Below are 144,179 nucleotides of genomic sequence, written 5' to 3'. Positions count from 1 at the left end.
CGTGCGCTTTTGCAGCCCCGAATGAAGCATACCGTTGTTCTCTGACTGATTAGGAAAGAAATCGCGGCAATTTTCACTTGCCTACATGCGCACGCACGCGTACTAACGCGATAAAGAAATGCGAAGTGCGCGGCATTTACGCGCTCGGCTGTCTGCATTTATTAATTGCGAAGCATTTCTTAGCGAATTTCTGTGACTATCTATCTATCTATCTATCTATCTATCTATCTATCTATCTATCTATCTATCTATCTATCTATCTATCTATCTATCTATCTATCTATCTATCTATCCGCCCCCGACTTTGTGCTGTCCTGGCCGCTTCGTTAATGGGAAATACACCAAATATGGAATGACATAACATGACTGTATGACAAATTTAAATTGAGGTGATAACATGAAAATAATGACATGTATGCCATGTACGGCATGATTTACATGCCACGCTCATGGCGCGCTCGCGACCGCTTCGATAGCTTGACACACAACAAAATTAGTATGGCGTGACAAAAGTGCATGACGAACATAAGTGACTGGTTATAACGTGCAAATCATGACATACATGCCCTGTAAAACATGATTTACATGACATGGTTTCGGGACGCTCGCGGTCGTTTAATGAAATGCATATATACCAAAATTTTTATGACGAGCTATTTCTGTATGACTAACGTTAGTGATAGGTGGTAACATGAAAATCATGACTTCCATGTCATGTACGGCATGACTTACTTGCCACGCTCATGCTGCGATGGCGGGTGGTTTGCTAGCTTGAAATGCACCCAAATTGGTATAGCGTGAGGTGACTGTATGACGAACACGAATGACAAGTGGTAACGTGAAAATCATGACGGTATTTATGTTGGTCATACAGTCGCGTCACGCAATACCGATTTTGATGCATATCAAACAAGCGAACCGGCCGCGAGAGCATCATGGGCGGGGCATGTAAATCATGCCATACATGACATGCGTGTCATTATTTTCATGTTACCACCTGTTATTAACGTTCGCATTACAGTCACGTCACGCAATGCCGATTTTGGTGCACATCAAGCAAGCGAACCGGCCGCGAGAGCATCATGAGCATGGCATGTAGATCCTGCCTTACATGACGTGCCTACCATTATTTTCATGTTACCACACGGTATTTATGTTGGTCATACAGTCAGGTCACGCAATACCGATTTTGGTGCATATCAAACAAGCGAACCGGCCGCGGGTGCATCATGAGCATGGAATGTAAACCATGCCTTACATGACATGCGTACCAATATTTTCATGTTACCGCACGGTCGTTATGTTCGTCATACATTCACGTCACGCAATAACGATTTCGGGGCATATCAAGCAAGCGAAGCGGCCACGACAGCATCAGCCATTATTTTCATGCTACCATCTGTTATTTGTGTTCGCCATACAGTCACGTCAGGCAGTACCAATCTGTAGCAGTCAGTTTTCATGGCGATCATTATATGTGAGCCCAAAGGCGTCAATTTTACGCCAAACATAATAAAATGTTATTGTGCATGAACCTCCTGCGACAACCACGCGAAACAAGCTGCACTAGTGCAGGGTAGGCGCCAATATTCCCCGAAACATTCGCGAATTCTCAATGAAGCGCTTACCTCACAATGCGGGTATCAGTCGTGGGAACAAATTTTTCCCGCCTAATTGTGTGCAGCCACACAGCCCGTCGTTTGGCATCCTTTTTCCCGCTGAGAATGGCAAAGAGGGCCTTACCTGGGCATTCTTCGATGCCTCGATAGGCTTTCGATGAAGTCTCAAAACGATACGGGATGTCGTAATGTTCCTGTACGCTTTCCTGAGCCTATAAAAACAATCGCCCTCCAAAGCGCCGTGCGTCTGCGGCTGGGAGACACTAGCGAGGCGAGCGAGCTGGACCAATTATGTGGCGAAGCCGCCGAAAGGGCGCGGCGGCGAAGAGAAAAGGAACGCGGTACTTTTCCCGTTACAGTGACTTTAATTAGTGCTAGAGTGCCTCGATGCGCGCGCCCCCCCTCAGAGTGGTGTCAGCTTTTGAAAGGGCCGATGCCGCTTCCTCGGCTTTGGCGGCAGAGTGGCCGCCATTTTGAATCCCCCGCCTGGTCACTTGTGCGTTGCGCACGTGCTGCTGTTAGGCCGGTGCTCGTTTCCCCCCCCCCCCCCCCCCCCAGTTTTATGCGCTCGCCACCATCACCATGGCCGGGTGTTGCGTGCCGCAGTGCACCAATCATTCAGGAACGCTGGAAGCTGTATCGTTTTCCAAGGGACCCGAAAAGACGGTCACTTTGGACAGTAAAAATCAAATGCGACAAATGGCATTCGACGAACATCATCCATGTGCAGCGTAAGCTTCCAGCTAGTATTTCGAATTGACATGCAAGGAAAACTTGTGCCGGCGCCAACCTTGCGTAAGAAATGGACACACTGATATCAGCTGTATGCTTAAAAGATTTTAATTCACGTGTGTATGAATCCTCCTATTTACTTCGTAAACGTTCCTTACTGCACTTGGTTGGCCCTGTATCTGCCTTTGATTTTTGCTTTCGCTGTTTTTTGTGATGTGAAACTTATCATGAAATACATTATGCGTGTTTTTCTGTAGATGATATCATTCTTTTTTTCTAATACTAATTATTTGTGAGATTTAGATCCCAGAACCACGATATGAATATGAGAGACGCCGTGGTGGAGGGCTCCGGAAATTTAGACCATCTGTTCTTTAACGTGCACCTAAATCTAAGTGTACGGGCCTCTCGCGTTTTGCCTCAATGAAAATAGGGCCGCTGCGGCCGGGATTCGATCCCGTGACCTTCGGGTCAGCAATCTAGCACCATAACCACTACAAAACCTCGGCGGGTTCTTGTTTTCTATATTCCTTTCCGTGGTTTAAGTACGCCTTCTGTGCTTTATGATGCCCATGTATATATGTGTGCAGTTAAATCTTTCTTATTCTTCACTGTTTCTGCGCAAATCTTTCTTATTCTTCACTGTTTCTGCGTTTCCAGGTTACCTTTTTGTCCCGTCTTAAATCATTACACAGTTCTTGTTTTTTAAGCATTCACGATCACTGTGAAGCGACTAGTGGCAGTCCTCAGTAAATTCTAAATTCTGCCATGGAGCACTTTATTTGTGTAATTGCTTCTGTCAGCACAGCATCAATGCGCACAAATAAATGACCTGTACACTGGATATTAATAGGGGGTTAATAATAGCACGAACACACAAATTCAGTATTTAAATTATTTGAGCAAGCATTATTTATTTATTTATTTATTTATTTATTTATTTATTTATAATATATGCCGTGAAGGCTCGTACAGAAGTGCGCATACAAACAGCACTAGCTAAGCGTCATTACAAAGAAGACGCATGAAAACAAGAAGACGACGGGGCAGCATTGTGTACAGTCGACCCGCTGTGTCACTAAAAAAATACAAGAAACAAAGTCATGTTGTACAATAAGTACCTGATGGAAAACCAGTTGATACAATAAAAACTCACAGGGTCATTTATGTATTAACTTAAGACGACTCGAAGGCGAAAGCCATCTTCTTCTTCTCAGTCAATGTATTGATCCTGTCCCGCCATCCACCGAAAGCTTTGCGCACCTAGCGTGGTCTTGCATTGCCTCCAGGATCGGAGGCACCTGGTTTTGCACTGCCTCCGTGACCTGCCCACTTTTGTTTGATCAAGCTACGACGTCATGTAACGACAGCATCATGTGACGTCACACCAAAATTTGTGACGTTATGATGGCGTCATATGGTGACGTCATCATGTGACGATGATTTTTTTGCATCATTAGTCTCCGACGCCGCGGAACGCCAACGCCGATGGTCCAATTTCGCGTTTTATGAGGCATTTAAGGCTTTCGCCTTTTAAAAAAAACGAAAAAACCTCCGCGTCGGTGGTATAGTGGTTACGGTAATGGCTGCTGACCCGAAAATCGCGGGTTCGATCTCGACCGCAGCGGCCGCATTTCGGTGGAGGTGTAATGCTAGAGGCCCGTGTACTGTGCGATGGCAGTGCAGGTTAAAGAATACCAGATGGTCAAAATTCATGGAGCCCTCCACTACGCCGTGCCTCATAATCATATCGTGGTTTTGGCACGTAAAACCCCAGATATTATTAATAATAAAAGAAACAAACAAAGGACGCAGTGGATCTGCCGCGAAGAACGCAAGACAGTATTGGAAACACTCAATAACAGATGCATGCGATTGGGCATGCAAAAAAAGAAAAGCTGCAGGTACAAAAAAAATCACAGCATATCCACGGAGTGAATGATGACGAGTGGGCGAAGCTGCGGAGGTTCATCGGTAAACCGTTAATCTTCCGTGAATTCTGCCCAGTACATCATCACCGACGTGAGATCGGGCGCGTTTATACTAAAGGTTCGATTAGAGTTATGACGACTTGCAGCTCACTTTAATTTTACATGTACGCTGTGAATTTTCATTGTTTAATCACGCACAGGAGAAATCGCACACACGCACTACCTTGGAGGTAAAAATCCAGTGCCTATATATACGGGGTGGTCAGTGAACGGTTGTGCAGCGCGAGCGGTCGGTTTTTTCAATCAAGACGCTGCCGCGACGCTGCCTCGCGACGCTGCCTGTGTCGGCGCCGCTGCGCCGCGAGGCAAGATAGGGGGGGGGGGGGGGGGGGTGACCGTAGGAGAGGAGAAAGAGGGGGAAGCGTAGGAGAGGAGAGGGCGATACATATCACGTACTGTCGCAGCGCATTGTCTTTAGGGAGCCTTCATGTGTGCATGCCCCCTCCGTTTTTAAGACTGGTTACACACTACGACGGGACGAACGGGCGCCAGGGGGGGGGGGACGTAGGAGAGGAGAAAGAGGGGGAAGCGTAGGAGAGGAGAGGGCGATACATATCACGTACTGTCGCAGCGCATTGTCTTTAGGGAGCCTTCATGTGTGCACGCCCCCTCCGTTTTTAAGACTGGTTACACACTACGACGGGACGAACGGGCGCCGCTATAAGGAGCTTCGCCCCTAAAAGGGGGGGGGGGGGGGGAACGCACATATACTGCGCCTATGCAAAGTTTTACCGCATACTACACTACAACGTATTCATTGTTTTGATAAGGACTCCGATGCCGATACAAATACGGCCACAGATTGTGAGCAAGAAATGTGAGCTATAATAATGATAAAGAAGCTCTCATTTGATTATGGCAGAATATTTGCACCGCACTGCCCCTTGGCCCTTTATGCCGTGTATAATATGAATGATGTCATTTATAATAAACGAGTAAATTCTTTGTAAACTCAGCAAAATAAGCTACCTTAATCGCTCTTAGGTAGCTTCGCAACACTAAAATGTGTGGGTTGGGATACACATACTGGTGTTGCTGCTGACATAGATATAAATACTTTAAACGATTATTTGTGTTTTTGGAATGCAGCATTTACGAGAAAACTAAGTAAGGCATTAAACTTTATTGTGTCGTTTCCGGCGTAAGGAAGAGGGTCGTGCATACCACATACACATATGCCGTCAGTTTACATGAATTACATGCTTCCTTAAAGGGGCGCTGACACCTTCTTTTCGAAGTCGAGTTTCCTCCACCATACAAATCTCCTGTATGCAGAGACGGCTCTGAGCAAGTGTGAAGCTCAGCAAATGCTGATAAGATATTTTATTTTGATATTAAAGTCGATTTTCCCACGGCGCACCTACTGACATCGACACTAGCTTGACGTCAGGCTACAGTACCAATTCTGGTGACTTCACGCAGCAGTCTGGCTAGTCGTGATTACGTTAGGTACCAAAACTTCCAAGATGGCCGCTTGTGCGTCAACAAAACATTCAAAATGGCCGCTTTTGCGTCACCAACGGAGCCACGGTGCGGAGCGGCCGTGGAAACGTCACTGTATATTGTGCAAGCACGTGATTAGAAGCTCGTACCGTGTTGTGACGTCAGAGTACAGCAGGAACCGATACTAGCTTTTAAAAACATACTGTAATTACTTTTTCATGGTGCTCTCGCGCTTAGCACTACCTTTTCTAGGCTCTTAAGGGCCTGACCTTTCATTTGACGCAAAAAACCGAGAACTCACAATTTTCGTGTCAGTACCCCTTTAATAAACATTTAAAAAACAACAGCACTAAAGGCTGTCCAAGCATAAAAAAAATAATAAGAAGAAAAAACTCGCTAGCGTGTACTTATTTCCGGACGTATCCGCGTACCGCAAGCGCGTTGTGGAGCGCGTTTCGCATGCTGCCTAGCTGCGACGGGATTCGCAATGGCGGCCGCCGTAGCAGACGACGCGGCTGTCACCCTCAGCGGAGCGCGCGGGCATCAATGCACGCTAATTAGTGCTAGTGTGCCGCGATGTGTGCGCCCCCCTTAGGGTGTTGCCATTCTTTGAAGGGAGGAGGAGGAGGAAAGGTTGAGGAAAGGAAAAGGAGCAACTTCTGCAACCCTAATTGGGAACATGGCTCAGCGCCTCTTTGAAAGGGCTGATGCCGCTGCGACGCCATTTTTTGCCCCGCGTCTCGCGCCTCTCAGCGCAGCCACCGTAGAGCGGTGACACGCCGGTAAGACGCCGTGTGCTCAAATATGGCAGCCGCGCCGCAGTAGACGCCGCAGAAGTACACACCCTAAAGCGGACAAAACGCGCGTCAAGGCACCCTAATTGTTGCAGTGGACTGTTGCGCCACCTGTAGGTGCTGCACGTTTCCCATAGTGGCACATCTCCATCGCGACTAACGCCCATGATCATGATTTAACCGTCGTGGTAGCTGAAGTTGTTAACAAATACCTGGATACAGCGTATCATGAATCCCCCGCAAAGATGACATCAACAAGCACATATTAAACAGTGGCACTCGATATGCACTCTTCAAAGCGTCGTCAATCAAGGAGAGAAACGACATTGTGCGCACTTCAGAGTAACAGGGTAACCTACGCCTGTGCTCATGCATACACTACTACACTGCGCTTCAGCAACACGGGAGGCCGAGGTTCGCAGCTTGAGCCGCGAACGCGCGCGGGCGTTCCACGTCCCGCTGGCCTCCGTCTCGCTCCACCAAGGCACGACATTCGCCGGTCGGCATCGTTGCCTTTCTGCGGCGATTATTGCAGTAGTTTTATTAGTCGGTGCTATCGCACTCGAAGAAGTCAGCGGCGGAGAAACACCTGTGCTGTGTGGTGTTCCCTATGTGCCTTCTCGCGTCCGTGTTTCCTTCGCGCTACACCAAAAGCCTTTCATAGGAGAAACACCGTTGGTGCATGTGGAAGCCGCACTACTCCGACTACGAGCCATCGCAAGATAACACGAAACGAAAGGCAAGGAACGTAACTGCGTTTAGGGTGACTCCCCGATGCTAGCGCGGCCAGTGTACCTCGCGCGTATCGAGACGCTTTAACCATGGCCTCTGAGATGGCGCGCCGGCAGGTTTCCTGCTGGCGCGCAATCTTGGAGGCTATGTTTTAACTGCGTCGTTGCCGAATCCTTCCCCATCGGCGCTAGTAAGTGTCGCGACCCAGACGCTCACAGATGGCGGCACCACCCCGCCCCGCCTCGCCACCATGCGAGAGCTAGTTTGTCAGAGATATAAGGCGCATTTTTGGAGTGTCGTGCATGTGCCTCGGTTCTCCGTGGCCTCGGTAGCCTAGTCGGTAAATTGCCGGGCGCTTATCGTCGCGTACCAAGATGACGTAGTTTCAATTCCACCTTGCGGAACTTTTTCTATAGTTTTTTTTCTTTTTCATCCGATAGCGTCCATTTTATCAACGCCATATGTGTGACGGAAATACGTGACTGAAATCTTGGTGGACCCCGGTATAAAACACTTTCGTGTTAAGATTCGTATACGTGGTATGTCAGGTCTCACCGACAATAATGTAACGCGCGCTTCTTTTGCTATTTTTATGTAACTGGTCCGTTACACGTATAGTCACTGGCTTGCGCAAACCGCACCCGAATGTCTGAGAATCTGTCAGATTATTTCAGGACCTTCTGATAGGCTTGAGCGCGCAAACGCGAACATTTGAGTACATTATGGAACTAACGCGGCCACCAGCAATAAGGCTCGAATGATCGATGCCACATGCATAAATGCCGACACGCCTTACCGCATATCAGATTATCCACGGCCGACGCTGTTTTCGCCGTTATGAGTGTGCAGCGTGTATCGCTTGTAGTTTGACTTCTCGTTTACCGGGCACAGGTTCGCCAAAATAAAATGTTTTGTTTTGTACCCGCCGACTGCTGGCTTCGTCAACGTCACAACCATGTGACGATAGTCACACATACTTCTTTTCTGTTAGAGTGGAGATCGAACGCGGTTGTCGCTCATAGAATCGGATCACACCCGATCCGAGAACGACCGAACCGTATCGGTCGTTATCGGAGTGGTTGCAACCGTTAATGGATCTCAACAACCTTAATGAACTTGATCCGACGATATATGTGCTCGTATGTCTCGTCAGCACCTTTTCCTTCGCTCAGATCCACCATCGATCGTAATCGGAACCATATAACCTCTAATCAGTACTCATTGTCATTGTGAATTCGTCAATGCATATTTGATACAGTCGAACCCGCAAAAAGAAAACGAGAAAATAAACGGAAATTCGTACGATATATCAGATAATTCGATATACAACTTTCATTGATATCATCGTACTCGCGATGCGAATTTCAGTGCGCAAGTTAGCTTCACGGCACTACTTCAATATTATGTAAGGAAGACGTCTTCATGCCAACAAGTTTTTTTTCTTTTTACAGTGAAAGCTCTTATGAGATCACAACAAGGGCCGTTTTCGGCGCCGTAGTTGTCCGCAGCCGCCGGTGTCCGTAACCACTATCACTCCAAATAAGAAAAAAAAAGAAATAAGGAAAAAATTCCAGGATGGAACGAGGTTCGAAGCTGGGCCCTTTGCGTGGGAGCTCAGTATTCTACCTCAGGGCCATGCTGGTGCCTGAAATTGCGTTGCAAAAAGACCCTATGCAGGCTTCATGTAGAGAAGGAACCACATTAACATATGTAATGTAACATGGTAGAAGAGTAAAACATCAACCGGGCGTCACAAAATGCCAATTCTGTAACCAGGCGTCACACAATGCGAATTGCGCAACGAGTAGGTTGTTGAATGCTTCCAACCCATTAAAAAGGGCTGCGCCATAATTCGTAATCGTCATCAGTCGTCGCTTCAACAAAGTACACATAATGCCTTACAGACGTGTAGCTGGTGCCTCGCTTCTCCGCAGAATGACGAATATTGGCTTAGGTGCTTCCCAACTTCACAAAAATTGTGATTTATGGCGTAATGGGTTCCTCGCAAGTGCACTTCTATTGGTTGCCAAGGAAGCCCATAAGGCTCCCATGATCCATTTCCTCGGGGTATCAATAAAGTCAACTCTCTCTATCTATCTCTTTCTCACGTTAGCGTATGTTATAAAGCGTGGTGGGAGATTGAAATAACGACCGGACGTCATACAATGCGAATTACGTAACTAGTGGGTCCTTTAAAGCTTCCAACCCACTACAAAAGGCTCACTCATAATTCTTCTTCGTTATCAGCCGTCCCATCAAGAAACTGGACATAATGCCTTACAGATGGTACCTCGCTTCTCCGCAGAATGACGAGTAATGTCGTGGTGGGTGCTTCCCAACTTCACAAAAATTATGATTTGTGGCGTAGTGCGTACGCTGCTAGAGTAGTTGTATTAGTAGACACAAGATAGTTTATAACGGGCTCCAGAAATGCCGCTCTTCCAGCTTTCGCTGTGCAGGCCTTGCGTTTTTTTATTTTGCATTTTTTCCGTGGTTTGTAGTTGGGGATGAGGGACTATGTGCAGGGGCCGGTTATTCGCGAGAAAATACGATATTGATGTAAATAGCGCCTTGAAATTTTCATACGCAGCTTTGCCTACCTCGTAGGACGCCTTAGCATCTAGTGTGCCGTGGCCCTAATGTCGGCTTTGTTTTTCATTATCCCACTGAGCGTGCTTCTTGGGATGCTGAACACAGCGGCGACCACGGTGTAAGAAAAATACTTGGCGGCGTCAAAAGACTTCTTTTACTCAAGTTCGACTGTGTTGATTGTCGCCAGGTTTGTGGAAAATAGCTGGTTCTGCTTTTAACGCGACAGCGTTAAAGAGCTCGTTTCGCAAAAATTCTCGTGTCAGTGTCGGTGGTGGCAGCGGCTGTTGAATTGGTTTTGAAGGAAAATTAGTTTTGTCCGTGAGCGAAAATTCGAAGTAGATTCAGATAAAGAAATATTAAAAAGATATTCGGTGTAAGTGGCACCTGAAGCTGCCACCCCTCGCTCCGCGGTGCGATGCGTTTAGCCGCTCGGCCACCACGCATACATCCCATCGCATACTAACGGCGAGCTATTTCTATACAGCATATGGCGTTGGTGGCACGCACACCTCGGATCCGAGGTATAAGTATAGTGTACTAGATTAGGGGTAGTGGTCCGAGGAGCGCCGCTGGCAAGGCGCGCGTCGGAAGCAGAATATCCAGAAAAATCTCGTGGCCGCGAGGTGGCGCCACAGAGCCTTTCGCCTGGGATCTGCAGCCGCTCCGCCGCCGCCGTGTTCGCTTGTAGGCTGTCGCCGCAGTCACTTCAGTCTTTCTTCTGTGTTTTGTCGTTGCATTTTTAAATTCAGTTCGATGCTTTTATCACTGGCCAATGAAAGGACATGACGAAGCCTCTTCGGAAGAACTACTGCTTCGCCCCCGGTTGCAGAACTGGGTACAGCGGCGTGAAGAGCGCGCCGAAGTTGTCGTTGTTTGGTGTCCCCGAGGACGACGAAAGGCGTGGTGTTTGGCAGCGGAACCTTCACCGTGCTGATAAGCCTCTGGAACTATCTGACGCTGTGTGTGAACTCCATTTTGAAGAAATTAGTACATACTCCGGGACTATGTTCATGTCATTGGTGGCAGAGAAGTAAGAATACCGCGTGGAAAACCGTCGCTCTCACCGGACGCAGTCCCGACCATTCTGCCAAATGCTCCCAAATACCTGTCCAAACCGCCAGTACGCGAAAGACCCCCGCGGAAACGGGCATCCGCAGAACCAGCAAATTGTGGCTCATCTAAGAAACCATTCTTGGAAGAGAATGAGCTTCAAACAGACGGACCGGCTATCGACGTACAGGTCACGCCGTTTGATTTATGGAATGTGCCTCCACCGACGGAGCACTGGGCTGCCCACAAGTTTGCCAATTACGATGGTGCTGCTTATGTTCAGGCGTCTTTCAACAGCGGATCTCATGCTGTCGTGGTAGAAAAGACTGTTTTCATGAACTCTGGAAGTACGCAAGGCGACGTTGTGTGCCGGACCTATGTACGCCGCACACTAACATCGGTATCGTTCTCGCGCACCGTGGAAGAAGCGCAGCAGGTGTTACATGATGCTGACTTGCTGCTCCAACAGCTCCAATGCCACAAAAAGGCAAAGGGCAAAACACCTGAAACTGAGCAGGAGTGTACATAGTTCATTTCTCCTGAGATGTTTGGTTCAGGACCCTTAAATCATTGAATTTTTGTGTATATGTATGTAAATAAACTGTTTTCTGTCAAACCACGCTTATATTGTCACAAAGAGTGCGCGCGCATTACGTTCCTTATTTTAAATGGAAGTTTCGGTCATCCAGCTGCACCACCGGCGCTAGTTCAGACACTATACCCGTGACCAAAAGAATACGGACCACCGGAGCTCCTGCCGAACTCGTTTTGTTTTGTTGTTTAATAGACACTGTCTAAGCCGTTTATTTGCGAGCAGTTTGCTTTCGAGAGAATTACTCTAACGGAATTCGCCAGAGAAATGCTCTCGACAGCAGACGGCTCGCGAACAAATGGCGTAGACAGCGATTTCGGCACGCGCTCCCATGGTCCGTATACTTTTGCTCACGGGTGTACTTAACAGATTAATTAGAATTTCCGTTCTTGCGAAACGAAAAAAAAAGGAAGCGATTCTGTTCATTTCCCCGTCTTTCTCATCTTTTCTGTTAGAGAACACGCTGTTTCTCAGGCGTGCGAAAGAATTCATCCGACGCGAATGCGCGCAGAAGTGCCCAGGTGAAAGGCGCAGTGGCGCCACCTGTGTATGTCTGGGAGAAACGCTTCACCGCGGGCGCCGTGCTCCCTCAAGGGCTGCAGAAATTAGCGTCAATTTCCCCCCCCAGAACCACTACAACAACAACTACCCCTAATCTAGTACACTATAGTCAGTGGCGTAGCCAGGAATTTTGTTCGGGGGGGGCTCACGTTGCAGCGCGACCTCCTCATTGAATTTTTAGAGCGACTAAGTATATGAGTAACATTTATTTATTTATTTATTTATTTATTTATTTATTTATTTATTTATTTATTTATTTATTTATTTATTTATTATATCCTCAAAGGTCCCATATGGGACTTTACATGAGGGTGGGCGTCATAAAATGGCGGTATCGATGAAGGTGTATGTTAGGATGTGGTTGAGTGTGCTTCCTGGATGGCATTTCTGAAGCGCGCAAAATCGCGGATGACTGCTGCTTCGTTCGGAAGGTCATTCCAGTCTCGGGTGGTGCGCAGAAAGAAGGGCTGCTGAAATGAGGTGGTGTGGGCACATGGCGGAATCACAGCATTTGGATGACTTGTGCGATTACCTCGATGGACCGGCTGGATGAGGTGGTTGTCACGCGGGGTTGAATAAAAGAATCTGTGAAAAAGGCAGAGACGTGCAATACGACGACGAAGAGCGAGGGTAGAAAGATTTAACTGGGATTTGAGGGCGGAGACGCTCGAGTAGCGGGAATAATCTGAAACAATGAATCTGGTTGCTCGGTTCTGCACTGACTCAAGTATTTCGATATGATTAGTTTGGTGGGGGTCAAAGACAGCAGCTGCATACTCAAGTTTTGGTCTGACAATGGTGTTATAAGCGAGTAGTTTAACGGAAGGTGGTGTCATGGAAATGTTACGGCGTGTGTACCCGAGAGCGCGGTTATCGGAGTGAATTATGTGATTTATATGGTCGCCCCAAGATAGGTTACTCGAAAGATGGACACGCAGGTATTTAATCGAGTCAGTAGCAGCTATATGACAGTTGTTGATTGTGTAAGTAGCCGGCGTGTGGTTTCGGCGACGATGGAAAGAAATTAGTAATGTTTTTTTCGCATTAAGGGACATCAACCAGGTGGTACACCACTGCTGAATGCGTGAGAGGTCATGCTGTAGAGAGGAGACATCGGTGGGGTTATTTATAGGGCGGTAGAGGACACAATCATCAGCAAAAAGACGGATGTTAGATTCAACGGAAAGCGGAATATCGTTAATGTATATTAGGAATAAAAGAGGCCCTAGGACGATACCCTGGGGCACGCTGGCCAAGACATGCGAGAGGTCGGAGGAGTGATCATTAACATGCACGAATTGTTTACGGTTTGTGAGGAATGCTTTAATCCAGTTAAAAACATGCCGATGAAGGTTTAGACGCGAGTTTTTTTGAAGGAGACGGGAGTGGGGTACCTTATCGAAGGCTTTTTCAAAATCTAAGAACAGTGTGTCAATTGGGATGTTACGGTCCATATGAAGGTGAATGTCGTGCAGGAATAATGTTAGTTGGGTCTCGCATGAGTGATCTTTACGAAAGCCATGTTGGTTTGGGTGAAAGAAGTTTACGGATGATAAAAATGTAGCAACATGAGAAAAGATGACGTGTTCCATGATCTTTGAACAAACACTAGTGAGCGAGATTGGTCGGTAGTAACCTGCAAATGAGCGGTCACCTTTCTTGAAGAACGGAAAGACCTTCCCAACTCTCCAGTCTAATGGGACTTCACCTGTGTCGGGTGACTGCTGAAAAATGATTGACTATATGGAACTACATACATGTTTAGTAATTTTCAGAATTTTGGCGTTTATGCCATCTATACCGCATGACGAAGAGTTCTTTAATTGGTTAATAACTTTTACAATTCCCTCTGAATTGAATGTAATCTTTGGCATTGGTGGAAAAGCAAAATGCGGAAAATCAGGAAGTTCGTTGTTAGGTTCGTTAGTAAAGACTGAACAAAATGCAGAGTTGACGGATGGAACGTCGCAGTCGGCAACGGGGGATCCAGAAGTGTCACAAAGAGAGACTGTGGTTTTGTCGTCCGGTTTCATAATTTTCCAAAAGCGGCGTGGGTATGTACATGTATTACCATGTACATACATTGTCACTGGTATTACCATTAATATGTATTACCGGTGACAATTTGTATTAGATGCTGCAAATCACTTCTTGAATGCTGCCCTCTGTTAAGAACGAGTAAGAAATGTGTTTTTTCGTAAAAATATTATGTTGGCATGCCCGCAAAATCTTTCCAGGAATAACTGTCTTCAATCTTTTCAATATTTGTGTTTGTGTGTGTGTGTAACAGGTACGGCAAATATCACGTAAACTTCGGAACTGCATCAGCTTTGAACTGAAGAGGTGCCTGATAACAAAAAAATGAAGTCCACGAAATAACCAGGATTTTAATGCGGATTGTTTATGCAAAATGTTCATCTTTTTGCACAAATGATGCGGCCAGGGAAAAGCAAGAATGGGAAAGTACACCTCGAATACAGGCAAAATATAAGTCACCGGAAACAGTGCGCAGTATGCTTATGCAAAACTTCACAAATGTACATTTAAATATGCAATCAATAAACGGAACTAAGCAATGATCACTATACATAATGGCCAACTGATATGTCCTTGGGCCAAGCTGCTGTCTCGGACGCACCATGTAAACAGAACTATAAAGGAAGAGCGCAGAAATAACGAAAGAAACTACTTCAAAACTGTTTTAAAAGTGCGAACCACTATTGTGCACTCAATTTAAAGGAAGGTTGCCGCTTCTAGTTCAAAAAGCAATGAAGAACAAAAACGACAAATGAAAGTAACAAACAATGCTGTTAGTACGGCTTCCCAATAGTTGAATTTGTTTGGTAACGCCGCGTATGCCGACCTCTCAGTGAACAAGGTGAAGCTGTCGATTGGCTGGTAATGTCCACCTGATGCCCGTATTCTTATGTTTATATTAGGTCACAGTGTTAACTGCTAAAAGGTACAAAATCTTCACGGCTTTAAAAGGTGGTGAACAATAATATTGCGTCAGAATTACGGGCTCATTGACGTGAACTCTGGAACAGTAGTGTCTTTTCCTTTCGTTTGCGCTGATTTTTGTCCTGCTCGGTATCAAAGGACAACGTTGACCCGGCGAGGAAGCTTAGCGAAGCGGTCAATGACTTCCGACACGCCGATGTCGACATTTCTGTGGGCGTACAGAAGTGCCTGGCCAACCATGCGTTCCTCAGACATTGTGGAGCGCAAGTAGTTCTTAAGTAACCTCATGCTTGAAAACGTTCCCTCTGCGCTGGCAGTGGTCACTGGAAGGGTGACTAGAATCCGGAGTAGCTTGTACACATTCGCACAGAACCTGCTGTCGCAATGAGAGAGGGCATCGGTTCCTGTACCGGGGCTCTGGTTTGCTGCTTTGTTCGCCCACTTTGTCCACCATAGTCGCAGTTCTCCAAAACCAGCCCTCGTTTCGACGTCATGCGCAAAAACGGTCAGGAGATTTTCTGCTCCTTTCTCCCGATCATCTTGCATTGGTGGTATTGCGGATGATACAATTAATGAAAAGTCCTTTAGAAGTGTCCTGTGCTTTTCGAACCGTTGGTTTAACTGGGCTAGTACGTGGTCCATGAACGGAATGAACAGGGTTCTGCGAAAATATTCTTCCGCACTTTCGAATGCACAAGGTTTTGCTTCCGGACACCGGCTCGACGGCTGGTGATCTCCACATTCAGTTTTTCTGCCAATGCCTGCATTTGTGCAAATATTTTTGAGAAAGAAACATTCGTGTTCTTGCGGTCACTTTCAATTGTCTGCTGTATCACTTCTATGTCGTCAATGGCAACGCTCATGTCGATACTCCTCGTCTGCAGCTTCTTTGACAGTGGCAAAGTCAGTGCTAACACGTGTTCCGTCACATGCAGGCTTACAAGGAACGCTGGTGAAAAGAGTGCCAACATTAGACTGTTTGCCTGCACTGGACTTTCGCCATTTCCGTTAAACTTAGTCTCCTCTAGTGCTGCGATTAACGGCTGAAAGAGGCTCACAAATGAAAGCACTGCATCGTGCTTCTCGGCCCAGCGCGTTTCGCATAGTCCCAAAAGGCGCTGCCTTGTAGGCTCAGGACAGCTCAAACTTATCACTTTTCGCAAAACGTGTGAGCGGCTAGAAGATTTACGGAAAAAGGCTGACGTCACCTTCAGAGTCCCAAAACAGTTTCGAATGTCTGTGATGGAGCATGCTGCACACACAACTAGATAAAGGGAGTGACACGCGCAGTGAATACATAGAGTGCGGCTGGATATTTCCCACGGACAGCAGCTTGAACACCATTCGTTTTGTCGGCCATCGAACTTGCACCACCGTAGCCTTGACCACGGAGATGCTGCATGTTAATTCCCATTTCTATAAGGAGCCTTATGATGGTGTCGGCCAGGGCCCGGCCATTTGGTCGTGAATTGGCACAAAGCCTAAGAACACTTCTTCGATTCCGTTCGCATCCTTATTAAGGTACCTTGCACAAACAGTAAGCTGCTCGATACCCGCAACATCCGTCGTTTCATCAGCAAGTACGGAGAAGCAGCCTGCAGCGTTTACTTTTGCGACTAGGCTTTTCTTGATGATTGCAGCAGAGATTTCTATAATGTGGTTTTGTACATATAAACTAAAATATGAGGCCTTATTTGGGCAACTTTCCAAATGCTTTTTTTTATCTGTGTCGCCACAATCCGCGCGCATGCGAAGCAGCTCTTTGAAGTTGCCTGTATTTGTAGAGGAGGCTGTGCTTGAATCCATGGGACCAGCTGTCTCTATGTCCACGGGGAGCCACACCTTGCCACCCGCAAAAGAGAACTGTCTCAACAATAGGCTGTAACTTCCTTCGGATCTCTCTTATTTGAATTTGCCTGCCATGGTCCAGCTGATCAACAACACTGGGCACACATCCTGAGAAGGTTTGAAGAAAACTATCGGCTACCAGATGAGCGTCAGTGTGATATTTAGTGACTTCATGTGCACCGAAGACTTCGAGGGCGTGCTTCCACTTTTGAAATGGATTGGATACGAGGGCCTTAGTGCGCGCATGTTGGCCCTTGCCAATCTCACTTCTGCTAAAAAGGACACACACTCGGCAAAACGCACCCTCTTGAAGCGCTGAGAAGCTAAGCCATCGGTACCTGTCCAGCCAAGCCACGTAAACATTCGTTTCTGCTTAAAATCGTTCATAGACTTAAACATGTAGCATGGCGGAGGAATCCAAGGAGAAGCTAGCAGTTGATGCTTTGTGTCATCATCCACTTTTGAGCCATCTGTGTAGAGCCCGATATCAAACTTGCTTCTGCTAACATTTTGAGGGTCATAAAAAGATAAATAATTGAATAAATGATAATCAGGCTGAATCCCAATAAATCCCACCACCCGGGTGACGCCGCTGGTTGGTGGTGTATGAGAGCACGAAAAATTTCGGGGGGGGCTGAAGCCCCATAAGCCCCCCCCCTGGCTACGCCCCTGACTATAGTATAAGGCGCGAAGACGACGACCGACAAGAGAGACGCACAGCGCGCCACTTGCGTCGTTGTCTTCACCCCTTTTACCTCGGATCGGGCAATACGAACACGCCCACTTGTTCCCCCTCACATCTCGCAGTTTCGTCAGCGGCTTGATTATCACCCACGAGATGGCGCAAAGGGCCCGCCGGGCGTAAGGTCCCCAGATAAAAAGTTTTTATCTAGGGACCTTAAGGGGGCGTGCTTTTAAACGGCATGGCCGAGCCATGCGGCCGTGTTTCGTCGCGCCGCATGCATGCATATAGTAGCCGGAGGGCGTCCGCACTTTTGCTTTCCTTGCGACACGGTTTAGGTCTCCACCGAGGAGCGAAGCTAGCCTAGCGATTGCGAAGGCGACAGAAACACGGTCCGATTAGGCTATCGCGTTGTACTCTTGAAAGCGAAGCTCAATCGCCCTCCAAGATTTTTTGTCGCATCTATCGCGTCAAAAAAAATATGTTGCAGTGGTTTACCTCGGCCATGCCAGGATAACGTAGCGTTAGCAAAGGTTCAGCTGATTGTTCTTAGCTGTCCTGATTGTCTAGGATTAGCTTGATTATCATGCTTACTGCTGTTCCAATGACACACACATGGTATGCATATTATGTGGCACATGTATATTTATTTTGCCAGGCAACTACTACAGGATCAGATGAGTTAAGCTTCTCCGCTCTTCTGCGCCGTTGAGCAGCATTTGCGCTGTCCTTCTCCATGGCTAAACCACACTGGCAAACGACAGTCAGAGGCGCTATCAAGCGGCTCCAGCGCAGTGTCACACGGCGACTGCACAGCGAGGGCGAATAACTGGGCGCGCGCCGGCGCCAGTAAGTCTACCTCGGCTACGACGTCACTCCTCTGGAAAGCGCAGACCGGCGGCAGCGAGTCGCGCGCGGCAACAGCGGAGTGCGCGGGAGGTGCCGGCTCCGATGCGCCAGCTGTGTGACATCACTGATCCTCGCGTATGCGCAGCACGGCTCTTGAGGAGCCACGCGAAACTGGCTCGGCTAGGCCAGTGTAGCTAACACTACAAAAATGAGCCGAGAAGTGAACGGTGACCCCGCAAGACAGGCCTGCGGCACAACCTCGAGGAATAATGGGGGCGAAAAGCATGCGATGTCAGGCGGTAGTTTTGGCTCGCTCCGCGCAGCGTCCTCCTAATCATCATCATTATCATCATCATCCGCCTATTTTAGTCGACTGAGGACGAAGGCCTCTCCCAGTGGATCTCCAGTTTACCATATAATGTGCGAGCTGACTCCATTTTATCCCTGGGAGCTTCTGAATTTGGTCACTCCATCGAACTCTCTGCCTACCTCGACTGCGTTTCCCATCCCTTGGTAACCATTCTGTTGCTCGTACTGTCAACCGATAAACGTTCGCTTTTCCAAATGCATGAGGGAAAGTCCCCTTACCTGAGCAAAAGCCAAAAGTTTGAGAGGGAGAGCGCACTTCTTGGGGCGTTTGCCGCTGCCCGATGTTCGATATATACAGTGTTTAAGGTGATTTTCTTCCATGTAGCCATAGGTTTTCCTGTGCATCGGCGTTAAAGCAGTCTCAGAATAGTTCGACATAAAGGATTATTCGATTTATCCAGGTTGGATATAGTCGGGTTCTACTATAATTCGGAGGTCGAGTGTTTCAAATGTACACACTTTGTAGTTCCTCGGTTCGAGTCCCTATATACTTCGGAAGTCTGGTGTTGGATATCTTATACGTTAGAAGAGTCTCGGTCCCGAGATAATCTTGGTAAGTCGCGGGTTCTATTCACTACAGGCTTGTACGGTCGAACGGTGTGTATTTCTATGTGATTTAATTTCTATTTTTATTATATTTACTTTCAAAGCGCCACCCCAAGTTTGCTGATTATTCATAATTTTGTTGTTTTTCCTTGCCAATGTCACAGAATGTCCAATGCCCGAAGTCATGTAACAAAAAACAGAGTGTTTGTTTTACACATTGCATAGTCTTTATGAAAATGCTTTGATGGCAACGCACAGCGTATAGTTTGTCTTCACTAGCAAACTATACGTGGAGGCGGAAATACGTCGCCGCTGCTAAAGTCAAACTGAAATGACTAATTAACAACACTGCGTTAATCAACTTGTAATTGTCAACGTGGAGGCAGTTTATATGGAAAAGTTGTAATGCGTCACAGTACATAACTCATTAAATTGTGAGCCTGCCACGTGACAACATTGACTGCCTTCAGTTGTCGTAGCTAAGGCGCAAACACGTCAGTATAATATGTCTAGAATTTGCACACTTCAGAAATTTCACAGTGATCGCGGAGCGGTAGAACGAAAATCTGGAAGAGAGGCCGCTGTGGCGTCGAAAAGCTTACCTTGAGCATAGGCGGTAACTTGTTGTCGAGGCATATATCTTGCAGGGGTAAACCAAACGGCAGCCTTCGAAGAACGCCACATGGAAGCCAACGAAATTCTTTGTTTCATGAACGAACGCACAAACGCACCTGCGCGCCACACATTTCATAATATACGTACGCTTTGTGGAGTGTGCTAAAGATGACAGTTGGATTTCGAAGAATTCTGCGCACGACGGTCTGATTGTCTTTAGCGCAGCAAGACATTGCGTTGTTGTCGTCCTTTATGATGGGCTCGCACACATTTAGGGGGCCAAGAGTCCTTCCTCGGTAAAACCCACTACGAGGGCTTGGACAAGAAGCCACACATTGAAGTAAATCAAGATGTGATTCACCTTATTTAGAAATCGAATAATTTTAGAGACTATATTCTTTTCAGCTAATTTGTTAATAGTTTCGCGGCAACACAATAATTTGGAATGCATGATTAACAAATTGGCGGTTTTTCGTAATGCGGAATATATTGATTACGAGGCATCTCCCTGCATCACGTAAGAATTCTCATATTGCCGCGCAAACGTCCCCGTTGCTGAAGGCCCCAAGGAGACATTGTTTTCGGTATTGAGTGTAATTCCCAGTTTTCTCAATACAATTTCGAAACCCCTTTTTCGTTTGGTTTATGAATCGACCGCAGGTTTGAAAAAAGAAAAGAAAGGTCCACGCAGAATTTCCTTTGGGGGCGTGTAAGTGATGCGCAAGCTACTGCTCACGTAGTGTTTCGCCGTCGTGTGGGGATGTGTCGAGGCGATTAGCTGCCAATGATCAATCAATCAATCAATCAATCAATCAATCAATCAATCAATCAATCAATCAATCAATCAATCAATCAATCAATCAATCAATCAATCAATCAATCAATCAATCAACTTTATTTTCACCAAAAACAAGAACATTTACGGTGAAAAAAGGTGGCCGGGAAAAAAGCTGTCCAATGACAGCTTGACAAAGCCCCAGCCACCCATCGACGGTGAAACGACAGGGTACAGCACTTGATAAAAATGAAAAGAAAATGCATATTAATAGTTGCTCACAATTACACATTGATACCGTAGTGCATTCATTACGGGCGCAGGTACACTAGTTTTGCAAGGTCAAATATAGCTAATTATGCTGATTATACACTTGCTAAAAATAAATGAAGAGGAAGAAAAGAAAAGAAGAAGAAAAAAAAGTGGAAAAAATGCAAAGAAATATACTAAGCACTTCAAGTACGTTAAAATGTACAATGCGCAGTTGTGTAGAGATATGCATGCGTATTGTATACACATAGAGAGATATATATACATACAGCCTATGAATAACGAAGGAAAACACAACTTGCGAAATACGTGTATACTCCAGTATTAGAAAAGGCAAGTTGGAATTGTTACTTGAACAGACCTCTCATTTCTTTTTCTGTGTGAAATAAAACATCTGTTCCTTGCGTTTCGAAATAGTTTAATGTTCTTGGGACTGTCTTGGATGCGTTGCGTTCCATAGTGTGTGCGTGAGAACGGAACGTGCCAAGGCGGTTGATATCGGACATGATAGGAAATTACGTTTTGTTTAAGTTAACTACAAAAGAAGCCACAAAACGTCGAAAAACGGAAAACAGCAGAGCGGCAGAAAACAGAGACAGAGCGCAGAGACGTGGCAACGTCTCTGCGCTCTGTCTCTGTTTTCTGCCGCTCTGCTGTTTTCCGTTTTTCGACGTTTTGTGGCTTCTTTTGTAGTTAACTAAGTATGTACCAACATGCGCAAACAAGCAACTCTCCTGAACGTGGTTTTGTTTAAGGTTCGCGAGTTTAAGAAATGTGTCCGATTTCCCGAGTGCTGCCTTTTTGTAGCAGCACAGCAATTTGTAAGTATATAGATCTGATATTTTCACGATTTGGTGCTGTTTGAAAAGAGGGGCGGTATGTTTCAGAAAGGGAGCATTTGAAATAAGTCGAACCATTTTCTTTTGTAACACGCTCAGTTTTGACATATTAAGAGCTGTAGTTTTACCCCATACCAAGAAGCAGTAACATAGGTGGGAATTAAAAAGCGCGTCGTAAAGTAATCTCTTTATTGTAGCTGGCAGTATGTGTCGATGACGGCTAATTAGTCCTACATACTTAGCCAATTTCAACGTAACCGCGTTTACTTGGTCATTCCATGACATGTGCTCGTTGAAGATGATGCCAAGTATTTTAACGCATTTTTCAATGCGAACAGTGAACGGACCTAGGACAAGCTCCTTAGGTAATACAGCCAGCGCTGCGCGAGCACGATATATAACACACTTAGTTTTGGCTTCATTCAATACAAGTCTGTTTGCCTTGCACCAGTCATTCAGCTTCGAGCAGAACGCACTTGCTTCAGCTTGAATGCTACATAATTCCTGGCCTTTAAAAAATACGGTGCAATCGTCGGCGTAAATGATGAAGTGACACGTGGTGTTTAATTTTATTATATCGTTAATGTAAAAGAGGAAAAGTATTGGACCTAAAATGCTGCCTTGTGGTACTCCACAAGAGATACGCCGCAGACATGATCTGTGAGTGCCTATTTCGGTAAATTGAAGTCTTTCACCTAGGTAGGAGCGAAGAAGTTGTGATGCAACTCCCCGAAAACCATAGCATTCCATTTTCTGTAAGAGAATAGCATGATTGAGACGATCGAAGGCTTTGCTAAAATCGAGATATAGTCCTACTGTCAATGTTTTGTTTTCTATGTTTTCTAATATGAGCTCTTTTTGAAGCAAGAGTGCGTCCTCTGAGGAACGATTTTTTCTAAATCCGTATTGATGGGTAGTTAAGAGATTAAATCTTCTACTAAATCTCTCGATGAGGGTATTAATAACTTTATCAAGGCCTTTCGAAAAAACTGGCAATATTGAGACTGGACGGCAGTTGGAGAAGCTATTTTTGTCGCCTCCTTTATGAATTACTGTGACTCTAGCAACTCGCATGCTACTTGGAAAAACGCCACATGAGATTGCTTTGTTAAATATGTGTGCGATGGCAGGAGCAATCAAATCTAGTACGTACTTAACGGCCGTAATCACGCGCTTCCATTTCTCGCACTTGTTCTGCGTGGGGGCCATAGAGTTTTATTCAGGCGAAAGTCGTATATGTCTCATGCGAACGTGACTTCGAGCGAAAAGCTGGCGTCCGCTTGAAATCATATAAAATGTCGCATGACCACCCGCGCGCCTCGTGGCCCTAGGCACGCGAGCTTCGCGTTCGACTCGTCTTTGCGGCACTCGGGTGAATAAAAGCATCCACGACAGTGTGTCAGCAATCTCATTTAGAAATATGCCACTATTCCCTCGCACACCTACCAAAGGCACCAGTCGTAAGCTTTCAGAGGTTAATGGAGTCGAATGGTGTGAACACAGCAGCAAGTACGAGGGAATGTTTTCGAGAAGCTCGTTTCTTTAATTGTTAGATACAACCAAATGAATGCCAGGGAGAGCATAGAGGATATTAATTGTTGTCTTTGACTGTAGTGCAGTAATCGTAACGTATATTTCAATAAATTAAAGAAAACTAAAAATACCCTCTCTGTCGGTGGGATCCGAACCCACAACCTTCGAATTACGCGTTCGATGCGCTACCAACTGAGCCACGACGAAAGGTGCTTCCTCGTCCACTTCGTTGGGTATTTCTGTACGCGTAATCCCCGGGAGTGTTAACCAGCGCCGCTCGTAGCCAAGGCGGCGAGTGTGGAACACTTTTTTTTTGCCAGAGGGTGTCACGTGGCTTGTGACCTTTGCACGAGCCGGCAGCCTACCAATAAACCCTCGCATGCTAACCAAAGACATAAGGTATGCCGGTACGAAACCCTCGCTATGAATGAACGAACAAAGGGAAATTTTTTTCGAGGGGCTCCTTTCTTTGTTAGACACAACCGAATGAATACAACAGACATTTAGGCCACGGGAACCATAGGAGACATTAATTGTTGTCTTGAACTCTACCGTAGCGATAGTGACGTGAATTGAAATGAATAAAAGTAGGCGAGAGATCCCCCTTTCCAACGGTGGGATCCGAACCCACAGCCTTCAAATTACGTGAATTTTCGTCCACTTTGATTCATTTAAATTTACGTAACATTTTCTACAGCACAGTTAAAGACAATTAATGTCGCCTATTCTTCCCATGGCCTAATTGTTTATTGGATTCATTTGGTTGACCACAGAAGCGTGTGAAGATGAAGTGAGTGAGGTAAATACTAATTAAGAGTTCGTCACTATAACAGCTGTCCAATGATCTGCAGGAAAGTTTCGAAGAGCTAGAATAACGATCCAACAAGAATTCACACGGTCGCTAGTGAAGTAGGTCTTGCCGCTATTCTTGCGCAGCGCAAGTTTGGTTTCGACAAGTATGTCGCTTCTTACGCCAGTCATGCACTCACTGAAGTGGAAACGAACTATTCGGTCAAAGAAAAAAACGCCAGGCCTGCGCGGAAAGCGCAGCACAGACACAGCGAAAGCTGGAAGAGCGGAATTCCTACAGCCCGCTATAAACGCTCTTGTGGCTACTAATACAAGTACACTAGCAACGTACCCACTACGCCACAAATCATAATTTTTGCGATGTTGGGAAGCACCCACCACGACATTATTCGTCATTCTGCGGAGAAACGAGGTACTATCTGTAAGGCACTATGTGCACTTTGTTGATACGACGGTCGATGGCGATGTAGAATTATGGCTGAGCCGTTTGTAATGGGTTGGAAGTTTTAAACGACCCACTAGTTACGAAATTCGCATTGTGCGACGCCCGGTCGTTAGTTAACTCTCCTAGCACGCTTTATAACATACGAGAAAGAGAGAGAGAGAGGGAATCAACTTTGTTGAGACCCCGAGGAAATGGATCACGAGAGCCTTATGGGCTTCCTTGGTAACCAAGAGAAGTGCACTTACGAGGAACCCACTACGCTATAAATAATCATAATTTTTGTGAAGTAGAGAAGCAGCCACTACGCAATTTTTCGTCAGTTTGCGGAGAACCGTGGTACCCGATAAACACCTGTAAGGCATTATGTGCACTTTCTTGATGCTGTAGCTGATGACGATGAAGAATTATGGCAGAGCCCTCTGTAATTGGTTGGAAGCATTCAACAACCCACTCGTTGCACAGTTCGCATTATTTGACGCATGGTTAAAAAATTCGCGTTGTGTGACGCCTGGTTTTTGTTTTACTCTTGTACCACACTACATTACATATGTTAATGTGGTTCATTCCCAATATGAAGACTGTAGAGGGTCTTTTTGCAACGCAAATTTCAAGTACCGGCATGGCGCTGAGGTAGAATACTGGGCTTCCCACGCAGAGGGCCCGGGTTCGAACCACGATCCATCCTGGGTATTTTCCTTATTTCGTTTTTTTTTTCTTATTTCGCGCGATAGTGGTTACGCACACCGGCGGCAGCGGCGGCGGCGGACAACTACGGCGCCAAAAACGGCCCTTGTGATCTCATAACAGCTTTCGCTGTAAAAGGATGATGTCCCTTCGCTGTTGGAATCGTGTGGCACAAACTTTGACCTTTTAATGTTCACAGAAACATGGTATACTGATGATTCAGAACATTTCATGCTCCCAGGGTTCAATCACTTCTTTTTAAATCGCATGGAGAGTAGAGGGGGAGGCGTTGCCATTCTAACAACACTTGAGTCTTCTGAAGTAATCAAATATAGTCTTGTCAAACGACAAAAAAAAAACACTACGAATCCCTATGCTTAAAGAAGGGCACAAATGTACTTGCTGCTCTCTATCGCCCTCCTGACGGTTCTGCGGCTGATTTCCTAACTTCTTGATCGTCTTTTGTCACATGCAAGTGCTATGAATTATATGCCTACTGTAGGTGGCGATTTGAATATAGATGCCTTGAAGAACTCAGATGCAAGTAATGAATTTGTATCCATGATTGAGTGCAACTAATTTGAAAGTGTCATGATTATGCCTACGCGTATTACTGAATCTACAATGTCATTGCTGGACATGTTTGTTACCAATTCTACCGCAGAAAAAACAACTTCAGGCGTGATCAGTTCTGACATAATCGACCACTTGCCTGTATTTATTTTCCTAAAAAGGCATACCAATCCGGTGTACGTGAAACTGGAAGAATTCACGTACCGCTCAATAACACCAAAATCATTGGAGCGCTTTAGGCGTCTTCTGAAAATACGACAGCTAGGGTGTTTAGCACATATCAGGTGTCCATTTGTGCACATAGCATGTTTGTAACAATCATCTGTATTTTTCTCTGTTCCAGAAGCATCATGGGATCAGGTGCCCCACTGTCATGTAATTGCACAGTGTATCTCGGACAAAACACTCAAGGCCAACAAGTAGAGAGCGACTACCAGTCACTGTGTCCTGCTGTTCAAAGTGCACGTCAACAGAAAGAATGCATTGTGATGGCTGGAACAGTTTGCATTGTATGGTGAGAATCTGCACAGCTGCAGCTTAATTCTTGAGCAGTGCATCATTCAGCAGTTCCTTGCACTTCAGGATTCAAAGTTAATTAAATTCTGCATTTAATGGACCAAACCATGACATTATGTAAAGCACGCTGTAGTGGTAGTGTGCAAATTAATTTAGGTTACCTTAAATTTTTAACATACACGTAACTCAAAGTGCATGCGTGTCTCTGCCTTTAGAAACAGCAGCCATGGTCGGCAACCAAAACCGAGTTTTCACGCTTGGTAGTGCTAGAATGAAAGCCCTTGAAGCGGGTAATTTTGCACTTGGTCGATATAGTCGTCCAGGATACACGCATAAGTATAGCACGAATGATTTTATGTACATATGATCCCTGGAAAGTCCTCCATTAATCATTTAGATGCAAGAGGAGCGTCACTATTACTAGTATATCCAATACCAGTCTTTAGCACCTGTGTCATGTTATCCCATCGCCTGTCTGTCCTCTTCAACAGTCAACCTCTCTGTATGTACTGTGTAAGCTTTAACGTTTTTGTTTCTTCATAATGTAATTGTATACTCTGCAAATAGTTTATCATCTATGCAGCTTTGCTCATATTACTGCTGAAAGTATTTATTGGTTTTTGTAGGGTGACTATAGCATGCATTTACTTTGCGTTTTGATGCATCTGTACCATTGTTTAGCCATAAGAGGGCTGCTGGTGTGCTCTAATCTTGAAATTGGCGACTTAGAACAAATTTGAAGGCCGATAAACATTACTGTTATATTCAGATAAGCTGTGATAGCTCCATGAAAATGTATTTAACATTGTCTAGATCACGCCAGGTAAATGTACCTAAATTCTTTTATTGTGTTCCATGTTTTATGCACCTGAAACCTTATTACATTGTCGTGGCACATTATAAAATGTGATTCTGCAAATCTGTGCTGATAAACATTGCAGGTGAGGTCAGCAGCAAGATATACATGCGAGGCACTAAAGCATAACGTTCGATGCCTTGCCCCGCAGTGCACCGAAATATTTTTTCAAGTGGAATGAGAGACTGCTGTATAGGAAGTCGGCACATGTGCACACTTTGAAACCTTTTTTGGGGAGTGTTTTCAGGAGAAGCAATAGGGTCTTGACATGTCAGCAACAGCATTATTTGCACCGAGGAGCTTAGTAACAGCGAATTGTTTCATTTATGTATTGTCGAGGATTTGTCCGAGCTGAGACAGTTTTTCAGCCCACGTCACATAATATGGCTTGGTATAGTGTTGTCAATGTACCCGGCTATGTAAATAAACTTTGTGTCATCTTGCAGACATGTACCAAAATGTGATGCACTGCGCTTTTCCGTGGCATCGCACTGTCAGAGGCTCTTACATATCGTCGTGGGCTGCCACCCACGACGATATGTAAGAGCCTCACATTGCTTGTGAGTGGGCAGCAGCAGAAACTATGCATCAAATTGGGTCACGAGGGTTCGAGAGATGCCGAGTTGGCACAGGAGGGGTGAGGTATGTATGTGTGTTTGTGTGTGTGTATGTATGTATGTATGTATGTATGTATGTATGTATGTATGTATGTATGTATGTATGTATGTATGTATGTATGTATGTATGTATGTATGTATGTATGTATGTATGTATGTATGTATGTATGTATGTATGTATGTATGTATGTATGTATGTACTTATATATGTATGCATGTATGTGTATGCATGTATCTTTTAAGCAAAAACTTACGTTTTTTGTTTGGTGTAACTTCTATGAGAATTTTGCTATTTGCTTTCTAGTACTCCTTTTTCTATCTAACTTTTATTTCTCAAGTATGTTTCCCAGTGCGCAAACATAGATGTAACCTTACATAAAATGTGTGCATTCAAAGAAGATGTTTCATTTTACAACGTACAGTTCTGAGCAAGAAGTTGGAAACTGTGCAACCAACCAGCAAAAATAAGTTTATAGGACAGCTCCTCTGTGTAATTGTTCCTACAGATTGCGTTTGTCGAATATGTACAATATACTAGTCAACATCAACCAGCATAACCAAGCTTTCGCCCGTGGCTGTACATACTTTTACATGTGTGCGTGGTATTTATATGTATTGTCATACGTTTGCCCATTGCTATTAAAGGCACAAAACTAGTCAAGCTGAATACGCAGATTTTCTTCTGTCCACCTGTCATCTATTCTGTAACTGCTGTTGATAAAGAATGAACTCGGTTTTAAAATCTTCATGTAGTTACCAAGGGAAGAGTAGCCCTTTATGACGCAAATGAATTTGCCGTAATCTTTTCCCAGGCCTACTGTTTTGCCCTCTCCTCAGAACTCGATAGCCTGCTGGAGTTCTTTATAACTACTGACAGAGGCATTACACAGAGCTGCGCAACACGACAGAGACCGAGAGAGAAGACGCAAACACATCACTGTGTTTGTGTCTTTTCTCTCTGTCCCTGTCGTTTTGCGCTGCTGCGTGTAATCAATCCCACCCAACTAGCACGGAAATGTGTCCCGACAAATGCAGTCATCTTGGCCGCAAGAACTTTGGTCGCCGTGTGTCCCTTGATGTTCTTGAAAACACGGTGATGCCTGGCCGGCGCTCGAATAACCAGAGTCGTAAAAACTAATTGCCTAGGTATGATAATTGGGTTTCGGGACTGGGAGCTCTTGTGCTGGTAGTGGTTAGAACAAAAAAAAAGAAATTCTTATTTCTGTAATCCGTGAGAGAGCACGGCGCAGCGTTTTTGGGTCTAAAGGGGAGTGAAAAAAGAGAGCGTAAGGCCACCTTCTCAAGAAAAGAGTGCCCGGGAAACATAACTTCCGGCCGTGCCCCCCTATCTGTTTTTCCATTAAAAAAAATCACAGCATATCCACGTGGTGAATGATGATGAGTGGGGCGAAGCTCCGGAGGATATCATCGGTAAACCTTGAATCTTCTGTGTAACGCCCCATCAATCGTCATATAAAGAGTGAGAAACACTGTGTGTATATTACAAACATCAAACTTTTATTTTTCTTAATTAGATGATGCTTGGCTTCCGTTGTCCCTTCATTATCACGGCTTTATGGTCCGTGAAATGAAGGGATAGCGGTTCCTGTACGGGTTGCAATTGTAAATTTGAAAATACCAGGTCTATACGCGTCCCTCGGATGGTCGTTGGTTTCATATGATCAAAGGACGTGCACGTGAGAGCATATTTGGCTGCCATATGTTGTATTAACCACTCATTGTTCTTTTCGGTAATATCGACATTCAGGTCACCAACTAACACAAATGGTTTATTCTTGTACTTGTCATAATTACACGATGCCGTGTCAATGAATGTCTTGATATTCCCACACGACAAACTGGGTGCAAGGTACATGGTCATGATGATGCATCCATCAAAATCGATGGCAGCATATTCACCGTTGTGGCTCTGTGTCGTTGGTAGTAGTTTCAGATCTTGTGCCTTTTCTGTTTGACGTATACGGCCACACCACCTGCAAGACGCTCTACATCATCGATGCACACGACTAGAACGTATCGTTTGATATACGGTCTTTTGGCGTTCCACGTCTCGGTAAGATAGAAAATGTCCACCGCAGTAAGTATGGGGTCCCGTTCCACATCGTCTTCAAGCGTGACATAAAACCAGCTAGGCTTACATGGTAGTCGGGAAACTACAGAAGGCAACAACAAGTAAAGAAAACATAAGAGAACGGCAATCTTTTGCCAAGACGTTCGGCCACTGCAAAGTTAACGGCTATCTCGTGGGTGGGTCTCTGTAGCCTTGTCTTCCAGCGAAAGAAAAAACGCGCCAAGAGCGTTATTTCTGAAATGTTGTCTTCGGGCGTCATAAGGACACTCCAATCACACACAACGAGATCACCAAGTATTATTACATGGCAAAGCGGGCTTTCCTGATCCCACATTCAAAACTCAATCGAGCACAGGCAGTCTCGTTGCGCTTACTTCAAACCCATTCGTACCCATCTTTAGCACACTTAAATGAAATTTATCCACACAAATTCCCCGACGCCGCCTGCACCGCTTGCGGGCAGGCCGCTATATTAGCTCACATGCTTTGGGAGTGCGGGTCGCTCGGCCCGACTTACAGCAAGGCCGAGTGGGATGCGCTTTTGCGCAGCCCAAACCTACAGGACCAAATCCTGGCCGTCCAGTGCGCCCGCGACAGGGCCGTTAGGCTAGACCTGCCGGTCCCAACGTGGGAGTAGCCGGGTGGCGCGGGGCAACCTCTGCGTCTGCACTGGACTCTTAATAAAGTTGTACTCTCTGTCTCTCTCTCGTTGAAAACACGAGACGCAGGGAAGAAGAAAGAACGCCACACAGGCGAACACGCACGAGAGTCTCGCTCGTCAACGTCGTCTTCTTCTTCTACTGCATACCAGAACGCGCGCTTCTCACGAACTAGAGGTTGCTACTACAAGCAAACGAACAAATGGAGGATGGACAGACCCACGGCATAAGGAGCTTCGCACCTAAAAAAGAAATAGGTGGGTGCTCGGCGACACTGACAATCCAACCCAGCACCTCCTGCATTATAGTCGGACGCTGTAACGACTCGACCACCGCTGCAGTGCTTCAGATGAAAGCTGCCCACTGGAGCACTTACTTCATTGTATATATATATTATCTTTCCCTCGAAAGACACCTAATGCAAAACGTCCGGTGAAAGTCGATCAAAAAAAGAAAGAGAAAGAACTGTGGATCCCTAATGCATTCGCCTAAGGCGACTCGAACGTTAAAAGCATCAAGTGTTGCTATATTACCGTGCACTTTATATCGACGTGTGACATCACTAATCAGCTATCGCTAATTGACTGTCACTAATGTCACTTTCACTCATTCAATGATACTCAATTTGTTTCGATTATCTACATTTAAATAAATTTTCACTAATTAAATCACTACTCACTTAATTTGATTCTATTCTCATATATAAGCGCAGTCACACTTTCGCTCGCTTTTTTGGCTTTCGTTCCCATAGACGTTAGTAAGTATCGCGAACGCCGCTTTTTTATGCTCTCCAAGCATCCGATGCCGCTCCGCGGAAGCTTTCCATGACGCTTACTGCGCCAGGGGATCGTCTTTTTTAACTTCTTCTCTATCGCTTCGATTTCACGCTTTTGTAAAGACGGAATGAGAGTCACGCGAACGCCGTCCTTCTTTTTTTGTTAATCGTGCGAACGCGCAGCACGCGTGCCTCGTGAATCCAGGCGCACGTGTAGTCATGTCACTTCAGGCCGAGACCATAGAGTTTCCTACAATACTTACTAGAGGGAACCCTGGCGCTAGTGTCTATGGGAGCTGCAATGCATCGCGCTTCAGCCAGCATGGGAATCATGGGTAGTACACGGATTTGTCTAAACTTCGTTCTTTCGGCTCCGTTTGGCTCCGCGTCGCCTGCGTCCGCTTTGTCGCAAAACGAAGTTCAGCAAAAATCAGCAGTTTCACTTCACCACTTTAACTTCTTTAGTCTCACCGATTCAAATCTGGTCACGAAGTTCACAACGATCCATTCTTTTATCCGAAAGAAAACCAAAACATAGCAATAAACAAAGCCACAAGTGCGTTCGAAGCCTACAAGCACGAAGACTAGGCAAATCCGTGTACTACCCATCATTCCCATGGTGGCTGAACGATCGCAGCGCCAGAGTTCCCTCTAGGTCATTTTAGGAAACTCTATGGCCGAGACAACTGAACGCCGCTTCTCTTATGTTTGCTCACGCAAACTCCGCAAGGACGAAGTGACTGCGCCGTGTTTTCTGAAAAGCATCAGCACATAGAAGCCTCCCGACAAAGTTTTCTCGTTTTACACGCTCACATATAGGAGCCTATACGATTGCTCTCGCATTCTGGCTCTGTCAAAATGCTGCGGTGAATTGAACCTGAGACATTACGATGATGATACCTTTCTTACTGCTTGCTTTATATTTCTGTACAGTTTGTCCGTAGGCTCAAAAGCCGCTCCTATGTCTTGTACTAAAATATTTCTAAGAAATGCAACATTTTACGTCTAGCTACAAAACACCGTAATGGCAACCACCATACCGTGCTCGAACATGCCTAATTAGTTGAGTGGCAGCGTAGCATCATGAAAATGTAACTGAACTGGTTGCGGTAAACGGGGGGAGACGTTTCGATCACATCTTCAAACCTTCAATGTTTCAATTTATGCGCGGTTTCATAGATGAAGTGCACCCGGAGCGTTGTTCTCCTGCACTTGACGAGATAGCGCACGGATTCGGGCTTAACGCAACCGAGCAAGTAGATTTTTTTAATGTATGTTCATCGAAGAAACACGAGCGCTTGTCTTCGCGCAAGACTCCAGGACACCTGCTGCAACGCGCAAACGTCCCCGGAACTGGAAGGTGAGATGCAGCGAAAATATATTCGCTATGCTATACCCTCGACAGTGGCGTACCATGTCGTTCGCGAGAGGGGGGGGGGGGCTAGTGTCGCTCACCCTATCGGCCGTACACACACACACACACACACACATAAAGAGAAAGAGAGGACTACATTTGCTCTCAATTTGACGTTATTTTTTATACAGAGAGATAAATACTTTTCAAAACTGCTGTATGAAATCAAGGAAGAAACTGCACCAACAGATTGCGCAGGCTGGGCCGCAACTCAGCTGTGCTGAATAACAGTCTGGAAAAAGTATCGTCACTATTATAAAGTACAGCCACATTTAACCTGTTTTTCATCTGAACATTCCATCTTCAAACTTGGCAGTCTCAGTTTGGCGCTGTAAATACGACGAATATGAAGAACCTGCTATGACTCTAATACCTTAGATTCTCACTCATTAAACAAAGCATGTAAGTGACAAATCAAGGTAGTTCGCAGAAGTCTTCAGAATAAGCCAAGTGCCAATTCTTTCACTGTAAAAGTCTTTCCGAAGAAGAAGATCAAGTTCAGTTGATTAATATTCATTGTTACTACGTTCAGCTGGTTGTATATACAAGATTATGAATGACAACAAATTTATATACTGCTAGGTGTCGTTCCTCGCCCTCCTATTTTTCACGGCTTGGGCGGCGGGAATAGAGGGGAAGTGGCCCATTGCTCCTCCCCTCAGGCCCCTCCAACTAACTACGCCTGCGTAAACTGTGTAAGCTCAAATTTCTTTGAAAAGATGTGGGCGATTATAACGTTAACTACCCCGTATTGTTTCCTTCCGTATATGTCGTTAATGATTGGGCGAAATTTTCTGGGTCATGCTCACAGCACCTGCTGGTACGACGATGCAACAAATGACGCGTAACTGATACGTCGTGCAATGACCACTTATGCACGACTACGTAAAAAAAATTGAATACGGCATGTTGTTAAACATTGGTTCTTCGCTATTCGTCAAAAATTTTCGGTGTGCTATAAAATCGCCTCCTTGTTACGCGACGTCACAAGTCTGCGAGAACTCGCGGCGTTAAAATGAAGTGTGCACAATAAGCAGTGAATTACTATGCTGAACAATAACTTTTTTTAGAATAGCCAGGCAGTGTGTCATTTGAAACGTAATTCAAGAAGGCTGCCCTCAAATCACATTGGAAGCGGCTACTTATAGCAGCTAGTGAGACAGATTCATATGCGTATAATACTTTCAGTTGTAGTAACGCGATGTTTGTGCGACTCTCTGTGAACTCATCTTTGCTGAGAGAAGGGGAAAGAGAGAAATGAACATTATTAGGAACAGACACAAGCCTTTGCAGGTGGGCAGTCTTCTTAGTCCAGAAAATCATGGACGCTGACCATCTCCCTGGTCAGGTACATCGAGTCACGGGGCAAACTTGAAAGCTGGGCTTCCGAATGTGCTCGAGTCAACTACCTTATTATCGTCTTGTTACAAGCCGCCGCGATCGCTGTAGGCTGCCATATGATAAGCAAGGTGAAGCAGTTTAATCGGAGACTAAAGCTGGAACCTTTTTTCGATCTCCTGGCTTGGCACAACTAAAACACTCGACACTTCTGAACACTCATCAACTCAGGGCAGCTTAGATATGGAGCAGCGGCGATGCTATTCGTTTTTAAAGACAGAAACTAAATTCCGTGAAACAGGAAGAGCGTTTGATCGGTCCATAAAACGTTTACTGGTTCCCGCCCGTATTTGCGTCGCCGATTACGTAAATCTCAGGCCAGGCAGAAAAAAGAAAATCATGACAGATTGCTGTAATGTTATACAGCACGGTATGGTCCGGTGTACGAGAAGAGGAGCTTCTCAGAAAGCCCAACACGTCGTGCTGGAGACCAAAGGAGGACAAGAGATCCAGGAAGAAAGTGGGCGTTTCTGTGACGGCGATCGTAGCGAGATTGTTGGCCCGCTTGCGATTCGGTTAACCGAACGCGCGCAACTTGACGTGCATGATCTTCGCGGGCAATAGCTTCTTGAGCGTACTCAGTAGGTGGGTACATGGAAGGCGGCATCATTGTGTCCAAAGGCAACACTGGATTTCGGCCGAATAAGAGAAAGAAAGGCGAATAACCAGCCGTCTCGTGCCGGGACGTGTTATACGAAAACGTGACAAAAGGCAATGTTGTGTCCCAGTCTTGGTGGTTGGCCGACACGTACATTGCTAGCATGTCGGTAATAGTCCGGTTCATCCGCTCCGTCAAGCCATTCGTCTGTGGATGGTAGGCCGTGGTTAGCTTATGTTTGGTCGAGCAAGACGTCAGGATGTCATTGATGACCTTGGAAAGAAACTGTCTGCCACGGTCGGTCAAGAGCTGGCGCGGTGCCCCGTGTTGAAGGATGACGTTATGGCGCAAGAAGTCTGCTACGTCGGTCGCGCAGCTGGTTGGAAGTGCGCGAGTAATTGCAAACCGTGTAGCATAGTCCGTGGCAACGGCGATCCATCGATTTCCCGAGACAGACCTAGGAAATGGACAAAGCAAGTCGAGTCCGACACGATGAAACGGCTCATATGGGATGTCAAGTGATTGAAGACGGCCAGCAGGCGGGAGTGTTGACTTCTTCCGGCGCTGACAAAGGTCGCACGAGGTCACGTAACGGCGTACCGACCTGTACATTCCTGGCCAGTAGAAACGACGGCGCGCACGATCATAGGTTCGGGATAATCCGTGTTGCCCCGCTGTCGGCACATCATGAAGTTGGGCCAGAACAGTCGAACGAAGGTGTGCCGGAATCACAAGCAAGAGGTCAGGACCGTCAGGTGTGAAACTGCGACGAAGCAAGGTGCCATCGCGTAGCACGAAGAGACGAAGGGAGGAGTCAGGAGTCGGTGAGTTGAGGCGGTCGATGATCTTGCGGAGAGTTGGGACACAGCGTTGCTCAGCAGAGATGTTGCAGAGATCAGTGATTGCGAGCACAGATGGAATGGTATCGTTTGCCGAAGGTTCTGGTGGGTCTACGGGATATCGAGACAGGCAGTCGGCGTCCTGATGCAAGCGGCCAGACTTGTAGACGACAGTGTACGTGTACTCTTGAAGTCGCAATGCCCAACGACCAAGGCGACCAGTGGGATCCTTCAGAGAAGACAGCCAGCAGAGGGCGTTGTCATCATTGACAAAGGTGAAGGGTCTGCCGTACAGGTAAGGACGAAATTTGCCGACGGCCCAAACAAGAGCGAGGCACTCTCTCTCCGTTATTGAATAATTCCGTTCAGCTGCGGAAAGAAGGCGGCTGGCGTATGCAATAACGCAATCCTGACCACGTTGATATTGGCCGACAACAGCGCCGATTCCATGACCACTGGCATCGGTACGTACTTCGGTGGGTGCAGAGTCGTCGAAATGAGCCAACACAGGGGGCGAGGTGAGTAGGTCGACGAGATGGGAAAAAGCCGACGCTTGGGCAGGACCCCAAGAGAAGGGGACGTCCTTTTTAAGAAGGCATGTGAGGGGCTGCGCAATCGCTGCAAAATCTTTAACAAAGCGGCGAAAATAGGAGCATAGGGCAAAAAATGAGCGAACGTCCTTGGAAGAACGTGGAGTGGGGAAGTTCGTAACGGCGCGTATTTTTGCAGGGTCAGGCCGTATACGCGCAGCGTCAACAAGATGGCCAAGCACGGTGATCTCGCGGCGGCCAAAGCGGCATTTTGAAGAGTTGAGCTGAAGACCTGCTGTGCGAAAGACGCAAAATAGCCGACAAGCGTTGTAAGTGGCTTGAGAAGGTAGGCGAGAAAACGACGACATCGTCCAGGTAACAGAGGCATGTGGACCATTTGAAACCTCGAAGTAGGGAGTCCATCATGCGCTCAAATGTTGCGGGCGCGTTACACAGCCCAAAGGGCATGACTTTAAACTGGTAGAGCCCATGTGGTATAATAAAGGCCGTCTTCTCCCGATCATTTTCATCGACAGCGATTTGCCAATAGCCTGAGCGAAGGTCTATGGAAGAAAAGTACCGTGCGCCATGAAGAGAATCAAAAGCGTCGTCTATTCGCGGCAAAGGGTAGACGTCTTTCTTGGTGATCTTGTTAAGGTGCCGATAGTCGACGCAGAACCGCCAGGTGTTGTCCTTCTTTACAAGAACCACAGGGGACGCCCAAGGACTCGAAGATGGCTCGATGATGTCCTTAGCGAGCATCTTGTAGCGAGCATCTTGTCGACTTCTGTTTGAATGACGCCGCGCTCGGTAGCAGAGACGCGGTAAGGGCGGCGATGAATGGGTCTTGAGTCCCCGGTATCAATACAGTGGGTGACCAGAGATATTGGCCAAGCTGCGGCGAAGCGAAATCGAAAACGTCGCGGTATGACGCCAACAAAAGGCGGAGTTCCTTGCTTTGAGAAGGGGAAAGGTCCGGGGCAATCATGTCGTCGAGCGGGTCATCAAGTGTTGCACTAGCAGCCGCGCTTCCTGAAGCCAGTTGTGGAGTATCAATGGTCAGGGCCACAGGGCCGTGTGAGTCTAAAGACGATATAGTGGCCAGCGTGATACCTTCGGGAAGCAACTGTGTGCAACGTCCAAAGTTGAGGACAGGTAGACATGCTCGGTTCGCAGAAACAGTCACAAGGGAGTGAGGCAGAGCTACACGGCGCGTCAGGAGAACGTAGAAGGAAGGGGTAATCAGGTAGTCGCCATAACGTACAGGAGGATCTGGGGTAAACGAGACGTAAGTAGCTGTACCTGGGCGCAAGCGAACCAACTGGACAGCACATAAACGTGGAGGCGACGCGATGGTGCGTTCAGGCATAGCAGGAAGCTCCAACCGTAAAAGGCCAGAAAAGCAGTCGATAAGGGCAGAATGAGTGCTCAGAAAGTCGTGGCCGAGAATGAGGTCATGGGGGCACTCGTCCAGAACAGCCAAGAGAACTGAGGTCTTGTGGTCATCGAAGCTCACACGCGCAGTACACATTCCAAGAACATGAGGTGTACCGCCATCGGCTACACGAACAACAGGTGATGAAGCGGGCGTAAGGACCTTGCGGAGACGGCGAGAAAGGTGAGCGCTCATTACTGATAATTGGGCGCCATTGTCGATGAGCGCCGAAACCGGTACGCCATCGACTTCTACGTCCAAAAGGTTTTGTCGGGTAGCCAGGGTCAAAAGAGGATTTCCGGGTCGGTAGGCCAATGCAGCATCACCTCCGGGAGCTGCACTGGTCAGTTTTCCGAGAAGGGACGGCGAGGATACGGCGAAGGTGAGCGACGGGGCAAAGGTGACCGAGAACGTCGCTGGTTCCCCGCATAGAGTTTCCTACAATACTTACTAGAGGGAACTCTGGCGCTAGTGTCTATGGGAGCTGCAATGCATCGCGCTGCAGCCAGCATGGGAATCATGGGTAGTACACGGATTTGTCTAAACTTCGTTTTTTCGGCTCCGTTTGGCTCCGCGTCGCCTGCATCCGCTTTGTCGCAAAACGAAGTTCAGCAAAAATCAGCAGTTTCACTTCACCACTTTAACTTCTTTAGGCTCACCGATTCAAATCTGGTCACGAAGTTCACAACGATCCATTCTTTTATCTGAAAGAAAACCAAAACATAGCAATAAACAAAGCCACAAGTGCGTTCGAAGCCCACAAGCACGAAGACTAGGCAAATCCGTGTACTACCCATCATTCCCATGGTGGCTGAACGATCGCAGCGCCAGAGTTCCCTCTAGGTCATTTTAGGAAACTCTATGGTTCCCCGGGACGGCGAGCGGTCGTAACGTGCGGCCGAGGTTTGGGCGTTAAGGCTGGTAGGGTCCTCGCGGGCGTAAAAAGGTGAGGATCGAGTGTCCTCTGGACGGGTTCACCACCAGGCGGCCAAGGGTGCGGGTCACGTTTCAGCAGCTCCGCAAGTTGTCCTCCCAAAAGTGAGTTTAATTCATATTCATTTCAGTTCATTGTAGTACATCTTGTATCGGAACCTCTGGCGAGTCTGTAGACACCGGTTTGGAATCATTTGAGAGTAATTTAAGCGAATTACAAGCAATTTGGTCCCCGACCATAACGTGGTCCTACAAAGCATCTCCTAAACAGAGGAGACAACACAAAACAATCTAAAGAAATCGAGTACTAGAACGCTTTCAATTTGCTCAAACTTGGTGTCATCGGAGTCCGCAGGGTTCAAGGAGTATCAATCAACCATTAGTTTTCATTAATTCCACATAATTGAGCTAATTTTCTGTGATTTATAAACGTATACAAAAAAAGGAACATTCTAGAAGGTCGAGCGTACCCTTCTTTATCCTTATTCATCCGGCCTTAAAAAAGCGTAATCAGGGTAAAAAAAGATAAGAACATAAAGAAGAGGCATCAGAGAGTTTAATTCTACCAGTATTTCACGCGAAATAATGATCAATTTCTTGTAATTCCCATTCTAAAAAGGCATTTTTTGGCGGGAAAAAGAGCAATGGAGCATCCATGTTGATGTCAGAATCTCTCCATGTGCATGGCTAGGACAACCAAGACCCCTAAGGTAGGAGCCAAGGAGGTTCTATAGAACCTCTGGAGTGGCAGTCCCGGCCGCCGCCAACGGGAGCAAGTGAAGCCGCCGGCGGCCATGTAGCTAGAGGAAAAACAGGGCGCGACCGCCATAGACGGCAATGGAATACGCGCGGCGCGCGCGTTGGTTTGCAGTCCCACAATCAAAAAATGAGATGGAAACTGCTTTAAACCCACGAACAGTTGCCTCTTCTCGTTCATGAAACAAATTATGTCATACAACCATTGTCAGCTGCAGACTTTCAGAATAATCTGTTGTCGAAGGGGTGCTTCGTATATCGAGCGCGCTGGAACACTGTAATTACATATGTGTTACTAGGAACTGGGTTTTTGTAATGTAACGGCGTCAGTGTTCAAGGGGTAAACACAAGCTAACGTGGAACGCACTTATTCTCTTTACATAAGCACACATCCATCACGCGAACATTTGGCCAGAAGGAGGATTCGCAAGCATTAACCTACGTGGGCGACGTGTGCCATCACGGCAAGCGCAGCGCGCACAGCCGGCACAGCCTCAAAACGAGGTAGCTCGCCCTCTCAGACTAGACGCATAAAAAAGTAAAGCAGCCGCGTCCTTCGGTGTTTCGGTTTCGGTTTGGTCGGATTTCATAAGAGTTACATCTTGCTTTTGCCGCAATTTCGTCTTTTCGTAACTATTTGTGCTGAAGCTACGTCAAGGAGGTAGAAACTAACAGGCTTTTGTAGATGCGCTGGGAAAGCAGGAAACATTGTAGGTACACTGCCAGGCTGTCTGCCCCGTTCTGTCGAAGCAGTATTCTGCGAAGTGAATAGAGCAGAGGTGGTTGGTTGGTTGGTTGTTCCTTGGCAACCTGGCGCAACCCACCGCGGGGGATCGGCCATGAATTAAACGGGCGGCACCTTATTTTAGAGATAAAATTGTTTTACATGGAGCAGAGGTGGTCAGAGCTGGTCACTGTCCTTAGCTCTCTAACAACTTCTTCGACCGGCACGTTCCCAGGTAGAACGCTGCGCGCAGTCTTTTGGAAACATGTAACACGGATAATCACGTCATGGAATGTTGCGTTTGCCAATTCCTCGATAAACATGCATCAAATTCGATATCCATGCACCGGATAAATATGCATGCACGCCGCCAGTCTTGACTTGCAAGAAAACACCAGAAAGCTCGGAATTCTAAGGGCGTTCAGACTTCCTACTCGTACCAATAATGCTCGGTACGTCCAGCTAGACTGCACCCACTTCGTGTATACACTTAAAAATCACGTACAACGTCGTGTCAGCGAACCTTTAAAGCGTAAAATTTTCGTCGCTACAACTGCACGCATGTATTACATGTATGCGCACCTTTCAAATTGTTTCCAGTTTAACAGCATGCACGAAAAACAGACAATCGTCAGCGAACGAAGTGAGGACACTTACACATGAAAAGTGATCCCAGGCGTCTTCTTATTGCGATTTGTGCAGCCATAAGCGACGCACGAAGTCACCATGGCCTCGTAAAATGTTTAACTGCTTTACAAAAGCATGCCACCGTCCCCAAAGACAACTGCGACGGCGGGGCAACGGAGCGCACTCCGTCGTCTGCTTCCGAGTTTTTCCTTTTGCAATATGGCGGCGACCGGCTTCACTTACGGGGGCGCCACCTCCACTCCAGAAGAAATAGTATATAACCTCCTTGGTAGGAGCATAACTGTGTGCCAGCATCCATCACAGTACAGTCAATCAAGATACCATAGCTCATTCATAGTATAGTCAGTATAGTGAGGAAATCTGAAGTTCAATCGTACGCATTCTTTATCTGCATTCATCCGGCCTTAAAAACTAGTAATTAGAGTTAAAAAACATACGAACATAAAGAAGAGCCATCAGAGAGTTCGTTCATACCAGTATTTTACGACAAATAACGACCAATTACTTAGAAATTTCATTCTAAAAACGTGTTTTTTGGCGGGGAAAAGAGCTATGGGAGCACCCATGTTGGTGTCGGAGTCTCTCCATATGCATGAGTAGGTCAACCTGGAACCCCCAAGACAGGCGAAGTACAGCCACGCATTTAAGGTCTTCTTAGGTGTCCGAACACTGCGGTGAAGCACAGAATTCTGCAAAGGAGCAGAAAACGAACAGCGGCAAATATACTTTCAAAGAGAAATTAACACCGCCTCTTCCTTTCTTCACGAAAAGAAAAAACAAGCTCGAAAGTAAGCAATCCAGGGAAGCATCCCCAACGGAGCAACAAGGAAAAAAACTTCGAATTTTGCAAGACTAAAGTCAAACCAGAATGGGGAAAAAGAAGAACGAAGAGAGAGTGCAAACGAAGACTCCGGGACGGAGAGAACCTGCGGACAAAGGAGAAGAAAAAGAGAAAGAAGAACACCAGACGATGGAAGTACTAAATGTCCCAAGAAGTGTGAAATGTAGAGTGAATGAAACTGCCATCAAGCCAACAGTAAAACAAAGCTTGGGGGAGAAAACGAAAACCCCAATTGTCAAAGAACTCCGCAGGGACTACACATTCATCGAAGAAGATGAGGATTCCGATGAAAATATCCCAGACTCATGGGAAGAAGAGGAACCAACGACCCTCAACACATGGAGGAAAGAGACGGAGGGGCAGCCCCAGAGGACCCCAGCAGAAGGACACAAGAACAAAAAAGACAAGGAACTAGGAGGGAGTTTTCCAAACCAGCACGGACTGGGGAAAACCTCTGAAGAAAAAGATGAAGAGGCCAATGACCCGGATAACATAACGGCCGAAAACTCAAAAACTTCCCAGACATTACGCAAGATGGCCAAAATTGACAGGTCATTTATGAAGACACTCTTGTCGCTGGCAGGAGGAGCAGAAGACAAGGAAGCACTATTGGACAAACTCCTGACAGAGTTCACCAAGCTGAAGAGCCTGACGTTAGAGGCCACACATGAAGTGGCAAGACTTCAAGGTACTTTAAGTACAACAAGGGAGCAAACTGTCAGCAAAGACACGTACGCAGACAAACTAAAAAGTCAAAGCAAAAATGAAGGATCGGGAGGAGAAATCCCCAACTTCTTTGAGGAACAAGGAAAAGAGAGTGACAAAAGGGATGCAAAGCTAGCTTTGATCATCACCTCAGACAGACTGGACAAGGATGAAATAAAACAGATGGACAAAAGGAAAGTCGACCCACAGAGATTGGGAGTTCCGGAACCCAAGATGCGCCCCGGAAAGGAGGGGATCGTGATCATGTCCTCATCCAAGAAAGGACTCCAGCGACTTGAGGAATTCATCAAAAAAGATGATGAATTGGGAAAAAAACTAAAGACAAGGCAACCTAAAGGGAAGCAGCCGGAGATTAAGGTCATCGGCATAGATGAGGAAATGGAAAACGAAGACATTTCAAGAAGGATCATTGAACAAAACGAACTCGACTGTACTTTGAAAAGTGTACAGGTCACAAGGACTTGGAAGGGAAAGAATGGTAACACAGCCATCGTCTCCCTAAATGTCCAGGCGTGGCATGAGCTTAAGGACAAAACCCACCTGAACATCGGGTGAGAGAGATGCCCAGTTTACGACAACACTTTCGTTCCAAGGTGCACCTTCTGCGCAAAATACGGACACACACAGAGGTGGTGCCAAGCACGATCCCCCAAATGTACTGAATGCGGGGGCTCACACCACTACAAAGAATGTAGGGTCGAAGACTATGAATGCCGCATTTGCACGGAGGAGGGAACAGAGGCAGATTCAGCGAATCATTCAATGATGGCCATGACTTGTCCCACCTTCCTACGGAGGAGAGAGCAGGAGAGGAAGCGCATCATTAGGCAGCTTCAACTCGAGGAAGTTTAGGCAGCTACAAGTACACGTAAAACAGTAAGTACTTTTATTCTTTCTTTTCTATCTTCAAAAAAAATGGCGAATATAACATCAACTCAGCTAGAAAAATTGGTAATTATACAGGTTAATTAGGGAGAGCATTTAAGGCAAATGAAAATTTAAATAACTATCAACAAGAGAAAAACCATCATATTTCTATGGTACAAGAACCATATCATTTAAAAGGAAAGATAATACCATTCCCAATAAAAAATAGAATAATAGCACATAATGACAATCCAAAAGCGGGTATAATATTTCATTCTAGTTTACTAAACATATATCCTGTACATATAGAAGAAGAACTAGTCGCGGTAACAGTAAAATTCAAAGATAAAGAAGCATTATTAATCAATTGTTACGCTCCCCCTAAAGTTAATATAGACAATCTACTAGCTAAAATAGACAATGTTATGCAAAAAGTAAATATCGAAAATGTTATAATAGCAGGAGACTTCAATGCTAAAAGTCACCTTTGGGGAGGCAGTAACCTTGACGATAGAGGGGAAGTAGTGACAGAATTCATTATAAAAACAATCTAACGCTATTAAATGACAATAATAGCGACCCCACGTTCGAAACTTCACGCGGGAAAAGTTGGATTGACTTATCAATTATTTCGAACACCCTAATTCAGGAAACAAAAAGTTGGAAGGTATTAAAAAATCCATCATACAGCGACCACAAATTCATAAAAATTGAAATATTCGAAAACGTAAAAGTTCATCTTTTTAAAACAACTAAAACAGGAAAGCTAAAAGCGCTAACAGAGTTATTAAGTATTAATTGGGAAGAGGAATCGCAAAATCTTCATGATGCAGAAGACATCGAACAATTAATTGGTAAATTTTATAAAACTCTAGAAAATCTCTATAAAAAACATGAAAAACGCATAACAAAAGAAAAGAAACAAGGAAAAAGTTGGTGGAATTTGGAATTGGAAATTCAAAGGAAAAAAGTAACAGCAATGAAAAGACGTTTTAAAAATAGTAGAGGGGACATAAGAGAAATATTTAAAGAGCAATATTATGTGGAACATAATCATACATAGAAAATATAGCAACAGCAAAAAAGAAAGATTGGGAGAATTTTATATCAAAAATAACAAAGAACCCTTTTAATATTGGATATAAAATTGCTCGAAACCAGATAAAACGACCAGTAATCATAAAGAGCATGGTAAAAGACGACCAGACAACAACGAATTCCCTCAACGAAACAGTTGATTATATTTTAGGCAAATTATATGCAATATCAGAAGAAAACGAAACAGAGATAAGCCTAGGAGGTACCGACATAAGTAACGAAGCAGAAAAGGATGGAGAATTTACACAGCAAGAAGTAGAGATTGTAATAAAAAATTTAAAAAGAGAGGTCACCCCGGGACCAGATAATCTAACTACAGAATTTATTCAACTAATTTACCAAAAGACGAAAACATTCTTTATTACATATTCAATAGTTGTTTAAAATTCGGATATTTTCCGGAAAATTGGAAAATATCGAGAATTATATTAATTCCTAAAAAGAAAAACCAAATTACCCCATCAGATTACAGACCCATAGCAATTAACTCAATATTCGGCAAAATTCTAGAAAAATTACTTAAAGATCGGTTGTATTATTTTCTAAATAAAAGAGGCTTACTCATGAAAAACCAATTCGGATTTAAGCATGGAACATCAACAACACAGGCATTAGAAAATATAAAGAAAAAATTAGACCAAGCACTCTTGGACAAAGAAACAGCACTATTAATTTCAATGGATATTAAAAACGCATTTAATACTATTGACAAAATGGAAATAATTACATTCTTAGAGAAAAATAGTTGTCCAAAAAACTTAATAAAATTAACTAACGCAGTCATGACTAATCGACGAATCTCATATAAAAACGCAGATTTGGGAAAAATATATAGTTTAAAGAAAGGATCCCCACAAGGATCCCCACTAAGCCCACTGTTATGGACAATCATGATGACGGAAGTGCTTCAAAAAAAAATATCCAGAGAACACATATGTGCAAGCTTTCGCAGATGACCTAACGATCATAGTTAAAGGAACGTCTAAAAGAAATCTTCAAGAAAAATCAAACGAAACCTTAGATATCATACACAAATGGGGTAAAGAAAAGGACATTGAATTTAACGCTACAAAAACGGAGTTTATGATAGAGAAAGGAAAATATTTCAAAAGTCCCCCATTACTTAAATTGGGAGGTGAAAGGATAAAAATGGTTCATGAAATGAAAATATTGGGTTTGATTATAGATGAAAAGCTGTCCTTTATACCCCATTTAGACTATATTAAAGAGAAAGTAACAGACCTAACAGTCAATTTAAATAAATTCACTGGGAAAAATAGAGGAATCAAAAACAAACAACTTAGAGAAATATATATAAGAGGAACAGAGAGAATTATAACTTATGCAGCACCAGTTTGGTATAGAAACATTACTACCATACTTAAAAGATTAAAATCAATTCAAAGAAAACCGTTACTTTCCATAACAAAAGCATACAAAACGGTAGCAAATAATGCATTAAATGTCTTAGCTAATGTACCACCTGTACATTTGAGAATAGAGAAAGAAATAAAGTTACACAACATTATAAACAACGGTAAAGAGTTTATTTGGAAAGAGAAGGCATTCGATTCAAATAATATCGCTAAAAATATTGACAAATGGCAAACGCACCCTACAAACAGGTTAAAATTTAGCTTTAACAAAGAAGTACATCAAACAACAGAGTACAAAATCTATACAGACGGCTCATGCAATGACATTGGAGCGGGTTCTGCCTTCGTAGTAATGAAATCAGGAAAAATAACAGAAGCAAAACAGTTTTCATTGCCAAATTACAGTAATAACTTCGAAGCGGAAGCCATAGCAATAACAAAGGCCATAGAATATATAACATTTCAACAAATCGAAGGTAGTTATCAAGTGCTAACGGAAAGTCTATCGGTGCTGCTAGGCGTAAACAATCCCGAAAATGTCAACCCTTATATATGTAAAATAAAAGAGTTATTGAAGCAAGCCACACAAACAAATGAAATAATACTAACATATGTAAAAGGTCACAGTGGTAATATAGGCAATGATATCGCTGACGAACTAGCAAAGAAAGCAATAAGATATGGAGAAGAAATTAATCTCCCAATTTCAAAGAAATTTATAAATAAAGAATTACAAAAAAGTATATATCAAAAATGGAACCAATCCTGGGAACAAATAAAATATTACGCAAAAGCTACATCCATAGTTGGTTCCAAAACATTCATCAGATCCCAAATCAATTTATCGCAAATCATCAAATATCCCAAATTTTGACGGGACATGGACGGTTTCCTCATTACCTGTTTCGGTTCAGAATAAGACGCAATAGAACATGCCCTTGCAATTTAGAAGAAACAGATTTAGATCATTATTTTACTAACTGTGAATTAACGAAAAATTATAGAACACAACTGAAAAAACATTGTAAAGATCTCACTCAAAGAAAATACGAACTAATAGAAAATGTACAGGCAGTGGCAATTCTTGAGAGTATGGTAGACAACATAAACAGCAAGGTTTAAAAAAAAATAGACCGATTGGAAAAACGAAATACAACAAAATTCCAAAATTCCCGGTGGCGATTCCGTCACCATTCCCCCCCCCCCCCCCACAAAAATATATGCATATATATACATATGTATAAACATAAGAAGTAAGAGTTCGGAAGCAGCATCAGTGGTGTTTATGGAGAAAAGTAAGTCCACCAGTACACCTTAGCTCCACACCATGAACATCCTGACTTTCAAAATAAACCCTCACTCTTTGGAGAAAAAAAAAGAGAACCCTTCACAACTGCAAACACAGGCCATAGAAAGCCCCCGCTTTTGGAACGGTAATTGGCAAGTTTATAACCAAAGAGATCAAGGGATAAAGGAGTCAACTGTGCTGCCAATGGCTTGACCAATCCGACTCTACAATCATAGTTTCACAAATGAAACACCAATTCAAATGTTGTCATCATGGGCAACTGACAGATACTGGTGGCAAACATAGGAGCAATGGTGGCATGTTCGTCACTGGGAATTTCCAAAAAGAAAAATAAAGAGTAGGATAAAAAAGGAAAATGATAAACATCTCAAATGCCACTGCCTTAATATAAGATAATGTCAAACAATAAAATAGAAAAAAGAGAGAACAGCAGAACACAAGGAAATTGTAAAAAAAAAGAAAAAAGAAAAGAGAAAAAACAGGAAAAAGAAAAAAGAAAGTTATGAAAAAAAAAGAAAAGAAACGAGGGAAAAAAAAGGAAAAAAAATTGAAGAACTGAAAAAAAAAGAAAAAAAAGAAGAAGAGAGAAGGAAAAAAAAGAGAAAGAAAGAGACTACGAAACACTGCAGCAATATTTTGAACCATTTTGCATGTCAAATGTGTTGTTAACAGTTATAACCTCAATTATTTTATTTTTTACTGTCTCACGCAAGCGTCAAATGTAAGAGTCGAGACAGGAATGGGGAAACCGAATAAAGAAAAAAAACACTTCGCCATAAACGGAATACAGATAAGATTCCGAAGAGGACCTTGAAGAACCGGAAGACTTCAGGCAAGACTATGTCGAAGCTACCAAGAGGACAATGAAGATCAACAAAACGACTGAAGATAAGATAACATTGTGAGTCAAGAACAAGACAGAACAACGAATGTGAAAAACTACTGGTAGATAAGAAAACAAGTAAACACATGGAAGTCCATTGTAAGTCAAGACGAAGACCGAAACTAGGATGTACATAGGAACATTTTCATACAATTAATAAATACCCTGATATTCCTGACCCGTTCCCTTGGCTGTTGTTTCCCTGGTGGTGATACTCCCCTTTCTTTTATACTTTCCTTTTATTTTATCAAAATTTCCTTTTGACATTCATGTCCTATTCTTTTTATTTAAATTCGGTAGCCTGCGATACTTTGGTGCAGCAGGCAGGGCTTAAACCTTTATTTTCTTTTAAGTAATTTTATTCTGCCCAATACCACTTTCTGTCCTCTGGACGGTACGTTGCACGAGGAGACGATGGCCTACGATAGCGACAATGGCGAGAAATGTGGCCTACCCCGTTGCAGTTGAAGCAGATAGGCCTGTCATCTCGTGTGCGCCACTGGTTCAGATCGCGGAACCTGGAATAGGTCGGTTGTGGGCGGTAGGATGGAACAGTGCTGACCGCGGGACGACTGAGGGCACATATGGGCTGGATGCCTGCGTTCGCCAGTTCTTCGCGCACGACGGCCTGGATCAACGACACTGTCGGGCGGGTTTCTTTGTAAGAACGGACCTGCGGTGCGGATGGCGATGCTGCCTCGATCTCTCGCCGCACAAGGCGCAAGAAGTTTTCGGTACTGGGCGGCGGCTGGAGCTGGGCGTCTTCGCACGACAACGTGGCGGCGGTGTTCAGGAGTCGAACAAATTGCTGCGTGACTCGATGACTCTTCGCTTCTTCAAAGCGTCGGCACTCCCTGATGATGTCGTTGATGGTGGAGCAGTCCTTGTAGACTAGTAAGTGAAAAGCGTCATCGCTGATGCCTTTGAGAATGTGGCTGACTTTGCAGTTTCGGGCATTTGGTTGTCAACTTGCCGCCACAAGGCTAGGACATCTTGGATGTACACCATGTACGGCTCCGTCGAGATTTGTGCACGGCACGAAAGTTCTTTCTGGGCGGCGCGTTGTCGTGCAATAGGCTTTCCGAAAATGTCTTTCATTTTTTGTTTGCACACATCCCAGCTGGTCAGCTCCTCCTCGTGCGTGTCGAACCAAACCATGGCCGTTCCCCTGAGGTAGTAACTGACGTTGGCCAGCATCAACGTGGGGTCCCACCGATTGGTCTTGCTGGCGCGCTCGTAGTCGGCCAGCCAGTTTTCGACGTGCACGTTTCAGTTCCGCAGAAGGTACCAGGGTCTCGGAGATGGGTCACAGCGACGTGGCTGGGTTCAGTTGGCGTAGCGGGGGCAGGATCAACGGGCCTGCCTGTCGACATGGTGGATTGCTCAAGGAGACGACCGATTCGAAGTTCCGTGGTGTGCTTCGGATGTACCCCGCACCTCCACCAAAGATGTTACGGGGAGACGACAGAAGAAGGCTGTATTTACAGTATTGACACAATCACAGAGATAGGGGTGACAACCAAGATGGCGAAAGCTGCAACGAACACGTCCTCCCCCTCTTCGTCTTCTAGGTAAGCGGCATATAACAATATAGACCCCCTGGAGAATTTCGTTACCACTTACGGCACCCAAAAACGTAGCCACATGTTACCAACTGTACTCAATTCATATGAGCAGCAAGACATAAACATCGACCCGTTGAGCACTATCGATGTACAAACATTTTTTTGTCGGTGTGCATTGTTTACATTGTTCACTTTGTTTTGCTTTGCATCAGTTTTTCTCACCAAGTGTAGAATACAATGTCATTGTGTTCTTTTCATCTTATGTACAGAAGCGATGATATACGCTGTACGATTTATTTTGATCATGTGTTCAGGAAATATTCCTTTTTGTTTGTATATCTTGGCCTGTCATTTATTTCGCCTTTCCTTGTATTATTACTTGCTTTATTTATTTTTTTCATCTCTGCATTTTGTTCTACCATGTCACTGCTGCCGCACGGTGGACGGTGCGTAGTCAAGCTGCAGTAACTGCAGCTTTTCTACCATCTCCCATTTTTCGCCATTGTATCTGTTTTGGTGAAAAATAAATGCACTGACTGACTGAACTTGCCGGAATATACATTCTCTCAGAGGACCGTCCACAGGCCGTGGAACAGATACGTGAGGATTGATGATGTTTTATTGTATGAGTCACATTTATGCGAAAGTGAAAAGGAAGGGGCTGTCAGAGACTTAAGAAAATCAAGATGACGTTCAAGGAAGCAGTGCGTGGGTCATTGTCATATCATCATAGTGACACCATTGCGTTTGGCGGGTGTTTCCGGTAACCGCAGCAGGGCTGGGAGAAAGCGCCGCTCTTCAGTTCCTCCCACTGGCCGCCACTGCTTGAAATACGGCGCTCGAGCGCCAGGCCGTCTCTTCGACCCAGAAGTCCCTGACCACAGCCGGCACCAGCTTGCTCAGCATAGCGACGGCTATGCTGACAGGATCCGGAGCGCCCTCCAGTAACACGTACGTTCCTTCCAGCCATGTGAGCCACACGTCGACCGGCACCAAATTGTCGTCTCCGACCTCGAATAATATGTTCAGCGTCACGTAGCTTGACGTCGTTGACAGCTTGCCCGAGAGTGCGGAGCAGTACCTACGTTGGAGTTAGAATTTTCGAGAATTATAAAAGTGTGATTGCAAGCTTTTCATACTGCAAAAACCAACGTCATTCCAGTGCCTTCAGCGTGAAACCTGCACGTTTTTACAATGAATTGCACTGGAAACGTCGCCAATAAAGGAATTATTGATTGGGCTAGTTGCTCGTGCATAACTGGCTGACATATTAGCGTAATGAACGAAGCGACGAACACAAAAAAATGCCGCCACTTCCCCGAAGGGAATCGTGAGGAAATGCGAATGCATTTCTTGCGCCGAGAGTACACGGCGTAGTAATTTTAATGACGTAAAGCTGGACATATCGACGCGCTCAAGTGTCTCCCTTTTGGGCGCCTCTTTCAACGAACGCTTCGTACGTGCGTTCGTAATCACCTCAGGGATGTTGCCACCGCCTTCAGTGCAGCACAAACGCGTTTAGGACGCGCTGTTTTCAGGCTGTGCCAAGGCAGCACAAACGCTACAAACGCATTTCAAACGCACTGCATTGGGCGGTGGCGCAGGGAGGAGAGAGAGCGAACGGCGAGAGGAGCAGCGAAGCACTGCACCTACCCTCTCCTACACTCTCTCCACACACGCGGGAGCTCCGCCGAGCTCCCACGATGCGAGCGCCCTCACACGCCAGAGCGCGCTCCTCCTCTCCACTCCCTCTCCACTACTCCGCCCGCGCCACCTGCTCCGGTTGCTAGGGGCAATGATAAGCGCGCGCGCCCGCAGCTGTTGTTATGGGAGAGGGAGTGATAGCGGAGAGGCGCGCGGACAACGCCGGATGCCTTACATAGCCCGACTAAGAAATGCATTCGCATTTAAAAGAAGGCGATGACAAGCGCCACTCATAAGTCATAACTCTTTATTAGCAGGGAAGAGTACCACATACATATTGCCGCGTCCATATTTGTGTCTGTCTATACGCTGGCGACGACAAGGAAGACAACCGGTGCGCTCGAGAGGCGCAGCGGAAAAGACCGAAAAAGAAGACGTTCTTGGCGGCTGCACGCCTTCAGCGCTATCTTGGAGTATGACACGCCGTACGCCTTTCTAAATAAAGCCCCCGTGTTTTATAACCGCGACACTGGTGGAGGAGCTGGGTACCATCGCCTCATGATCGGTACTCCTGTGAGCAGCCCTGCAACCAGCCCCACGAGACCGCCACGCGTGGAGACGCCTGTACACCGCTCAAGCCGTCGCCTGCAAGGTCTGAGACCAGAATTTGGCCTTTTACAGGGACCCCCACTGCCGACAGCCACCCCTGCTCAAGAAATGGCGTTTTCAAGAAGCCCTACGCAGGTAACCGTCCAGAATCTTCGGATTCCCGAACCATTTCACGGCCGCCCGAACGAAGATGCGGAAGACTGGCTTGAGGAGTTTGAACGGGTAGCGAAGTCGAACCACTGGAGCCCCGACGAGAAGCTCTTCCACGTATACTTTGCCCTTGAAGACGGTGCGAAGACGTGGTTCATAAACCGCGAGGCAACACTGACAACATGGAACGAGTTTTGCCGTCGGTTACGCGAGACCTTCGGCAACACAGACCGACGTAGTTATGATTGGGTCGATGGAGGTGATCCCGATGGTTCGGATGATCAATCAATCAATCAATCAATCAATCAATCATGTTTTATTTTTCGTCCTTCGTTTTGCACGATAAAACGGAAAAAAGGTGGCAAGAGAAAAAGCTGCTTCGTCGCAGCTTGACAGAGCTCCTGCCACCCGTACATAGGCAACATACAGCGAATACATAAGCAAAAAATGAATACAGAATAAAGTATTTATCTTCCATTTACACTTCAACGGCCTGACAGAATGTCTGTGTAACACAATATAAAATAAAGGAATAAATACAAACAATACGAACAATAAGTACGAACAGTGATGAAACTACATCGCGACATGTATTTACTGATTATTATACTTTCTAGTACACCATGTTGTCATAATACCATTGGTGATAATCATACTATAAGTGGATGAAGACATTTATTTAAGGTGCAGATTTTTTTGTTTTTTACGCCACGCAGAGATCCAGTATTTCTTGTTTTGTTAGTGATAATATATCTATGTCTCGTGCATAATATGCGTTTAATGTAAGTGGCATTGTGTGTTTAACTCTCTCTGTACCATAATGTGTGCCATAATGTACCATAATGATCGTGGCGACACGTTGAAGGACTGGACAGGCTCGGTTGTTCAGATCCTGGCAAACTTGAGTTTATCTACACACTTGATGACAAAACAAAGGCCGGGGCGGCCACTGAACAGCTCTCGCGACAACAACTGGGCTGGACCCGCACCAAGCGTTCAAGCCCTTAAGAGAAAATCTCTAAGTCCTTCGTCCCTGGATCAGAGTCGGCGCCAAGCACGACCTCTGTCCCCTCCGCAATCTCTCCGTCGAGCACCAAGCTCTCCCCCTCCTCTCCTATTTCTTCCTTTAAATCCCCCCTGTCTCGTCTGAGACCGCCTTACGGGACCAACCCTTTTTGATACTCCACCAATGAAGCAGAGAACTTTGTTTCTCTCAGAGACGTATCTCCGCTTCCGCGTTCCCACGCTTTGCTGCCCTCACTATGCGGCAAGCCAACTAAAACGCCATCAATCACATACACAGTCAACGTACACTGAAATGCACCACACCAACGTGCCCAGTTTACTATGCCGTCTCGAACCTTGTCTGCGACAAGATGCCGCCGCCTGTTGCAATTACTGCAAAACCACATCGGTGCTCCTTCAGTGAGGACCGTCGCGACGGCGACACATTGTTTACGTTGTCAGTCACCGTGAGCTCGCTTCCGCCGTACGGGTGACTCCGCCGCGAAAGGAGCGGTCGACAAAAGGTCGCGGGGTTCGGCTACAAAGGCGCGGGTAGAGGCGAACGGCCTAATGGCCCTTCCGAGCGCCCCTTTTCCGTCACGCGCCGTCTGCGATTAGTCACCGTTGATCCGTACTGGGGAAATCGTCCCCCGAACATAACTCCTTCCAACCCAAGAATGTTGTACGTACGCTTGTTGTACATTCAACTTCAAAATTCATGCGGGGGGGGGGGGGTATTCACATTGGAAGGCACCGACAACGCTTCATCTCACTTAGGCAAGTAAGCAAATAACATCGCACAAAGACAAACACTAAACACGAAACACGTTATAGAAGATTCCCCAACATCACTACCGAGCGTCATGCCGGATGGCCCCTTCCCTATTGTTTGTGGTCAGTCAAACGCATGAAGTCACGCATAATAGCACAAGGGGGGTTACTGCACACGACACACACACCGAAATGCACTCAAGCAGGCACACCCGCGCCTGTTTGGAACGTCCTCGCAGGTTGGACCCTGTACTGTACATTCCTTGAAGCACCATGACAATTAGTCAACATTTCGGCACAATGCTGTTACTGTCTGGCTAATCTAAAAAAAAAAACTAACATACTCTTGCTTCACAACGAGATCCGTGTTAAAGTACTGGCCAAAAACAAAATTTACATTAACGGCCTCCCCTCCAGTCACAGCTTCCATTAGCAATCCCCGCTGTCCAACCGCGACAAGGCATCGACTCACTTATTAAGTGATTGGCCTTCGATCGGCCAACTTTCTACTCGCGAATTTCTGGCAGGTAAGGTAAGGTTGACAATGCTTTTTGTTGTCCGCCGCCATTGTTGGCCAAAAGAATGCACTACGAACGCGCCCTTTCGTTTTCTTTTCTGAAAAATGCCCACCGCAAGGTGCATCATGAGCGGGCTCCAGCATTGCTTTGCGACGTGTTTCAGGTAAGACAAGTTGATAACATTGCCTCGCGTTCAAGAGTTCCCGGTGGAACAATAACCCATCCATGAACATCCCGTGTGTACCCTCACGCGTCTGCCCCCATGGCAATAGCAGGAAGCTGTCCTCCCGTTGCTCTTTTGTCAACATCTCATTACCCGCTTCCTTCGCCGTTACGTGTCTTTCTGTCGCAGACCCTGTTCGCGATCCCGTTGAATCTGGCTGGTGCTCCGGCGTCTCCTGAACACCAATCTGACATTCACGATCGACTTCCTCAGCAGCATTCTGCTCCGCTGTCACTATGTGAACCGCCAATTCCCGCGCTTCTCTTTGCGTTTGTTTAAGCTTTTCCAGCGTGTCTGGCGTTAATAGGGCATCTACTCCCTCCGCGAGTCTCTCGGTAACCGCGCACAGTTCCATAAGCTCCGGAGTAGTGCCTCCCTCTGGGATATGCAGTGCCAGAGGGACGTACATCAGGTCGACGGGGACAGCCTGCCCAAATGCCCCTCTCAAGCTCACTTTGCCTACTCCCTGTAGTTTTGCCCCTTCCGGAACTAATGCTTTCCTGACCACTGTTATGTCTGATCCTGAATCTACGCACGCGGTGAACTTGCGCCCCGCACTTATCAAGTCGATCCATGTTAATCTTGACACACCGGCATAGCACCTTTCGGGGATTATGCTCTCCACTGCCGGTTCACACACTACCCTCGCGGCGAGTCTCTCCGTAGGGAAACGGTCTTGTCCCTGTTCCGCGGGTGGAGTTGTCGTTTGCGAGCATTGCCACCGATAGTGTCCGCTCTCGCCGCATGCATAGCATCGGACAGCCGTTCTTTCGTTTCCCTGCGATAGCCTGTCTGACGTGCGGCGATCGAACCTTTCACCATTCTTCGAACTACCGTTGGCTGTTTTACCTGACTTTCGATTACTCGTGCTCTCGTCATATTTCTGCGCCAGTTTCGCCAGGTCATGAGGTCTAAGCCATTCCGCCGTCTCGTGCTGTAGCACGTATGTGCGCATGTCTTCGCGCATCAGCTGCTTGATCCGGTCTGAAATGAGCAACGCCCGCAGCTCCTGAACACTACTAATCTCTCTACTGCGGAGATAATAATCTAGTAAAATCTCGAGCCTTGTGGCGAACTGCCCCCACGTCTCATCTCCTTTCCGGCAGGCATAAAGGCGGCGTTTGTACTCCTCAGGGGTGAGCTTTAGTTCATGCAGGACGAGGTCGCGAACCTCCTGGTATGAAAGTACTCGGTTCTCAGCTCGATTTGCCACCAATGTGCGGCTATTTTCATTCAAAAATGGCACTATGATAGCGCCTTGTACCTCGTCAGGGATCTCGCAGCTTCTCAGCATGTTTTCAGCGCTCCGGAACCACGCCGGCACCAGCTCATCGGAAACTGGCATTGGCGGAAGAACTGCTCGCAACTGATCCGCATACCGCGCCAAACCGCACCTGTCGCTCCGCCCCACTTCATTGCTCACGTGCGATTGAAGCTTCAATTTTTGCAGCTCGATTTGGAGCTTTAGCGCTTCTATTTCCAGCTCCTTTACACGAACTTGTACAGCTGGATCGGCGCTTTCTACAGCACGCACATGTGCGCTATCAGTATCTACCGATGCCTCATCACGATCAAGCTCGTGGTTCTCACTAGTCCCATCTGCCCTCTGACTTCTGGTCACCCTAGTCGCCATGGTGCTCCCGGAGAAAACAGGACAGGGACCCACCTGTGATTTCTGTCGGTAGCTGCGTCGCCACGCTGGCTCCTCGTCGAGGCCTCAGTCAGCAGATCATGGGAGCCGCTTTCCGATGTACTTGGACGGATTCGCACCGTTCAGTCTCTGCCTTCTTGGTTGGGACGACGGCCGGTCGTGCAATGACTCTCGCAGTACTCGTCGCTCCAGCAGTCGCCAGCCGCTCCGGGTGAGGTGCCGATGTCCGGGGAGAGGACGCTGCCGATCTTGATTGCAGCTGCGTTGACTGCCGCACTCGGTGTTGTCTCAGGTTCAGCCTTCTCGAGCTGCACACTTGCATGCGCCGTTCCGAGGCACCCTTTCTTTTTCTTCGCCCCACCTCTCTTCGCTAAGGTTATGTGCGTATACACAGGACTGTGGGATGTCTCATTGTCCTCCAGGAAGCCGCCACGTCATCCTCTCGACTGCGCCAGTTATGATTGGGTCGATGGAGGTGATCCCGATGGTTCGGATGATCGTGGCGACACGTTGAAGGACTGGACAGGCTCGGTTGTTCAGATCCTGGCAAACTTGAGTTTATCTACACACTTGATGACAAAACGAAGGCCGGGGCGGCCACTGAACAGCTCTCGCGACAACAACTGGGCTGGACCCGCACCAAGCGTTCAAGCCCTTAAGAGAAAATCTCTAAGTCCTTCGTCCCTGGATCAGAGTCGGCGCCAAGCACGACCTCTGTCCCCTCCGCAATCTCTCCGTCGAGCACCAAGCTCTCCCCCTCCTCTCCTATTTCTTCCTTTAAATCCCCCCTGTCTCGTCTGAGACCGCCTTACGGGACCAACCCTTTTTGATACTCCACCAATGAAGCAGAGAACTTTGTTTCTCTCAGAGACGTATCTCCGCTTCCGCGTTCCCACGCTTTGCTGCCCTCACTATGCGGCAAGCCAACTAAAACGCCATCAATCACATACACAGTCAACGCACACTGAAATGCACCACACCAACGTGCCCAGTTTACTATGCCGTCTCGAACCTTGTCTGCGACAAGATGCCGCCGCCTGTTGCAATTACTGCAAAACCACATCGGTGCTCCTTCAGTGAGGACCGTCGCGACGGCGACACATTGTTTACGTTGTCAGTCACCGTGAGCTCGCTTCCGCCGTACGGGTGACTCCGCCGCGAAAGGAGCGGTCGACAAAAGGTCGCGGGGTTCGGCTACAAAGGCGCGGGTAGAGGCGAACGGCCTAATGGCCCTTCCGAGCGCCCCTTTTCCGTCACGCGCCGTCTGCGATTAGTCACCGTTGATCCGTACTGGGGAAATCGTCCCCCGAACATAACTGACGTGAAAATGCACAACGCCTTCTTGAGTCACGCATCCAACAGCTACATGAAGGCGTCGCCATGTTTGCCGAGGATATGGTGCGTTTGTTCCACCGCGCTGACCCCAACATGTCCGAGGCTAAGAAGCTAAGCCATCTCATGAGAGGCGTCAGAGAACAGCTGTTTGTTGGTCTCGTGCGCAATCCGCCGACAACAGTCGACGAGTTTATCAGGGAAGCCACCGCAATAGAGCGGGCGCTGCAGCAACGGTACCATCAATGCGATCGCCGAGCCACCGGTGCACCTGCAGGTGCCGCAGCACTCACTGCGACCGATGAGTGTTCTCTACGCTTACTCATTCGACAGATCGTGCGCGAGGAGATCGCAAAGGAGAACGCAAGGTGCACATCGCCGTCGCAATCGCCGCAGCAGCAGGAGTTCACGGTTGCATCCGTCGCTGAAGTCGTCCGCCAGGAACTTCGGCAAGCGTTTGCCTCTCCCGAGCAATACCCTGATGCGTCGTACCAGCCCAACGCATATACCTACGGTGACGCTGTACGTCGTCCATTGGCTACAGAACTATCGTACCAGCCGGACGCATACAGCTATGCAGACGCTGTTCGTCGACCGTTGCCCATGCCCGCGCCGCAGTACCGCCAACCGCCACCTGTTGCAGCCTGGGCCCAGCAGGATCCCATAAGGCGACCTCAACTGCGTAAGACGGATATATGGCGCACTGCGGATCGTCGGCCACTGTGCTACAATTGTGGAGAGCCAGGGCACATTTACCGTTTTTGCCCCCATCGTCCAGCTGGGTACCGCGGAAGTGCACCTGCTGCTACGCGCCGACAGTTTTGTGAAAGCCGCGCCCCCATCGACGACGACCTGGCTGGCCGGCAGGAGAGCTCCGCTACCTTCCGGACGCGCTCACCATCCCCGGCTCGTTTTGCTTCACCGAGCCGCCGTAGTTTTGCTGACGCCGTTAGAGGTCGGTCTCCCAGCCCACGGCGGGGAAACTGAAAGCAGCGACCTCTGGGTGGAAGGTTGCAGGTCCTCGAATTGCCGAAAATCCCCCATTGTTGCCGAAACAAGAGAACGACGAACAAGAAGATTACGCCGAGAAAACTGTGACTGCCGACCTCACCGTGACAATTGATGGGCTTGAAGTGATGGCCTTAGTCGATACTGGCGCAGACTTTTCTATTATATAAGTGAGCGACTGGCAGGCGAACCCAAGAAAGTCAGAACGGAATGGACGGGCCCTTATATTCGAAATGCTGGAGGCCAGGTAATGACGCCTTCAGGCAAATGTACAGCAAAACTCACGATCGGGAATAGAGCTTTTGTAGCCTCATTCGTGATCCTACCGGAGTGCTGCAAGCCTCTAATACTAGGAATGGACTTCTTAAGGGAGTACGGCGCCGTTGTCAACATACGTGAAGGCGTTATAACATTTGCCTCTGGCAATCCCGTGACCTCGGACGCAGGCCAAGACCCCAGGGCGTTACGTGTGGCAGACGAAGACGTCTGCGTGCCGCCGCTGCCATGTAGCCTTGTTTCCGTCAGTTGCAGCGTGCAGTGTAATGAAGACGCCATAGCCGAACGTGTAACTGCGCTTCTCTTCCGTCAAGGCGTTGCCATCGCTCGCGGCATCGTCAGCTTAGTTGATGGCCGTACGGAGGTGCTACTTACCAATTTTACGAACGAGCGCCGGCACATTGGTAAAGGCACTGCTGTGGCATACCTCGAGGAACTCGACTACTCTTACGACTGCCTTGCTATGCAAGGGGAAGCAACGGCTCGTACAGCACCGCAGGCACCAGATGTCGACATCGGCCCAAGGTTAACGCCCACTGAAAGATGTCGTCTTATGGAACTTCTTGGCCGGTTCAAGGACTGCTTTTCCTCGACGTCACGAGTGGGTCAAACGCCGCTGACTAAACACCGTATAATCACGGAAGAGACAGCAAGGCACATCCGACAGAACCCATATCGCGTCGCTCAGAAAGAACCTGAGGTCATACAGCAGCAGGTCAAGAAGATGCTAGAGGATGATGTGATCCAACCATCAAAAAGCCCCTGGGCATCACCGGTGGTGCTCGTGAAAAAGAAAGATGGCAGCTTGCGTTTCTGCATTGACTATCGTAAGCTCAACAACGTTACGAAGAAAGATGTTTATCCGCTGCCACGGATCGACGACTCTTTGGACAGGCTACGGCATGCGCGCTACTTCTCGTCAATGGACCTTAAAAGTGGATACTGGCAAATAGAAGTAGATGAGCGTGACCGAGAAAAGACCGCATTCGTGACGCCCTGACGGGCTTTATGAATTCAAAGTCCTCCCTTTCGGTTTATGCTCGGCCCCAGCCACGTTTCAAAGGCTCATGGATACCGTTCTGTCCGGTCTGAAATGGAAAACGTGTCTTGTGTACCTTGACGACGTGATTGTTTTTTCGGCAACGTTTGAAGAACACCTAAAACGGCTGCTGTCTGTCCTTCAAGCCATACGGTCCGCAGGACTCACATTGAAACCAGAAAAATGCCACTGTGGCTTCGAAGAACTTCAGTTCCTGGGGCATGTGGTCAGTCAGGAAGGTGTTAAGCCGGACCCAGATAAAACTGCAGCCGTCGCAAAGTTCGCAAGGCCTGTAGATAAGAAGGCGGTCCGACGTTTCCTGGGTCTTTGTGCCTATTACCGGCGATTTATAGCGGACTTTGCGCACATCGCCTCTCCACTCACACGGCTCACAAGGGAAGATGTTGCGTTTGTATGGGGCGAAGAGCAAGAAGCGTCGTTCAACGAGTTGCGGCAGCGTCTACAAACTCCGCCCGTACTCGCTCACTTCGATGAGGATGCACCAACAGCCATCCATACAGACGCCAGCAATGTGGGCCTCGGCGCTGTTCTTGTTCAGTGCCAAGATGGTGCGGAGAGAGTAGTTGCCTACGCTAGCAGAACCTTGTCCCGTGCTGAGTCCAACTACTCAACAACTGAGAAGGAGTGTCTGGCTGCCGTTTGGGCAGTTGCAAAGTTTCGCCCGTATTTATATGGCCGCGCTTTCCAAGTGGTAAGCGACCATCACTCCCTGTGTTGGTTGACCAACATGAAAGACCCCTCTGGACGTTTGGCACGCTGGAGCTTACGGCTTCAAGAGTACGACATGACCGTAGTCTACAAGTCGGGAAGGCAGCACTTAGATGCCGATTGCCTGTCAAGATCACCGATTAAACAACCGAGCCCAGAGGATGATGAATGCGCAGGCTTTTTAGGAGTTGTCGATGCGGCTGTCATCTCCCGGCAACAGCAAGACGATCCGGAGCTCAACTCACTAATCGACTTCTTGAATGGACGAGCCACGAATGCGCCGAGAGTGTTTTCGAGAAATTTATCAGCATTCTGCTTGCGTAACGGAATTCTATATCAGAAGAATTTATCGTCAACAGGCAAAAGCTATCTGCTGGTAGTTCCGGAAATCCTCCGCAAAGAAATTTTGCAAGCCTGTCATGTCGAAGCCACGTCGGGCCACCTCGGTTTCACAAGAACATTGACACGTATCAAAGAAAAATACTACTGGCCAAGAATAGCAGTGGAGGTGAAGCATTACGTGCGAACATGCATTGACTGTCAGCGGCGCAAGGTACCACCGGTCAAACCCGCTGGGCTATTACATCCCGTTCCAGTACCGGAAACTCCGTTTGCTCAAATTGGCATGGACCTTTTAGGCCCATTTCCAACATCGGACAGCGGTAACAAATGGGTTATAGTGGCGACGGACTACCTCACCCGATACGCCGAGACCAAGGCGATTCCGAGCGGCACTGCAGCTGAAGCGGCCCGGTTCTTCATTGAGAACGTCGTGCTGAGACATGGTGCTCCCGCGGTCGTGATAACAGACAAAGGTACCGCGTTTACAGCCGAGCTGTTGCGCACTGTGCTTACGCTCAGTGGTACAGCGCATAGGAAGACGACAGCTTATCACCCACAAACAAATGGACTTACGGAACGACTGAACAAGACTATCGCCGACATGCTTTGCATGTACGTCGACGTGGAACACAAGAATTGGGACAGGATTTTGCCGTACGTCACATTCGCGTATAATACGGCACGCCAGCAAACAACGAAAATGACACCGTTTGCACTAATTCACTGCAGAGACGTAACTACGATGCTTGATGCTATGCTGCCTCATCACTGTGATTCAGAGACGGACGCCGCAGATTTCACTGAGCGCGCCGAGGAAGCAAGACAGCTTGCCCGCGTCAGAATAACTAGCCAGCAAGAACTTGACGCTCAACGGTACAATCTCCGCCATCGATTCGTCACCTTTAAGCCCGGGGAAAGAGTCTGGGTTTGGTTCCCTGTACGACGACGAGGCCTCTCGGAGAAACTTCTGCGCCGATACTTCGGACCCTACAAGGTTCTGCGCCGCCTTAGCGACGTCACGTACGAAGTCGTCCCTGACGGCTCTTCTTGTTCAAAGCGCCGCCAGCATCTGCCTGAGACAGTGCACGTGGTACGCATGAAGCCGTACTTTTCTGAGTGATGTGACCGCCCACTCGCTAACTGCGCATCAACTGCTACTTCGTGAGCATCGAGACGATGCTCGCTCTGGAGGGAGGGTAATGCCGAGTCCATATTTGTGTCTGTCTATACGCTGGCGACGACAAGGGAGACAACCGGTGCGCTCGAGAGGCGCAGCGGAAAAGACTGAAAAAGAAGACGTTCTTGGCGGCTGCACGCCTTCAGCGCTATCTTGGAGTACGACACGCCGTACGCCTTTCTAAATAAAGCTCCCGTGTTTTATAACCGCGACAATATTCTTTTGTCACGCATGTGCATACAGGAATAAAGCAACACGTGCACATCAGATCCACTTAAGCCAAAACTCAAATTCGGGGTCTAGCAAAAGGATAGACGGGTCACTTATACAATGATCTCTGCTCGTTTTGATAAAAAAAGCTTTCAGGGCAAGTCTCGAAAAAACGCTACCGCTCCTTCCCAGAATGGCTGCATCCGAAAATCTAGCATCACAACCACCTGCAGTGACTGCCCCAATGATGATGATGACGCTCTTCGGATGAATGGCACCTACTGACCCTTCTCTTCTTTATCTTTTGAACATGCTTGCTTAACCGATCATTCGCGCAACGTTTCGTTTGACCGATATAATTTCCACGGGACAAAAGGATAGCATAGACCACCCCTCTGGATGCGCGGCCGCCTGGTCTGCTTTTGCAGCATACACGTCGGCACAGCTTGGGAAGCTCGTCGGGAGCAGAAAAAGCAAGAATGTTTGACACCCTGTGTAAATACATATAACCTCCTGTCTCCACTTTACAAGCTTGATACAAAGTTGAGCATATAGCTCCTGGGCGCTGCCTACTGCTCCACTGCGCACTTTAACCTTCAACCGTGAGAGGCGGGCCACAATTTTGACAAGGGACGAGCTCAAAAACAACATACACTCGTGCGCTGTTTGTTGTCTTTCGTTTCTGTGCAGGTCCGTCCTCAAAATCGCGCTGTGACTTACGTGTAATGCGAGACCAATTAGACAAAATTTACGTTTTAATGAATCCACAACTGCCACTACGCGCACATTCCGCAATCACTGTATACCCAATATACCACTTCCAGGATGATGATGATATGCAGATCCACTTTGAGGCAGGCTGGTATATTGGTTGGTTGGTTGCAAAACTTTATTGAGGTCCTGCAAGGCGCGCGTCAGCCCGCAGCGGGCGACTCCCACGTCGGGACCGTCAGCCCAAGCCTGCCGGCCGCTCCACGGGCCTGCTGGACGGCCCAGAGCTGGTCAGCCAGGAGGGAGCTGCGGAGGGCCGCCTCCCACCTGGCCGAAGCAGTATCGGGGTTAGTGTACGTTGCCTTAGACTCCCAGAGCATATGTGCTAGCGCGGCTACGTCCCCGCATGCGGGGCAAGCGTCATTGGGGAACATTTCGGGATAAATGGCGTGTAGGGAGCTCGGTTTAGGGTACGTCTCCATCTTGGAGACGTACCCTAAAGACGTAGACGTACCGTGTGTGGTGCTTGATATTATCACGACCAAAGGACGACATAAAAAGAGACAGGACAACCGCTAGCGGTTGTCCTGTCTCTTTCTATGTCATCCTTTGTGCGTGTTCGCTAGCAATATGGAAGCATACAATCAATACCAATTAGCCCAGCTTAATGCATTAACGCATTAACGGGATCATCACGACCGCCACTCCGGAGCACGCGTAGGGCTTTCTCGGAGACGACGCCGCTCTCAAAAGCTCTGATAGCTCACGTCGAGTCGCTATAGATGACATCCCTTTCGCCGTTCAGGTCGGCCAGGGCGATGGCCGCATGTGTCATGCATTTTTTCGCTCTATGTAATACCTACACTATGTACCACGAGCTGCGTTTAGTGTTGTTTGCTAATGCTTTAAAATAAAAATTAACTATCGCGCGTTCTAATTGGCTTACAAACATTCTTATTTATATAACATGTGCAGCCTAATCAGTATTAATCACACATACAAGAAGTTATAGGCGAACGCTTAGTAAATAATAACGCAACTTATGGCCGAATTCAACATGAGTGTATTGCGCCGTTCGTAAACACGGCAAGAAAAAACTGCAGATTGCACAGCGTACTTGCGTCGATATTATTGTCGCGTGGTCGTGACGTCGACGAAGACCGCAGGCGAGGTTTCCAAGACGAAACACTTTATTTGGCCGAACTTGTGGCCGAGAAACGGAAAGTTCATTTACAGCAATACGCACGGTATACACTGATAGCGGCGAACAGAGCGTCGACCGTCGATCAACTGACAAGCGGTCAAGCGCGTCGTCATTTATACATGCGCCGTCGAATATTCCAGCGTTATCGCTGGTTGTCGTGCAAACTCTAGAATAAGCTCGAGTGTTCGCGTCTTGCGCGAAATCTTAACAAAACGATCTACAATAATCGCGAAGCATCTCGAACAATGAGGCGCGGTTTGCGCTGAGCGTTGCTGGCAGTCTTTGTGGGCGAAAACTGAATACAGCAAAAGTGATAATAAGAAATGCACGTGGCATTATGAAATGCTCCCAGCCTTCATAAACTGTAGGTCAGTGAGAATATGATATGCTGTTAGAACGCCGAAAAAGAAGTATCACGTTGCTAGAGATATTCAAAATTAAGGAGGCCTACCTATGTGAGACAAGTTTAGCCAGAGAGCTTTAAATTAGCCTACTTGGTTGCTGTTCATATTTTTTCGCTAAAGACAAACAAAAAAATTCTAGAAAGCGCCCTAAATCTTGACTCAGGTGTGTGGTAGTGGCACTCGCCCGTCGGTGTGTCCTGGGGCATTCCTTAATTCTCAAGGAGACATCGGACATCGGCGGCGTCACGCGTTCGACGCCACTGAGCCCGCTAACCCTGTTCTAGTTCTCTGTATCACACCACACCCAGAAGAGCAACTGGTGAGGTAAGCAGGCGCGCGCTTTTACATAGGGAAGGGGGGTGAAAGGCAGGTGAAAGACACCTGGTGAGCACCGGAGGAAGTGCACCCTACTCGAGCCCATTCCTGGGATGTAGTACGTGAGGCGAACTCTGTCTAACCCGGCGCACAGCTCGCACACGGAGAGGAAGGACCGGGAGAGAGCGTGCGGCGAGGAGGATGCGGAGTCAGCACGACAGATGGTCGTGGTCCTCCAGCTTATTTTAACCCTGTAATGCCCAAAAGGCGTTCTGCCTTCAGAAAAATTGTGAAAAAGCACTCACCATATTTACTCTTCTTGTAGAGTTCATTTTAAGAAAAAAAGGGTGAAAGTTTATTTCAATCATAACTTAATTACTCTTAATTAAAATAAATAATTAATTAGATTAAATGAATAACTGAGTGTAACTTCATTATAACATGTTAAATATGCAATAATGGCTTTTCCATGAAGCTTTGACGGGCTTATTACCTCTTTTGAGGCATTATTTTTAATTTATCATATATGATACACTGGGTTTTACAGGGTTAAGTTATGACATACCTTCATGGCCACGCTATGGACCCGAAGGTCGAGGGATCGAAACCTGGTCTTGGCGGCCGCATTTCGATGGAGGCGAAATGCTAAAAGGCCGGCTACTTAGATCTTTAGGTGCACGTTGAAGAACCCCAGGTGGTTGAAATTTCTGGCGCCCTCCACTGCGGCGTCCCTCATAATCATATCGTGGTTTTGGGACGTGAAATCCCGACAATTATACGTCACACGCAAGAGAGAGAGAAAAGGTTTATTATGGCAGAAAAGCTGAGAGGTCGGCCTGAATCAATGTTCTGGCCTGCTACTCAGCAGTAGGAAAGGGGAGAGTGGTAGTATAGAGAGTGGAGAGAAGATGCGGATGATGATGATGTCCGACACGCAACTCCTAGCTTAAACCATACCATCCCTTTTACATAAGTTTCCGGCGTTGGTGTGCCCTGCTGTATTCCTTAGGTGAACTCTGTGTTTGGCGCGCTGCCGAATCCACGTGGGAAGAAGCGCGCAGTTGAGATGTGATCCGCCAAGTGTCACGACAAATCCGATCCGATGGGCTTGTGATATGTAAATGCTGTTTATACTGATTTCTGCAAATTAGGTTACTCCCATTTTAATTTATGACATACCTTAACGTCTATTCTCTCATATACAGCCTTTAGCTTGATCCATTCCATGCCCTATATATATATATATATATATATATATATATATATATATATATATATATATATATATATATATATATATATATGTAGCAGAACTATGGGCCGAGGCTGAGCACCTTTTCCACAGGTTTAGGCAAATCTGGCGTGCCTACTAGGTGAATTTTCTGCGAGGCGATGGCAGGGCGATTCTTCCGCGGAAGCATCCAAGGCTAGATAAGACAGGACTTCTTTCCTTGGTCCGAAACAGCGCCTCGAGAGTTTCGTCGGAGGACTTTAACAGATGCGTGAGCGCCGGTGTGGACGTGCTTCCGAAGGAAATCAACAGCCGCATTTCCATTCACTCAGGCAAGATTGTGTCGCTTTTACGCGATTCTGGATTAAGGCTGCTTGAATCAGACAAAGAGGGGGGATTTGCCGTCATGCCAGTAGCAATTTACAGGGACAAGGTGAGTGATGCAGTCCATGCCAACTTTGGCTTAGTCGAAGACGTACAGCCAAGTAAGGTCAAGAAGCTGGCAGTGCAGCTGTGCAATGATGCGGGGCTAGAGAGATTGGCTACGTCAATCAAAAAAGCTGAGGCTCTGACTCTGAAGTCTTTCTTCTCGGCAAAGACGCACAAGGAAGCCTGCCCTTTCAGAGTCACTGTGAGCGAAAGGGACACTTGGCAGCACTCGCTAGGTCTGTACCTCCAGCAGTGTCTGTCGGTCTTGACCATAAATGACCCGTTCCTCGTTAAAAGACCAAATGAAGTTGACTTATTCATAGGCAACCTTGGCAACACACGGGTTGGTGCGTTCTCTGTGGATGTCAAGGATCTATATTACTCCCTGCCTCAGGATCCCATATGTCAAGCTGTCAGCGAGAGCATCGATGAACACGGCACCGTTCGGTTTCAGAATCCGTGTGGCACCAACACGTCAGCCTTCATGGAGTTGCTGCGGTTCTACCTACGTTCTACGTTCGTCGAACATGAAGGTAGTCTGTATATCCAGAATGAGGGTATATGTATAGGCTCTTGTCTTGCCCCCGTTCTGAGCGATTTGCTTCTGGCTCGCCTCGACAGGCAGCTGCAGGAAGCCCTTTCAGGCCACAGTGTACTGAAGGTCTTCAGATTCGTGGATGATTTCCTGGTGCTCTTCAGGCTTGACAGTTCAATCGATGAAGAATCACAGCAACTATTTGGCGTGTTCGCGGCCATTCTCAACGCATTCACATTAACCATGGAACTCCCCAGTGACGGTTGCTTAAGGTTTTTAGACCTGGTGCTGCATGTAGGTGGACTGCACACTTGCTGGGAGTACGCGCCGAGGTCACAGAAGGGCCTTCTTCCGTTCAACTCGGCGCATACAAAGCTTGTGAAGCGCGGAGTTGCCTTGGGTGTTCTCAGAGGTGCTCTGAAGAGGTCCTGCCCTCACCAAGTGGAAAGAACCTTTAGCGCACAGGTCGAGCGACTGAAACGCGCCGGCTACCCGACTGAATTACTCAGTGCCTTGGCGGCAATTATACTGAGCGAGCTTTCGAAACGTGGCTCCAGGACACGCCCAACTCAGGAGAGGCAGAAAATTCCCGTCATCCCTCACGTACACGGTGTGAGCCATGCGCTCAAGAAGATTGTTGGCAAGGCAGGCGTGAGACTCGTTCTCTCGGCCCCTCGTAAGCTCGGCCGCCTTTGCAAGAAAGTGGACGATGACAACACCAAGGAGCATGCGTGCGTCAAGAAACACAGGACGCAGTACGTTGAGTGTGTGAGCAACGTAGTGTACGACATTCCATTGTCCTGTGGTCTGTCCTATACTGGACAGACCGGTCGCTGTTTAAACGACCGCCTGAGAGAGCACGCGAATAACCTCAGGACTTCAACGAGCTGCACCTTGGCAGCCCATTGCTCTTTGTGCGGATGCGCCCCGCTCTTTCATGAATGCAAGATACTCTCGAGATATCGTAACAAGACAGAGCGCGAAATTAACGAGGCCTTTCACATCAAGACGAAAGGGGACTTGTGCGTCAGTGATCCTTCACTCGCCCTCCTGGAAAAAGAGATAATGTTTTTGAGTAGTTAACTTGTACATTTTGACTCGTGGCAGATTCGTTTTTGCCTTTCACTCTTATGTGCACGTAATGGTTCTTGTTTTCTGTTTTCAGCTATATATTTCCAGGTGTAATAAATTTACGCACAGTTGTCAGCGCTTGTGTCGTGTGTTCAATCTTTCTCCGTCCCGTTTTTTGCGCTGTTCCCCTCAGTACCATGTACCAACTGGACCTTCACGAAACCCTTCTGCAGTTCTCTATGTTCTTTTTCCGTTAAATAACGATGATATTCTGTTGTCCATGCGAGCCCGCCTTGTGCAGTCACCCCTTTGTATTGTGTTCTGCGCTGTTTAAGCATATATCCTAATCAAGTGGCCCAAGTGGCCCTTTCGATGTCCACAAAGTTCATCCACTCACGAACCTCCATGGTGCGATGAAACGCAGCGCACCCCGAGGGCTCACGGAGACTTCGAGCATTGGCGTGCCCTTTCTGCAAAAGGGCCGAGGGGCACCGCGCATCGCCAGTGTGGATAGGCCCAGCAGGGTAGTATTGCCGAAATCTAGTCCCGGCAGCAGCCCATAAGTGCCCGAATCCGGTATTTCGTAGGATGCCGGCAGCCGCTGAAGGAACTCGTCCACAGCTACTTCCAGATCCAGGCCGGGGAATGTGCACTCACCTGGAAGACAACACGACAATAACCCCAAGTTAGACTTCTTAAATAACCACGCAAGAAATACGGTATACGCAGTCGCGACCTCCCATACATTACGCGCTATAGCTTCGTGTGCTACAAAACAATATTGCCTTTCGTTGACTACAGGCAATGTTAAATATCTTAATGGACTTGGTTAACCTCCCTGCTTCGTTTCCCGCTCTCTTAATAAACTAGGTAAAACGGGCAGGTGAGAGTTACTGCCTTAGGGCTTACTGGCGCCATTAAAGAAATATCCGCTTTAGTTCTAAGACATTACTATTTTTCGTTCGCGCAGCGAACCAGGCCATAAGTAAGGGCGCTGCTTTTGTGAGGAGGGCGCGGCAGCCAAGGGACCGGGTGAACATAGTTTGAGGATGAGCGAGAGTTGGCTCAAGTTGCTCAGGGTCGTCATCGTCATCTGGATAAAGAACGGCAGTTGCGGAGGAGGGGCACGACACGTACGACAGAGCGAGGAGCAGTCTGTGCGCGTGTGTGTTTTCGTGTATGCGTGTGTCTGCGTGTGTGTGTCGTAAGAGCGCGGACGACGAGGTTCGGTAGGACTGAGGCGGACGCGAAGCGGGAAAACAATGAGCGGAAAGTAACACATTCAGTCACAACACATTCAAAACTAGGCTGCAACCCACTCAGATAGATATCGCATGATTTCTTTTACGATAAAAATTCATTACACGCCAATCCGACCTCCGAAGCAAAGGAGTTGTATACTCAGCTCCAAGATGTTGTGGGACTAATCGCCGAAGAAGGTTGCGTCATGTATATTAGGCGACGGTAATGCCAAAGCTGACAAAGAAGAAAAGTCAGTGTTACAGGTAAATTTCGTTTGGAAGAACGCAATCAACCTGGTAGTCACATGGCAATATTTTCTCTACCGAAAATTAATTTATATGTAACGCTTTCTTCGAGTACCGCCCACGCCGTCTCTGAATTTGAGCCTCGCCATGTGAGCGGTATAGAAATCAGACAGGCGATATAGTGTGAAATGATAGATGAAAACACTGAGTAATCTACGGCAAAATACTGGTTGATGTCAATCGCGGCACAGATAATCAATTACCTGTAGTAGACTTAAAAAGGTTCCAGGGGCTCGTTCAAGGGGCTCGTTTCTTCCTTTTACAACTGTAGTGTAGTAATTATGACATAAATAAAAATGAATTAGATTGGGCCTGCGATTAGATCTGCGAAGAACTATGTGTGTCAAACTACACAGAACTACGAATTCAGCTGTAACTGTTAGCCTTTGCCTTGGCTGTATGCCCTCGGAATGCAGTGCCATCAGCTGATTCCACGTGAAGTGTGGTTCCTTTCTTGGTACATTATCCACTGTAGAGCCCTTTCGTGAAGTTCATTGCAAGGTTTGGATCTCGTGGATTGGGTACTGAATGATATTTAGAGTAATGTAAAAATATAGTCATATCAGAATCCGATGACATATTATTAGAGAGGAATCCGAAAAACGCCTTAGGAGAAAAAAAATTGGCCGCGTATCTGCGAGCTCCGCTGCAAATGCCGTGTAAAGACGATAGAGGAGGCGCTGCGTCTACGCTGTGTTAGAGTTACTGTATATGCTACCTAAAGGTAGCATATACGGTAACTCTAACGCTGCATGAGATATGGACGCCATCTGGCAATACATCGGGAAACATGAGCTTGTGCAGAGGGTTTCCTTCCTCCGTGGCAGAGGGCGTTCGTCGGCGCGCATAGCCTGGCATTTTCAGCGCAGCCGCAGCTTAAGAAACTCGGGTATTTAGAATTATGTATCTATGTATTTTCTATTGAAGGAACACACCGCCTAATACTAACCTAGTGATGTTGCGCCTCAGATATGCGTAATACTTACTTTTTGATCGACAATGTTCACAAGTACGAACAGCCGTACCAGTTCAAGATGGGTGGGCGGTAAGCAAGTGGTTCAACTTTAGCCGGGTGGCTGAATCGGGTGACAGACAGACAGACAGACAGACAGACAGACAGACAGACAGACAGACAGACAGACAGACAGACAGACCAAAATTTCTGCGCTTAAGTTCCCCAAGAAAGACTATCGTCTTTAAAAAATAAAAGAGGGACGAAAGCTATAGCGCACCTAAGTAACAACACGCTATGTTGGGCTAGTTGGTGTATATACTTAAAAGACGTAGCGCATTACGCAAGGTTACGAACGCGTGAAAAATTACGGGCCAGAAAGAACGTCGTTCTGGTGCTCTTTATGTTCCTTTTTTTCTCTTCTTCTTGATAGTCTTGCGCCGCTGCTTTGAAACATCTAAGTAATCCTAATGATATGTAAAATCGAGAGCATTATTTGTCGCTGAGTGCGGTACCTGAAGCACGTAGCTCCATGGCAACATGAAAGGCAGAGCGAGCGCCTGCAGAACGAGTACGGTGAGCTGCAGCGCCATCTAGTGAATCGGCCTCTACAGACAGAGCCCAACCACACGCACAGTCATTCAGCACTGTCACTTCTTTTAACGGCGTCGCAAATAAACATCCTACAAGTAAAATAAACTTATCTCTCAGTGTGTACTCAAGATTCCTGCTAGTGCCTCTCCTTATTTCAATATGTAATACCATAAAATAAAGAAGAATCGAAAAATCTCCTGTTGTCTAAGTGATGCGTAATCTCCGAGTCTTTGCCGAAAACTCTATGGTTGTGGTCTTCCCTCCCTAGAACATTGTTGTTACACGTCATCAGCATAGCGTGTTTTATTGTTCTTGTAGCGTCTATCAGCGTCTGGAACGGCCGAACGGAAGGCGCATCTCACGACCAACAAAACGCGTGTTTACCATTAAGTTTTCGGCAAGTCGAAATTTTCCCGTAGTTTACGATGCTGTACTCTGGCTTAAACCATATCCTAGAAAGAGCTTCTATTGCGATAGCAAATACATGTACACTCTCGGCGGGTTTCTGTCGTCGCCGACATGTCCTGTATACATGTACGTATGTACGTATATATATATATATATATATATATATATATATATATATATATATATATATATATATATATATATATATATATATATATATATATATATATATATATATACGTATATGTATATATATATATATATATATATATATATATATATATATATATATATATATATATATATATATATATATATACAAGCCACAAATAAAAAAAACTCGGAAGGAAGAACCGCGCATTCGAACCTACGCCACGCATCAATTCCGCCGCGCGGCATACATCCTACAGCCTACTAACGGCGAGCTATTTATGTACACCAGCAGCGCCTCCTCACCAGTTACTGCTGGCGGCACCCAGAGATCGGAGGTGCTTCAGAGTGTTCATTATCACCCGCGAGGTGGCGCGAAGAGCACGCTTTAAATAAGGTCCCTATCAAGGAGGTTTAAAAAAAATTCTGGAGTGGAAGCTCTCGCAACGCCTTTCAGCAAAAGTGAAGCCAGCTTTTGCCCACAAACATGCTCTTTTCTGGTGGTGCCCACTCAGAGGTCAAATGGCTTTGATCTGTTAGTGTAAATACTACGTTAATTATGAAATAAAAGAACGTTGTTGCCGACAAAAGTAACCCGTCGAGAGGAGTATTGGCGATTGATCTTCAATAAAATTTGCCATGACTTTGAGGCTTATTTGCGAAAACTAGTAACGCAACGACACATTTGGAGCAGTATCTGACCCCTAAAAGTTGCCATATTAAACTCGGCTAGCGTGCGAGGAAAACGCTGGCTTTCGGTCGCCAAACGCCGATGGTTCATCGTGCCCCTACTAAGATGGCGGGCGTCGCCGCCATCTTGTGGTGGGTACGGCTTCACTCTTGCGCAATAGTCGCCACTCCAGCAATTTTTTGTTTAACCTCCTTGGTCCCTATAGTCGGTGACAAGCTAAGAATAAAAAGTAAACTCTACCGCTGTCCATTTGTGTTATGCGCGTCCAACTACGGCCGCTCTTTACCAAGACGTAACGGTTAAGACGAAAAATGCAACATGGCGCCGTTCGCGACGAGAGGATACGAGAGGCGAGGTACGGCTGCACCGATACCGAGATCCGTCAATTCGAATTTCCTGAGGTGTTTGTTTCTTCCAGAAGAAGCTGTTTCCTACTGTTATTCGTACGTACCCAGCATCATCCTCGCCGGTCGTCATTCGATGCAGTAGAAGCTTGTGACTGTGCCGCCTTTCAAGTGCACCGAAGCGGCAGCAGCTCGGAGTGTTTTACAACGCTTTAGCGCGTTCCGTGGTTTCGGCAGCTTCAAGTTGCAACACGGCGTGCGTCCCCTGCATCGCTCGGATACACCAAGAATATCGCCAGAGTGTCACCACATCGACGATTGTCGTCGCGTTCATTCGTGTGCAGTGAGGTGAAAGTGAAGTCGGAATGTGCGCGTCTGTGTACGATTTACCGCCCGCAAAAGCCATGGCGTTAGCGTTGCCACAAGTGCGTGTGCGTGTCTGTGTGTGTATTACTTGGAGCTCGCAACGTTGGAATCTTGGTGATCTATTGTGATATGCGCCGTGCTGTGCTCCTATATAAACGACGTATGTACGGACGAAGCGTGAGAGAAAGAAAGCCACCAACGTAGCCCGTTAGGGCAACACATTGCGAAAGTAAACAAACCAGGTGTGGAGAATATGCAGTGGTGTGTGCATTATAAGAAGATAATTGTGGTCATCTGGTGCGTGTGTGATTTTGTCACGTGTGCCTATTGGCGCAGTTGCGTCGTCTTAACGGAATTCAGTTCCACCGGCTCAGAATGATGTGCTAGGTTGAAGTACCCGTCGCGTAAGTCTCACGCTCGATGCACGAACGCCTTGCAATGAGGAACGCCGTGCGAGGTAATCGTTGTCTGCAAACCGTGAAATAATGCGCTCGCTGTGTCACATCGATTGCATGGATCGTGATCGTAACTGAAGTAACGCCGCTAAAACTATTGTTGAGTGAAAAAAAAAGCTTTTGTTTTTAATGGCGTTGCATCATACTTCACGATATCATATTTGGAATTCTTGTTTTTGTCTAACGTGCGTTTTTTTTTGCATTTCGCGTGTATTGTGTGCATGTATCACGCAGTGATAATTTGTTTATATTAAACTCGTGAAGCTCATAGTGCATAGACCCTTTTGTTTAAGCGCTTATCCCTTCTTCTGAAGCCTCACCCCCTAACTATGCTTCACGAACAAATGAAGAGGGGGGAGCCGGAGAGGTGGGGCTTGACAATGTACGAAACGGATGTACTTACTGATTGTGTCCACCGATATTATCTATATAGACATCTATATGTTTTTCTTTTTTTTTCTTCGAAGATGCGCGTGTTTTCTCTATGTCCGAGTGTGTATGTGTGGTCTTTTGGCTAATGATTTTTTTCATTTCTACATTTTTTATTGTTTATTTTTTTTCCTTGTTCTACCTGCACGGAGGACGATGCTGTAAAAGCGCATCGAAGCCTCGTAAATTTTGCCTTGATATCAAAACGTTGACAAATAAACTGTCTTTTGAGAAGCGTATATCCTTTTCTATTTGTCGTATGGCAACCGATGGCAGCCTCAGTGTATATATATATATATATATATATATATATATATATATATATATATATATATATATATATATATATATATATATATACACAAACACACACATATATATATGGTAGGGGGGGGCTCTTCCAGTAAAAGTGTGCCCCCCTGCTGTAATGCCGACTGGGGCGACGCAGGTATGTAATAAATTATTATTTCCAAATACTGTTGGCCGTCATGGCCGTAACAGGGTGGGTACAGTGATTTTAATGCTAACACAGAATATAGTAAGTAGAACATAGTATAATGAAAACAAAACTGTAGAAAAGAATACATATTTTTCAAAAACCAATAAGAAACTGTAGGAAGAAAAAAAAACATATAGACAGACATTTGGACGATGTTACAGTATGCAATATGACAAAAAAAAAAAAAACTACAGAGTTTCGAACGTTATGAGAACTCATGACAATGTACGTATAACACTAGTAATAATCATTTTTGTTATAGATCTTTAATTCGCTCTTCAAAACTTTCAATGCTCGTTGAAGTCAATACAGACACTGGCAACTCGTTCCACTCTTTTATCGTTCGAGGAAAAAAAGAATACGCGTACACATCAAGACAGCATTTTGGAACCAAGAACAAAAATTGATTGCTTGATCTGACGTTGCTGGTTTGCCTGGAAACAAGATAAGGCTTAGATTCAATATTAAAGTGTCCTTTTGATAACATAAAAAGAAATTTAAGTCTAGCAAGTTTCCGGCGTTGAGCCAGCGTAGGCAATTCAAGCAATCGAAGCATTTCAGAAACGGAGTCATTTCGAGAATACCGGGATAAAATTAGCCTCGCGGCTTTTCTCTGTATTTTTTCAATGCGATTTGTCAACCCCGATTGGAACGGATCCCATACTGCACTGGCGTACTCTAGGGTTGGTCTTACGTAGGTCAAATATGCAAGCAGCTTAACGGATGGTGTTGCTAGCTTTAGTTTGCGGCGAAGGAACCATAACTTTTTTTCTGCAGCTGTACAAATCCGGTTTACGTGTGGTTTCCAACTTAAGTCATTTGAAATTGTTAGGCCTAAGTATTTTACCGTGTCCGCTTCGGTGAGAGTGGTGGAATTCATTTCGTAATTACCTTTAATAACGTGCTTTTTTCGCTTGGTAAGCCTGAGCATGACTGATTTAGATTCATTGATTTTCATTTCCCATTTAGCGGCCCAACCTTCTACTGCTATAAGAGCTCGCTTGAGTGACGCCTGATCATTATGATTATTAATTTCTCGATATATTAGGCAATCATCTGCGAATAACCTAACAGTTATGTCGTCGCCTATGTCATCAGCAATATCGTTTATATAAACCAAGAAAAGAAGGGGTCCTAAGACGGATCCCTGTGGTACGCCTGAGGTTACTTTTAACAGATTGGATTTGCTACCATTTATTTCGACGTATTGTGTCCGACCTGTGAGGTATGAGCGGATCCATGCAACAACTTCATAACTTATATTCATTTCTATTAACTTATTTATTAATTTCATATGCACGACCCGGTCAAAGGCCTTGGAGAAATCTAAACATATAGCGTCTATCTGTTTTCTGTTATTCAGTGCAGTTGAAAAGTCATTAATTGTTTCTACCAATTGTGTAACGGTGGATAGGTTTCGTCGAAAACCGTGTTGATGAGAAAAGAAAGCCTTCTTGTCTTCAAGGTAACTATAGATTGACTTTGATATTATATGCTCAAGAAGCTTGCAGCACACACACGTCAATGAAATAGGCCGATAGTTTCCAATGTCTTGCTTTTCACCAGATTTGTGTACCGGGACAACTTTTGCAACTAGCCAATCATCTGGAATCTGTTTTTGTGCTAGCGATGCCTTAAATATTATCTCGAGATATCGGGCTACCCACTCCGCATACCTACGTAAAAACGCATTTGGTATACCGTCTGGTCCGATAGCTTTCTTGTCTTTAATATTAAGACAAAGTGCTACAATGCCTTCGTATGATACCTCTATATCAGGCATCTGTGAAATGTACGCGGATTCTAGCGCGAAGGATGAAAAACCATCTGCAGAACTCTCAGTAAAGACGGATTGAAAAAAATCATTAAAGCTAGTTGCAATGCGAGAGTAGTCCAACACAAGTTCATCATTGATGACAATGTCCCTGGGGCCTTCGTTGTCCAGTGACAAATGGCGCCAAAAACGGTGCGGATCATCCTTCATAAAATTAGGCAATGTCACATCATAAAAAGTTTTTTTAGCAGCAGTCATCTTCGTGCGCAATGCAATGCTTAGTGCGGAAATTTTATTGTGATCTTTTCTTGTCTTCTTTCTTTCACGGCTAATTTTCCGTTTTAAATGTATGATTTCTCGTGTTATCCATGGGTTGCGTTTATTTTTTTTCTTCTTTTTCATGGGCACAAACCTATTGATACAGTGAAATAAGACTCCTTTAAATTCGTCCCACATTGCATTGACGTCATTCGTCTGACTGAAGCTATCTAAACATAGCGAAAGGTGATCAATAATGCTGGTGTCATCGGCTCTGTCAAAACATAGGACATGCGTACTTGTGCTATCAGCTCTTGGGCATACGGTGGTCTGTTTTATCTCTAAATAAACTAACTTATGATCTGAAAGACCGGCCTCTATCGATACATCATATTCTTCAAATCGCCCGTCTAGAAACACTAAATCTAAAATCGACCCTGTTTTCCCAACTACGCGTGTGCACCCTTGAACTACCTGTTGCAAATCATGACTGAAAGCTATCTCTAGTAGTAGTTCACATTGGGTTTTCTCGCGAGAATGTGCGCTAAGCTCAGACCAGTCGATGCCTGGTAAATTGAAATCCCCAGAAATAATAATTCGAGAGCTACGGATCCTTAAGCCTTCTAAGTAAAGCTGTATGTCTTCGAGATAGGAAATGGGGGAGTTAGGCGGACGATACACAACGCCAAGAATGATCATTGTGTTATCTAGTTTAATTTGGCACCAAACACTTTCATGTGTTGGGATGCCAGGCATTTGCACACAGTCGATATCAGCCTTGATCACTACAGCAACTCCGCCCCCACGCGCATCGCGGTCTCGACGAATGATTTTATAGTTCGGTGGTACAAGCTCTTGGTCTTGTATTTCGGGCCGTAGCCATGTTTCAGTAATCGTAACCACATGAGGATCGTAGTTAGCCAGGATGTATTCCAGGTCTCCAACCTTTTTAGTCAGACTTCTTGCATTTACATTGATCAAGCGGAATGCACTAGAATTATATTCTTCTTTCCGTCAGTCATCCTTAGCAGCAGCAGCACGTCTTTTAGGACGCTGAACCTTTACGCGACTGCTCTTTGAATGATCCCACGTGTAGACGTCAGAGTCTACATGCAGTTTGTCGTAATTCAGGCGCACATGGCGCCCGCTGTCTCTTTCTTGTTTCGCGGAATCCCAGAGCATTTTACGCTTCGCCAATGTTTCTTTCGAAAAGTTATCCGTCAGATAAATTAGACGTCAAATAAATAATAAATTAATTAAAAACTTGAACGTTCAAAGTCTTAAGGGGTAATGGCAGTGCCAGTGCAAGTTGTCGAGGCGAGAAACAATCCCACGTAAAGCTTTTAGTCAACTCCAATTTAGCCGCCTACATCTCCTTGGCGTGAAAGTAACGGTAACGCATGCAATGACCCCCACAGTTAAACGCGATGTGTGCTACACGCTTTTATTTCGTTGAAACAAGACGTCAAATGAAGCCTTGGCGTTTAGCTCAAACACGATGACAAGCACGGCGACTAGAGACGCAAATGCGGTATTAACGGCAACACAAGAGTCGAAATTCACGAAGGCAATCTCGGACCACTTCGCCATACTTCCCTTTGAGTCACAGTTGCCATAGTTACAGCAGACAGTGAAGAAAACTGGCGGCGAAAGTTTCGCAAAAAAAATTAGAAACGACCTTGTTAAATGCGATTAATGTCCGTGTTTCGTTCTTTGAAACCATAAAATAACGATTCCTTTATTTTAAGTTTTATGTTAAATCTGGCATTTTTTGTTTTAATACCAAAATAGGTGCTGCTCAGAAACATCACCTTTGAGATGTACATTACTTCTTCGTATAGACTCCGAGATGACCGTGGCGGGGGGTGCGATTTAAATAACAGCTATATTGTTATGCTGACGCTGAACTCCGTGCCTTCACAGTTTATTTTATCTAGCTTTGCTTTCTTTATTTCAGTATCAGTGCAGTATTGCAAAATAAGGTTTATATGCGTGACAATTATTGCCATTGTTTAGGAACTACTTCGTTTGTAGCGCGGAGGCATGCAAAATATGAGCAATGCGGCCTCGTGGGCGGAGCTTATATTCATTCTTAGGCTGTCACCGACTATAGATAAAAACTTTTCTAAACATTTTATCTAGGGACCTTAGCTGTAAAGGCCGTCGCCCCGCTAGGAGCTGCGTTGGGTAGGCTGCTCTTGTGTTTGGATGAAACGCAGGCGGCGTTGGATGTGTTGGATGAAACGCAGGAGGCGTACGGTCAAACGCACTGGGCGCCACACGTGGTGAAATTAAAGTTATGCGAGACGCGTGTTATGCTGCTTCGTTGCCCGCGATGTGTTGACGTCGTTTCGCTGGCGACCCACGTTCGTTTTCGATTTTTGTGTCTTGGGACAACGCGAACACAAAATTCCAAGAGTGGCTTCAGTTCTGCACATGCACCCTGGCGGCTCGCAAATTTCTTGGGTCCCATAACTCATTGAGTCCCCAATTATAAAACTCTCTAGTGTTGCGCCTGAGTTGGGATGTGCTCCTCCGACTTGTACTTTCACATACAGAGTGTGGTAACCCATGCTCGCGCGTTTATCTCGTGAGGCGGAAGGTTTGTAGGTGTAGTGCTTTCACCGCAAACCTTGCGATGTGGCTATAGACCGCACGAAGGTCACTTCGCTCGCTGCAGCGGCCGCGTTTGCGAAAGGAGCACGCTAGATAGATGAGCTAAAGTAGGGGCTACTTGAAGTAACAGCTGTGACGGTCAGTTCGCGCTCGTGCTGTGTATACCTGTGCGCTTTTCTCATGCGTCTTGTTTTGTGTTTGAGCAGCACGCTGAAAATGCGGAGCTGTGACAGTTGTTTGTTCACGCTCGCTCTGTGTGTGTTCTTTTCGTGCGTCCCCTGTGCTTGAGCAGCGCGCAGCAAGTTTCGTGCTGCTTGCTGTTCTTTGTGTGACATTCCAATTTGTTGCTATCGCATTCATTGCTTCGTCCTCGCGGCGAAACTGCGACTTTTTGTTCACAAAATATTTCAAGAGAGCCTGCATAGAATGTCTTCTCATATTACATATGCTTTGTGCCGCATCTACCACACATTTATGAGAGACAGAGAGAGACGAAGGGGAAAGGCAGTGAGGTTAACCAAGTCTTGGCTCGGTTGGCTGCGCTGCATGTGGGGTGTAGGGTAGCCAACCGCCCTACGCCTTATGTGCAGGGCAGCACCCAGTTGCAAGCCCAGTGGGTAAGACACGCGGATCTGGAGCGTGGAGCCCAAGGTTCAAAACCCAGCACCTCGAAGAAATTTGGTTTTATACATTCATTTTTATAGACGATTTCGCCAGCGCTTGCCGTTCTCTGGCAACTTTGTGCGTTCACCGGAAACGCACCCTAGAAAACTTCCTGTTTACCTTGCTTTACGTGGTTTTAGCCTGCGTTGCTCGCCGCGGCTGCTTGTGTTTCGATGTTTTCTGCAGATAGAATTATTCCGATGGAGCGCTCGCGCCTCGGGCACTGTTCTGTAGTGCCAGGATGCATGTCTGCGATCCGAAGCTGATTTGCTATCGCAAGTCAAAGCGTTCTGTTTCCCGAGAGATGAAGGCAGAAATAGCGCCTAGATAGCAGCGATCAGGCGAGTAAACTGGATTCACACAAAGAGCGCGTAGATTTATTCTGCTCACTTCATCAAAGGCAACTAAAGCACAACCATATTCTAATAGCACAGAGGCGATGCTCGGACGTTAGTCGAAGCTCTCCAGTTACCAGGAACATGTCGGACGCCGTCGTCTTCCCCCCATGGCAGATAAGTGCGCTGACGCCTGATGTGGATAGCAAAATGTGAAAGCTGGCTAACGCCGAAAATCCACCATAAACGTGTTTCCTGTAAAAGCCTCATCAGTGGCGTGTACTGTTCGAAGCTACACGCGGGACACCAAAGCAGCCGCACTCAACATGAATCGCCGCACAGTGTACGTCGCGGTGCCCATGTTTTGTTACCGTTGCATTTGTTTTTTATGATAGCGACGCCTTCGAATGGGTTCGCATCGGTGCGAGCAAAACTCATCGCCTGTATTTTTGCCGCCAATGGACATCGCCCCACTGTAGCTAAATTATCTTTTGGTTTGAATGTGGGCAGTAGATGTAAGCGGGTTAACTTGAAAGTTTGATTAATTAATACTGTGCTCGTGAAAAAACCATAGTAGTTCGCGTGACTCAGCCGCACCTGATGTCATCACATGAGTACATTAATCAATATTATCTCAGTTGCACCGAAAGCTTCGGATCGCGGGCGATTCTGATCGGCGCCGATCTCTATTAAAAGTGCCCGGTGTAAGAAAGGCGCAGTAATAAGCGTTTTATCGTGAGGTTGTGTGCATAGACGAATATACATAAATATGTCCGTGGCTGTGACAGGAGGTTGGTTTTCAGCTCCTGTCGAAAAGCTGAATTGCGCAACTTCTCTATCCAGCGGATCAGGCAACTCTTCTCCTCGCCACTGCCATTTCTGCTTATACATCTCCCGTGCGACGTCGTCGAGCCCCTTCATGTAGTCTCTAAACATCGCTCTAAACACATCTGAAGGAATGCTCCAGAAATAATCGAACAACAAACTGAAACACACCAGGCAAATACCGCCGGGACCATTGAAAAAGTATTACCGGAAGTGTCGCACCTGAAGTCTTTCTGGGCGGCGCACGCCAGTGCGGCGCAGGCCAGTTTGTTTCAAACAGCGAAGCCGTCTATAGCGGTTCGAGTTACGTTATAGAGGGACGGACGGATGGACGGACGCACAGTTTTCTTGGTGAGTTTGTAGAGAAATCCTTATACATTTAAAATAAAAAAAACGCAGTATCACCGCATGTGCGGAGCAATGAATACAATAGCAAAAACTGGGATGTTATACGAGGTAAGGCTAGCAGCTCGCTCCTTTAGGACCCGATCTCCCGTAACTCTAAAAACGCTGGAGCAAAGGAATATGGCTCTCCAGGAAGTGAAGTGGTTTTCATGGTGCCTGTCGTCTCAACGCGAAGTAAGCGGTGAGAGCTCAGCACGTACAAGGGTGTACAAGCAGTCTACTGATATCTGTCAAGATAAAGCATGCGCCAGCGCTTGCGACCGATCCCTTATCATCAAAGTGCGCACTTGCTGCTCGAGCGACGCAGCCTCACTCCCCCCCCCCCCCCCGCTCTTCATGCTCCTTCGCCTGCCGAAAGGTGGGCAAGGCGTTCCTCTCTGCTTGAGGAGCCATGGATGTTTTCGCATGCGCCCTTTGTGCGAGAAAGATGACCGCCTCGTTTCATGTATGCTTCAGCGGCGCTCGTCGGCAGAGCTGGTGCTTTTTTATTCCCACATAGAACATACGAGGCGCCGGGCGATGTTGTCGATTGGGACTTTATACGGAAAATGACGGCGACGGCGAAAACCCGCCGAAAGTGTCCATATAATTGCTTTCGCAATAACGCTATTGCACATCAGAGGTTGGAATCCTCATTGTGGCCACTCTTTTTAAAGAAGATGGCGTAATTTGTGTGCCGTTGTTTTTATTGCGATAGCAGTTATATGGACACTCTCAACGGGTTTTTGCCGTCGCCGTCATGTTTAATATAAAGTCTAAATCGATGACATTGCCGCGCGGATCGTATGTTCTATCCGCTATAAAATAGCGCGCGCGGGGGCGACAAACACGGCTGAAGCAGAGATGAAACGAGCCGGTTATTTCCGTCACACGAAGGGCACATGCGATAACATCACCCCGTGTGCGAGGCCTGCCGTTTTTGCTCCTCGAGTAGAGAGGAAACGCCCCACCCGTCTTTCCTCGGCCGAAGGAACGCGGACGCCGGAGAAGGGGGGGGGCTGCATCGTGCGAGCAGCAAATGAGAAGTTTGGCCATAAGGGCGCGGTCGCGATCGCTGGCGCACGCGCTATCTCGGCAGACCTTGTCGCTGTGACAGCACTCGACGGGGTCTAGGATGTCCCGATTAGGTTGAAGCAGAATGTTCTGCGCGAATCTGTACGGGCGAAACCCGTGCATTTATTCTGCGAAAACACATTGGTTCTCCATGAAATCAGACAACCGATCCTGCACCATCGTCTGCATCACTTTGGCCGTACATGATGTTGTGAGAGAAAGGGTACAATGTAACCCATGATATAATTCTAACACACCTTTCACAAACCGGCTGTTGCTTGAGAGTGTTCGAATATATTCGGCAGTTCTTAACCGATAGACAATCTTACATCCACATACAGGACAAGGAACACGGCCCTTTCCCCGTAGGAACTGGAGGTACACAAGAAGGTGCAGTTCTGTCCCCTTTATTATTCAATCTGGCCACAATACACCTGCCGGCTCAACTGGCTGATGTCCTCGGTATACAACATGCGTTGTATGCTGAGGACATCAACATCTGGGCCACGCAGTGCTCACTCGGAGACATTGAGGCGAACCTGCAGCAAGCCGCGAGCACAGTCGACCGCTATGCCCGCCAGTGCGGCCTTCAATGCCCACCCTACAAATCGGAATTTCGTGCACATACGCCCCTCGCGGAAGTGCATGGTCAAAATTGAGCTCTCGCTGGAGGCAGGTCTAATCCCTGAACAAAAAGGAGTCCGGGTACTGGAGCTCTTTATAAACGAAATCAGACAGTCAGACACCACATAGGCGAAACTCCGTAAGGTGGGAGACCAGATGGGCCGCATGGTCCACCGAGTCTCTAACAAACGCGGCGGGCTACGGTGCAAAGGTGCCTTGCGGCTGGCACATGTACTTGTAACCAGTAGAATCTTGTATTCTACCTCATACCCGCGGAAGCAAGACGAGGATGCACTTCAAGCCATCCTTCGCAAAACTGTAAAGCTGGCCCTCGGCCTTCCCGTGAATACCTCGAACCAGCGCCTTCTAAGCCTGGGCACGATGAGCACATATCGGGAGCTTCGAGAGGCCCACCTCACAAATTAATACACTCGTCTGTCAAAGGCGGTAGTGGGTCACCGCCTATTAGCCCGCTTACACATCCAACGCACCCACATCGCGGAAGATCGCGTTCAAGTCCCATTCGAGTGGAGATGCGCCATCCACGTGCACGCTCGTCCAAGAGACATGACAAAGGAAGACCACAATGACCGGTACCTGGCGCAGGCGGAAGCCCTGGCTCGCCATTATGGACCGAAACTCGGCGTGTTCTACGTGTAAGCGTCCGACCCACACCATGGGAGATGGTATACGGCCGCTGTCGTCCACGAGAACCGAGTAGTTAACGGACTGACTTTCGGAGCCCGGACCATATTACACGCGGAGAAAGTCGCCATTGTATTGGCAGCTTGTCACCTCACATCGCAAACAATCATCTCCGACTCGCGAGGGGCCTGTCTGAATATCGTAAACGGCTGTGCCGCGTACCTAGCCTCTCGACTATTGAAACGCAGTGACTATCAGGGAATCCCCACACCCCACCGTAAGTCTGGGCTCCTGCCCACACGGCACTAGAAGGGAATGAGGCAGCCGACGCCGCCGAACATGCGCTCTCTTACCGGGCATTCCCACTCGCCTCCCCGGTCAGGACGACCTCGAATTCAATCCGGTGTATTCTTTCCCTGAAACCACAGCCTTTATCCACGCCCGTGTAAAGGCTAAAATAAAACGGAGGAGCGGCTTTTACTCCGACTCTGCACAAACACTATGCTGTGCCCGGTAGCATTGAAACACTTCGATCCCACCTTTACCGGCAGTTGATCGCACTGTGAGGAGACGTCTTCGGACATCTACCACACAGTGTGGGCCTGCCCCTCCAATACTGCTATACCCCCTGTCCCCAACCCAACCCGGGAGGAGTGGGAGGCGACCCTGCTTGGCTGTTGTGACCCTCAGGACCAAAAGGCCTTGGTCCGACGAGCCCACGCAGCAGCCGACGCCATTGTGGAACCGTACTAGGGATGCTCACCTACTATTTGTAGGTGCCGTCCCCTTAAGGCGCGGTCCATGCATACCTTCCTTGTTTTTTCAATAAATATTTTAACACGAAAGTGTTTTATGCCGGGGTCCACCACGGCTCCACTGACGTATTTCCGTCACAGATACGACGTGAAATATAAAGACTAACAGATGGCAAAGAAAGAAACCTAAAAGAAAAAGTTCCATCACCGGGAGTCGAACTTACGACCCCTCGCTCCGTAGCGCGCGGCGCGAAACGATTCGGCAGCAGACGGCACGTTCTTTGCCATGCTAACGGCGAGCTATTTATATACACCATTTGCCAGTGGCGGTACTCAGAGATTGGTGGTACATCAGCGTGTTTTCGTTATCACTAGCGAGATGGCGCGAAGGGCTCGAAGAGAGCGCTTTAATGGTCGTCGCCCCACGCGGATGAGCGCGCGCTTCTACAGGGCGTGGTCGCTCGTGCGCGCGCTTATCTCGTGATGGTGGTGATTTGTATGCCTTGTGCTCTCACCGCAAGTTTGCGTTGAGAGCACGAAGGTCAGTTCGCTCACTGCAGCGGCCACTTTTGCAAAAGGAGCGCGCTGCTCACATAAAAATAAGTTACAACTGTGACAGTTAGTTCGCGCTCATCTTCTGTATGTTCATTCCGTGCGTCCTTTCTGCTTCAGCAGCGCGTTGCAAGTTTCGAGATGCTTGCCGTACGTCGCATGACATTACAATTTGTTGCTGTAGCATTCATTCCTTCGCGCTTGGGGCGAAAGAATGCGCAACAAACGCTCAACTACGTCTGTGAAGACACGTTTCACTTTCGTGTCATACCGATTCCATGACAGAGGGATCAGCCATGTTTTTTTACCACTGCCAGCAGACATGACCAAACTGCTCGTATGACCTTCTACACGTGCTGTGCTCTCACCGCTTCGCGTTGAGACAACAGAATTTCACGAAAACCGCTTCTCTCCCTGGAGCGGCCATATTTCCTTACAACAGCATTTCACAGCGGATCTGTCAAAACCGAGCTCAAGCGGGCGAAGTATCGTCCATTAGACAAGTTTAAACTGCGACAAGAGGACAACTAGCAAGAACATAGAAACACGCACACGCGCGATGCGCTTCGTGTTTGTATGTTCGTACGTGTTGCCCTCGCGCAGCTTAAGCTGGTCTACTGAATCTATGAACCGACTAGCCCAACAACATGCCATACATAAGTATCGTCGGAAGCCTAGCGAAGGATGGTGAGGAGGAGGAGGGAAGAGAGTGAAGCATTGCATAGCCATGTGTAGCAAGGGGGCGGGAAAGGGAAGTGAGGTCGAGGAAGAGTGGTGTGAGGGTGCGCAGGATGGAAAGAAGGGGGAGGTTAAAGCACAGCATAGCAGTGTATTCTGTAGTACAGCAAGGGGTGGGAAAGGGAAGCGAGGGTGAAGAGGAGGGCGAGGAGGTGGAACGTATAGCATAGCATAGCAAAGGCGAGTGGAGGAGGGAAGCGAATTGGAGGTAGGAGACATGCATGTGGTCAAGCGAACAGGAGGTTCCTTCAGTGCTAAACCATGCCCATGCTTGCCTAGCTTTGTATGACTGCGTTTCATCGCTGAGGCTTCCCCTCAGCTCCGCTGCACATTGGCCTTTGCAACTTTTAGTCGGTTAAAGCCACGCATAAATTGGAGATTTATGCGAGATCGGATCCTACAACGGATAACATTATAATTTGTTGTTATCGCATTCATTGCTTCGCCCTTGAGGCATAACTGTGATTTTTTGTTTGCCATGGCCCGGGATGGGCAAAGATACTTTGAAATTGTATCGTGATACGATACAAGATACTCGGACAAGAAGTATTTGAGATACAGATACAAGATACTAGCGCAATAATTGTATCTGATACGATACTTCCCAATTGTATCTTAAGATACTTCGATACATTTGCAAATTGGCTATTATAGATCGATATAATGAAGGAGCAAGGACCAATGTACAAAAACGTTAACTGGAAAATTTCTAAATGCGACTAACTCTGTATAATTTTATTGAAATGCCTGTTTGTATCTCAAAAGTTCTATCCTTCTTGCTGAAGGTATACTAGTTTCATTCCGAAACAACTTATTCAGATTTGTTTGGCTGCACATGACAGCTCCTTACACGCTGCGCTGTCAGTGGTTTTTGCTTGACACTTTTGTAATTGATGGGCGTCGCTGCGTTACTTGGCGATCAGCTAGCGGGTTGCCATCTATTTGCAAGAACACCATTAAGAAGCTGCACAATGTCGCGATTGCCGCTATGCAGTCTTACTTTGTCAGCAAGTGTATTACCGTTTTCGCACTACCGCATCACCCGACACTTGTAGGGCAGCAACGCTGGTAGCGATATTTCTTGTGATGCATCATGTGAAGACGATAACTACAGAGTCAGCGCTCTAAATTCACTGAGGACATAAAACTGCAATGGGTTTTCATATTATACTTATCAGCTGGCGTAAAGCGTTCGTTAGCAACATATTCACTAACGTGCAATCATGTACCATTTCTTCCCCGAGAGGAGTTGTGCCACCCAGAAATGTCTAAGAAGTATAGCATACCGACACGTAATAGAGCACATATAAAAACGACCGATAAAACTTTTTTGGCGACGTACAGGCTGCATGGTGAATAAAATCAAACCACGTCCCTGCGTTCAATGCGCTACCGTACGGCAGCGCTCTCAAACGTGCTTTTACCGAAACAACCGGCGCGCGAACCGTGAGCCTATCGCTTCTCAGTGACGATGGCGTTTACTTGCCTTGTGCGGCAGTCAGAAATGCGGACACTGTGGAGCCGATGCTTAGAGCAGCGGCCGCTCATTTTGCCGCAGTCCACTCGCCGGTCGTTGCGCTCGATGCACGTTTGAGAGCGCTGCAGTACGGCAGCGCACGAAGGCAGTAACGTGGTAATATTTTTCCGGCTTTCATTAAACGCCGGAAAAAGCCTCTACGTAGCATGTACAGTGGGGGTGGAAAGAAATTTGAAGAGCGCTGCGCGAGGTTTTCCTCACGCTGCGACCTTGCTGACAATAAAAAGATGCTAGAATTGTTCTTGATTGTATAATGGAAGACTCTATTGGCTTTTGTTACCATCCAGGCCACACTCGCTTGAAAAGAAATGCGAAACAGTGGAGAATGTAGATGCCGCACTGTTCGCTTTTTTTTTCCATCCCCCCTGTACGTTTCCACAAAACGTTGGATCGGTCGTTTTGGAATGCCCTCTACAAGGTAACGAAGCGCACTTGGCCCTAAAGGGAATATTATACATGTTGCATAATTCATCTTAGTGAATGAACAAATTAAGCGATATATAAAAATACGACATGGTTTACCACATGACGATAAACCATGTCGTTGGTTTTATTCATTTGAGGTTAACCACTTCTTTGTAAATATTTAGTTCCAGCTATCTGAAGAACCCTGTATAAACACGATACAGGCGGCACCCCTAAAAAGTATGACAACAGAGCATGATGTATCGTCAACTTAGATCTTAAGGTGAGACAAGTGAAAACTCAGTGCCTATGGAAAATAGCATGAAATGGCTTGTGGGGATGCTCATGAGAAAAAATCGGCAGATCCCACGTGCCGTGGGAGTCGATGTTATGCGAAGCATGCGGCGGGTAGGTGACTGTGGCGTAACTTTTTTTACTGAGCGACACGTTACAAAATGACGCTAAAGATTTGTATAAATTTTATACGCACACATATATATGTTGAAGAGCCACATATGTGTAATATAACCAGTTGTTTACGGTTGGGTAACGCTGCCAATGGCAACGTGGGTATTACCAACACCAGAAGCGGTAAGCTGATATGTAGTGCTTATACGTGTCCCGAGAACGCACGCACGTTTCACGAACCCGTGTGCGTGTGTGCAAGACGTTCTTGACAGTTCTTGAACAAGGGCATCATCACCGTGATCAGTGAGCATTAGCAGCTTGTCATGACTTGTTATAGGATCCGGTCGTGATTGTGGTAATGAGGAGTCCATGTCTAGTGAAGTATGTGGTATAGTAGAGCTTTTGGAATTCGTGGATGCCTCGGTCATTTCGTCGACAGATTGTCTGTCGACAGAGCCGGCGACATGTCGGAACCTGAAACCACCCTTCGCGTTGGTGAGGTAGGATAGGCCGTCGAGGCTGGTAGGTTTAGATAGTGCTACGTAGACCAACATCAGTGGATGGTGTTTGTCGTACTCGTAGACTACCTGGGCGTATGTGGCATACGTAGCCTAGTCTACAAAGCGGCTGTCAATCAATCTGGCATCATCCTCGGTCAGCATGAGGCCATCGCCCAGCCTCGTAAGAAATGAAGAGGACGCTGCGTCGTTCTGGTGGACGAAGTGCACTTTACGGTGCGGTGATGTGGATATCATATGTAACTTTCGTTAATGTATTCCTCCGGGGTCCAGCAATGCTTCAATATAGCTTGCTGAATCATAGGAATACAAACGTAATGTTTATTAGACTGCTATAAAAGCGGAGCCAACACTGGAACCACAGACGTTGATCTGATATGACGCCTGTATCGTAGAGTACACATCGTAGGAGTATCATGTAGTGTTCATTGCGTTCTTGTAAAGTTAGATAGCCAGCACCACAACCACAATTGACGTTGCACCGATATTACGCCCGCGTAGGCTGTTTTTCCAAACCAATTTATAGACCTGGCGTGGCTCAGTGGTAGAATGCCTGATTGCGACGCAGAATGCTTGGGTTCGATTCCTGCTGGGATCGTAATTTTCATTCTTTCCATTCGTTCATTCAACGCTGCCGATGTTGGTTTTCCTTAACGCTCTAGCATTTAAGTTACCAATGTCTGTTCTCGCCGTTCCTGGGTAGATATTAACTGTCAATCACCCGTGGCGCATACCCGTACACCGCGACCCGTGGTAAACGGGTATGTGCCACACGTGTCTAGCTGAAAGGGTTTGACGATGTACGCCACAGGATTTTAACGTTATTCATGTCATGACCCGGCAATCATGTTCGTCAAATCTTCTTACCCTCCCATGCAAATTTTGGTCTACACCAAGTTAAGGAGGCGATCATGAGAGCACCCAGACGTAGGCGGCTAGATAGTTAGATAGATAGATACGTAGATAGAAACGCTCAAAGTGCCAGAGGTTCGCTAAGAAATGCTTCGCATTTAAAACGGAGTACTTGGTATTATGTTTCTTAAATCCCCTTTCTAACGTGTTTTGATTTCTTTATAATTTCATTTATCACAATTCAAACTCAATTTCGCTATTTTCCTAAATCGTAAGCAGAATTTTTATTACGGTAAACTCTAGGCACGCTCAGATTATTACCTTCGTCCTTATCATCGCCTTTACATAACAGTAAACTAACATGGAATTTATACATGTGAATAGTAGCAATGACGCAGACAGTTAAAAAATAAGAATAAAGCAGAGCAGGAATTTAGGAACAGCTTACAAAAGACATATTACAGTAAACAGGCGGGCAAAAAGTATACATAAGCGAAGCCCAGGTAATAGAAACGGAGGCCAGCGAAGAGAGCACTGTGCTAACGCTCACATTTTCATTAAAAGAACTTCTTGAATAATTCAGCAGGAACAAAGATACAGTACGCCAAAATATCTTCTGTTACGTAAATGCTCGTTCTACTGCATCTAGCATCGGCAACGGGGGTACGACGGTTGTTATTATCTCATTTGTATATAAGTGAATCTCGTCGTATGTAAGTGAAGCTTACGTCCACGATATATCACTAATCGCTGAAGTGTGAAAGCAGCGAGACGCAAAGCAGCCTCATGCTTGCATTCTTGAGACTGCAAACGAAGCACAACGCAAGAAAAACTTCAATAACGACACTATAAAAGCATCAGAGTTTGAGCGGAAGACGCCGCACGCATTGGAGTACGCAACACAGTACCGTGGCTACGAACAAATGTCATAACGCTGACACAACTAAAGAGAAAGTAAGCATCGAGAAAACAAGTGGTTGGATGCGCGTAGACTTTCACGCGCTAGTTTTTGTCGAGAAGGCCCGAATGTCATCACGTGACTCTGCTCCACCAATGGGGACGCGTAGACCTAATAGCGTGTGCTCACTGAAGCACTCTAGCGGAAAAATAAAATGATGTCACTGTCGCCTAGTTTTATTCTGGTGTCTTAGTGGTAGCAGTATCAGCTTGAGAAGCGTTCAGCCGACGTTTATTGTTTCGCTCGGTGGGGTTTCCATAGAAGTATCTTGTAGCTTAAGGTACTCGATACATTATTGAATGTATCGGAAATACAGATACAGATACTCGTTTTTCGAGACGTATCGCGATACAGATACAAGATACACAAAGAGTATCTAAGATACATGTATTTTTGATACTGCCCAGCACTGGCCCATGGTTTTCTAAAAACGAAGGCGTTGTAGAATGAGCATTAAAATTAAAATATTAAAGCACTAAAAGAAAAAAAAAACCTCGTCGCTCCGAAAGGCCGCAGTTAGCAAGGTGCAGATTGCTTATGGCACGTAAAACTCCAGTAGCGATCATTACTCACTTTGGCCACATATAAGGCTTCAGAAGCCAACAAGGAAAGACAGGCAAGAGTGCTTAAAAGCACAATGTTAAGAAATTCTAGGGAAAGCAATTGGAATTGAAGAATGAGGGACCTCTTCAACAAGGTAATGAAATACATGAGTTTCCCAACACTCTTACAATGTAGTCCCTCACCCGACAGGAAAGTATCTTACGATGGAGGGAAGCCACAAAATATCGAAGGAATACGTTGAACGTATATGTGGAATAGCATTGCGTAGACAGAGTATGAACTAGAACCAAGCTATTTGTAAGATGGATTAAGGTAGGTGTTGTATAACACCTACCTAGGACGTGTCCTCTGGTCCCTGCGAGCATATGCATGCATTGTTTAATGGCACCAAACTCTCGTTAATTCGGATCATTTGGCTGCAACCCGGTTATTCGTACGATCCTCTGAGCGCGCCGAGCACCAAGGGCCGCAACTGTGTGACTCAAAGGAGCGAAAACGGCATTCGCGGGCAACCGAAACGGCATTCGCGGGCCTCCAGAAAGGCCAGGTATACAACCACAATAGCGTTGTTGGAGACCAATTAGGGCTTGGGGCAACCCGCATGCAGCGTGACAATACTGTCACGTGGTCGTCACGTCGACGAAGGCAGCAGTCAGCACGTCGAGATGAAACTGTTAGGCCAAACTTGTGGCCGAGAAACTGAAAGCTACAGCCACACACTAATGGCGGCGAACAGAGCGTCGACCGTCGATCAAGTGACGAGCGGTCAAGTGCGTCGGCTTTTATACCGGCGCTATCGAACATTCCAGCGATATCGCTGGTGGCGGCGTTATCTCTCGATAAAGCTGGAACATTCGCGTGCGGCGTGAAATCTTAACAAAACGATCTACTACAATCGAGAAGCTTCTCGAACACTGCTTCGCGGACAGACTCGATCGTTGATAACCGTCCTTGCTGGTCAAACCCAAAAAACATAAAATAAAACAAGAAGTGGGCGTGGCATTGCCCCCCTCTGAAAAAGCATCGTCCCGATGCTTGTGAAAGATCAAAGAAGAAAGAAAAAAAAACAAGTGCATACATAAATAAATTACAATAACAAAGGTAAAAGTAGAGTCCCCAGGTTCGCTAACGTGCAAAAAACGGCTTAAGGCGCACGACATGAACGACTTGAGGTCGTGCGCGGCGTCGCTGGGAGTTCGTAATGCCGTCCGGGATGACCTCGTAGTCCAGAGCGCCGAGACGTCGAAGAACCTTGTATGGTCCGAAGTATCGCCGAAGGAGTTTTTCGCTAAGCCCACGTCGGCGTATCGGCGTCCAGACCCAGACACGGTCACCGGGCTGGTATTCCACGAAGCGTCGTCGAAGATTGTAGCGACGGCTGTCGGTGTGCTGCTGGGTCTTGATGCGCAGGCGGGCGAGCTGTCGAGCTTCCTCGGCACGTTGTAAGTAAGCGGCGGCGTCGAGGTTTTCTTCGTCGGTGACGTTCGGTAGCATGGCGTCGATCGTCGTCGCCGGGCTCCTTCCGTAGACCAACTTGTACGGCGTCATCTGCGTCGTTTCTTGGACGGCCGTGTTGCAAGCGAAGGTCACGTACGGAAGGACGGCGTCCCACGTCTTGTGCTCAACGTCGACGTACATGGCCAGCATGTCGGCGGTGGTCTTATTTAGACGCTCGGTGAGGCCATTGGTCTGCGGGTGGTAGGCGGTGGTGGGGCGGTGGCTCGTCTCGCTGTATTTTAAGATCGCCTGAGGTAGGTCCGCAGTAAAGGCGGTACCTCTGTCTGTGATAAGCACTTCTAGGGCGCCATGACGTAAGACGATGTTCTCCACGAAGAACTTGGCTACCCCGGCGGCACTGCCTTTGGGCAAGGCCTTTGTCTCGGCGTAGCGGGTGAGGTAGTCAGTCGCTACGACGATCCACTTGTTGCCGGAAGTCGACGTCGGGAACGGCCCCAGTAGGTCCATCCCGATTTGCTGGAACGGCCGGTGAGGTGGTTCGATCGGCTGCAGAAGTCCCGCTGGCCAAGTCGGCGGTGTCTTCCGTCGCTGGCAATCTCGGCAAGTCTTGACGTAGTGGGCGACGTCGGCAGCAAGGCGTGGCCAGTAGTCGGGAAGGTTTTCTTCTGACCGCGTCAACCGGAGAGGGTTGAGGAGGAACCTTCGCAGGAACAAGCGATGTCTGGATGTCATCCACAGCCACCACTTCCACATAAATGAGGTACGGTGCCTTGTCCTTTGAGTTGAGCACTGCAGCTGCCTGTGGGGGCACCCTGACCACAAGGTGGGGAAATTTGTCGGAGTGCAGAGGAAGCCACACTCGTGCTGGCAAGTTCAAGTTGACCAGCGAAAGTTCCGCCTGAAGTCTCTGAGTTTTGACCTCTTTCGTAGGCACCGCTTGTAGTCTGAGTCCCAAGGAGATGAGGGTCTTGGTAAACTGGTTTTGAGAGGTGAGGCGTTGGCAGGTGAAGCATATTTTACAGATGAAGAGCTTCAGCCGCGGTTTGCATGCTGGCATAAAACTCGCTTGCTAAATAGTAATCGACGAACGTTCAGTTGCCGGCCATTCTTCCGCTGAAACAATTATGGTCACGAGCGCGTGGTTGTCGTTGTGGTGCCTGTACGTCTCGCTTGCTGATAGCGGTGCATAAGAATGGAGGAGCGCAGAGCATGGGTTAAGACATGGGGGTCTTGCGCTGCGTTCACATTGTGAACGAAGTCGCGAATGATGAAAATTGCGGCTTTTACATTGCTCTAATGCAAAATACGTATTGATCAAGAAGATGACGGTACATTGATGTAATATAGACATTTGTTTATTGTTTCCTTGATACTTTCGATAATTAGACGTTTGCTTAATTCACATGAAGGGTGAACGTGTCGTAAAAGGCGAGAAGGACGAGGAGGCACACAAACAACAGCAGCGCTACGTGTGCATGTTTGTGTGCCTAATTCGGTCTTCTTCTTTGGCGCTGCTCCCCTACGACGCGAAAAAAATAAAATACTAAAAGCTTTAGTTGCAGCAAAAAGCACGTTCTGGCTTATGCCAGATTGGCGACTGGCGCCGTCCATGAAATCATGTAGGAAATCCTCATAGAGTTTCATACAATAACCTAGAGAGGAAAATGGCGCTGCGATCGTTCGACTATCATGGGAATGATGGAAAATACAGGCTTCGGATTAGATAGCATTACAGGCTTCGGATTGGATATACGTTATCTAGCGAACTGTCTACGGATCTTTTTCTACAATTTCAGATTCGTTCTTCGTGTTGCGTGGGTAGTGGGGCGCGTTGCAAAGCACTCAAGCAGTTCCTTTTTTGTTCAAAGGACCTGAAGACCGCAATAGATCTCTTGGTTTGCTGCGACGTTGCAGCTTTACAGGCTGCATTTCACAGTTTTAGCAAAGAGTCGTGCACTCACCGCTGCGCATAGATGTAGCGTCATATGCCAGAGCAGGAAATTGCAGAGTTCACGCTTTTTTAATAAGCGTCATGCCAAAACTTGTTCAAGTCGGCTGCAAAACGCAGGCGAAGCTAAGTAGACGCACCGTCACGCTCCTCTGACTTGACTTCACAACAAAACGAGAGATGCGTTGGGGGCAGGCCACTTGGACAGACGCTCCTCGCATCACAGCAGATGATACACGAAGTGTTTCTCATTCAATACACCAGTGTTATTTCCATAAATAGATAATGCGTACTTTCGAGGGAAAAAACAAGCGTGTTTGTTTTAAGTGTTGTGTAAACATGATACATTAAATCGTGATGCCAGATCTGGAACACAATTGCAGAGCAATGCAAACCCTGGTGGTCGAATTTCTCCAGGTTTCACTTCCATCTCACGGTCAGCAAACTTTTTGCAATAAGTTTTACATACAAAAGAAAGTTTTAATTGGAAGCAACTTCATATCACTTTGTCTTACCCTCGGCAAACAAGCGCTGCAAACCTCCAGAACTCAAGCCATCCGAAGCAGATCCAAAGCCTGTACTTCCCATCATTCCCATAGTGGTTGAAGCGCCTCTGAAGGGGCCCGCATAGACACTAGCACCAGATTCCGCTCTGGGCGTTATAGTATGAAACTGTATGGAAATCCCACGTAAACTAGGCGTTGCGTGAACTATCGTGCAAAGGAACATGAGCTGTCAATTAGCGATAAAGCGCATTTGCCTGCGCATTGTCAGGCTTGCATATGCGTAATGCTTTTAAGGCGCGAGAGAACACAAACACAAGGATGGACACGGGACCAAGCTCTCTATCCCATGCCCTTCCTTGTATTTGTGTTCTCTCGCGCCTTGAAAGCATTGTGAACGTTCACCAACTCGCCCAACAAAAAGTTCTCTTGTTGCATGTGCGTACAGGATTTCCGAGAAAATAAGATTTTGGGCAAGAGCAATGATACCAATGCCAGTTAACGATGGACGTTTTTTAGATCTCCTCTACCGAGCCTCCTACACCTCCTTCACCACCTCCACCCAGCCTCCTCCCATCTCTTCGCGCGCGAGCGCGAAGAGATGGGAGGAGGCTGGGTGGAGGAGGAGGCGTGAGCGCTTACTCCGCTTCGTTTCTCCTCTCCCATTTCTCTCTCTCCGCCACAGCTGTGCGCTCGCTCCCGTTGCACTCTCCTTCGCTACGGCGCTATGGAGGCTCGCGAAGCTGAACATAGACGGCTATGCCGGCAAGCGAACCTCGAAGCCGCGAGGCAACGCGAAGCCGAAGCGCAACGGAAACGAGCTGGGGGGTAACATAAGCGGTACACAACATATACCCAAGTCCACAAACAAATGAAACATACACGGAAACATACAAATGGAGCAACAATGGAAACACAAGTGAACACCCAGCGCTGCTTCGCATCCCCACATGGTTCCCTTTAGTGGGAGATGGTGTAAGTTTTTTACGGTGCTCTTTTATAAAAAAAAAACACAGATTTTTTAGTAAAAATTATATGACAGTCACGCTCCACTCGTTTTCGCACACGTACTCTATGTCGAACCCAAATATTGTGCCACAACTAAAATGACATTGTCGAGACTAATTAACAAAACTCGTTAATTAACTTTTTAATTATTGACTTGAGGGTAGTTGTTTATATTAGAAAGCTGTAGCGGATGCCAATTTATGGCATACTCATTTTTTAGAAATCACGAAAGTTGCACGTAATTCGGTATATTCTTCACCGAATTTTAAGGGCGAAATCGAAAGTGATCGCTCCCGGCACGTTAAAAAACGCGGCCTCTATGTTACGTCATACCGAAACCACACGTGACAAGGAAGTGAAGAAACAATTGCCCTCCAGTCAAAAAGCGACAGAGCTGGCCGACGACTTTTAAATGCGCCCGTTTAGGCAGCCTTCATGTGCGCGCCTCCGTGCCTCCGTCGGAGGCACAGAGGGGCGCACATGAAGGCTTCCTACGCCCGTTGCGCTCCTCGCGCCATCTCGCTGGTAATGAAGAAACGCTTATGAGCGCCTGCCGTCTCCGAGTCCTATTAGCGGTAAAGGGTGTGTATATAGCGCTCGCCATCAGCTAACTGAAGGATCTACTCTTTGTGGCGTAATGGCTAGCGCCACGCGCTGCACAGCTAGAGGTTGTTGGTTCGATTGCGCGCTTCGGAAGCGTTCTTCTGAATTAATTTTCTTTAGAACTTTTATGTATATATATATATATATATATATATATATATATATATATATATATATATATATATATATATATATATATATATATATATATATATATATATATATATATATATATATATATATATATATATATATATACGGTGAATGACGGCGACGACGGGGACGGCAAAAACCAGCCGAGACTGTCCATACAATTGCTATCGCAATAGTATTAAAAAGTTAATTAACGAGTTTTGTTAATTTGTCTCGACAGTGTCATTTACGCTGCGGCAAAGAAGTTCCGCCCCGACACGGAGTACGTGTGCGCGAACGACCATCACATAATTTTTATTAAAAAATCTGTGCTGTCAAAAAAAAAAACACAGCAAGAACACCCTGTATATATGTAAGAGGCACAGCTTGCGTAAGTGACACTTCGATTTCTTTAATAGGACTATGAGAAGAGGTCGTTGCGTTCCTTGCTGTAATCTGTGAATCGTGGCAATGGGAGCGCCTCTGTTTGCGTACGTGTTTTTATGGGTATATATTGAAGTAAGACGAAATATAAAGTCTGTTGAAAGTTTGCGCTTGTTCGTGTTTTTTCTTATTAGGGAGTTTTCAAATAGGGGCCCCAAAAGTTTGATGCCCCAAAGCCCTTTGCGTGTGCTCGCTTTGGGTCAAGCAGGAGCTAAGAGTTTTCGAATAGGGTCTACGGCGCTTTGGATACTCCCCCTATTCTATACATCTTTTCAAATTCTCACGCCAGGGGTGCGGATGGATGGATGGATGCTATGAGCGTCCCCTTTGTAACGGGGCGGTGACATGTCTGTCACCAGGCTCGAAAAAAAAAAAAGCTTCCTTGTTTCATGTTGGCCTAATACCTTATCTACATTGATTAAATCTATGTTATTATACCAAAAAATACAAATTCACAGTCTATCTCTCTGCCTCTTAAGGCAGAATGACCCTATTATTCCCCCATTATTTATTTTTGTTCTTTATCTCTACTTTTCTGCCACATATTGAACGTTAGGCGGCGCCATATTGAAATGCGCGCCGCCTAACGTGCAAGATTGGCGAAATCGCCATCTTGAGCTGCGCGTACTCAAACCGGCGCGCTATCCATTGGTGTGAGATGTCTGCTAAAGCGTGTGCTTGCTGATTTTTTGTTTCTTTAGACTGTTTTGCTTGATATTGTCGCTGCCACTGACCGATTCGTCGCTGTCTGAACCGTTCAGCGGCGCGCATTCGCCCGTGCGACGCAAGAATGAGCTCCGCGTCTGCGAACGGCAGTGCTTCGTCGTCGGTAACAGTAGCAGCAAGCATAGTAGAAGGTCGATCACGGCGTGAAGCGTTAATAATCGGTAGCTAGAGTGTTCTTGCAGCTGTCCACCGATTTACTTTATTGACGTACTAAACGTCTACGGATCATTAATCAGTTTCAACCTCCGCGCATACTCGTTCGCGGCGCGTAAGTTTGTTAGCTGTAAACTGTAAACACCGCACAATCCTTCTTCACGGATACCTTGACCTACATTCACCCCAACGACGTCGAAGACGAGGTCGAGGACACGTGCGAGTGGCCAGAAATACGGCGAATGAACATTGTTAATATATCGTTGAGGCGAATGTGTGGGGTCTTTGCCAGGTGTGAAACTACGAGGCACTGGAGTCGCACAACTACGTGCAGTCTGGCTGGGTGGGTCAGTCACTGGAGCACAATGTGAAGGGAAAAGTCGTGCTAGTGAAGGGGAATGTGACACCGTCGCAAGCCGTGAACAGTAGGCCCCATCGCGCGTGGGTTGCCGCGTAGTACGGCGCGCGCAGGCTGCACATGCACAACCGGACAAGGCAAAGTTTGCAGCCGTGTCGGCCGCTGTATTCTGGACGATATGAAGTACGAATCCGTAACATTCTTACGAGTTACTAGGTGAGTCATCAGTGGCTTGCGTACCTTCCTATCCAGGATGCTGCACGGGAACGTTGTTCTCGTCGGTTTTCTTGCCGCCAACGAAATACCGGGAAGAGAGGCGTGACGATGGCGACACGCGGAAGTTCTTCCGATTCACTGAAGCCACCCACTGCTGCCGCAATTCGGGCGACGAAGGAAAACGATGCAGAGCGAACATGCCACACTTGCACTCATCGCGTGGCGTACTGTGCTGCGGACACACGATTGCACCTAAAATATTGCTCTTCTGCTGCTTGTTCGTTCACTCGTACACGACACAGTGACGGCGAGATGAATTGCTATGCGAATGCAGTAAATTTTTCTGCCATGATAGTCACTTCGTATCGGAGACGGGCGCATAACACAGTCACACAAACGCGTACCAAAGCAACACAAACACGGCACTGGCGCAGCCCGAAGCACGATGGCAACACTGAAAGCATACCCTCTACCCCTGCAGCTGACTGGTTCGAGGCTGCTCCTGTGAAAAGGTCTATAGGTCGCTCTAGTCTTGGCCAAGACCCGTCGCTTCAGTAGGTGCCGTCATGTGTGTTTGACGCAAAGCCTTTGGGGGCAGGCTTTGGGGCTCCCGCTAAATTGGAGAAATAGCATCGCCAACGCAAAACCCAAACGGTGTTTGGGTCTCGCGCATGAGTATTGGCTTCGACGCTATTTCTTTGGGGCCCCTAATCCAAAACTCCTTATTATGTCCTCATGTACAATTCCCGCATACCTATTTATTTATCTTTCAAGAGATAAAGTATACAGTCGCGCTCAATATGACTTGCAACACGAGCGTGTGACATCACGAGTTTAAAGATTTCGCATTCCTTCCACTAGCCCCCATTACAACAACTAAACGCTGTTCTCTTATTGGGGGATGCTCCCAAATAAGAAAACATTAAGTTACAGAAATGAATTACGTTGAAGCCGTGCGCAATCATTAAACTCGTGAGGCAACGCACTCCCGTGTTGCAAGTCATATTGAGCACGACTGTACATCCCATTACTAGCACCACATTGTCCGAAACCAGCAGCGGCGTCTACATGAACCACAATCTAGGAATTATATTTAAATTTAATGGTCTGAACGTGGTGCGAAAATGATATCCGCAAAGGGCACTGCGTGAGGCATGCTGCCGCACGACGGTGTAAAGTGAAATCAGCGTGCGTTCCACTTTGTAAGATAAGAGATCATGATGATGACATGACAAGGAAAGGAGGGGTTCTTTGTGGGCCTATGTTCAAAGACCGCAGTGGCCACAGTGAACTGCCCAGCTTGGTCAAGTTCTGGACCTCAAGATCAGCTAGGGTGAGAGTGGCTTTCAAGGACTCCCCAACCAAGGTGAGCACCAGAGGTTAATTATTAGCTTGAGATCTTTTGTCACAGTGTCACGCTCCTTGAGGCAGTGAAACCCATGGTCTACATCACGGGCATTGGTAAGTAAATAACGGGTAGTTTTGCGTACGGTACGTAGAAATTGACAGAGAAAAAACCAAGTCCAATACCCGATATTCGTAGCCGGTTATGATACAATTTAACATAATATTTCTAATATATATTATTCTAATATATCCTCAACGAAAAAGTAATGAGCAAATGTCAGAAAGAAAATGAAAGACTTCTCTACTTATGAAGGTTTTATGTACTGCTTATTATGAAAAGTTAAGCGTATGCGCTCTTCTTGTCGATCGGTATAGAGCTTCAAAACAAGAAGGCGCCTGAGCTTACATAAAACGCATACACTAAGCACAGTGAAAGTTCGATAAATAGGAATCTCACCATATTTCGCAGTCACCTTGGCAGACACCACCGTTGCAATGAGCAACAACGCTCCCACACTCGTCATCGCGGGACAAGCTTGCATACTGTTCGGTCGCGACAGGAAACGCTGATTGCCTGGGGTGTAAAGAACAAAAAATGAGAAGAGCTATAAGGTGGGCTAGTTGGTGTTGATTCATCTTCAAAGGCGCGCATCTTCATTGCGCTCGTTTCCTTATGTCCTGCGCTTTTTCGTTTGTGTCGTTTGTGTTCACTAAGCGCACTTTTGAAGATGAACAAAAAATGCTATGGCACAGGCGATGCAAATATACCAGGACACACACACACACGTATATATATATATAACTAATGAAATCGACAGACAATTAAGCCAAGGGAAGCATAGCGGACATTATTTGTGGTTTCCTAACTGTATTGTAATCATTCTCTGTTAAATTCAAAGAAATTAGAGCGGAGGAAAAATCACCCTTTCCGACGGTGGGATCCGAACCGACAACCTTCTAATTACGCGTCTGATGCTCTACCACTTGAGCTACAACGGAGGGTGCTCCGCCGTCCACTTTTTTCTAGGGCATTTATGTGTACTAATATTACCTGGGAGTGTTAGTCAGCGTCACCCGTAGCCGTGAGTGGGGGACCCTCTTTTTTTGCCAGAGGGGGGGTGTCGCGGGGCACGAGATCTTCGCGCGAGGTGGCGGCTGACCAATAAACCCTCGCCTGCCGAGACGAAGCCCTCGCGTTGTAGCTGCAATGGCAGAGCATCGGACGCGTAATTTAAACGTTGTGGGTTCGTATCCCACCGACGGAAAGGGTGATTTTTCCTCCACTGAAATTTCTTTCAATTTAAATGAGAATCATGAAACTACAGTTAAGAAACCACAAATATTGCCCCCTATAATTTCCTTCGCTTAATTTTCTGTCGGTTTCATTAGTTGTGTATAATACAGAAAAACGAGCCCTTCGGGCAATTACCCTACTTTCGTACTTTCGTAGCGAGGTTTTGTCCCGGCAGACTTGGTGTCTTAGGTAGCATGCAAGGGTTTATTAGTCAGCCGCCACCTCGCGCGAAGATCACGTGCCTCGTGACGCCCGCAGGCAAAAAAACAGTATTCCCCACTCGCCACCTGGGTTACGGGTGGCGCTGACTAACATTCCCAGGTGTTAAGAACGGTTAAATACCCTACAAAAAAGTGGACGGGCGAGCACCCTCCATAGTAGCTCGAATGGCAGAGCATCGGACGCGTAATTAGAAGGTTGTGGGTTCGGATCTTACCGACGGTAAGGGTGATTTTTTGTTCACTTCCTTTCAATTTAAGCGAGAAGCACGAATAATGTCCCCTATGCTTTCCTTGGCTTAATAGGGGATATTCGTTATGCTTGGTGTTCCGGCGACACTGAGCGCGTCCGCCATTATTTGTCGGGCGTCGTCGCCGAATGCCCCCCCTGAAGGGGAACCCTGCGCACGCCTATGGCTAGAAGCGGTGTGCTTCAGAGCACTGAATAAAATCCTGCGCACAGATTGCCCAAAGAAAAAGATATACGCGACTCTCTTCGAGCGGCCCCTCTGAACGGGTGCTGTATGCGTTCGAGAGGAAGTGAGAGAGCGCCGTTTGATCTTGGCGGCTGTGGCCCACTGCCCGCCAGCCGCCACCTCAAGGGCAAGCCAGACGAGGCGCTACCGAAGCGAAGCTTCCCGGCGCATGCGCGCGCGAAGAAAAAAAAAAGGATTGTTGATCCCTCCATCATGGGAATCGGAATAACACGAAAGTAAAGCGTGCCCTTACAGAAGAACTGAATGTTTACTGTACATTGATATAAGAGAGTTTGTATAATGTATATTGATGTCTGGCAGCTATAGCACCGTTTAACGTGGATGCACCCACGTTGATGAATGGTGGTACATCTCCTCCCCGACGACTAACGTCCTTGTTATATGATTAAACAAACCCTTGTGGTAGCTGTAGTAGTGAGCGGTGAAAGCGTAATCAGAGAACGAAGTGTGATAGCCAGAAGAGCGTCGCATATTAGACGCAGAACTTGGTCGCCATCCCACGGAATGTTACAACGTGATTGAACACCACGGCCGGACTAGAGGGAAACGCAAAGCGCGTCGTGCCGCCCCTGTAGGCCGGCCGCGATTTTTCGCGGCGAGCGCGTGAGCGGGGAACGCTGTGTTACAGCCAGGTGAGGCAGGCGCGTGTCGCAGAGAGAGAGAGAGAGAGAGAGAAATGCAATGAGGTAAGGCTGGAAGGTTAACCAGAAAATATATCTGGTTTGGGGTAAGGGGAGACAGAAAAGTAAGAAAGAGAGGAATGGGATAGGGAGGGAGGGAAGCGCGCGCGCACACACACACACACACAAACACGCACGCGCACACACAAAGACACACACACACAAACACACTCACACACACACACACACACACACACACACACACACACGCACGCACGCACACGCACACACACAAACACGCACGCACACACACACACACACACACACACACACACACACACACACACAGAGGAGTGTCACAGTCGTTCAGCGAAACTGGTCGCTCGCAGAAACTTCATCAGCGCCTTCGTTGCTTTCTGGCGTGAGGCTCGGTCTTTCCGACATTCAAAGATTGCCTGCTCAGAAAACGGCTGGTCGTCGAGGCGAGCAAACACTGCTGAGAGGGGCTGTCTCTGAGAGCTGTACTAAGGCACTGAGATAAAATATGTGCAATGGTTTCGTCATTGCCGCAATGGTCACATGCAGCACTGTCTGTCATTCCGATGCGGCAAGCAAAGACGTTCGTAAAAGACACCCAAAGCCACATGCGCGTTGCAGAGCTATTTTAGATGCGAAGCAGCTTATGAACAGGCCTGTCCCCCCGGCGTGACCAGTGCCCCACGTGCCACTAGACGTATGGAAGAAAGAAGAGAATGAAGTGCTGGCACGAGAGGAGAGCTCACGCATGATGTGCAGAAAGGAATGTTTGCCTGAGAAAACGGTGCCACTAGATATGTGGAAGAAAGAAGAGAACGAAGTTTTCGCACGAGCGGAGAGCTAGCGCATGGGGTGCAGAAAGGAATGTCTGCCTGACATATGGACGTGCCATAAAGCGCTCGCTCCACTGCGGCGCATGCTCTAGTATAAATCATGAGAAGGTACCCACTACGCCATAAATCATGCAAGGTACCCACTTCGCCATAAATCATCGTCATTCATGCAAGGTACCCACTACGCCATAAGTCATTCAAGGTACCCTTTGATGCGAAGCAGCTTATGAACGAAGCCTGTCTCGCCGGCGTCGCGTTGACGTAGCCAGTGCCCCAGCCGATCCGGAGCGGCGGGCTCGCGAAGCCGAAGCGAAACGGGCGCGTTGACATCGCATTCTCAAACTTCAAGCTGCAACCTTTGCAGCAAGAGCCATTAACTTTATACTTTACGGACCACAAGGCCATTATACTCAAGGGGAAACGTTCCCCTGAGCTTAAAGTCATATGACGAGTAACAACATCAGGGGAACCTCGAATAGAAGAACCATGAACAGTGATGAAGAAAATAAAACATTTACAGAAATCTAAGTCGGACTCATGGCTGCTTCACATACTACTCAGGCTTCCCTTTACGGGGAGATGGCGGGATTTTTTTTTTGGTTTGGATTAGCCTGATGCTATGAGCGAAGTCGACGCTTTTACGACGCTTGGGGTAAGATCGCCTCCTCGCGGTGTGTCAAGGCATTGACAACATTGAAATTCTATTGAAAACGCGCCGAATGGGACGGACGTGTAACGCGTTGCAGGTGCTAATCGCGGAGGCCACAGTAGTGACGAATTACTTTACTTTACCGCTCCCAGAGGGCAACACCACCCTTCCGACCGGGAGAGTGGTAGATATAAAAGGCGCGTTTGTAAAGCCTCTAGAATCTGTGCCAAATTCACGTTACAGTATTGTACAACGTGGACAGAAAGACGCTAACCGCCGCACTTTTAAACACCCTTTTCCCCGAACCTGTTTACCGACAGCAATATTTATCTAATTCTGGTCGTGATGTACTTTGCCGTGTACGTAAAATGTGTATATCGCCAGCTGTGAAAACGTTTCTCTTTAAGCTGCGCACATCCACTTTTCCCGTAAAGACATGGCTTCATGAAAAAGGGATATACGTGCCCTGGTCTGTAAATTGCAGGCCATGCAACAAGCCTGAAACAATCGAGCATTGTTTCATTCATTGCCGTGATGCATTTCATTTCTGGGACATTCTTAAGAGAACCCTCAGAAAAGAATTTCCAATTACATCGCATGGTGTGAGGTTCCTCCCGTTCAAAAAGAGCATCTACAATAATGCACCATACGATTTAATCATGCTGCTAGGTCTATATTCGCTATGGAGAAGCCGCATCATTGACAGACATGCTGAGCCACCTCGCTCGACAAGGTCTGTCTTTCGAGAAGCAGCAGCTAACGTGCGTAGTGTTGCTGAGACTTTTGACCCGGTTCTGGAGTGGCTTGGACTTCTGGACGTTTGTGTCTGTTTACCGGACTTTTGAAGATTCCTTGGACTATGTGAAATTATGTGTGCTTTGTGCATATGTGCATGTGAGTGTAATTCTAAAGCGATTAATTATGTTGTAATAGATGGCGAGATTTGATGGCATTATTACCATGCATTAAAGAAAAAAAAAGTGACCGTGGCGCAGTGGATAGCGTGCCCGGCATCTGTTGTTCCGGAGCGAGCGGGCGTGGGTTCGATTCCTGTTGACGGAACTTTTTTTCTTTGCCATCTGATCGTGCAAATTTTTTCGACGTCATTTCCGTGACGGAAATACGTCACTGAAGTCTTAGTGGACCTTGGCATCAAACACTTTCGTGTTTAAAAAAAAGAAAACAAGAAACGCGGGTACAGAGTCGTTGAAGCGTTGAAGTCCCGAATTGCCTGCGGCGGCGTGATGCCGAAGCAGAGCAGTCGCGGTATACGCAATATCGTACCCTGGCCTTGTGAACGCCACTTCTCAAGTGATCAGCTGTGTCGGCCGTATATGCGCGTTTTGTGCCTGCAGCCTCACTGTGTTCTCGCCGCTGGATGTGAAATACGTGGATTGACGACAGTGCAACATGCCGCACTGCGGGTGGGATAATCGCGACGGCCCGTCGACTCTGGGAGCGCAGATGATGGGCACCCTGCATGCTCAGCACAGTCAGGAACGAAAATGGTAAGTAACACTTATGTTCTCTCTGTTTGCGCGTCTTATCGTTGCTCAGGTACCTGCAGGTGTCGTACAGCACATTTTGTCGCGTGAAAAGTGCAGTGAAAAGAAAGAAAAATAAAATAAAATAAAGTAATTAAAGTCACATAGCGACGATGTGTGATGCGTGTTTTGAAATTCCTGTGAATAGTGCTCATGCTTCGCACGACCAGTCAATCGACGCACGAGTACGCCCTGAAAAAGTCGTTTGTACGATATACTCTTCTTGGTTGCGAAAGCATGAATGAAGCAGAATGCTTTCAGGGAATATACACTAGAGCAAAGTGAAGGCCACGGTTATCACGTTACCATGTGATGAAATGTGCACAAAGGCCAACTTAGTTTTCTATTTGTTCTCTTCTTAAACTTCATTTGTTTCTCTTGATCCTTCGTCTCGGTGTCGATTTGTATTTTGTGCGCATTAACAAGTGACATATCCGTGCGCTCTTGTTTTGCAGCATCTACCTTGGATATAGTGAACGACCCTGGACATCCTTCTGCCACCACGCAACTGTGAGAACCCACCGAAGCACAGATGATCAGCAAGTGAGAAGACTTTTCGACAACAATTTGGAATGCGCACTCTGTCCGTCTCCTGAAATACCATATTAAGGTATATATGCATTGTACCTTGATGCTAGACCTGCGCGCTGGTCCCAAAATCGCCGGCGGCGGCGCGTGAATGGCGCGGCGTTCATCGGATCGGCGGCGGCGTTGCGCGGGGAAGGGGGGGGGGGATGTTTCTTGTCTGTAACTAGAAGAATAAAAAGTTGAAGTTGAGAGAGAGAGAGAGAGAGAGAGGGGGGGTAGATTCGTGAGTTGGCGGGGAGGGAAACTTGTCCCTTGAATTTTGAAAAAAAAAAAGATCTTCACAGGAAAGGCGAGGCAGTGAATGTGATAGCAACCTGTCGTAATCTTATTTCAACGAAGGCTAGCAGCTAACTCTTTTTGATCCGAAGTCGCGTAACTCTACAAAACGCTGGTGTATGAAGAAACGGCCGCTCCCGGGAGAGTAGCGGTTTTTTGTGCAGTTTGTCGTATCAGTGGTCACAGCAGGACGCGGTGAGATCACAGCGCGTAGAAGGGTATACGCGGCGGCGCACAGGTCTACTTGATACATGTGTGTCAAGGTACAGTAAAATAGAATATCTAGGCACATAAACATTATTATCTGGATTCATTCAGACAGAAATAATAAATCATCTTAAAGCGATATAATGAAGGCCATATTACGTGACGGACATCTGCTAATGACAGTGTGTATAGTGAAGCGCATGCATTTTGTGGTATTGAATGAATGAGTGAACGAACGTTTATCCTAGCAAAATACAAGAAATGCGCCTCGAACAAAAAGCTACAATGGTAGCTTGAGAAGTGCACGAGGCATTGTAGAGCAAAAAAAAATAGAAGACAGAGCAGCAGAAACATGTGCACATTCAAAGGCAAAACACATACGCGAACTGTAAAATGAAAAAATCAAAAAGGGCGAACATTTGCGCTAGTGCAAACAATGAAAACCAGAAAACAGTGAAAACAGGAAACAATGAACAGCCCTTGAGCGACATGGAAGGAATGCAATTTCATTAGTCACATATGAGCAGTGGAACTTGCCAAGGTTACATGTGCATATTCTCAGCCATTAGGAGATGTGCAAGGCTAAGTTACTCGCATTGATACAAGTCAGTTGAATCTGCTTTGAACCACGTTGTTGAGTCAGCTTGTTTATTCCCTCTCGTTAATTTGCTGTTTCGCATTATGTTGCCATAGTTTTTATGATCAATACACATTACAGTAAAACCTCGGTGATACGAATCTCGCGGAGTTACCAAAAATATTCGTACCATCTGAAATTCGTATCACCAGAAAACATGGAAAATTAATTTGCGACAAAAGAAAGTTGGCATACGTTTTTATTCAGTGTTTTTCAGGGCCGCAGCGACGTCATGAACAGCTCTGAATGATTGCCAGTAAAGTTTTTAGACGTCAGTGATCATACTTGCACTCGTAAATATACGGTGCATGAGCGCGTCTGTAATAAATGAACCAGATGTATTGAGCCCCGTGACCGCTTGTAGCCCCTCCCTAATCTTACTACGCTTTTTTGCATGACACAAGAGTACTGCGGCGAAAGTGATTTAAGAAGCGCTTTGGCACACGATAGAGGCCAAGCTCCTTCGCCAAGACCGTCCGCTTCGTCTCTTGGGGTCTACGTCCACCTTTCATGGGACTTCATGACGGACCCGCAGCCCAAGTTTCAGTCTTGTTTCATAGAATGTCTGGCGGACATGGCTTGCATCAACGTGGCAAGCACGTGTTAACACAGTACAAAGACGCTGCTGCCTCGAGCACAGGAGCACGGGTCAACGCGTGGGGAAAATGAATGGATGGATGGATGGATGGATGCTATGAGCGTCCCCTTTATAACGGGGCGGTGAGATGTCGTAGGGTACGGATTTGGGCTGGTTGGTGCATGACTTCAAGTAGAAAACAGCGCTACGAGACGGGACAAAGAAAGGGCACAAACACGGCGCTGACTATCAACCAAATGTGCTTTATTCCACCAGTCCGCATATTTATACTCCACCATGACTAAAGAAAGCATAACAAAAACACCAGAAAAAACCGGTCAGCCTGCGCAAAGGCAAGAAAAAATTTTTAACTCGACAGAAATTTTATCTCCTTCGGAAGCAGTGAAATCGAGGGGAGGCTAACACATGCCTCGCCGCCTTTACAAATGTGATACGCTTCAGAAACGAGACGCGCACGTTCGTCATAGTACTTTGATAGGAAACTCGTATCTTTAAAAGATGGCTGGCAGCCGCATTCATTGCAATGAATGGACAGTTGACTGTCTTTTGCTTGTTTAGAGACCTTGTTCGCGTGCTCGCGCAAGCGGTCATTAGCACACCGGCCAGTTTGACCAACATAGTAACGCCCGCAGGAAAGAGGAATCTTGTACACAACAGAATCGCAACATTCAATAAACTTTTGCCGGTGCTTCTTACTACATCTTTCCGTCTTGGTTTCTCTGTTTACCTGCTGACACAGGCTACCAAGTTTATTTTTGGCAGAGAATAACAACCTTACCCCAGCCCTACTGACCACCTTTTTAAGATTAGGTGAGATTTTAAGATCCCGTATGTGCACCAGGTGGCACATAATCTTATATATATATATATATATATATATATATATATATATATATATATATATATATATATATATATATATATATATATATATATATATATATATATATATATATCCTTACATTGACATGAGAATGCTACTGTTTTGATTTCAATAAAATATTGCAACCACTGGTTCTTCTATAAATCAATTGGAGTATGGAGTATGACTACTTGTCGTGCATAGGAATGAAAGAAATGAACTTGTGCATGCAAAACAAATTGCTGAAACACTGTCTGCTGAATATAACTACTTGTTTTTTATTACCAAACAATTTGAACAGATGATTCAATCATTATGAGGCATTGTAGAGGACAGATAGGCAACGGAAAATTAGGCAGAAATTGCAGTGTTATAACGTAGATTAGGTCATATTTCATCAATAGTAGCATAATTGAAGGTGCGTGTTGTATAAATAAAGTTTAACGTAATGAGCAGGCGACGAAGGAGTGCACATATGATAGAGTTTTTCCAGTTTTTTGCCTATTTGCTACAGTCCTCATATTTCTGTGTCATGAGTGTGAACTTCATAATTGTGAGCAAGCCAACCTGTCTGCTACTGTGAAAATACAAAAGAGCCATTATTTTCTGAATAACCGCTGCTTCATTGACGAAGACGGTAATGGCTATTTCTTAATTCGTACTACATCATCTGTGCAAGAGGAGGGCCAAGTACACATGGGCGTTCACAAGAGGGAAGTGCAAGTACATAAACCTTTTTTTTATTTTGCAGGAGACCTGTCACTCGTACAGTTGGGGAGGTTGTGCTTGACCTTGGGGCAAGCGTCAGGTATTCGCTTTAACACGGTGGCGTGATGCTTAACAAAAAGGTTAATGAGTAAGATAGTAGGTAGTCTTCGAGAGTGAAAGCAACGAAATAATGAATATGAGTTATAGAGAACCACTGTATACCGCGCTAAAGCTTGCATTGCGAATAAGCGCTAATTGCGGAAACAGATTATCGTTCAGCTGCTCAGAGCGAGCTGCTGACCCTGCGTCCGGCTCGCGACAGTACGCGCGCACTAATGCACTTAATGTAGACGCGTTACAATGTCCTAGTAAGTCGGGTATCTGCGTGTGTAACTTTCATATGAGAACGCAGGCGGCCTTCGAACCGCTCAGAACACGCTGCCGCCTCTAGACGCGCGCAGTTCGCGGCTGCAGAAATAACGAAAATTGCTCCACAGCATACGCTCAGGGAATGCACGTATACGTTCGCTCATCTGCAGATACCTTTGTCACGCTGGTATTCACGAATTTAGGGCGAGCGCAGCATTGTCGATATATGAAGCAGCACTCAAGAGGGCACACGTTTATAATTTTTCTAACGGCACGACACAATGAACCGAAGAATTCGGAGCCGTCGTGTTTACGTCGGCTTGCATGACGCCCCACAAATTACGTATTTACCTTACTGAAACGCAAACACACGCCGATGGTACAAGAACAGATATACGGAGTTCTGCCGACGGGTTACCAGCCGCTTTGTACATACATTGGTACCACGAAAAAAGCACGCAAGCAAGTGGTGGCGCCAGGCCCGTAGGCAGGAATCTCTTTTTTTTTTTTTGGGGGGGGGGGGGGTACGACTTGCTGAAAACCGTGACTATTTGAGAAAAACACCTACTTTCATTGTTTATTTTTGGTAAAAACTCCTACTTTCCCAAAATTTCGGGGGGAGGGCGGGCCCCTACACTCTAAGAAAAGATCGAGTAAAAAGGGCGTCTTTTTGTCCCACAACAATAATCGTCATCTGGCTTGCTTGCGTTTCCTTTCTTGAAAACTCGGCGCTGGCCACTTTCCTGCCAAGAATGCTATGTCACGCTGATAGCGCGCATGTCGTTCGTGACCAGAAAGTGCCGGGCGCGCGGCGATAGTGCAAGGAAAGGAAGGCAAAATAAATGACGATTATTGTTGTGGGACAAAAAGACGCCCTTTTTACTCGATCTTTTCTTAGAGTGTAGGCCCACCCCCTCCAGGCTACAGGTGTAATGGTGGCGCTGTGGCGTAAAGGGCAAAAATGAAATAAGGAGAGATGAATTTTACGATAATTCAAGGGGAAGCGCTTTACTGTTTGAAGCGAGATCGCGTTGCCTTATGTTCTGATTGATTGTGGAGATATCCTCCCAGGTGTCCGTTTAGGCACGAGCCTTCATGAAGCCTTGGGCTTTAGTGACAACAATGGAAAGCTGAACACAGCAGCGATTGAAATAAGGAAGAGAGGGTTTTAGTACTGGTGGCAAAAAACTAGAGAGAAAGGACAAAAATAAATATTAGAAAAAATAACGACATTCTGCCGTAAAAGGCAGAGAACACGGCTGGGAATTTACGCTTTTTTTCCTGTAGTAAAATAGGCTTAATTGAAGTAGAGACATTGGGCGAACATCAAAAAAAAAAAAGAAGGGAAAGGGGAACAAGGCTTTCTTTTCTTTATTTTTGTCGAGCCTGGTGGCATTCTTGTCACCGCACCGTTATAGAGGGGACGCTCATAGCATCCATCCATCGATGAGAGCTCTTCAAGCCTCCAAAAGGAGGCTCAAAGAGCTCTCAAAAGAAGCAGAAGAACTCCCATTGCGCTCCGTTCACGCCCCCAAAATGCGTTAAATAAGAACACCAAATTTACCTCGAAAAGGAGGCTTGGAGAGCTCTCAAAAGAAAAACTCCCAATGCGCTCCGTTCACGCCCCCAAAATGCGTTAAGTAAGAACACCAAGTTTACCTCGAAAAGGAGGCTTGGAGAGCTCTCAAAAGAAGCATAAAAACTCCCAATGCGCTGCGTTCAAACCCCTAAAATGCGTTAAGTAAAAACACCAAATTTACCTCCAAGAGGAGGCTTGAACAGCTCTCAAAAGAAGCAGAAAAGCTCCAGATGCGTTCCGTTCAAGCCCCCTAAATGAGTGAAATAAAAACACAAGATTTACCTCCTAAAGAGTGTGTCAGTTCCGTATAATCACTCCCTTAATAAAGGATGTAAATAAAACTTATTTTTGAAGGGGTTTCGCGTACTACCTTTGGGATGCACGTTATGCGTCGAGCCCGAAACTCCCCAAAAGGCTCAAACCCATTTGCAGTGTAGTTCTCACTCACGGAAACAGATTGTTCTACAGACAGTAGAATACGTATACGTAGTGCGGCAACTGAAATTGTTGAAACCGTTAAAATTTTAAAAGCATTTTTTAATTGCACAATGTCATGGGAACCTCAGATTGATAATCTAATTACTAATCTTACATTACATATCATTTATCATTTATTACATATCATATCAATTACATACCATTTATTGTCTTTTGGAAAGGGCAAGTACAACAAAAACCAACATTAAAAAATATACCGACTACACAAGAAAGCGTTTAGGTGTTCGAGGGGTTTCCAGGAAAGTGTCCGTGAAAATCCTCAAAAATAAAGGAAATGAAATATTTTCTTGCTGCGTTCATCATTACTTTCTCTGTGGTGGGAGACAGCTTAGGATGACTAGACACGGCAATGGCGGCAGTAATTAAGTAAAAGAATGATTAAATTTTTAATTAGCTGTCCTTCCTGCGAAGAGGTCATTGCTGCTTTGAGATTTTTGAAAATCGGCCTCCGGTAATTATTGCGGCGCAATGAAATTCAGCCATATTCACCGGTGAAACCCAATTGAAGCTCCGATGAGCGAAACTAGCAGACGACCAGAGTGACGTCACCGTTTGCGACGGCAATTGCAGTGGCCCTAGTTGTTCTGCATTTGTTAACGCACGTGCGCCATACGGGCTCTGATCGCCAACGAAACCCGCACAACCACGAAGCGAAGCTCGCTCATTCTGGACGCCTCGGAAGAGTACGGCAGTTGCGCTCTTCCGAGTTTCGGTTTCAGTTTCGCTGGCGAATTTTGTCAGATTTCTTTACTCGTTAATCATTTCCAGCTGCTCGTTTGTGAAATCTTAAAGCGGCAACAGGATCTTCGCAGGAAGGGCTGCAATTTTATCATGTGACTCGACCATGTCTTTACAGATTAAATGTTAATTGACTTTATTTCTTTAATTATGGTAGTAATTGATGCCTACTACCACGGAAAAAGTAATTATGAAGGCAGCGTGACATATCTCATTTTCCAAATTTTTGTAGTATTTTCGAACAAATTTCTTGAAAACCATGTATATAGTTTCTTTTTTTTTATTCGCGTTAGTCTGCCCTGCGGCATCAATACACATTACACAAAATGATGCAGCTGTGTTTCTTCCATGAAGTCCAGGAGGGACCTATGGTTCGGACCGTATATCCATCGCTGTAGGTCCGGTGGCCTGGTGTGCTGAAGTCCTGCACGCCGCAGGTGGCGTCGACGAGCCGCTTGTAACCCACGGCATGTCCATAAGAGGTGGTTCAGGTCTGCGTCCCTCACCGGCGCAGGACAAAATGGGCAGCTTGAAGTTGTGTCGGTGTAGCCCCACTTAGCGCGGATTGAAGGTGTCACAGCCGCACTTACGCGAACTCTTCGGAACGATACCTCCTCTTGACGCATAAGTCCACTCGGGAGGTCATGACCACGTGGAGGTATGAGAGCTCGCGTGGTGCGCCGAAGATTTTCTTTGTGAATGTTGAAGAAACTTTTCAGCGCAAATTCAACGAGGACACATAACAAAACGAAACAGGACGGGCGCTAACTTCCAACTGATTTTATTCCACAGAGGAACGAAGATTTTATAGCGCAGTCAATACACGTGCTCACGTGCGCGCGAATCACAGTTTCTTCTTAACAGCCAAAGAGCCGCAGGGCGCTGCTGAGAAAACTAATCTCTTTGTCTTGAAGTGATAGGGAAGCTGTGTTGACGCATGCGTCGCCTCTTTGCCTTATGCCTCTGTTACTACGCTTTCCATATTTTCTTTTGCTCTGCCTATAAACTTTGCTTCAGTGAACTTGGGGTAGCACCCACACACCTTGCAATGCGATGTCATCAGGCTGCTGAAGCTATTTTTTACATTGAGACGGTGTTGTCTGGCCCTGTCGTTGAAACACTGCCCGCTTTAGCCGATATATTGCTTTCCGCAACTTAATGGAATAAGGTACACTGCCCCCAACGCACACTCAGTAAATACAGTTGCATGCTTTGTGGTACACATCCTCTTCTTTCTGCTCATCATGGTGCACACAGCAGACAGTTTTCACGGCGCTGACATTGCGACGCGGACACCATGACGGGGGGATATTTTTTTTTTAGATTGTATGATATATAGCGCGAATATGAGGGACCACTTGCACCAGTGTTTTTTCTTCTTTGATTTTTTCCTTGGGCACCGTCTTTGCGCGTGTTATCTGCTTCATGGTAGTCTGTAACAAAACGGAAGCGCTGTGTTTCCGTTTCGCTTCTTTTCTCTGTCCGTGTGTGTGGTTGCGCTGCCGGTAAACATGGTGTAGTCTCACGAACCCTTGAAATCAAATCCGATGGGTATCCAGCTTCCCTTATCCGGCTGAGCTGTGCTCCGACGCTAACTGTCATTTGTTGGACGCCCGATTTTTCAAGAGCTGTTTTCAAGCACGTGGTGAGAGAGAGAGAGAGAGTACAACTTTATTAAGAGTCCAGTGCAGACGCAGAGGTTGCCCCGCGGCACCCGGCTACTCCCACGTTGGGACCGGCAGGTCTAGCCTAACGGCGCTGTCGCGGGCGCACTGGACGGCCAGGATTTGGTCCTGTAGGTTTGGGCTGCGCTGTTCGTGCGTAAGCACGTGGTTACTATGCTTCTTTTTATGACTTTCGAATGAGGTCTTTGATAAGGTGTTAGACCTTTCTTGCCGCGGGAATTCTACGCCCAACAAATTTGCGCTCCAGGATTGGACGAAACTTTCGTGTCCAAAAATTGTAATGCATCTTCGCGCGGCAGTTAACAAGCGAATAATAATTTAATAATAATATCTGGGGTTTAACGTCCTAAAACCACGATATGATGATGAGAGACGCCGTAGTGGAGGGCTTCGGAAATTTCGACCACCTGTGGTTCTTTAACGTGCACCTAAACCTAAGTACACGCGCCTCAAACATTTTCGCCTCCATCGAAAACGCGGCCGCCGCGGCCGGGATTCGATCCCGCGACCTTCGGGTTAGCAGTCGAGCGCCATAACCGCTAGGCCACCGTGGCGGGGCAGTTTAACAAGCGAAACTTAGCCCTTCGGCTTCTTGACGATAAATAGATAGAACATCATCTGCAACTGCATTAAGCTGCAAATCACCGCATGGTCAATGGAGTGCCGGTTTCGGAGGCAGTGCAAAACTAAGTGAGGTGTAGAAAGCTTGCAATGTTACCAATCCTGGAGCAAGTGCAAAACCATGTTAGGTGCAGAAAGTTTCGTGGGGTGGCGCAGGGCGAGGACCAATACATCAAAAAAAAAAGAAGATGGCTCGCACATAATCACAAGTTTACCAAGAGAGCCAGTGCGAGTGCCACTCTGAGAACGCTGTCTTGCATTAGGTTTGCTTTACTTTTTATTTTGATACACGTTTAAAAATGCGCCTTACTGTGTTACGTATAGGTAGGCTTCGAGTGCGTGCCAAAATCTATTCGGTTGCCGGAACTTCATTTTGGAATGGGTAGGCTCATTCTCTCTACTTCCCAAAGGCTTTGGTCCATATACGTCATACACGGACCTACTCGATGCAGCGCAGAACACTTTATGGTGTAGAAAAAAGAAGGCGTGCTTGCCTTTTTCTGATCACATGCAACAATGAATATTGTCACGTGGTCGTGACGTCGATGAAGACAGCAGTCGGCATGTCGGGATGAAACTGTTTATTTGGCCGAACTTGTGGCCGGGCAACGAAAACTCAAACTACAGCAATACACGCTGTACACTGATAGCGGCGAACTGGGTGTCGGCCGTCGATCAACTGCTCATGACCGGGATGCGCCGTCTTTTATACATCACGCATCTAACTTTCCAGTCTTATCACTGGTTGTCGCGCAAGCACTAGAGTAATCTAGACTATTCGCGTCCTGCGTGCAATCTTAACAAAACGATCTACTACATTCGCGAAGCTTCTCGAACACTGCAGCGCGGTCAGCGTCGAGCGTTGATAACCGCCCTCGCTGGTCAAACCCGAATACATCAAAATAAAAGAAGAAGCGGGCGTGGCCATATGACAACAGGTGAATAACAGATGATTCAGATAATGAATGCAACAGTAGGTTTTGTAGAACACTACTTTTTTAACATCCGGAATAGATCAAGATGGCTGGTAAACTGAAGAAATTCAGCGAAGCAGTTCATTAGAAATGAGATCAGCGGTTGGACAATAAAAGGTTATGAAAGACGCTTGTGCTGGCCTTGAGATAAAAAGCAGCTGCAAAATTCTCAGCTTTGTTATTTCGTCCCCATGCCTCATTTACAGGGGCTTCTGTAAGGTCAGTCTGTTCTCTGTACGTTGCTAGATTGTAGAGACCTGAGAAGACAACAAGAAAATCCTAAGAACTGAGAAATAAGTTTCGAACACAATACGCGTGCAGTAGCACGAAAGATCTTTGTTTACGTAAGTCACGCGTTCTTCTTCTTAGGCTGTTCGAAAGGTTGAAGCATAAACTATAAATGTAGACCTCAACACCCTGATACGTGTCGAGTGTTTAAAAATGCAAATAAAACGTCATAAAGTGAAGGAACAATACGACAGTACACATATAAAGTGAGAGAAAAAAAACAAAACTAAAACTCTGTTTTGTTTCGGCGGCGACCTCTTGTGGGATGCTGTGGAACTAAGTCACAAGCGGCCGAAAAAAAAAAAAAAACGGGCTCCAGCGCAAGGATTTTCGACGACGCCGCGCGCCGAGCCTGGGTGATTGACCTACTCGGCCACATTCTCCGAAGCTTTCCTTGTGATACGCAAGGGTTTATCAATATACCACACGCATTTGAAGGACCGTGTTTCAGAAAACGAGCTAGGGAATAATGTTACTCCATTGCGGCAAGTTGAGAATGGCTTTAAACGAAAGCTGAGTGCCAGGACTACATGAGACTTCCTGACCATTAATATAACTGTCTTAGCTTCATCACAGTGAGCGTGTTTGTCTCAAAAAACAGGCCGAAATTTTCGTCGTTTTGATAGACTCCCATTGTACGATCTTTAACTGCTCTGAAAACAAAATTGAAGCTTACTACAACATGATCGCTGCAGTCATCTCGAGCGTTTCGGTTCCCAGAAGCGCTCTGTGGTCTGCGTTTTTCAACATTCGCCCTCTGCGCTTATTTATTCGCGAAGAACTCGCTAGCTTCGCGCCGCGGCCGCTAGGGCGCTGGTTGTTATGTGTCCATAAAAGTAACATATGATAAGGAAACATCCTAAATATGTTATGAAGGGGGTTTGATAAACGTAGCAAGTACTATGTTTTTCTTATGAGCGTCCGCACGAGCCATTTTGTGCAATTTCCTATAAACATTGAGTTTTTTATTGCTAGACCTTGACATCTAAGATGACGATGCATCATTCTCATTTGTCATTGCTTTTAGGGGTGCCGCCTGTATCCTGTTTATACAGCGCGTTTCACGTAAATATAACCAAATATTTACAATGAAGTGGTTAACATCACCTCAATGAAACCAACGACATGGTTTGCTGTCATGTGGCGCTCGTTAGGTAATATTATATTGGGTTTTATTTGTTCAATAACTAAGATCAATTATGCAACATTTTTAATATTCGATTTAGGACCATTTTTTAACAATTTTGTTATATTTTGTTGTAGTTGCGTGAAACGTACACTGAGTGCTTCTACGGAACCGTTTTGCTATTTGACTTATATATATTCGTTTTCCCTTTTCAGGTCCCCGTAAAGTTTCTTTTTTTTTTACTGTTACAAATCACAAGGTAGTCGGAACTATCAATGCAATACTACTAGTAGCTTCGGCATGTTCGACGCTTTGTGCCACTACGATACGTCTGAGACGTTTCTGGGCAGCACAAGTTCTCTCGGAGAGGAAATGTTGAAATATTTCGCGTAAGTGAATATGTTGCTAACGAACGCTCTACACCAGCAGATAAGTCGAAAATGAAAAAATAAAATTCATTGCAGCTTTATGTCCTCGAGGTAAATATGATGTTTCCGAAAAAAACATACCGCTACCAGGCTTGTTGCAGCTCAACACATGCCGGGTGATCCGATATCGCGAAAAAGGTGATACGCTTACGGACAAGCTAAGACTGCAGAGTGGTACTTGCGCCGTCGTGCGGAGGCTTCTTACTGAAGCTTTTGTAATTGGATGGCAATCCGCTAGCTGTTCGGCAAACGGAGCAGCGACTCCCATCAATTAAAAAGGTTTCAAGCAAAAACCACTGACAGCGCAGCGTGTAAAGAGCTGTCATGTTAAGCAGCTGAAAGAATAAACCAGTCATGAAGACGACGGTCGAAGGAGAGAAGTGGCACAGACAACAACTGGACTATCAGATGTGCTTTATTAGCAAACAACATCTTCCAGGAAAAGCAGGGGCGCATGCGCTGTTCCATAACAAAAGCGGCCTACTTGAAAACAGCGATTCTAACGCCAAAGTAACAAGAACCCACATTCCTTCTGCATCAATGATATGGATGTAGTGCTTGCACAATTGTCACGGTGCATGTTGAAATGAGAAGCTTCAACAAGTTCGCGTTCCACCTTGCCCGCGTCTCTATCAAAATCCTAACATTAGATAATAGCGGAACACATTCACAGTTTCGACAATAGCGGGGGAAATTAGCCCCGACTGAATTCTTCAGAGTTGTGGCGTTCGCGCAGCCTATCTTTAACTTTGAGGGTCGAATTTTTTCGCGAAATGCAGTCCAAAAATGTGTAATTCTTTATTGCTTAACTAAATTCTTCAAACGGTTCAATTTAACAAAAAAATTGTATAAATTTTCTTGCGTGACCGTAAAGTGACAAAAAAGTAATTTTTGTTGTTACATACACATGGTTTATCCGTAGTTACATCAAGCAAAATTCTAAAAAAAAAACACTTATACGATGTTTCATAAATAAAACTTATGCATTGTATTAAACATAGCTCACAGGCATACATAAATAAGCGCACTACAGTACTTTTCTGGTAAAAAATGTTCGGGCTCCCCTAAACAGGGAACGCAGCCATGGCGGCGTCGTTTGTTAATTTAGCGCCGCACAGAAACAGATGTAATCGTACACCGGAGAGCAACAAACGAGGGAGTCACAAGCGGTCACTCTTTGAGAGGTTAGAAGCCAGACTACCATCAGCTTTGCGGGCGCGAGCAGCGATAACCACCCGAAGGACGAAACCGAAACCAGCCGCACCGTGTGCGTGCGTTTTGATGCGCAAGTGAAAGCCGCCGAGCCGCTTCGGAAAGCAAAAAGAAAAAAAAACAACGGAGAGGCATCGGCGCATGAAAAAATTTCCACGCATTTCCGAAGCGTAGCAGCACATCATAAGCAAGAGAAATGATCAAAAAGGGCGCGCGTTTTTAACATACAGGCTATGCCGTACATGTACGACGAAAACCTTTTGGTGCCTGTTTGGTGATGCCGTACATGTATGGCGAAAACGCATATGGTTACACATGTGCCACTTTGGCCGATGTAAACATTTTCGCAGGTTAGCGGAATCAGATACACCACACGTGTGGCGCAGGTCGTGCACCTGTTTTCACTCCCGAATAGAACATGCGGGAAACCTGGTGCTTCCTCGAACCACACGTGCCCACACCGAAGAAAGTTTGCAAGGGGCAGAAAGAAACATCTACGCCCTGTCTCATAGCAACTTTTTGACATTGTGGGAAACCTTCTGTAAATAAGACATCACAACAACCATTTTACGCTGAGCACCTAATAATTCTGCACTTTCAGCGTTACGCACCAACTGACCCAGACCTTACTGCCTGTTAAGCAGCCTAACAAATCCCAATATGTTGTTTGGGAATGAAACTAATATACTTTGAGCAAGAAAGACGGGACTTTTGGGATACAAACAGATATTTCATTGAACTTAATTAAAATTGGTTGCAGTTAAATTTTCAAGCAAATATTTTTGTAGATAGGCGTTCGCTGCTTCATTATATAGATCTATAATAACAAATTTGTAAATATGTAGAAGTATTTCAAGATACAATTGGTAAGTATCGTGTGGGATACAATAATTCCGGAAGTATTTTGTGTTTGTATCTTTAATACTTCTTGCCCGAGTATCTTGCATCGTTTGACGATACAATTTCAGAGTGTCTTTGCCCAGCCCTGTTGATGAGTAACTCAGGGGACGAATTGCAACTCATGATTACTGAATTGGACAAGTAAAACAGAACGCTAGGTCTGAAAGTTAATATACAGGAAACTAAAGTAATGTGGAACAGTCTCGGAAGAGAACAGCGCTTTGCGATAGGTAGCGAGGCACTGGAAGTTGGAAAGGAATACGTCTACTTAGGACAGGTAAAGCAAAACGGAAAGGCGAGCTAGTTGGTGCCTGTCGAGCTGCCCCATGCTTAGCAACATATTTTTGAGCAAGGTTGACAGGGACATGCAGATAGATTTGCCGGGCATAACCATAAAATTTTTTCGGTATGTCGACCATTTTTTGGTTTTGACAAGAAGTGTACATATCGAATCATATGCAGATGTGGTACTCCGGGCTTTTCACGACAGGAGCGGTGGATTGAACTTCACTTGTTAGGTGCCGGTTGAAACACCTTACAATTCCTCGACCGATCACTGCATTTTTCTTCACAGCGCGTCTGCGCGATGTACGCACCCCGGTCTACAAAACCGCTCTTGAGCTACCGTTCCTTCCACTCTAAGCTGGTGAAGGACGGGATTGCTATGTCGTGTCTGAAATCCGCTGTCAACAGATCGTGTACGCATTTCGCTCTTCGCAGCTGGTGGATTGTCTAAAGAACGCAGCCTTTCCTATATCGGTGATACAAATCACCTGCCAGCACCTCATCAAAAAGATACAAGGTATCGATGCCCGCAGCCAGAATATGAATTAAAATGATAAAATGGCTGTTATGTCATACGTACACGCGCTCTCACATCGGCTTAAGAAGGCAGCCCAGCGGTTTGGGCTGAGGGTGGCTTTCTCTGCTAGTAACAAGATAGGCAGACTATGTTCAATGGTCGGCAACAGGCTTGAAAACGTTGGGACCCGCGGTTGCTCCATTAACCAAAATGTTAGGTTCGTGTCGTGCAGGGCCAACGTCGTCTATTGCATCCCTCTGTCGTGTGGTCGTGTCTACGTGGGCCAGACAGGCCGATGTTTGAACATACGTCTAAGAGCATCAGTCTTCCTTGCGGGGAGACCGCTAAGGCACTTGGCCATTCATTGCGCTGAGTGCCGGTGCGAAGCGCAGTTCCCCGCGACGGAGATCTTGTTTAAACACCACGATCGCGCGACACGAGAACTTGCTGATGATTTCCATATTAACACGAGGGCATCTATGTGCGTTAGTCATCCTTCTTTAGCCATATCGGACAAGGAAGTGATACTACTCGAGGAAATGGGGTAGCTTGTTGGGGGGAAGGGGGGGTTGAAGGAAGTGTGTTTTTGTTCTGGTTTTTGCCTTTTGCCGTGCCCACGATGCGCATGCGCGGGAATTAGTCGAGCGTCAAGTTTAGATATTTTTTTCTGTTCAAGCAATAAAGCATTCAGTTGTGAGTAAGCGCTAGTGGTGTTCACTTTCTTGTCTTTGTTTTGTTTGCGCTATCCTTACACCGTTAGGAGAGGTAGTAACCACGCAGCGGAACCGTGAGACTGAAGTAACTGGAAGAATATGAATTGGGGCACATTCGGCAAGCGTTCTCAAATCATGAATGGTAGTTTACCACTATCACTCAAGAGGAAGAATATATATATATATATATATATATATATTCAATGGGAAAGTTCAGTGGGTCCGGTACGTATCGGAAAACAAGACGGTGCACGTACGAGAAAGCAATATTTTATGCCTATATATATATATGTACATATATATATATATATATATATATATATATATATATATATATATATATATATATATATATATATATATATATATATATATTGAATGAACTTGCAGGTAGCACGTTTTGAAAAGGAAAAAATGCCTTTACTAACGTTTCGGCCGTGGCACGGCCTTCGTCAGAGAATGAATGAAAAATATACAAGGCATATGCCGCTTTCAAGGGCCACTGAATATTATAATATTATGCGCACGTGTAGGGCATACAGTAAGATACTCAAAGATGAGTACACATGTAACAATTACACAGTTACTTTGGTAGCTATATTACCAATGGAGCAGACAATTTCAATGTAGTATGTGAAAGAAAAGCACTGCAAATACAAATATACAGAAAGGTGTGTGTGTGTGTGTGTGTGTGTGTGTGTGTGTAGGGGCTGGGGGGGGGAGGAGGTGAGGTAAGCGCATCAGTATGTTTAACTTTGTTGCACAGAAAGAAAGGCAACGCGTCCGATGCTTTCGTTTATGCCGGAGTCAAGACACGCAGGCCCTGGTACTGTAGGAAGGTATTTGAGACACGAATACTTTCATATATATATATATATATATTGAATGAACTTGCAGGTAGCACGTTTTGAAAAGGAAAAAATGCCTTTACTAACGTTTCGGCCGTGCTACCTGCAAGTTCAGTCAATATAGAAAATACCCGGACCTGTCGATATATATATATATATATATATATATATATATATATATATATATATATATATATATATATATATATATATATATATATATATATATATATATATATATATATATGTGTGTGTGTACGCCATAGGTGCGTCGGCCCGGTACTTACCTACGGAGCAGAAACCTCGATGCTCACAAAAAGGCTTGCACTGAAACTGATTACGACGCACAGCGAGCAATGGAAATGAAAGTGATAGGTGGAACCTTAAGGTACAATAAGAGGGCAGCGTGGGTCAGGGAATAAACGGGTGTTAAGGGCATATTAGTCGGAATCAGGAAGAAACGGACATGGGCGTGGCATGTAGCGCGTAGGCAAAATAACCGCTGGTCATTAAGAGTAATTGACTGGATTCCAAGAGAAGGCAAACGCGCGAGGGGGAGACAGAGAGTTAAGTGGGCAGATGCGATTAAGAAGTCTGCGGGCATAACGTGGCAGGCGGAAGCACAGGACTGGGTTGATGGCGAAACTAGGGAGAGGCCTTTGCCCTGCAGTGGGCGTAGTCAGGCTGATGATGATGATGATGACCACCCACAAACTAATGGGCTGACCGTAAGATTCAAGAGGACTTGCACTGATATGCTCTCTATGTACGTCTCTTCCGACCACCAAGATTGAGACGTTGCATTGCCCTTTGTTACACTTGCCTATAATTCTTCACGCCACGATACCGCTAGTTTTTCACCATTCTGTCTTGAGTTTGGCCGTGGCTCAACTTTACCTTTTGACACCATCTTTCCAGCAGCCGTCGATTCACCCATTGAAAACACCCGTGAAGCTATCACCAGAGCTCGCAAAGCACGAGAAGTCACGCGGAAGCGCCTTTCAGCGTTGCAAGACCACCAGAAGCAGCGTTACGACGCACATCATCGTGACGTTTCCTTTGCCCCGGTTTCACTTGTGCTGTTGTGAACCCCAACTCGGCGAGTTGGAGTCTCTTAAAAACTGCTTTCCGGGCAATCAGGACCCTACAGCGTGTTACGCCAGGTGACAGACGACACCTGCGAGATAGACCCACTCGAGCCTTCACCTGTGCTCCTCCTCACTGTCTCAGACACTGTTCATGTGTCCCGCGTTAAGTTCTACTGCTCAGCAACAAAGCACCGAGACGGTGCTTCAGAACCCGGGGGCCCCCGGGGGCCATGTAATAAGACTACACTGCAGAAGCAAGAGAGGTAACAAAGAAGACGTGATTTTGGCGTGTGGTATGCGCTCTCGGCCATCTTGTCTTACACTTTGGCGTAGTGTAAATATTTCGTAAATAAACCTTGCTCGCCTGTGTGCCTTCACACAATAATATATACGACATATGTCACTCGTCGCGCCACACGGCACTGAGAGGTGCAATGCGACAGCAGCATTTCGGAAAGTCCGACGCTGCGTGTTGTTGACTAGAGAAGCTCCTGTGGAACCCGAGAAAATTGCGTGCCTCGGTAGTGGCAGTCATACAGGCAGCTCCGATGCTCCTGCGAGGCCTACAGACGAATGTTGGCAAGCTGCCGCACGTGGTCAGCGATTGCGAGGGCGTCGCGGGCACCAGGTAGCAACTTGGCCATTAAATCTAGCTCACGTGGCTGCTCTCCTGTATTTGATATTAATTAAGAAATAGTGCAACCAAATTTCGCTAGAAATTTGGGAAGTGGAGATCGTTCACAGGAGGGGAGCGGCTTGTGTTTGCGCACAATTGGTTGGCCATTTAAATGCGAAGCATTTCCTCGTGATCCACGTTGAGCGTATCTATCTATCTATCTATCTATCTATCTATCTATCTATCTATCTATCTATCTATCTATCTATCTATCTATCTATCTATCTATCTATCTATCTATCTATCTATCTATCTATCTATCTATCTATCTATCTATCTATCTATCTATCTATCTATCTATCTTGGCGCCTACGACTTTGTGCTTTGCTGGTTGCCTTCTTAACTAGATGTACAACAAGATTGGCATAGGAGGACATAGGTGTATGAGGAAGATAACTTACGCATCACGACGTGAATAACGTGACATGCCTGTAGCCTAGGTCCTGAAACCCTTTCCCGCGGTCACGTGTGGCGTATACCCGTATATCACTGCCCTTTGTATGCTAGTACGCGCCAAAGGTGAAACCCAAGAACAGAGCAAATAGAGATTGAAAGTTTTATCAGACAATAATATTTGCTGAAGAAGAAACGAAATGAAATAACGCCGACCAAATGGAAGATTTTATAAACATTAAAAAAAAAATCTTCATGCTCTTCCCCGACCAGACGATGCTTCGTAAAACCATCGACTTCAATAATATTTGCTGCAGTGCAAAGCGCTGAAACTACGATACGATTTTGAGGCAGGCTGTAGTGGTGGAGTCCGGAATAGTTCAGAACACCTGGTGTTCTTTACCGCACCCCTGATTTGAAGCAAACAGATTTTCTTTGATTGCGCCCCTATCAAAATGCAACAGCCGTGCGCGGCATTCGAACTCGCGCCTTCGAGCTTAGCGGCGCGACACCTTATACGTGCGAACCTACCACTGCGGTTGATCTTATAGTGCTCTTTGCATCGGTTAAACAAAAGAAATAGATCGCTTGTTATAGTTCGCCATTTTAATGTAGAGGACAAAAGCTGACAAACATGCCTCAACGAGACTCAGCCAACTACCGTGTGGTACAGATCGTAAGCGGATGACGGGCATACACGTATACACGTATTTACATAAAGACGTCGATCCGTATTAGAAAACTCGGCTCAAAGCCAAAAAATGCGGCATAGGCAGCTTGTCGTTGACTGCTTCGCATGAAATTGATTCCCACAATGCATGGAATCTGCGGGAATCTTTACCTTTTAGGGCGCGATGGAATTCTTAGTTCAAACTAAGGGGTAAACCAAGTAGCCTCAAGGGGCGGACAGCATGTGCTGCTATCCACAGGCTGCATTTAAAAAAATCTGTATACTAGCACAAAACAAGTGGTGCAGTATATTTCGGATATACAGAAATGAGGCTGTACAGTAAACGTAACTTTTGACAGGCGCTATAATTCACGGGGTTCCTCAATAGTCTGCTAAGCGAAATCACTCGCAAAGGCGATAGTGTATTGCGACAGCTTACTTGAATCGTGTGCGCCGCCGCTGCTCGAGCTGACTGAGGGAGCGTCAACCCGACACAGCCTTAAATTCATACGCCATTGGCAACACTTCCGTCCGCGGTCGGCGCTCATTAGTGCTCAAGAGCGATGTTTTGCCACACACATGATTCGTCTTGTTTATATTCAGAGCAAAGGAAGGGGCGTAACGGGATGTTCTCGAAATGACATCCGTATCTTGCGGGAGCACTCTGTGCAGCGTCTGGGCCAGGATCTACTCGCCGGATTACTTCGCCATTCATCTCATCCCCCTTGTTAAAAACCGTTTCACCCAGCCGATTGTCCGTATCAACACAGTTCATTGAGGGCACTGCGCTCTGCAGTGTTGGTTGCTTCAGGGACACACACGGAGACCCCCGAGCAAGGATTGAGCAAACAGATGCTCTTGCCAGGCTCGTAGTTAGGGAGGTCACACCGAGCACGTGACCCTACCACACCTGGTCAAGAATTCCGAGCGATATGGCACTTGCTATTCTTTTGTGCCTACTCAGATGACCGCTAGTGAAGGCATGCTTCAAAAGCGCCTTCACTGTATAGCCGTACACGTGCGCAAGGTACTCCATTAGGGGGTCTAAGTTTCATCTCCTCCCCCCCTCTGGGTCGAGTTTGAAAGAGAATAAGCTCTCCGGTGGACGCAAAAACGAAAATCAAGCGATGACGTGCTTCTCACGAAGGCCTGGCATTGGTCCCCGGCTTTCCGGGGTAAATGGGGGAAGTAAACAATTCTTTGAATGCAATATCAGGGTCCTTGGTCGCCATTGTCATCGAGAAACATGCGCAGCCATAGCCCTACGTGTAAAAAAATTACGTGAACGGCCAGGCTGATTGAAGGTATGGCAGATCCCTCCTTGAGATGATCATGAGGCGGCCGCACGAGAGAGGCAGAGATGTGCATTGCAATCACTGGATTGTACTATGAAGCGCCGTGTGTTAATTTGTCAAGAGGCGGCATTGCGATTCCTTCCGTGGAGTTGCTGAGGAAGAACGTCTAGCCGAGGCTAGGTTTCCGTACGCGTGTCAGCCTCCTGCTGCCGTGAAAAACCTGAAAGGAACCCGAGTTCAAGAACTTGGGATAGACAGGCGTTGAGTGCGATGGCGTTTTCATATAGTAGACTCTCGCTTCTGTAAGTCACGAAACTTACTTGGAGGCAGCCGAGCCTATTTGAGAGAAGTGTGAGCTGTGAAAAGTTTGTTTTTGCCACTCATAAGCCGTGTTTCAGTGAAATAGTGATGGTTGTCGGTAAGCGCACGTGTGGATTTTCTGCGTCCATTTAGAACGCGTAAAACAGGGGTCTCAAACTCACCTGAGCTAGTGGGCCACTGTCCCGAAATTTAGTTTCCCGCCAGGGCCGGGACAATGAAGCAGGTTGGCGAGATGGGGGGGGGGGGGGGGGGGGGTTGAACAAAATGCTAGCTAACGCTGCTATTTGGAAGAAGACCTTTACGGTATCTGATATATCGGTCAGTTCTGATTGTGATATTACGTCAGATCTCGAGAAACATCGATACTAATCTCCAGAACGACTGATATCACGACGCCGATTCTGAAATACATAGCTTTAGGGCGCAGCTCTTATAGGCACCCATTCCCGCGTTCAGCGGCGTCGCCGTCGCCGTTGCCTTCGGTGGCGTAAGCGAGAGACACGAAAAAGTAACCGATATATATGAAAACATAAAATGAGAAAAAAAATATCCAGGATCGAATGGGATTTGAACCCAGGCCTTCTTCGGTGCAGTCGAGTATTCTACCACAGAGCTACGCTGTTTTACTTTTTATGGCCCGTTTATTAACGTCGCATGTACACCAATATTAGACAGCATTTACAGTAATATACGATACTACAAGAATGTGTGACGATGAAAAAAAAGGGGGTGTAGAAAACCGGAGACAATATGATCACGTATTTTTGCACTGTTGCGAAGGGGTCTACTTCTGGGATGTTTTACAGAGAACGCTGAAGAAAGAGTTTCCTCTGCATCCGCTTGGAATCAGGTTTTTGAAGATAAAAACGAAGATGGGATGCCTTTTGACCTAATTATGCTTCTTGGCCTCTACTGCTTACGGCGGGCGGGAATGGTCGGATTTCACTGCGACCCTGACAGGCGACCTGCACGTGTGCTTTTTCGCGAGAGCGTTGTTCAGTACATAGATGTGTTCCAACAACAAGACTTTGTTCCTGACTGGCTGGCCAGGGTTGAACCTCTGGCATACCTCAAGGAATTTTAAAGAAAGCCAGAGCTACGCTTGTGCTAGAAACTCATTTGCAAAAACACCCTATACAGGCGTCATGTCGGGCAAGGAATCACGTTAACCTACGTAATATAACGTGGCATAAGAGTGAAATAAGAACCAGTCTTCACACAATGCTAACTGCGCAACGAGTGTGTGGTTTAGAGTAGAGTAGACAACATTCAACAGAAGCTGTGGCTCATACCCACACTGGGGCATTGGCCAAGAACCGGTTAGCTTTTAAGGGCAAATTTGAAATTGATGATCAACCTTTGTTTAATTAATACGGAAGAAGTATAAATGAATTATAATGCTTACCACTAGTGCTCAGCTATAATTCTTCATCATCATCAGCCACATGCAGCATCAACAAAGTGCACATAATACCTTAAAGATGTGTAGCGGATACCTCGCTTATCTGCAGAAAGAAGAATAATGGCGTAGTGGGTGCTGTCCTGCTTCAAAAAACTATGATTTAATGCGTAGTCGATACCTTGCAGAAAGCTAAAACTTCAAACACAATTGCCCTTGCCCCAACACGAAACTGCGCTCAGAATTCGCATTCGGCAGTATCGTAATCGTCGGTGAATTTTTTTGATCCACGGTTATGCTTCAACACATGGCGACCGCGCGAGGCACCTCACGCAAAGAAATTGCGGGCAGTTTCCGCTAAGTCACGCAAAGCATGGCACAGCAAAGCACAGGCCCGTGGCCGCTCGTACTCCCTGTCGACCGACACATTTAGCTTCGAAGTGCGCGGCTTCCTCCTCGGGAGTACGCAGACAGGCTATGCCCTATAGAGCGGAGGTTGTGCGCGATGTCTCCCTCTGTGGGCTTGGCTTAGCTACTGCGCATGCGTAGCTTAGCCAGGTGTTGCGGTATCTGGTCGCTAAACGACGCGATGCTTGCTTCCTCCTTCTTTCTATCTTCTTTTTCTCTCTCTTTCGTTAGTGTTCTCTATATAGATAAGTTGAAGTGGAGGGCCAGTTATGCCATACGATTCAAGTTTATGTATAAGAATGTTGTGGTTAATTGTGTCAAAACCTTTCGTTAAATTTATGAATACGCCACCAACTGCGAAGCCTTGGTCGATTGCCCCTTTTATTTTATCGGTGAGGGTTAGGAGCGCAAGCTCGGTGGAATAGCCAGGCCGAAAGTCATACTGTTAAATGTCAACAGATGAAACTTCGTCAGGTAGGATATTATTCTTGTATGCATAAGACGCTCGATTATTTTGCTGAAAAATGGAATAATACAAATGGGCCTATAATTACTCAGAAGTTCGCGATCGCCTTTTTTGTGAACAGGTGTTATTCTACCAACTTTTAGGCAATCGGGAAATATGCCTGCTTTAAACATCTTGTTAACAATATCTGCAATGATATGAGATAGCTCACTAGAAACTAACTTGATGTGAGTTGGGCGGACAGAGTCAAGACCAGGTCCCGTGGACCTGAGCGAAGTTATAACATGAAGAACTTCCTCTGCACTCGTAGGTCGCAAGAAGAAAGAATATGGTTGGCGAGGTAATGTTGGTAATGGGGGATTTGTAAGAGGTTCAGAGGTACTGCTAAAATACTCACTGAACGCATTGGCGATATCAGTTGGATGGCTGTATGTTTCTGCTTCAGTTTTAATTTTCGTTATCTACTCACGGCATTCATTATTTAAGAATTCGTTTATGACCTGCCAGTTGCGCCTCGTATCATTACCATTATCCAAAAATTTTTTCTGAAAGTATTCTCGTTTTGCACGTTTAAATGCGGCTGCAAGCGTGTTGGAATATTTCTTGAAACGAACTCTAAGTTCAGACTTAAATGGCTCACAAGTCACTCTTTTGTGAAGCTGGTTTTCTTCAAGATACATCTAAGTAGCGCCCTCGTAACCCAAGGTTTTCTGGGATTACTAAAGTGACGAGCTATGATATGTGCAGTCGTGCATTCATTGATGCATTGCGTAACTGTAGCCAAAAATAGCTCATAAGTCTTTTCAGCGCAGGATTCACTTATTACGACGGTCCAATGTGTTGATTGTACCATAGATACGAATTTTTGAGAATCAAAACATATCCTCTCTTTGTTTTTCTTACACTTGTAATTTTCTGTGCCTAAAGTCAGGAATATAGGGTAATGATCTGTTATGCCAACGCCTCCTATAAAAAAAACTATGCCTGGGACGTCGCTCGCTTTGCCATTGGAGGAACGCTGCCACACGTTTCGAGCGGGCGCCGTGTGGTGGTGTCAGCGACTGTACCGCCGTAGAGTCACTGTATATGCTACCTTTAGGTAGCAGAGTAGCGCATAGGTCCGGCTAGCAGCCACAGCTATGCGGTGAAGTCGCACTTCATTTTTGCAGGCGACATGCCTACCGCGTCGCCGATAAACATGTCTGGCGTGTCGAAGGCCAGCGATAAATATTGGCTGTCGATGACTACAGGTTTTCCCGCTCACTTTAATCCAAGTGCCAGCTAAAATAATCCGCACGCCACAGAAATAACCTGAGCGCCAAGCCATTTAATCCATGTGCCAAACATTTAATCCTAGTGCCAACATATTTAATCCAAGCGCCACCACAAATAGGCCGCGTGCCAGTGAGTTTAATCCAAGTGCCACCATGTTTAATCCAATCGCCAACAACTTTAATCCAAGTGCCAGTCAGTTTAATCCATACACAAGAAACGGAACGTTTCCCAGTATACATATAGTCTAAATGTCGGAACAAGGTAAACATGAAGCGAGAGGAATATTTATTTTTTGCGAATGCTTGGTAGCGCTTATGAAATAAGGTACTACGGTATTTTGCCCAAGCGTTTTGGTGTCATATATCTTCGAATTCAAAAAGCAGTGCGGTTTAATTATGCATGTTTGGGTACTAAATGTATACTCTCATAGAGCATGTGGCCTAAGCCCCGAGTCAGCTTATGCTTCATCGCTGTGGCAGAATTTGGGTACTCCGTTGATCGCATCTGGCTTCGTCTGCTAGCAGATGGCATTAACCGCAAAATAGTTCGCAGTCGTCTGCTCGGCCTAGTGAATAACCATTTAGAACCATGCATTTATTTAGGTTTTGTACAATTAATTTTTGTATAAAAGCACCAAAGGAGATACGCATATTCATGTAACAGACGACGCTACGTTGCTGAAACGTGGTCGCGGTCGCTTGTAACATGCGTGTTTTCAGAGGGGAACATTTCTAGATGAAAAGCGAGCTTTGCTTGAAGTCACGGCTGTATGCAAGCGAGGACCCCATTTCAAACATCCAGACGAATCTCGTCGAAAAAACAGCAGGCTGTTGGTGCTCGACTCGTCGAGGATTGTGGACGTCTACAGGCGTGGTGGCGACCTAAACCAACCGCTCTGGGCATCAACATCAAAACAGCAAGTTATATTGTCGCCAGCGACAGAGAAAAGCCGAACTGGGGTGGTGGTTCTATAAAAGTTTGGAGATGACGTCCTGAGTACTCTAAGACGAATTGGAGACGAAAACTCTACATTTACACTAAGACTAATAAAGCAGTCCCTGGAGGAGGAAATGCCTAGGGCAACAATCAGTACTAGCACAGTTGCTTGCTTGCTGGACGACTACAGCTACTCAGTGAAGCTGGTGACGAAGAAGCCCTCATACCGCAATCGTGAAGATGTCATGCGCGGGTGTAAGCTGTACGCCCAGTGGCTGCAGTCCGATGGACCACGTGTGTGCCGGTTCTACTTAGACGAAAGAAACTACAATGTCTGGTGTTCCAGGAACTTCGGCAGGACAGCTAAAGGGCAAGCAGCTGTCCACACGTCCACGTCGACAAAATGAGCGAACTTGAACATTATAGCATGTATATCCGCAAATAGCGTTATTCACTAGACTGCTGTGGATAGAGTTGACTGGGCTATTTTCAATGATCTCCTCCGTGATATTTCGGCCCTTGTAGAACGTGAGGAGTCAAACACAGAAGCTGTGTCCATTTTTGATGGCGCACCTCCTCCCGCTCGGCCGGAGCTGGCAACTTTGGCTAACTCAATGCACTCTATCAAGCACCTGCCAGCGTACAGTCCCTTCTTCAACCCAATAGAGGAAGTTTTTTTTTTTTTTGAAAGTTCAAGTCACACATGAAGGCCTACCTAAGTGGAAGCCCTGATTTAGTACTGGTGACACCGCAAGGTATGACAAAAAATTAGCGCAGGCGTTCTGTGCTGCTTGACGCAGCTACAGATACAAAGGACAACCGATCGTCCTTGTGCCTTCTCTGTCTTCGTTTTCTCGCGCTGCGTTGATTATGTCACCGTGCGACCTAGCCCAACCATTGATACTATTCAAATCAACGGGCACATATCTTAGATGACTAAGAACTAAGATGACTGTAAAATGTAACTTCTGGTGTCAACATCATAACCAGCACTCTATGTTTTATGTACACTGCAGGACGAACGCCTCTTCAAATTATCTCCACTTCGCCTTGCCCTGCGCAGTCTGCTAATTTCTTGATTCAACAGCTCCACTTGGCCCATTGCCGCCCTCGGCTAGGTTTTCCATCACTTTGGATCCATTCCGTCGCTCTAATTGAGCATAGACTATCGGTCCTTCGCATTACATGACCAAACCTGGAGCTGCACTATATTGGGTGCTAAAACCAAAATCCAATTACGATCACTGAATTTCGTTCAACTACAAAATACCCTTTAACATGTTCGTAATGGCAGCGCACAGACGCCCTTTCTTTCGTTTCCATTAACATGATAACGCCCGTACCGAACATTGCTTCTACAGACTTGTACTTAAGATGTATATGCTCTCCAAACACGATTCTAACAAACTATGGCAGAATTTTATTTTCATAAATAACAGTGGTCATTACAAATATTAGTGCTGCTTTCTACTTTCCAAATATTCTATTTCAAATTGTAGCAACTGTATTTTATTTGTACTGCCGTTTTCACGCCCCGCGTTACTATTTCTTGTGTATGGATTAAACAGATTGGCACTTGAATTAAAGTTGTTGGCGATTGGATTAAACATGGTGGCACTTGGATTGAACTCACTGGCACGCGGCCTATTTGTGGTGGCGCTTGGATTAAATATGTTGGCGCTAGGATTAAATATTTGGCACACGGATTAAATCGTTTGGCGCTCAGATTATTTCTGTGGCGTGCGGATTATTTTAGCTGGCACTTGGATTAAAGTGAGCGGGAAAACCTGTAGTGTTAATTGAGTGAGCTGCAGCGGCGGCGCCGAGAAATACAAAAATTGGCCCGAGCGTCAGCTTCTCCGCAATGCATGGTTGCTAGCGGCGTTTGGAAAACAAATGCGCAACTCTGCTACCTAAAGGTAGCATATACAGTAACTCTATACCGCCGGAGCCAGCGAGAGCGATGGTGTCGGCAACATTTTGTCGGTGCATTGGCAGCAGCTGGCTGCTTTGTGCGGGCGCTTGATCGCGCGTTCCTGGCGTGCGCTGGAGGAGCATCAGTCATTTCCTTGCATAAAGCTTGGCTAGACCTTAGGAACTTCTCGCGACAGGGATGTTCTTTCAAGTAGCTTGGCGGCAGCGTTCTTCTCGCTTACTCCTTAAAGGGATGCTGAAGTGGTTTTACCATTCGGTAAAACTTTGTTGTTAACAAGGACCAACATTATTGTCGACGATGGCGTAATTTTTTTCGCTGTTGTGGCAGCAGGAGCTTTAAAATACGCGAAAGAAAAGTTCGTCTTGCTCCGCCCACGCGACCGCGCCGAAAGTGTGGGCGTGACCAGAACTACGTCATCGTCGGTAGTTTTGGCCACGGTGGTAGAATAATAGGTGGCCCGACGCGCCGCTCCGCAAATGCGCCGCGCGTGTCACGGAGGTGCTCGAGTTGCCGCCGCTTTCCCGCAAGGTGCCAGCAGGTATACTCTGGGCCTAAAACGGCCGTTCATGTAGGCTCCTTATCTGGGCCGATATATCCTCTCCGGCGCATTTGAAAGCATGTGGCCAGTGTGCGTCGCGAGCATTTAAACTGCAATTTACATCTTTAACTTTTGAGAAAGAGATCCGCGGTGTATTTATTACACCAGAGAGGCCTAGAGCAACACTGAAGAGTTGCCGTCGCTTAGAACGGACGCGCCACTAATGAAAGCATGCAACGCAACCAGCGTTGCAGCCGCGTCTCTTCCTTTCTGCTTGGTCATCTTCGATAAATGCGGAGGCGTCCGTGGGTGCAAGCGTCCGAAGAGCAAGAGCGTCCCTACGTGACGCAACCAGCGTCGCAAAGTCGCAATCAGCCTTCGAGTCATGATCACGGCCAGATCACTGTGGTCGTGATTAGGTGATCCCACGGCTTGAGATCCGCTCTGATGCGTCGCGTTTGCTGCGCTCTGTCAAACCAACGGGCGCGACCGCATCGGTGTTTCCGCTCACTTTGTAAGCTGGAACCACGGCTGAAACCACGGTGGCTCGATCTGTGCCGCTGATGCGGCGGCCACCGTGGGACGAAAATGCTTCGCTCCAAATTGCAAATCTGGCTACAAAACGTGCAAAGAAAAGCTGTGTCTTTTCTCCGCGCCGAAAGACGAAAAGCGACTGCAGTTGTGGAGAAATGCAATTCCATGGAAAGACCGCCAGCTACAGTCCTCCGACATACATACGTTAACGTGAAAACCAAATGCTTTTTTTGTTTACTCTGTACACTCGCCGGTAGGAATTTTCACGCTTTCGAAAAAAAAAAAAATACGCGCACGTCTCTTGCAATCGGCACCCTGTGACAGTCATATCGGGACTACCCGCGTCGATTAAAAAATTTTAAGCTTCATAAAGCCTGGCGCTCTTCCTTTTGCGGTCGAAGCTGGCAGACAGCCACTACAAGCTAGTAAAAGCACAAATAACCGCTTAAAGCCACTGATCTCCACTAGGAGGAGCTGGATGGCGCATCGAGCACGCGGGCGTGAAGCCACCGGAAGCCGCCGTTTTTGTCCCGGAAGAGAGCTTTTATCTTCTTTTTTAGAGAAATACCTGCCTGTAGCGCAGTAAACTGTACGAATCGACCGGAAAAGTCGTCAGGGAAAACATTTCACGCGTAAGTACCTCAAAGTTGCATTACTTTTTACGCATTTTGTATGTTGCAGCCCTCCGCCGTATTCGGACGGTGTCGGCACGGCGTTTGTCACCTTTCGTGTAGCGTTCGTCGGCGTCTAAAGTGAGGCGCAATCGCAGAGTTTGAAAAAATATTTTCAGCTGCCACCTGAGAACATTTGAATTGCGCGACTGAGACGGGCAGAAGACGCCAGCTTCCGGGACAAACAGGAGACCTTCCGGTGGCTTCACAAGCGCCCGCCTCGCAGAGCGGGGATTCGCCGTCCGGCCTTTTTAATGGAGGTCAGTGTTTAAAGCCACCTAGGGGGCGATCGGAGATCTCTGTTCTGCGCCGTTCGTTCGCGTTCGTTCTGATGATCGCACGCGATTGGCTGAAGCCGGACAACTCACCCCACTCTAAGGGGCGTGGCCATTTCTTTTTTTTCCTTGATGTTTTCTTTTTTGGTGACGTCATGCCGCGTCATAACGAGCATGTCGTCTGCTAAAAGTGAACGGAGAGCGAGCCCGTTCGCTCGCGTTCTCTCGAGCGAACAACGGCGTCGCACGGCATGTATTTGGAGTGATGCGGCGGTTACGGCTGCCGCAACAGCTGATTTTGAGAAAATGGCGCTTGCAACGGTGATTCCCTGCTACGTTGGCGTTTCTCGAAGCAGATGCAGAATGGTAGGAGGTGCGAAATGCGTCTGAAGAGATGAGCGAGTGTGAATTCCAGCGTCGCTTTCGTTTCTCGAAACGTGCTGTACGTTGGTTGTGCGACGAACTCGACCCCGTCATCGGGTGCCAACGAACCAGTGGGATTTAAAGAGAGCGGAAGGTGTTGTGCGCGCTGAGATTTTTTTGCGATCGGATGCTTCCAGCGAGCTGTCGGCAGCGAGGAATTCATCGACCTGTCGCAGTCGTCCGTCAGGAACACGCCATTACTGTCGTTCGCGGGCAAAAACGGTGGGTGGCCTTTTCCGGAGACCACAGACGCGAAGAGCGAACAAAGGCGGCGTTCGCGCGGCTCGGGCGGATTCCCGTTGTGGTCTGGTGCGTGGATGGTACGCTCATCGCAATCCAGAAGCCCCATGGCCTGAGCTTCGACGACGCGGCGCATTACATGTCGCGGAAGGGATTCTACGCATTCAACATCATGATCGTGAGTATTATTCATGCATTGTATGCGTAGCTAATTGTTTCATTTATATTGCTTAAACTTTCCGCTTTACTGAGGCTGTTGCGATTGAGTATAGTGGGAGTGGTATTTTCGATCTATCTAGAACGGGAATTGGTTCGTTTCAAGGCACTTCGCTTAGGAAAGGCGATGAAATCGTGCGACGTGGGGTACACTTTGGTTCAGCGGCCTGCACAGTGCATAATATTACCGTTGCTCGTTCGCCATGTGTACCCGAAGCTTGATTCTCGATTTGTATTTGTTGAGATTAGCGCTCCCAGAATGTGCCGTAGTATGTCCTTATTGTTCATTGTCGTGATGGACGTTACATGGATCAATACACGTACATTAAATACGCATTGTTTCATAACCCGTTTTTCAGTCGCAAGTTTTTCATGTTGTAGGTATTTTGTGATACATTGCCTTAAACATACAGCAGTAATTTGGTTAAAAGGCTTTGGTGGCTGGAAGATGGGTTGTTCCAAGCAGTAAACATGCAGACTACCCTTTAACACTGCATTGTCCGCGTGTTAGAACTTATGGTACAAGTCCTACCCTGTCGATGATTTGTTCATAGCTATGTTTCAACAGTCAGTAACAGTGCAGACAGATGTAGTTACATTAACATAATACCCAACATTGTACCTAAGGTATTTTATGGGTACAATTTTGACTGAATTGAATTCTGCAGACATGTGATGCCGACCTCTGGATTCTGGATGTCAGTCCATGTTTCCCGGGGTCAAGTCATGACTCGTGGGTATGGTGGGGGGGCCCTCTCCGTCAGCACCTGGAAGCAAAACTGCGGCTTGCTTGGTAAGTGCTGTCAATGCTTGACACATTCAAGACGCTATCACTACAGCTGTCATGCCGCCCTCGTGCAGGAGACTCCAGCTATCCATTAGAACCGTGCCTCCTGACACCAGTGCCCGGACGACCAGCTCCTGGCACCCCTGAGAACCACTACAACAATGCCCACACCGCCATGCGCACTGTTGTGGAGAGGTGCACCTAAAGTGCAGGTTCCAAAGCTTACAGCGTTATCAGACCCTGCTCTACAATCCCGATCGAGCAGCCACCATCATTGCTGCTTGTGCAGCTCTGCACGATATTGCGTTGGCGGCACATGAGCCTGTTCTCGAAGGGCACGATGACGACACCGACGATGTTGAGCTGCTGCCAGCAGCAGCTGACCTACCACCACCACCACAACGGGAGCCAGCAGCAGCGCAACCGCGTAATGAACCTGTTTCGAGGACAACAGGGCCTGCATGCCGAGCACCTGCGCAGAGTACGCCGCCGCCTGCAACGACCTCGGCAGCATTGTGTGGTGCATGTTTGTCTTTGTTCATTGTGTTTGTCACTGGCATGAACAAAAGGCTGTTTTTTTACTACACTTCAAATGTTTGCTACACATATCAATGAAACAGGGTTCTCCTATCAATGAATAACCCCCTTGCATAGGTCGGCAAAAAATGTAGAGCTCACCCTGACTCACTCATGAAATATATTTTGCCCTTGGGGCTCACTCGAACTCAGACTTACCAAAATTTTCCTCAAGCGGATTCACATGGAGCAAAACTTCTTTGCAGACTAGTTGGTTCATACTTGTAAACTCACTAACTCACTAGCTCACTAAGACTCACCAATGTATTACACACCTGGACTCGCAGCTCGATCTGAATCTGAGTGAGTCGACTCATGAGCGAGTTTGCCGACTTATGCCCCCTTGTCACACGCCATGCTGATGAAATACTTCGACCAGGTTGTAAAATATGGCGCTTCACACTAAGCACAAGTGACAGCTCAACTGTGAATGGCACATTGTGCCATTGACAGCCAAAGTGGTAACCTGAAAAAGCTGTTTGAATCAGGACAGCAACATGCGGTAGCTTTAGTGCAACAAGAATCGTGCTTGTAAATGAAGTGAACAATATGGGTGGTGTCAGAATTGAAATTTTATTACAAGTATCACGAGCAGTGCACATAAAAAGCAAAATAAATACATATCCCTTAAATTTAATGCAGAGGAAAAGAATATAAAAGTACCTTCCTTTTATAATATACAAATGGAGTTATTACAAAGTTCCTGCTGCTCCTCTGCAGCAACACACGCGTCTCGCAGCACGAAAGTCATTGTATTACATGAAAACAAGGCACAGTCGAACCGGTATTAATCGAACTCGCTAAAAAAATGCAAGTTGTTGGTTTCTGATATGTCTTCCTCTATTATTGATTTCTGTTTGTACCCAATCCTGTAGTCTAAACACTTCTAAGCAACAGAACACGTATTCGTAAACTATTTTTTGGTCTTGGAATATTTCAAAATTGTTGTGCAACCTAGACCATTCACAAACGCTTTTCTTTTTTTCTAGGATGTGTAAAAATCGATAGAAAACGTACAGTGTGCCACAATATTCTACACGTATACACTATAAACATAAAGATACACTACAGTGCACTATGTGCATATACTACAAAATAAATCTACATATATGTACAACTAGTCTTCACAAATCACTGTGCAGGTGGCTTCCGCTGCAATGAGGGCCCGGGCGAGGGTACCAACGCCTTGCAGTTCGTGGACCACGTCACCGAGAAGCTGAACCTGGCGCAGCTTTCCAATGATGCCTGGCCCTGCCGCCTGGTGTTTGCGGCTAGTAACTCCAGCGCCTTGGCCTGCCGGTTGCCCACATCTCGCAGCTGCGGCATGAGCTGGAAACCAAGAAATGTGTTGCCATTATCATCTATAAATTTCCTGCTACCGACTCTTCGCTGGAAGCTTTTGTTCGTGAAGAGTTTCAGTGTGTGCAACAATTTCCTCTCCGTTGAAAATCCACTGACCCAACGGCATCCATGAATGGTGCTTGGTTCACCGCACAACCACGCACTTCGTTTGGACAGACCAAAGCGGTGCCGGAATTCATTTTCGCTCATCTCATCAAACGCATCTCACACCTCTAACCACCTCTGCATGAGAAGCAACCAAACAGCCCTTTTCAGGGCTACACAATCGTTTGCCCGGCTTTACGCGATGACTGACACAATCTCCTTCCGAAACCCTAGCTGCTGCAGTATGCAAAACATACAGCAAGCAGGTGTAACACAGGTGCAAACATGTGCATTTGTGTATGATGGCTATGTGTAGAAGTTATATAACGAGCTTGCTTTTTGAACAGTATATTTAGCAATAGCACATTTTCAGTTTCACTTTTGAAGCAATTGACAAAATAGGGAAACATTTCAAGATGTTGAACATTTTTGCAATGCAACTTTTTTGCTACATTTAACCATAACTGAAAGGCAGGACACCTGTTTATTTCATCTGACAGTTATGCATACAACTAGCTCCTGCAACCGTTTGCCAATTTTTTTTTGTGCAGCTTTTTGTCTTTATGCCCACAGATGTCATCTCTTCACAAACATATGCCTGCACGCATGAGCATCACCTGTGAGCATGTAACACCATCTACAGTTAATCAAAAACATCAGTGAAACTTACGTGTTGGGGCACGGGGAAGATCCTGGGCCACATCCTCTTCAGCCACATCAGCAGCAGCTGGAGCAGGGCTCACCTGTTATAGTAAGAAGTATAGTAAGAAGTTTCTTGATTGACACACTGAGTGCAATAAGAAGTATGGAGTGGAAGTGGACAATAGCAATGTTTTTTTAGAATGTTTCAACAGCGGCATGCTATGACACACAGATTTCGGAGAGAGGGGTGGAGGGAGGCAAGCCTACTGGCTACGCACCTCACTCGACTCGAGGGTCTGAGAAATGGGTTGGAACACGTAGGGTGCTCTAATGAGCTTCGAAATATAGTTCGCGGCTGTTCTTTCGTCATCACCGCAAATGTGGCTGTTTTGCTTTCTGTTCTGAGCGGCGCAACGTGTTAGCACCTCAGCCAACGCGGCGGCCGGGTGATTCACTCGATGACAGCGCGTAATGGCTCGTAACTGACAGCGCGTAATGGCTCGGAGCAAATGAGCACACTAATTCGCAGCATACAAGTAACAATGATATTCTAAGCCAGTGCTTACCGATTCAGATCACCCGAACTTTGGGCCTCGCGTACTGTCGACCCGCGCGGTCCCTGTCGAGCACGACGCGGCCGCGGTAACCCGTAATCTGGCCGCCTCCGGTGCCGCTGTAAAGCACAAGCGGGACGTGTAAGATGACCGACCACAATACAATTGTGCTCGCACTCACCTCTGCTGCTCTCGGAGTTTGGCAAGGCTGTGGTGTTACGCGCAGGGACTTCGTTCAAAAGCGCTACCAGCTCCTGCCACATGTCGTCCCGGTCCTCCCTCGTGAACGACGGCTCCAGCGGGCACGACAGCGTCGCGATATGTGGGTGCTCTTTCACAAAAGCCAGCAGAAGCTCCTTTTGACGATCCGACACCCGAGAACCAACGCAGACGTCGCGATGGGACGACATTTTGAAACTGCGTCAGCCGCTACTTTTCGCTTTTTTTTTCGCGTGCGCGACACCATCTAGCGACGACGTCAAAAAAAAACTAACATTATTAAATATCATTACTCAAGGCTGTTGCCGTTTGAAAGAGTGTTTGAGCTTGAGAAGCAAAAACAATAATTTTCTGTAAAGTAATTATATTTATTAAAAGGCGAGAAACGCTTCACGGTCCCCGTGCCGACGTCACAGGATGCGCGTCTACTTCCGGAAAGCTCTCCGCTTCACGATTGGCTGTTCTCTTCCTCTCGGCGGTTCTAGGCGGGAGAGCTGCGCCTCCTCTCACTTTTGTGACGTAGGCACCGCAGAACGAACGCGAACGAACAAAGATCTCCGATCGCCCCCTAACCGGCTTTTACAGTACAGCGAGAGCTTGCGGTAGGGTGGCTACTTGCGGTGCGCGTCTTTCGGCCCAAAAACTCGTCGCGAACCTAGCGGCGGCCGCGAGCAACTCGAGCAGTACGGGGACGCGCTCGCGGCGCTCGATGGGCCACCTGTTTTATAGACGATTTTCCGCAGCGGGGCACGGGCGCTGCCATGTTTGATCACGTGATCGTAACTGGCCTTCCCCCAGCCAGTTGCCCCAGCCAACGCATTGGGCCAGCGAAGCGGCCGTGGCCGTACCACACAAGCTGGTTGCAGCAGGGTGTAAGCAATTCACATGCTTGCGCAACAAAACATAGTTCTGCATGTAATCGCCTCAAAGGTGATAACGTTGAGACATTTTCGTTTGTTTGGCACGTACCAAGCTACAACGATAAGCGATATGTTTAATCTACTTCGTATTTATGGTGTATGCCTTTAATTGTTGGATTATCAACCGCCAGTAGCTGGGGTTACTAGCCAACATGGCAGCACCCATGCAGACGCGACAGCCCGCTTCCATCCGAACTCGCGCTTGCTACTCGCCCACTGTCCTCACAGCAATAAATAAATGGCAAAATCGGCCATCGCTTTGTGTCAGCTCACGCTGGAGAAAAAGCATCAGGTATGCTTTGTCTTTATTATTGCAATCAGCTGTGTTTATTTAGCCATGCTTGCTAAGCCTTGTCTCCGACAATATGGGAATGAATCTTGAAAACACTGCAAAATACCTACGAGTACGTTGCTCTCGAAGCTTCAGGACGCGAATATAAACCAAATAAATGTTGAGGTTTTGAACTTACGGGCCACACAGCGCAGGACGACGACGTGATAAGTTCGAGGTGGAAGGAAACTGCATCCACAGGTGCCGCCATGTTTACTTTTCCGGCGCTGCAGTCTGCTCGCTTTTACTCGCGTGCGCGCAGACGCTATGGGAACGCCGAGCTATAGCCGAGCAGACGACGCGGATGGAGACATATTGAGCAGCGCTGCCAAAGGCCACGGCAGGGTGATGGCCATGGAGACGGCCACGGTAGGGGGACGGCCACAGTGCGGTGGCGCCATCTAGTTTTTATTGAACAAACCAGCTGCAAAAAACGCCAGGCCTGCGCTAAAACCGCAGCACAGTCACAGCGAAAGCTGGAAGAGCGGCGTTTCTAGAGCCCGTTAAGCTCTCTTGGGGCTACAATACAAGTACACTAGAAAGGTACCCACTACGCCATAAATCACAATTTTTGTGAAGTTTGGAAGCACCTACTAAGCCATTATTCGTCATTCTGCGGAGAAGCGAGGCACCAGCTACACGTCTGTAAGGCATTATGTGCACTTTGTTCACGCGACGACTGATGACGATGAAGAATTATGGCTCAGCCCTTTGTAATGGGTTGGAATCTTTAAACGGCCCACCAGTTATGTAATTTGCATTGGGTGACGCCCGGTCGCTATTTCCCTCTCCCGTCATGCTGTATAACATACGTTGACGTGGGAAAGAGACGGGTGGGGGGAGCGAAGAACTTTACTGAGACCCCGAGGAAATGGATCATACGCTTATGGGCTTCCTTGGCAACCAATACAAGTGCCCTTGCGAGGAACCCACTACGCTATAAATCATTGTAATTTTACTGAGACCCAGAGGAAGTGTATCATGCGCTTATGAGCTTCCTTGGCAACCAATCCAAGTGCACTTGCGAGGAACCCACTACGCTATAAATAATTGTAATTTTTGAGAAGTAGGCCAGCAGGCACTCCGCCATTTTTTGTCATTCTACGGAGAGCGTTGGTACCTGCTAAACCCATGTAAGGCATTATGCGCACTTTGTTGATGCTGTGCCTGATGATGAAGAATTATGGCAGGGTCCTTTGTAATGGGTTGGAAGCATTCAACAACCTGCTCGTTGCGCAATTCGCATTGTGTGACGCCTGGTTACAGAATTCGCGTTGTGCTACGCTTGGTGCTTATTTTACTCTTCTACCACGCTATATTGCGTATGCTAATGTGGTTCCTTCCCGACATGAAGCCTGTATAGGACCTTTTAGCAAAGCAGTTTCAAGCACCGGTATGGCTCAGAGGTTGAATACTGGGCTCCCACGCAGAGGACCCAGGTTCGAACCTCGTTCCATCCTGGAATTTTTTTCTTATTTAGTTTTTTTCTTATTTCGAGCGATACTGGTTACGGACACCGGCGGCGGCAGCGGCGGCGGCAGCGGCGGCGGCGGCGGCGGCGGCGGCGGCAGCGGCGGCGGCGGCGGCGGCGGCGGCGGCGGCGGCGGACAACTACGGCGCCAAAAACGGCCGGTGAAATGATCTCATAACAGCTTTCGCTGTAAAAATTGTCTATACCACCACCGTGGTTTTGGCGGAGCCGTGGCCTCCGTGACTACTTCTGGCTGCGCGCGTTGGTGGAACTGATCGTGAAGGCCATGCTTTTACAGAGCTGATGGCGCCGATGACGCGGCACACCGAAGTTGACGTCACCGCCTTCGCTCAGCAGTTCAAGAAGCCCTGCGGCTGCAGCCGCTGTTTTTTTTTTTTTGCCAAGAAATGCCATTTGCGTTTACTTCTGTGAACTCTTACATTGGTTTTCGTATTCAGCAAGGATCAAACTATGATTACACATTCCCAAGTCACTTTTTTTAAAAAGTGCTTCAGCTTCCCTTTAAAGCGGCCTCATAAACTTTCTGGCAATTAGCGCAGCAGCTCCTTGCGGTGATCGGAGTCTGTGTTTGCACAGTTCAACACTGGTAAGCCCACGAGCTCTTCCACAATCCTGTGAACGCGAAGTTCAAGGGGTTTCGCGACCGACCTCCGATGAGGAAGCACACAGTCCACGAATCTGCGAAGGCCTACAAGCAGCTATGGATAAAACAGGCCGTAGTGCGAAAGTGAAGACTGCACACTACAAAGTTAGTTGTTGGCACCCAGTCTTCTCTCGAAATCGCCTTGAGCCACTGGTCACACAAACTGCTGTCCGATGGTATCTCGTGGAAAGTCAAGCCCACAACACTTTTTTTTATTTAGTAAGAACTTGTTGTTTAGGAGAGTTGGTGAGTACTTAACATCTTGACTTTTGCGCTACGAAAGACGAACACGTGAGAGAACAGCGCCTGTCCCGTCTCTTCTCTCATGTGTTCGTCTTTCGTAGCGCCTGGCGTTTTTTTCATAAACGCACGAAAAAAAGCTGCCCAACTCATGCGTTTATTTTTGTCGATGTCTGTTTATTTGCGCAGCATCGTTTTCAGCTCGTTTACGGCGTCGCGTCGCTAGTGCGTTCGAGATGCGTTTCTTCGCGCTCTAAACCTGGCGACAACTTTCTGTGGCAGCACAGCCAAGGCTGCGCAACCGAATCACGCACTTTTTTACTACGCTTCTGCATGTAGTCCGCGAACGCTAGCTTTTGTAGACTACGTAGCACAAAAGAAGACATAAAAAGAAAAGAAATAGTTATTACGTTCAAGACTGCTTGCATTGAAAGTAATAATGATTATCCCGCATAGGATTT

General features: G+C 46.7%; 2 protein-coding genes across 2 annotated transcripts; one reads left to right on the top strand and one right to left on the bottom strand.

Moving 5' to 3' along the window:
* The first annotated feature begins 41,428 nt into the window (after positions 1-41,428).
* On the top strand, positions 41,429-46,042 carry LOC125757577 (uncharacterized). Its single transcript, XM_049413155.1, has one exon. It carries the CDS (start codon positions 41,564-41,566, stop codon positions 42,815-42,817), a length of 1,254 nt encoding a protein of 417 aa, XP_049269112.1. The 5' UTR covers positions 41,429-41,563; the 3' UTR covers positions 42,818-46,042.
* A 3,915-nt stretch (positions 46,043-49,957) lies between these two features.
* Positions 49,958-100,328, bottom strand: LOC119386504 (uncharacterized). The gene is made up of 3 exons (XM_037653771.2): positions 100,218-100,328; positions 68,346-68,601; positions 49,958-50,441 (listed from the first exon to the last, which is right to left on the bottom strand). Exons 1-3 carry the CDS (start codon positions 100,300-100,302, stop codon positions 50,159-50,161), a joined length of 624 nt encoding a protein of 207 aa, XP_037509699.1. The 5' UTR covers positions 100,303-100,328; the 3' UTR covers positions 49,958-50,158.
* Between the last annotated feature and the right edge of the window lie 43,851 nt (positions 100,329-144,179).

Source organism: Rhipicephalus sanguineus, chromosome 3 (genome assembly GCF_013339695.2).
Source record: "Rhipicephalus sanguineus isolate Rsan-2018 chromosome 3, BIME_Rsan_1.4, whole genome shotgun sequence".
Taxonomy (NCBI): Eukaryota; Metazoa; Arthropoda; class Arachnida; order Ixodida; family Ixodidae; genus Rhipicephalus; species Rhipicephalus sanguineus.
The sequence above is the reverse complement of the archived record's forward strand: the minus strand, read 5'-3'. Positions and strand labels throughout refer to the sequence as shown.

Coding starts and splice junctions, on each gene's coding strand:
- LOC125757577 (XM_049413155.1), top strand. CDS start 41,564: ATGGGGAAAAAGAAGAACGAAGAGAGAGTGCAAACGAAGACTCCGGGA.
- LOC119386504 (XM_037653771.2), bottom strand. CDS start 100,302: ATGCAAGCTTGTCCCGCGATGACGAGTGTGGGAGCGTTGTTGCTCATT. Junction 68,602..100,217: donor CAAGGTGACTGCGAAATATG/GTGAGATTCCTA, acceptor GTTGTCTTCCAG/GTGAGTGCACATTCCCCGGC. Junction 50,442..68,345: donor CGTTTCATCGCACCATGGAG/GTTCGTGAGTGG, acceptor ACTCCAACGTAG/GTACTGCTCCGCACTCTCGG.